Source organism: Gymnogyps californianus, chromosome 1 (assembly GCF_018139145.2).
Source record: "Gymnogyps californianus isolate 813 chromosome 1, ASM1813914v2, whole genome shotgun sequence".
Classification (NCBI taxonomy): domain Eukaryota; kingdom Metazoa; phylum Chordata; class Aves; order Accipitriformes; family Cathartidae; genus Gymnogyps; species Gymnogyps californianus.
In genome coordinates, this window is record NC_059471.1 from 139,363,333 (window position 1) to 139,507,511 (window position 144,179).

Here is a 144,179-nt window from a genome sequence, read left to right on the forward strand (position 1 = left end):
TGTCCAAATAGGAAGGATGGCAGGTCAGGTGAGCTGGCCTGTCATTGCTGGCTCTATTATATACTTCCTGTATGACTTGAAATGATTACACGAGCCCTTTGGGGCTCAGTTTTATCACTTGTTAAATGGAGATCATAATTCCCTATCTCACAGTGATACTGTGAGGCTCATTCATTAATGGGTTCAATTCAATGCTGGGCAGATGGTCAATACAAATTTTATGCACCACTGAAGTAACATTTAACCTCAGAACTTAAGTGGCATATAGCCTTGTGCCAGTCTCTTAGCAGACACAGTATAAATATTATAAATTCACATTACTGAAAATGTTTGAGAGACATGAGTTGTTAGTAGTGCTGATTTTGCATTCCTCAAGTAACAAATCTTCAGGATGACAAATGTAAAAGAACATATTCTTTAAATGCAGTGCAAAACAGGTACTAGCACATCTTCTTGTAATGGTTATAAATGACAAAGAAAAGAGAAAATGGTACAACTCCTGCACTGAGTGTACAGTAATTTAAATGAATCCATGAAACGATTATTTTAAAGTCTCAGGAATGACCATTGATAGTGTCTGGAGGGATTTCAGTTTCGTGTTGGGAGAAGGGTTGTTTTTACTGGCCTCTGCCATTCATGAATGTGACTGCCATTTACCTGTAGAAATACAGCTACAATTCAGCATACTAACGAGTTTAAAAGTGTATCTTGAAGATATTTACAAAGATATAAATACTTACTTTGCTTACTCTGGCAATCAAACAGAAGAAAAAAGTTCTTTTCAAAACATCTTTTTCAAGGTTTCTGAGGACTATTTTTAAATTTTATTGCTAGAAGTAATCTACCATGAAGACCTAAGCACCACCAAGAAATGAATCTCCAGTGTGATTGCTATGCATACCTTGTCACTTCCTCTGCATAGATGACCGATCTTCACTTCTTTCATCTTCTAACTTTGTTCCCCAGTAAGTCGTTCTTTCTATTTCAAAAAAGAAAGACGAAAAAAATAATAGAATGTGTATGTTATCATCATGAGGGAAAAAAAGTGAGAAACAGACATACAGATATTAAATGCCGCCCTCCCAAAGTCTTTTCTGCAGGTGAGGAATGTGTTTCAGCAGGAGGCCAGTGTCCCACTTGTAACTTTTGAAAGCCTTAATCAAGGGTAAGTGGGGCACATCCTACCCTCACAACCTCACAGTAGAAAAAATATTGCCTTCATTTATAGAATAGGAAGATAAAGAGACAAAGAGAGGATACAGCTCACTTTAACTGTCTAGACTAAGATGATAGAATCATATATAGTGTCAGTAGATACAGGGTCCTTCAGAGAGTAATCTGTAGTACATACCTAACATAGGTATCCTGAACCAACCCCTTAGGAGCCTCTCTCTTCTTCTCTCTCCATAGCAGCAACTTAGGAATAACAATTACCTATACATGCACCTAAATTAAATCTAAACGCAAGTGAATATTCTCTTCACTGCCAAGTCTGAGAGAAAAGTCCTATAAAGACTTAAGCATCTTAAAAATTAGGTTTGGGTTACCCACTGTGAGATACCTGGCCTTGGAATGAAATACAGTAAGGCATCAGAGTTCCCCACACATCTACAAGGAGAGCTAAAGACTTCAGATTGGTATTCCCATGCTTGGATATCAGACAGGTCTTCATACCAATGCCTATTCACTCCTCATTCCAATCCTCTCTTTCTGTGAAGATATCAATCATGTTAACGTTATGGCTTCTAAAAGCTTCCCCCCCCGCCTTTTTTTGCTTTATGTCCCGAATTGATTTTCTATTTTTTTCCCCACCTGTTTCAGTACTGCTCTTTCACCCCACAGTATACCGTTATACTTTTCCCACATTTTTCATTTGGTAAGATTTTTCTCTCTTTTGTTGCTGCTTCCACAGTTCGCCTAAGTACTAGAATAGTCTGGCTTATTTTTCTCAAAGCCACCATCTTAGCACTGTTTTATTTTGCTTTAGTGGTCAGAGACCAGCTCCTCTTCTTCTGCTCCTTTGGTGACATAATACTTTGCTCTCTATTTAACTTACTCTGAAATGTGCCAGTACATCTGTGTACCATTCTGAACAGCTGAAAGAATTTATTTTAAATTGTCACTCAGTTTATTAATAAAGAAGAAAAATGCATGTGTATATTTTTTCTTAAAATAGAATATAGGTACTGTACAAAAATGTACATGAAAATAATCTTTAGCCTCAGTCAGACATGTGGCCAATGGGAACCCACAGGCAGAAAAAAGTCCAGACAAAAGATGGGATAGAAATGCTACAGATAAAGAAACTCTTCAAACTTGACTGCCTTAAAGCTGTATAAAGAATATGTGTTGATACAGTGCCATATTGAGATTTTATAGAATGGTTTTCAGACTATTGCATTATTACAGCAGGCTACAATCCTGCAGATGTTTAGACATGAAGAACTTTACTCAGTCATGTCAGTGTTTTCATGACTCGGTCTTAAATTCCTTCTCCAGAGAGTTAATAAGAAAACCTCACTCTTAGATTTATCACAGAAGAGCAGCAGTTGCCAGATACATTTCTGTTGAAACATGAGCATGTACAACAAGAAACACTATATTAAATCTGTGTCCGTTTTCTGAAATGCACTATGCCCATGCTTCAAGGGCTTCAAGGAATATATGGAACATGGAATTCAAATTAAAATGTGTTCATGTATTGTTCTGAATTGGGACATTACTGAACATCAGATATATTGTTCCCCAAGCAACAAATACTATCTTCTTTAGCAAGAACCGTATTTTAACATTGTGAGTAAAAGCAAAAAGAGAAGGCAAACAGCAGGAGTGTGTTAACTACAGTATTTGAGACAGCAAAGTGATACAGCCTGAAAGCCAGAGAACTTACGATAATGCATCTCTAGAACAGAGAGTAGAATTGTCCTTTGTACTTAATATCTACACACTGAGATAGTTAAGCAAGTCTGCATCTAGTTTTAGCCAAAGTCACAGAGCTGGTGGTTCCTCACTAATCCAACGCACCAAAAAAGTCTGCTAAAGATAACCTCAAGGATTAATGGCTGACAGTGGAAATCAATGTACCTGTTTTAGCGTAACCTGAGTATATATTGTTGAAGGCCAGTGGGATAAGCCACCCTTTTAGCATGGCAGATTTCAATACAACAGGATTGCTGTTTTAACTCATGATTTTTTAAATGTAATTCTTACACATAATCACAGTAGTGCAATGCAAAACGCCAAACATTGTATAACTGACACATAATGTCCACTAAAACAGAAAAGCCACAGTTCACTGTATAGCAATGCAAGATGTTCACTTTATGGAAAGAAAGGAGAAATTATCCTTCTAATTGATTAAAACCCCCCAAAACAACATGACTGACTGGAACTCCACTGCCGGGTTTTTTTGACCACTTGAACAATAACATGCAAGTACTTGTTTGAGGACTTGCCACCAAGAGCAGTAAGTTTGAATCTACATTACCTCTTAGCTGACTTCCAGAAAGTAGAACTCCATTGCCCCACTTCTACATCAATTATTTCCTCCATGCAGCAAAGTGTTAGTGAGCTGTAATTTACAGTGAGCCTTAACTAGACTATTGTGCTAATTTTCACAACTTTTACAGGTTCTCCTTCCTTCCTGCTCCTCCCTGTACCGGTCAGACTGCTGACTAATCTTTCTTGAGGAGTTTTAACATTTTTCCTCTCCAATATTCAAAGATCCCTGTGTATGCCACCTCATTCATGGACTGAAAATATTTGCTTTTCTTAACTGAAAAATCTGAGATCTGAAACTAGCAGCAAATTCCTACAAAGAATTAAAAGCACTTGCTCTGAGTGGTTCTCTTTAGGGAAATGTTTCCTTTCAGAAACATACTCACAACAGTAACACAGCTTATAGCAGCTAGGTTTCAATAATCTAAGATATCACATGAAACTTTAAAAGAGTCACTTCCTTGTTGATTGTCTTCCCATAGAAAAAGCCTTGCTCCAACTAACTACTACTAAGAATACTAAAAAGAATTCCTGAACTTACCCAACTAATAGCACTCATGTAAAAGAATCAAATGCTCATTTCTGTTTAATGTGGACTAAAGCATTTGTTCACTGAGACATACTGTTAAAAAGCAACTTAACCACAACTGGAAGTACAGGCCTATGCTGTCCATTATGGAGGTATCACATCTACCAACATGACCAGACTAGAGTTTTATTCCTTTAAAATGGTTAACTAATACTTGCTATCTTGAAACAGGAATCTGATTTAACATAAACTGATTTGAGCTCTAAATGGTCCTTGAATAATCTAGTGTCCTCAGTGTTAGCTTGCTGGGTCTGATAGTTTTATTTTTTAACTTTATGGAACTTTATTCAATTTTCAAGAAAAGAAGTGAGTATCTCCTAAACATATCTTGGAAAACTGTAACCCATTTCTGCTTCACCTGTTCGAGATAATCTTGGTGGAAGTAAGGGAACATACGAAAAGCATAAAACAGCATTTGTGGTCAAACGCAGTTACATGACTGACACTTCAGAGGTGAACCCTCCTAAAACACAGTGGATAAGGCTGAAGTAGGATCTCCATGAAGTGGCACCACTAATCCCATTTTCGGAAAGTGTTGGCTATGAATCTTTTTTGGAATAATTTGATATTTGCCAAAAGACATCCTAGGTGTGGTAACTACAGCTATTTCCTATGCCCATAAGCTCCACAGCCTAACTGTGCAACTTTACTAAAATACTTCTATGCAAAATGCAAATTTTTGTGACATGATGCCACTTCAACCAACAACAGAGAATTGCTTCTATAGTCGAAGTCCTCAAAACACCTGCAAAGACTAAAAGAATGGGGTTTATGCTGAAGTAATATGGAAACAATCAAGGCAAACCAAAACCATTATGTAAAGAAGCAGGTTACTAAAAATAATTAAGAGTAAGTTAGTTATTGATTGCATTTGAACAATCTTGTATTTACTGTCATGGCAGATGAATGCTCATACAATTAGATCATTTGCAAATGGCTGGAATACGTGGACTTAACCCCAGACTTCTCTGGTGTTTGACAAGATGCACTGTGCAAGCCCGTATGCTAAAATATGTTATTGTGAATCAAATCATACAAACTGCAGGTTTTAGCATAAGAATGCTCTGGTCTATGGCAGCTATAGTCCGGGGTGATTTTCCACAGGCAGTGTGACTAACTTGAATAACCACAGCACTTCTGCCTATTTATTCCATATACGTACCTCTTGTATTTTTTCTGTAGCTACAGTCTACTAATCACTGCTGGAAACAAGACAGTAGGCCAGACAGACCCTTGGTCTGGTCCAGAATGTTAATTCTTAAGTTCTTAGGATTTTTAACTGAGGAGAATGTGTTTCTCAAAGTTTTGTTTAATATACATGCATATTGAAATTGCCACATACTTCTCAGGCTATAATAATTCACAATCAAATGCTGCAACGTAGTACGAGCAGGAAGAACATCACTGCAGATGCTGAAACTGACGTACAGCTAATTCAGTTCTTCCAGTGTCTCTCTGATTCACTGCAGCACATTTCACAGTAGAACTGCTGGCTACTGTTAGCCATGAATATCTAGTGCTAGGATTCATACCTTACTGAAAATTTCCATGGAAAAAGCTTTGGAAACAAAAACAAAACACGGACATTATCAACTGTGCATTTTGAAAACAATTATGAAAACTGTGAATGCAATAGCAGATGTGCCTGCTTACAGAAATTTCACCCCATGCATGATGTAACAGGAGCCACACAACTACCGGAAGGGTGTCCCCCGGGATTGACCTGTGTGCAGCTAAGAGCGCATTGCCAGCTTCTGGGCGAGAGCCTCAGAACATCACCACTTTGCAACATCTTTGGACCTGCCTGGGGGAACAATATACCTTCCTTGAGAGCTATGTGAAGCAAACTTACTGCTCTTTTATGCAAAATACAGCAGGGGCCTAGAAGAAGTAGACACACGTGATTCCCAACGCATTGGTCAGAAAAAACAAGCTAGATAGCCAGAAAGTACATGGCTCAGTGGGTATGCTAAGGTTTTGTTCCTGTGCTGAATCAGCAGTTGTATCTGATACTGCTTTTGATCCTTTTTTTGTCTTTAACAAAGATATGTAACTTTCGAGGCAAACTCATATTCTGGGATGTGCTAAACCAGTATTTCATAAAAGGGGAAAAGTTTATCTTAGAGTCATTTTGCTGTCAAATGATTTATTAGAACTCAGAGCCAAAACAGGTAAAAGCCCTAAGGAAGTGCTGTATCTTTCAAATAATTCAACTGTAAGAGGAGTTAAACTCTGTACACAAACATGAGGGTTGGGGTTTGGGAGGAAGGTGAGGAGCAGAGTTTTGCAATCAAATGAAGATTTCCCACACGTATGTCAATGCAACTCTCTGCATCAATACCTGAAAAAGGATTAGGCATTAAAGAAATGCACACTTAAAGATGCTACTAATGAGGTTACTTCTGTATCACAAAGTCTGGATTAGCCAATGAATCTTTCAAACTATCTAACTTGAAAAATAGCGTTTGGCAAAGTCCACTGACATCTGCCACAACTTTATTTAGCCTTCTACATTCCCTGGAGGTACTGCATATGAGCTGCTCTGCAGTACCACACTAGAGCAACTGCAGACAGAAGGGAATGTAGACAGACATGCAAAGTGTTTAAAATAGGAAACACAGGCTCTGTGCTGGGGGCTAGTATAACAGGTGTATATATATTGGGAGCTTATATTAATGAGGCTTCTGTTACACATGTACAAGGCTGCCGGCAGCCTTTTCAGAAGTAGATGGGTATTTTGGTTAAAGTCAGACAGAGTAACCTCATAGTAACCTCTAGTCTGGCTCACAGCCACTAGGGAGGACTCTGAAGGACTGTCCCTTGGTGCTGCATTGATTAGATTTCTTCCCATAATACATCCAGTGTTTTTGCTCAGTAAACCTTACTAACAATTGAATCAAGAATAAAGAGTGAGAGGGGAAATAAAAGCTGATCTCCATGTGAAAATGGGCCATAAAATTAACAAGGTTCTCAACATCAAGTAATTCTGTCTGCTCTATTGTGGCCAGAAAATCAGAGCCTGTAAAATACATAAGCAAGCAAGGAGAAAAAAACCAAACAAAAAAATTCCAGAATTTATACAACATCAAAGTCGAATATTTAAACACACAACAGCTAAGAAATCTAAAAGCTTAACTTTCCCTACTAACATTTAAATATCTCCTTGTCCATATATTGTACCTGCATCACTTTTGGATAGTAGTTATGTTGGCAAACACAGATTTTCCACTATCTTTTATGGTGCTGTGGAAATGTTTATACAAGTTTCCTAATTTCCATGTCTTGCAGCATCAACAGTGCATAGAAAGCACCTTTACAAAAACAAACAGAAAAGCCACACACTCTTAAATAAAATGTGGATGATAAACTGGGACATAACAAGTCTACAGTGGAGTAATTTTTCTTCTGAGAACATTAGCATCAATGCACTGGGGTACCGTAATCCCAGAACACACTCTAATCTAGTTGCTGGATACTGAAAGTGTACTGCTGTCAGTTGGACTGTATGGTTGATTTGTTTCAGTGAAGGCAGACTGAGCCTGTCCAGTAGGAGACATTTTGAATGTACAATACTTTAAGTACAATTGTAAACAAACTTTCACAGAAAATTTTCATGTGAATGAGAATTTGCAAATGCAAAGATTCAGCACAAAAGTCTCTCAGACTTGCTGAATTCTTTAATGACATTTCAGTCTTTTGCCTTTTGCAGCATGCTAATCTGCCTCCTCCAAAGATAGCTGATATTGTCTATACAAAAGGTTGGGCTGGTAGAAAATCAGGAACCTGCAAAGTTTGGTGGTGGATTACCAATATTTTTTGCTAGAATGATCCTTAGTTGCTAAAAAAGAAACCAAACTCCAAATCATCATCATTGGAAAGACAACTGTAACACTGAACATTCCAAATAAATAGCCCATTCATTTAAGAAAGGAACACCACTTTCTGTCAATAATGAATCATCTAAGTTCTGAGTAACAATTATAACACTCATCTACTTGGTAATTCATGTAAGAAAAACTATGATCTTTCTAACGTAAACATAATCTACTACCAAGTATTAAAGTAGAAAGGATGAATAGGATTGTCATGACTTCAACTATCCACACTGCATGAAAATGATAAGTAAACTAAGTATTTTGCAATATCTAGAGTAAGATGGGAACATAATACATAGGATTGCTTTAATAAGGCATTTGAGAATACACAAATAATTAATTTATATCTTCTCTAATAGCACAACTGCTCTCAGAATGGTCTGTTATCCAGAAATTATCAATATAGATAGGAAGACCGGTATAGCATGCACTGCAATTTTTAAAGGTTTATAGCTGTATCTGAATACCAGACTAGATCTTAAGATCTCAAGTGTATCTACTCAAGCTACACATGTTATCATAACTGGGACCTGACAAAGTATAAGGAAAAAAAGCTTCTTGCTACATGAAAACAGGTGTCTAATATCAAAGGGAAACAATGGTAATGACCTTTAAATACTGGCATTCGTTTGAGGTCTCTCCCTGAGATCTTTCAAACGAATGACTCTGGTAAAGTAATGTCAAAAAGCAGTAATCAGACAAAAAATACCTAAGTAAAAAGTCGTCACCACAAGAAGCCTAACACAGCTGATGCTGAATGTTAGCAAGCCTTTTCGCTTCTAGAAACATGGGCACTGCAATTTTTACAATTTTGTTTAAAAAACTGATCTGATAATTTCTGACCCTTTGACATTAACTATGGGAAAGGAATGAAAGCTGGCCATTCACCTGGCACTAGCTTACATTCCTAGGCACTGCTGATCTGTAAAGTCCTTTTGAGTGTCCAAACACTGTGCAAACTAATTGCTTGCAAACTACTTGCAAAAACTTGCAATCTACATTCAGAGGAGAAAGGTCTTACCTAAAAATAAAAAAAAAATCAATTACAAAATAAGCCCAGGCATCTTCATGAAAGAAAATGAGATTTTTCATGGAGGTTCTTTATGTGTTTGGGAGCTTAAAACAACCGTGTGGCAAATATATGATACATTTTGCACAAATGGCACTTCAAATATTCAAATACAACTTAAGTTTTTGAGTGCCATGCCCTTCCTATATGCAACACCTCCTTTTCAGAAAAGGCTCAGAAAAGAATCAGACGCTTGATATACTCCACCGTGGTAGTCTGTCCTCTACCATTCAAACAAGCAACGCATGGAACTGTAGGATGAATTCCAAAACGTACACTAACAACATACCGTACTAAGAGGCCTATTAAGTCTTTCATTTATGCAATAGGTATTTAAGTATGATGAACTAAAAACATATATACTTATAAATTTATCTGACACATAAATGTGCAGTAAGTTACAAAAGCATGAGTATCAACATCACTAAAAACAAGCTGCTTCCGCAAACCTCTCAGAAAGGCAGTTGTGTACAGAACCGGACACGGCAAAATTTTGCAGGGAATCTACACAGTTTTTCATCCTCTTCACTGCCCTAGCATTCAGGGAAACTCTAGGCCTTTCCCTGGCTTTGGGCAGAACAACAGTCAACAGTCCTTCTTAGAATTATTGGAAAGCTGCAGACCTCAGCTGAGAGATCCCAAAAGAGAGTTGTTAATCTATTCAGTTGTAGGATGCATTGTTCATATGTGTGCTCTGCTGGTGGAGTACTGGAGTATTCTGGCCAGCATTGTCCTCCTAAGTTCACTATATGCTCCCATGTGCCATGAGGATAACAGAAAGGACACTGCAAGTCCCACTTTCCTTTCAGTTTCTTTGTCAACTCTGAATACAGTTTGTGACATTACACTAATGAGAGGGAGGCAGGTCACGGAAGGTATGTGCAGGTAACTCACCCCCAAGCACTTTAACTACCACACAGAGAAGTCTTCCTTTCTTCTTGGAGCATCTGTCTACAAGCCACACTCTTGTGGCTCACACACAGTAATCTGATGTACAAGACTTCAACTAAAAATAGATGGCAATAAAGTTCTGCCAAAAGAGGTGTCTGCTCTGGATCGTTCCACCAGCAAATGGTGTTTCCAAAAACTATGTGTGGAACCCTGTATGGCTGCTTTCCAGATGTCAGCAATGCAGATGCATCTCAAGGAAGCAGTGGAACATGCTTGCCGCCTGTTAAAATGAAACATGTAATGGGAAGGGACCTAGTGGACCAGACAAACACAATATAAGCCCTCATTATTGCTACTTTAAAAAAAATCCTTTGAGATATTGCCTAAGATATGGTTTATCAAAGCAGTAAACATTTTAAAGAAGTCTTGGCATGAATGTTTGTATTCTGCCTGCTGAGGCAGCTGTCCCTAGGAAGCATATATTTATACGTAAAAATCACAAAAATATGCTATTACAGTTATGAATGCATAAGGCTAGGAAGTACTATCATAAGCTGCTTTGTAGTTCCAAGGTGGTTATTTTGAATTAATGGAAAAACACTTATTAATCCCCCAAGGAACCTAGATTTCAGACACTGAGTAAAAAATGCTCTTCTGTAAGAGGAAAGAAAACCTTATTAACTCCTACTTACACCTTCAGAGAATTGCCTGGAAATCCAGATGTCTTATCTCTGTAACCTATGATCTGAGTTCAGATCATTTGCGCCTTTGTCTCCAATTTCACCTCACCTAAACTTGCTTTGCATTGAGTTATTTTTTGTTACATAAATACCTACTTGTGGAGGCTACTGTTCAACTGAAACTGAAAATCTCTTTCAGAACTTCCCCCTTTATTTACTGTTGGGGCAACAAGAATGTTTGAAATTAATTCATAAGTCATGTGAGATGACTTGGGGCATTTTTGGTCCAATGCGATGGTCCTACCAGTTTGATGACTGAAAACATCACTGTTTCTTGCCGATCCTTTAAAAAAGCAAAGCCTTTGATCAACACAATGGGTGAGGGTCAGTCTCAGAAAATGAGTGACCCAAGAAAAAGCTCATGAGAAAGCTCACTTCACCTTCACGTGGAAGTGAAAATATAGGTAATATAGACACGCTCTCACTGTAGTTGGTTATTTGCTGGAATATGGTGCTGATACTTTTATATTCAAGTTGTGTTAAAAATCCTCCCAGTTAATACACCGTTAACATGACTGAGTCATGTAGTTCACATTTTTATCACTAACGGTGATAGGTATATTTGCAGCATATTGGAGGAACTTCAAAGTAATTTATAAGCATTAACGATAGGGAAGTATTAATCCTTACTTTGCAGGTGAAGAACATATGTACAAGACGCTTCTGTGCTTTTGTGTGAATCACTGTGGCAGAGGCAGAAACTGAACTTGAATTACCTACAACCTCTATTACATCTATATGAACAGCTTTCTGAAAGAGCATGGTAGACATAGGAAGCTGTTGTGAGAAGAAAACAGAAAGCAATTTTCAGTGTAATCCTCTTAAAAGAAAGTCTAGCATCTGTATGCAACTCCCATCTCAAAAGCCAAAACCAAACCCCAACAAAACCCAAGAACAAAACAGCACATGCTGTATTTCTAGAGAGAACCGTAGTCAAGTGTGGCAATGTCTCTGTCCCTCCTTGCTCAGTCCATAACAGCAATCCCCACCTGGCAGTCTTGTTTGGAGGACTTACTCCCTGTTACGTAATTCCAGATTTTTCTTGCAGCTTTGAGATTTCGCTGTGCATGTATGGGTGAGAAAGAAAGGAAGAACAACTCTACAGAAGGAGTTTCAGATGCTTTATTTTTACTGCCGTACACACCGTTTTCTGAGGTGTTTGGCACTAAGGGCGCAATCTATTAAAATGATTGATTGATTGCATTTTAAAAATAGAAGTACTGTTCTGATACTGGGATTAACTATTATCATTAAGATATGGCAGAATTTTGAATAGCTTTGAAGCTGCACCCTACTGTGAATGCAAAGCGTCCTTCCCCATCCCCCCTTGCCCACGTTATACACACAAAACAGAGTTTTTCATAAAGGAAGCAAGTAAATGTCACTAACTTCACTCCTCGCACGGTGAGTACTGTATCCATAGGACCACAGTAACAACTCCATAGTGTCCTTTCAATTCCCGTCGTGCATTTTTAGTTTTCTTTCAGCAAACTTGTAGCCTCCCCCCCTTTTTTTCTGAACAACATTATGTGTTGCTCTATGTGAGAAGTTCAATCATAGCTATTTTGAAGGTTCTTATTTTTAAATACCCTATATATTCTAGATCAAATCTTGGTTATTGAAGGGGTTGCAAATAATATTTGGAATAAATGGCATAATATGGTGGCCCAGTACAGTGTAAGCAGGTTCTGATTCAGAGCTGGGTGAGCGACTGCAGCTACAGGGAGACCCTGCCAGCAGCACATTCGTGCCAATAGAAAAGAACAGTTGATGGCATCTACCCAAGGTCAGCTCCTCAAATTCGGGAGCTGGTTTTCTTCCAGACACTGTAAAGTCGCTTGTTTAAATGCAGCCAGTCGGCAACAATTAAGCGTCTAAATAAAACATGCAGATTTTGTACTCCTTTTGAAATCTCCTCCATGCCACGCTGTTTATTTTCTATTTCTCACAGTCTTCATTATCCAACAATCAGGCTACAAAATGGCGGTCAGAGTGAGGCAGACATTTTGTAACTGTCTCATTAAAAGCCTAACAGAACAATGAAAATGCGGCGAATGAAAAGAAGCAATCCGAGGAGCCAAAAGGAGCATGTAGCACTACAACGACCGAGCTTTTAAGCAAACCCTTTATCTTATTTTGTAGCAAAGTTAAAACAAAGCCGCACTGAGAAGCAACCTGACAGCATTTTACCCCCGTGCAGGCAAAATATAGTCTAGGGCGGCCCTTTTCAAAACACTTTCACTTCGGCGAGTGCAGCTCGTCACCTATCTGAGCAAAGACTCTTCTGTGCCCCTGTCTACTGTGTGCCATATGGACTCACGACCACCCATTGACAGTGACTCAGTCACTATAATCTTAACCACATTCTTCCCTTGAAAGTCCAGACACTAATGTTTTCTATTACAGCTCCAGGAACTTTACAGTCTTCAGCACAGCTTTTAAAGCACTTGCAACAAAATCAGCAAACGAACGTTTAAAGAATGGAGCCTACCTCCATCTCTGCAGATAACTTTTCATTCAAATTTAACTATCTGATGTGTAATAAGCTAAGGACAGCAAAAGCAGAACAAAGTAATACCATAGCTGATAAAAGCAAAAAGCCACAAGAATTAATAAGCACATTCCTTTTTTTTAACTGTGTGCCCACCAGACTGCTCGTAGAAGTATTAGCAACTGATATATCCTAAGCAAATATGCAAATCTTTAGGAAAAACTGCAAAGCACATGCTACTCATTAAAGATTTAGGTACCTGCCAAATTTCAGGTTTAGAGATTCAGACATTTTTACACTGTTCCCTGAGGAAAAACAAAAACAAAAACAAAAACACCCCCAAAAAACGAAACCTACAATACCTTTTAACACAGAAAAACTATGTTTTTGTCACCCTCCTATAAGTAAAAAATGGCTGAGGGGATTTTGCTTACATTTTTTAATGATACAAAATGAACAAAGCGGCTGGGCTAATGTTATATTTGAAAAAGGGGATATAGGTTTAAAAAAACCACCCTGGAATTCTATAATGAAAAACAAAATTATTATTAATTTTAATGCAGCTCTGATTTTGAGGGACTTGTAATATAAAACTTAAACCAACAAAACAGGTGAGGAATAATTACATAGGCATGCTGAAAACACAGGCATTATACAGCTACATTGACATTAGAAGAGATTAGGCTAAAGCAATGCATCTCTGTTCCCTCTTTTCTTACGAAGACTCACACTCCAGTGTGATGCTGCTACTTGATATTCAATGAACCAGGTCATGAAACAGGCAACTGAATGGCAAGAAATGGCTGGCCCTCAAAAGCCAAAGTTAGGTAACCCTTCCCAGAGTGCAGGTGGCAGAGTGAACCAGCTACCTGGAAAAACAGCCTGGAGAAGCTTATTTTGAAACTTTATCTCTTGGTGGTAAATGGAAGAAAGCTGGTGTGCCTGACTGCGTTGAAAGAAAACTACTCTGAGCCCCCAGAGAGCGCAGGGTAAAATGTTCTCAGAAAAGGGAAGAATTTAGCCCTATAGTTTACATAGGACTGTGACACATTTGCCAGTAACACTGTATCTCTCTGTGCTTTTCCACCTGAGAAATTTCCAAGCTATACACTAACCCATCCCTTACAAGCAAGTAAGAGATACAGCAAGTGAAAGGTGATTTGTTTGGGCCACCTAGACCTGTAGTATATATAAGAGGACAGGAGGAGAATTATTACCACAGCCTGTACCCTTGGCCGAGCCAGAGCTGCCTGGGACAGGCACATGTGTGACACTGTTAACATATGGCGTAGGTCCCACTCCAGACTGTGCTACAGCAAGCCCTGAGAGAGATGTGTCTGAAGAGTCCAGCTGCTAAACAACCCCCTCCAGCACTCACGTGAAGGCTGTCTCTTACAACACAATATAGCCCTCTGTTTTATGGGAGATGTTATTTCTCCGAGACGTATTTTGCAGCGTCCCGTATCTTTGCAGTGGGGCTAGCAATCTGCCGCACTGCCATGACAACAGGTGGGATAGTTCTTTCAAAACTTGAACAAACCTGCCAAAATCCGGATGCCTGCCAAGCTTACTACATAGATGCTATGTTCAAAGGTTATGACTCATCTCTAAAACCACCAATTTAAAAGCAACATTGATTACAGTTGTCCTTTGCTTTTGTTACAAAACCCGAAAATCACACAAAGAATTCTGAGTTTTGTTACAAACTTGAAAACAGGCCAAAGTTCACGAAGAAGCTCCCTAAAGGTCATGATCCTTCAGAGTTAAGCTAACTCCAATCCGAACTGGGAGAAGGAAGCTCTGAGTTAACACAAGGTTCCACACTGGAAGTGTGGGAAATTTGTGGTTTGACAAGATTTCCTTGCAAAGCCAGGTGAAGTTCAGTGGTTTCTGTGATATTTCACAAAGAATGTCTACGTGCCTTTGAACTTGAAATTCAAAGCAGAATCCAGCCGCTGCAAACTTAAACACAGCAAGACAAAGATTAAGAAAAAAATGTTTGCATGAGCTCCTGGGAAGAATATACTGAGTTTCACCTGCTGACATTTGAAAATGCAACAGTCTACACACCCTACTGTTCAACTTCGATTTAGATAACAACATTAGGGAGGTATGGTAGAGGCACTGTTGCATTACACTTTTGACTTATCTAAGTGAGGTACCTGTGGGTGGACTGCAGAGTCCCTGTTAACATTGCTGCCCACTGCTGTTCTTGCAACTACTCACACTGATTTCTAGAAGTTATGCAGTGCCATCCCCACAGGCTGCATTACAGCCCCTCTTCTAGAACCACCAAAGCTACCAAGGCTTACTTTCAACAATCAGGAGGGAATGAAAGAGAAGTTGGTTCTAGCCTTAAATTTGGAGAACTGGAATTAAAAAGACAAAACAATCACGTGAGTATAAGGTTTGAAGCAGTATTTTTCTTCAAATAGTACTTTTCAGTCATCTCCTGTACAACTGCAAGCTTTCAAGGCTGATGAAACAAATGGCTTGGAGTCACTTCCATGAGGGGTATTATATTAGTTCACAACAGTGTCAATCTCTGTGCTATCTGGCGTCTGTTAGCTAGCTAATGCAGAATACTTTGAGCATCCCCAGTCTTCTGGTCACAATAAAGAGCAGCTTGTAAGCAAGAGAGGGAAACCAGTGTGGAAGAATAACATTCGCGTGGGCACCAGTGGTCTACAGGCATATAACTTAACAGCTTTGGTTTGCTGTATGTTAGAATAGGAATAATTGTATCCTGTAGGGTATTTATAATATTTTTTATTTCGAAAGGGCTTTTCTTAATAGCACTTAAAACAGGAGAATCTACATGCAGCACATACAGTTGTAAGGGAAAAAGTGAAAATTAATTTAGGTGTACAGGAAACAAAAGAAGAGTAAAGGACTGTAAGCAGAAAAAGGAGAAAGGTAAAATAGGAAAGGAAAAGCACGATGATTACAGACAGATGAGAATAAAGATTTAAAAACAACTGGCAAATATTGGGAGAAAGGTTTAGAAATCATACTGAAAATCAGGTAACAGGGATAAAAAGACTAAGCATGTTAATTATGGCACATTTCTTTGACACATTTTTTTCTTAAGTGTAGTAAACTTTTTGAGCAGTAAAGAAATATTAGTATTGTTTAATTCTGATTCTACTTTTAAGTCACTAAAGAAAGAGAAAAAATCCTAAATTTTGTCAGCACAGTTTTGGTCTTTGGGGTTCCACTTCTTTTGTGAACTATTCCTTAACCACTTGTAAATGCTGGAAATTATATATGCTGACCCTAGAATAATATCCCCTGCCCCCGCAAGTCTCCGATTATCCTTTAACACAGCAAAGCTGTAAGAAAATTAACCATTTGTATTAAATGGTTAATCAGATCACGTCAGGGACACCGCAGCATTCTCCCTAATGGTGTAGTTTCTGCCTGTCTGACTGAGTGAAGTTTTGGAAAAGAAGAGCAGAAAAATATTTTGCGGAGAATCACAAAGTATCACATCTGGCTTTTTATTACATAGTTCCGTGTCCATTTTTGACAAATCTATTTCCTAATGGAGAAGCTTAATAGTTATATAGACAAGAGAGAGCCAAATTGATACAGCTGCAAGCATACAAGTGCTGCGGGTTTTGATTGTGAACGTGGATAATACTAAAGTAGTAAAAATCATCTGGAATAAAATGAACTACAGCAACAACAAACCCCAGAGCGCCTTCTTGTTAGTTTAAAAAGTAGTGGATTTACCATTATGACCTAATGTATCTCTTTATAAACATTCCTCTTCTCTTCATCATTTATGTAAGACTAGTTGCCGTGACAACTAAAAGAATTGTTTTAATAAAGCAATGTCCCCCTATATTTTAAATACTGCAGGTTCCTGAGACAAAGAAATCCATCCCACAACTCCAAAGATACAAAATAATACAACACAAAAAGAAGCCGAGGAAAAAAAAGGAGAACGCTGCACACTGAATGAATTTTGCATGGAAGTGGTATTTCTGGTCCACAACTCCAAGCACAAGCTTACTGCTTATTATAAGCTTTATTACCGATACCTCCCTACATCCATAACTTCCTTCTGTGTCCCCATGGCAAACCGATCAAAACCTGCATCTCTTAATTGGACTCCAATAAAATAAGCATAACACAATGCACAATGCAAGTATTGCGGGGATACAGTCTTAAATGCTAAGAGCTCTATACCTACTGAGACCAAGGCATCAGTTAAAATCTGATGTGAGGTAGTGATGAAAGGCTCGTGAAGTGCCAAGGGAGAGCAGATCCTGTACATCTGAGCAAACAGACTTCAAACAAGACTACACAGATGGCCCAAAGGAGGTATGTCTTTGTAGGATCAGGTCCTTGCAGTGTAAGTAGCAATCCTAAAGTTTACTCTTAATTACAGAGACATGGAAGTGTATTGGTCAGTACAAGTGATCAGAGCCTGGTGGGAAATTCTGGGAAGGAAAATGTGAACATCTTGGTTCACTGGCATGAAATGCTCTCTAAATTCTCCCTGCATGTTGGCATTCATCACATAGGGACTTCTGTGTGCTTTGTGCTGGCCTGGAGTGACTTCTACCTATTCCACAAAGTTATCCAGCTCACTAATAGTTAACAGAAAATGTACGAAAGAGAACAATCACACATTGTCAAGGGAGATGAAATTAAATATCCCAACAGACATTCCTGTTCATACGACATTCTGGCCAACAGGCTTCCTCAGATACTACAGTGATAACAACACAATTAGTTTCATTATTAATGCTAATTCAATGGGAATTTAATGGAATAAATAGTTCAAATTAGCAATTTCTTTTAGGAATTCTGGGCTGGCAACAGTAACATCTGTCTCTCTGTAAAGCGACAACAGACAGCTTAAACTTCAGGTTTGCTTCCTCTGCAACATTAGGCATCACATTACTAACCCAGAGCTAGGTAATCATTCTCCTGCCAACCTTAATGAGTTTTCAGCTACCTAAGCGGGCTTCAAACTAATGAGCACAGGTAGTATTAGCAGCAGCGTAGCCACTGCAGCATGGTGTTCGCAAGGGACTGGTTTATCTGCCTTAGAAGCTGATCTCTTGTACTGCCACATCCAGATGGCGTGTGGGACCCAGACTGGCCAGCCAGAAGCTGGTTTGGGTATGTTCTGCTAGGATGCAGTTCGGGCATGGGCTTCAACCTAGTTCTTAGTTGTGTGAGAGTGACTACACCGAAAAACAGCGCTTGGACTACCAGGATGATTTGATTAGCGGCACAGCATGACTGGATTAGCAGCTGATGCACTGTATTAACTCAAGTTTGAAGTCTCTCGCCACTTCTCTATTGCATTACCAATTTAAACATTGGTAGCACTTGTTCTTCAAAACAGGCTCCCGAAGGCACAGCTGACTCAAGTGAAAAGCACCACTCCACAAAACTAGAGGTTTTTGTGGGTGAATGAAGCTAAGGTCCCAGTAACACTTGAGTTGGGTCTGTAGTTAACACTTCAGTGAAGACAGATCCTTATTTTACACTTGCACAGTCAGAGTTTATAAGATTTTTATGCTCTTTTTTTTTCCCCATAAAGTATTTATTTTCTGAAATACTTTTAGAACTGTGTAATTAGCACCATGTTTCTGATTTTACATGGGAGGCTGCTTTTTAAAGATATTTTGAAGCATCAATTCTGCACAAACTATTCCACACACTTTTTTTACTTTTAAAAAGCTTCCTCCTGCCACATTACATACATCTGAGTAGGAATCACAGATTACCTAGTTTAGAATCGTTGTTTATAGGAGTTTTACATTCAAAGTTTCCATCTTTTATTCCTTCACAACTGTGAAACAGTTAATCTCACATATTAATGGGAGTTTGCCCTTAATAAGAAAGCATTAAAGCAAGCCAACAATAATAAGCTAAATGAAGGCTATTCTTTTGCCTTTTGTCAATATTTTCATAGTGACAAATAGATCAAACACAAGATATTTTTTAAGGCTTTTATTTTTTCCCTCTTTGTAAATCATAAATGCTTTGGTATATTTAATTTCAAAATGAGTTCCCTGTGGATTAGGCTAACACGAGGGATTAAAAAAACCTTCCCAAACCCTGCTATATCTTCGATGGAAAAGTACACAAGATGTTCTTTTGCTGTTTCCCCCTGCTCATTTTCTACTTGTTCCTCTTTCCCCTACACCTAAAGACCAAGCTGTCTGCTTTAATCAAAAAAGTTTCGTAGTCCTATTCTGAGACTTCAAAACATTGTAACACATATTTTTCTAAATAAATGCAGGATTTTAGACTATATTCAGAGTAAAATACTCAAGTGCCTTAACATTTGCTACACCACACACATATAGCCGGCATATTCATGTGGGAAGAGGTAGAAATTCCCCCCTGCAACATGAACTCAGCCCTTGAAAAGCAGAGGGAATACCTGCATTTTGTGACAGTCTGCGCAGGCACTACTTGGCGTCTGTTTGTGGGAGAAGGGTTTGAAATGTGTTTGAAGACCCAATGGACTGTTACTCTTGAATCTGTACCAGTTTTAAACCTTCCTAAGCAAGGTCAGAAGACGCTTCTGCCCAGTGAGAGGTATTTGTAAGACCTGACTAACTTTTCCATGCAAGGGCCTTGGCCAGACTCTGAAAATATTCCTCTGCCAATACTTGCTTGTCAGAGGGGATTTAGTTTGCAGGCTTGAATGTCCTTTCTCCTGTCCTTCTGTCCTTACTGGTTATATATGACCAAGGGCTCCTCAATGAAACGCAGAGTATAGCTGTTAACAACTGCTTCAACATATGGACACAAGCCTTCCGTTAATGTAACAGGTTGGGGCTTGGTTCCCCGCCCCCATTAAATCTGTTTGACGGTAAGTCCTTTTCCTGGAAAAAGCTTTTATAGAAACCGCAAACTCTGGTCCAGCTGCGGACGGACGTGAAGGCAGCAGTGGCAGTGGTGGCAATGAGACAGCCTATGGATGGGGTTATACCATGGCCTCAATGCAGAGGGGAGGTCCAGGCTGGACTGCCTCCTCCTTCATGCAGCTGAATCAGAGAATGAAGTCTTAAAACTAGAAGCAAAAGTGACAGACTAAGCTTTCTGTTCGATAAATCATCAGCTCTTCCAGCTGGTCCCAGGCAGCTGTGATGTCTACCAGCACAAAAAGAGCCCATCAGGAGAACACCATGAAAACAGCCTGGGATCACCACTTCCTTAGGTGTTTGGTGCTCCGCCTGGCCCTCGTCCAAAGTGAAAGTGTCCCCTCTAAAAATTTTGCAAGAATGGTAAAAGTAGTGACAAATTACATACAAATGGCATCCTAAGTTTTAAGAAATTTCTTTGGAGAGAGAGGCAGGCATGCAGTGTGAACACAAAATAATGAATGCTAACTCTCAGGGAAACAAAAGTCCCAGTTGCAGCTCCAAAAGATTACGAATTTCAGCTTTAGCACGGACGCAGTTTTGGTTACTTACCACGTATTCGAAACAATTGAAGTGGTTTTTTTCTGTGTTTATTTTGGAGCCGGCTATTTTTAAGGTCACAGTCCCTGCTAAGGGAGGAAACTGTGTCTCTAGGGTATTGGGAATTAAACAGAGGAAAGAAAAAGGCACAGAGAAAGTAGCTGCCTTACAGAGAGCTCTCAAATGTTTTGTTTCCTTCCTTGTTCAGTCTGTAGTCAAAAAAGAACTTTACAGTAAACATTAACTCATGTTTTTTTAAAAAACGAATGTAATTCTGAATTTCACAGGAATTCTTTTTTAACTTTTTCCCTCCTGGAATCCCTTCTGATAAACTGCAATATAAAGGGACATTACCACTTGTTGATTGGCTTTTACAGCTTCAGGGGTTAGGCTTACCACTCTCCTGTCTGTGACAACTTATGTAACGGCACCTACATCAAGCCAAATATTTTGTGCAGGCAGTGTTCTGACTTGGAGATATGAATGAGGAGGTGCGGGGAAGGCAGCAAAAGTTTTGAGAGCCTTGGAAAAGCCAATCGAGACAGAAATCAGCTACTGCAGAGGGCACATACTCCGCTGAGATCACAGACTTCTGTGCCAGGAACCAGAGGAAACCACTGCTGAAGGAATGGTGCGGGAAAGGACGGGAGCGAGCGAACAGAGAGGCTGCGAAGACAACCAAGGCAATTCCACCACAGGGAAGTGCAGAACCTACTGCTATCAGCCTGCAGTCTGCTCTGTCCTTGCTCGAGGAGGTCACGCGAGATGTTACCACAGCAAAGCTACATTCCATATCTGACAAAAGGAATTAACTACGGAGTCTTAAGTGTTAAATAATGCAAAGAAGGATTAAAGCCAGCAGCTATATGAAAAGAGGCTTCTTTCATAACTTAATTGCTCATTTGCAAAATACCAATGTTATTTATTTAAGTAACTATGACCTTTTTGGATATACTGGTAATGTAAATGCTCATGTGTGGGTGTCAGAAGAACATCATGATATTAAAATACTAATACCTTAGATCAGGAGTTGCCCAATTTATTTTGCTGGGATAGCATCCCTACAGAAATAGAGCTGTATTGTACCTCGCTGAGGCAGGGCTTACAGCTGTTTCCAATTCTGTCCCAGGCTCTGCATTTGCAGAAGAGAAACGCATTTGGATGCATTTTTCAGATATCTTTTTCTCATGTGCGTACTATGAGAAATACACCAAGATTTTGGGAATCCCTCCTTTTAGCTAGCCTCTGCTCTTCTTGTTGTAACCCAGATTATGATAGATGTCAGGTACGTTCCTCCAACCGTAGTGTCAAGAAGCATTATTCTGAGGTGCACAAGATGTCTTCCATGGCTCTAATTAAGCAGATAAAGCACGTACAGGCAGGGAACGGCATGTGCACACCAGTCCAGATGACATGCAATGTCAACTAGAATTGGTTAGCGAACAGTGTGACTAGAACAACATCAAGAAGGCTAAAAAGTGAAGGAAGACACTCCCATGCCTTAACAGTGGTAGAACACTAGACATAATCTGTTCCTTACGTACAAAGATGTCAGCAGTAAGATATAATGATTAAGGGAAAGTCTCTAGTCTCTACTTATTACTTGGGTCCAACTGGGATAAAGAACACCAAGAAAGTGCAGCAGCTATTGAAACAGCAGATTGTAAGAAACTCTGGGGAAAAAAGGCAGGGCGGAGGTAGATACAAGACTTCTAAGAGTGGAAAAATAAGGAAGAATTTATCCAAATTATTCTTAGACTGTTATTTTGCTTCAGAAAGGGCGTGTTCTGTCTCACACCCAGGCGTTATAGTAAGAAACTATCTTTTGTTTCAGTTAGGATTCTCAAATTTGGGACAGTAACAAAAATGGGACAGGAGTCCATGACAATATAAAATAATTTTCTCTTCAGAAATTGTCTTGTAGATGTATATGCAATTTTTCTTTAGGTGATATCTATGTGTTCATACACAGCGTGACCTGAGTAGGGTACATACCTGTACCCTACTTTCCAGTGACACAAAAGAGCTATACAGCTTTTTCTTTTAATCACCTGCATAGATATTCTGTAATATACATTAATGTAAGTATGTAAAAATACAGATCAGAACTAACTGCTGCTGGTGTGAAGGGAACCTGTGTGACCTCTCAATCCCATTTAAACACATTAGTAGGCTTTATTAAAGTCAAGCAATATTGTTAGCTATATTAGCACAACTAAACCAGTCCTTGAGGTATAAAAGAACTGTGCATGCTAGAATGAGAGCATCAGTAAATTTAAGAACTAACAGTATTAAAGCCATATGGTTACCACATTAAAAACTAAGCTTTAAAGAGTTCAGGAAGGAGATTAAAAGCCTGTAAAGCATATTTAGATAGTGAATACGCAAGAATTAGGTGTGTGTTTTGGGACTTGTTTTATTTAAATTCTGCTGTAGTCAATACATATTTTGGAAGGCAATGAGAAACTCCTCAAGCAGATGATATTATTCAATGGAGTCTGAATATGAGAATATTCCTTCTGACATGCTGAGGGAATGTAGGCTTACCAAGAAAGATGATCTAACTGCAACATGTGAATAATTAATTCTGAAAGAGTGTGGAAGCTGCACAGATAGGAAAAGCACTGTGTTACACTTGACCAAAATCAGAATGCAATGCTGAGGGACTGCAAAGTTTTCCAGAACTTTAGGCTGTGGCAGGATGTTCTAACTAAGCATACCTTGCAGGAAGGTACTGGTTTTGATTTGCTAGCCTTCTGAAAGAATAAACACTTTCCAAAACGTGAACAGCAAACTGTGTTTTTAGCAATGTTTCTTAAAAGCATACTTTAACTACAGAGGAGCAGAAAAAATATCTGTTCAAGTGAAAGATCACTTTCTCAACTTCTTAATGCACATTAGATGACTTACCAAAATACTTCTTTTTTGAGTCACATTACTTCTAAGTCTCCCTTGTTTGCTCTGACATTGTATCTGGAACAGATAATGGTAAGCAGATTCTGGTTTGCATGTTATCAGTGAATCTGAAATAAAGAAAAGAATTTTGTTCAGAATTACTTTTATTCTCCATGCCTCAAGGAACACAAGCACTGTCAAACTTCTGTACTGACATATCTGAAAATCCCACTGAATTGTCAAAGACAACATCCCAACTCATCAGAAGCCAGTACCAAATGATTCCATACAAGATGGATCTAAGTAAAGGCAATTTTAAAATAAGGTCTCACCTACAAAAGCTTCTTACCTGTAACACTTATTGTTCAGCTGATGTCCAAGAGTAAGTCTGAAGCTCACTTAATTTTTTCTTGTTAAGTCTGTTTTCAGTGGCATGCTGTTCAAAATATGACCATTGCTTAAACAAACTGGAAAATTTTCTATTTCTGAGTCCCAGATTTTCACTGCGATTGTTTCAAAACCTCTCCCTTATGAAAGAATGCCACATTTGTATTTATGAACAGCATGGCTCATGCACTTCCATACTGATTGGAATACTTTAATAAAAGCAAAAAGCTTTAGCTTTTTGTAGCTGAATCTCGTGAGCATGCAATGCAGCAACCCAAAGTATCAATCTAATTAAGCTCATGGCCTTGATTTTATACATGAATAATCTGATCACTGTTTTTATCAAAATCAAGAAAGAGTCCATATGAGTTGATAATGGAATAATGAATCTCCATCACTGCATGGCAACGTCAGACTGTATAGAAAGAATACAGTATTCTGATGATCTCTGCAACAACTATGTAACTTACACCTTCTGTTTTTCATCATTGACTGTCTTCTCAGTTGCCATAAGATCCAGCAAAAGTATATGAAGCAAAGAAATCCTGTTGCATTGAATACAAGAAACTAACTGGTGGAAAAAAATCATCTACCTTTTCCACTATGCTTTCTTATCTAGGAACGATCCCAAATTGCCCCTCAGGACTGTTCAAAGGTTGTACCAGAGCTGTTCAGCGCATTTAACATTACATCACTGAGCTGCAAAATCCAGTCATGGACATAATAATGTTTGTAATTACTCCAAGCATCCCGGTACCAAAAGCAAAAAGACACCATATTCCTCTGTTAGAAAGTTGTTGAGAAGGTAGTTTTAGCTTCAGGAAACTAGGACCACTCTTATTAAGTAGGACACATTATAATCATGGTCTTTTCTGTCATCCTCAGGTCTGTAAACTTGTTAGGAAAAAAATCTCCACAAACCTTGCTTTAAGGAAGACCTGGTGTCAAAATCTACACTGAAAAATTCTAACCATCTTCTGTACAGAATAAGTTATATTCAGGACATGATACCTTCCTTTTTCAGTGGCTGAACTCTCACTTTACACCTCTTCAGAACGTTATGCAGAAATACGTTTCCTCATTCTTCCCATGTGAGAGCTGTGCAAAAATCTACTGCTGACACAAGCAGCAGCATATTGAACAGTGAAAAAGCCTGTAAATGTCATTGGCAAAGTATCTTTTAATTAAGAAGGAAAGCACACCCATGATGGAATCTGATTTGTGTTTTACTGCTTTTAAAACTTCACAACTTACTAATTCCAAGTAGTGATGTGCCTACCATTTTGGTAAGGAAGTACCAGCTTTTTAACCTATCATCAGCCAGCAGTAGTTGCTGTATTATTCACATATTCTTTCACCTTTCCCAAGGTACAGCTCATTAAAAAGAAGTTTTGATGGGGCTTGCTATCTTGAAGAAAAAGTTTTAAATAACACTACAGCAACAATATAACTTCTCTCATATTTCTGCATTTCTAAAGACATAAAGTAGTATTAATAAAATACTCTTAATAGTAGCTGCTGTAATTATTCAGCAAAACACCAGGAAAAAAAAAAGTTGTGATACAGCTTAAAATGTATTAAAACCATTCACAATTAGCCTGGTTGTGTCCTTCAAGTCAAACGGAGTAAACCTGGAAGCTGAGTTCTAAGGTATAGTTCATGATAGTTTTCATAAAGCATCTGCTGCCGCAGGTACCGAATAGGCACAACATTTGTTATTACTCAAAGCACTGCACTGGAAACGCACATATGAATTAAAGAATCATACAAAGGTGTGTGTGTGCCTAACTAGGCTTGCCACTATGCAGAGAGAGATTAGTATATTCCTCACCTGGACTCTGACAGTTGCCTATGAACAGTTACGGTCTGGCTACAAAGAGCAAAACTCTCTGCAGGGTGCTTTACTGTGATTTTATTTTTCAGGGAGGAGTAGTATTTAGTCTTGCTAATGACATTTTCCAGAAACTGCTTCAGATACATTCTTTCCCTCCCCAAAATTATTTTTATGATCATCAGTACAAATTAGACTCCCAAGAATAGACTGTCTTCTTACACATACAATATCAAATTGAACTAAACAAAATCTAATCTATTTTCTTTTCTTCATAGATTTTTTTCTACAATGGATATATATATTTGTGTAAATCTGTATTCCAAACATGACTCTATTATTTTAAATAATAAATACTATTTTAAAAAGATAATGTAAAATAAAATAAAATAAAAATAACAACTTCTTAATTTATAAATAATAAATGAAAAAGAAAACCAATACTCAGCTTCCACCGTCAAACCTATCACTTCAAACTGCTCTGCTTCTATAAGGAAATTAAAGTTTTATGCCGCCACTACTGAGAATCCAATATGAGCCTGATCCTTTGCACATAAAATGCCTTCCCTTTGCTCCAAACTCTCAAAGCCAGCTACTTTCTGGTTATCTCCTTTGCATGCCATATGTGTCCCACAGCACGTTAAGTACCACAACTTCTTGCCTCCCTGAGAAAAGGCGGTGCCAGCTGTATTTTGCATGCCTACACACAGCAAGTGCTAATTTCACAGATTAAACAGGTTTTTTCTAACTGTAACCACAATCCATGTATTGCAATGCCACTAGGGATTTCTTTCCGCTTTACTCAATCCAGAGCTTTACTATATCGCTATCAATTATAACTGATGTACATTTACTATGCACGTACATATCCATAAAATAATATGTTCTACGTTTTTATCCTCTGAAATATGAATTAAGAAATTGTCTTTGGTGACAGTCTGCTCTTTTTTGTGTGCATTACCAGCAAAAGAATAACAATGCTCAATGGATTTCAATCAAGAACTAACAAGAGGAATGAAAAATGGTTTATGTAGTTCCCTTTCTTCATATGCACAACTAAATCAGGCATGTCTTCTTGGTATTTGTGCAGATAGATACTGTTTTCATACAGTTATAAATAATCACTGAGATTATCATCACAGAAAGAAGTTAGCAGGGAACAAACACATAAAAAGCCTTTCTGTTTTTGCTTATTTATACACTGTATTTCACAGCACTTTTTTGTACCATAAGTCAACCAGTTAGATATTGCTGAAAGAAACCTTGTCCAGCAACAGCAGAAAAAGAAAAGAAGCCTTGGAACTATTTTCTCAAAGAAACTAAAAGCAAACCAAATCAGGGCACAATATTCAGAAGACATGATATTAGAAATTATATACCAGATTTTGCCAGCTGGGGGAAAAACAGCAAGCTAAGCATATCCCTTTAGCTCTCCCATTTTGTTAAGTCTTCACTAGTGCACGTACCTACAAAAGACTTCAGCTGAATTCCAGTTTAATCTCTCCCTAGACTATCCTGGAGACATTCTATTTAAATATGTTCTCATTTTCTTCATGTCATGTTATGTGTTTCTTCCCTGGAAGTGCACTGTGTTGTCCTGAGAGGGTAATACAGGTAACATTTAATATATAATTGTAAAATAATAGTCGCATTTATCAACTCTGAATTCCACTGGCACTATTAATTCTCACAGAATATACCCACATAACTGAGGCCACAAGCTCTGGGACTCCAAAAAGCTGCAAACCATTTTTAGCTCCAGCAGCAGGGAAGAAGGAAAGTCAAGAGAAGTCAATTTGCATGAAGACCGGTGACTAAACCAAGTCTCTGTCGTGGTTCTGACAGTTGCCCTTAGAACTTTCTCTCACTCTCCCAAAAATACAGTGTTTGTGTAATCACAAGGAAGCAAGAAAAACAAACTATTCATAAAACATACTTGAGTTTCCCTTTCAATGGCATCTAATTTTTCAGTTGCAGTTTTGCACTGAGCATTCATTAATTCAACAGTGAGTGGATGGACCACAAAGTCTAAGAGGAAGTCTTTACTTTCAATTTTCTTTGTCTAATCGTTGATAAAAATATCTTCAGAGTAGACACTTACTAGACACTAACAGACCCATATCTACCTCCAAGGATGTAGATGAAATATGTAAACTAAATGATGTACCAACTAATATGTACCACTAATGCAGGTATAACCTTAAAAAAACACAAATTCTGTCTAAAATCCAGGAAAATTCCGTTTACAAAAGGATCACCATCTTTGCTTTTTACTAGCTAGTGGTATATGCTGCTTTCACCTGAAATATTGCTGCATTTTCGAGATTGAATCTCCTACATTGAATTAAGTGTCTGCTTTACCACATGCACTCTAACTAATATTATTTTATCAAGTGTCACTGGAGTAGTGCAATGCAAATAGAACTTGTATTCTCAGCTCTACTTCTAAATTGTACTCCTGCCCTGAAAAACTAGAATGCATGTGACAAATGCAAGGCACTTTGTATTTTTCACCAGTAACACAGTTCAGGAATGACCTGAGCAGGTTAGGCATATGACTAAAATTATGCATGTGAGTGGTTCTCCACATCTCAGAGAAGCCTACATTGACCAGTCACCGAAAACCCACCGAAGCCTAGTTAAGCGAAAAACAAACGTCCTTGCAGTGAGTGTGTCCATCGCCCAAATCCAGTTTCCACTTCCATCACCAAGAGAAGCTAGCTGTGGTGGCCTACATGCTGGTCTGTACGCAAGAGCCTAGAAAACCACATCCTCTTTGCCTCTGTTTCTCTCAAAGGCTGCGAATTACCAGCACTCTGCTGAAAAAGCTGGGTGGCGTGAGATCTGCAGCTCACCACCTGCGCTGGGTGGCCCAAGGAGGACACAGAACTGAACTCTGCGGCAGGTGGCTCAGAGAGCAAGTTCATACACGCTGGACAGAAACCCAATCTTTCTAAAGACCTAAGAGGATCTAAATACCCACTCTTCTTTTGGAATTTGTGTAGCAGTCACAAACTGAAATAGTCTGAAAAACACTCCTTTACACAAAAGCTAATCAACTAGCACATGCGATATGACGCTCAGGTTTTGTCACTTCATGCTCCCAAGTTAAACAGCTTACTTGAGCCCTGACACCCAACAAAAAGACTTAAGAAAGCCTTCCTATAGTTGGATGCGTATTTTCTTCCAATATTAATAAGTTACTCCAGAACAGTGCAACATGGATGAACATCTGAAAACAGTATGGCTATGTGAAAATGGTATGCCTGCATTTTACATATTTTTATTTTATTTTTTTCATTTTAATTATCAAAGCAGAAAGCAGTTTAAGTATTGAAGGTTATACATTTAAATTCATTAAACTTGTAAGTTTATCTAAGCAGAGAAAAATCAGCAAACTGAAAAATAACTGAAAAATATTTTCAGTAATCGAAATGAAGTAACTGACATTAAGTAGGGAAGGGAAATTTGTATTTTGTTTTAATATACAATTTTAATATAACACTTACCTAGGATGGTATTTGAGAGTTCACATAAATATTTTAACATTCTAAATTGCATCTTTACTGAACTGTACATAATCACATTTATTATTTTTATCATTTTCACTGAAACAGAAACCTAGTAAACATACATTTAATTTCAGTACCTTAAAGCAATAACAGAGCTGTACCTTTGCCTGCACTCTATGTCCATCTTTGCTGTGCCCAGGACTATTTTCAACTGCAAATGATTCCTTAAGCTATAAATGCACAGTAAGATACATAACTGGCTTCATGATTGAAATGGCCTCCGGAAGGAGGATGCAAAATCTGAACTGTCACCTCCAACTCTGTTTCTCAGTGACACCAAGGCAGAGTTCCACAAATAGCTGGGAAGTTATATTAAGAGGTTGTGTGATGTCCTGCCAGGGTCTTTACTAGGCTTCTAGAGTACAAAGGTCATATATTATTTATTTATAAAGAAGGAGGATACTGTACAAACCATATGAGGTTTTAGGAAGCTTGTACTTCTAACCTAAACAATTCTGTGATTCTGTGAAATAATGCAATGTACATCACATTTTGAGAAATGGCATTGAAGTATGTGTATAATTGAAAGGTGTCCTCTTTAACTAATATATGGTCTTGATTCACAAAGAAAATCAAGATACGTGCTTAAATCTTGCTCAGCTGGGACAGAGCTTACCTTGCTTTATGGTTTAAAAGAAATTTACAGGAGACTTCCTTCTCTTTTAGATAGTTAGACTGAGCAGCGCCAAGATGAGGATTCCTCTTATTATGTGTTTGCAGAGCATTTAGCACAGCTGTATCTTTCTTCTCTACACATAAAACGACTTTCTCTTCTGCATTTGTGTAGCACACTGTATGAGATGTTGTAAGCATAACCAGTATGAGTCCATCCTCCTCAGCCATAACATACATGGCTTTATCATAAAGGGGTTGGCAAGATTTGATTCTCACCCCAGTTCTGCCATCTAGTAACTGCAGCCGCTTGGTCAAATCCCTCCTGCCTTGCCTCTGCTCTCCTGGGACCAGGTAGTAGAGTGCTAATGTTTGCCAGACAGCTGTTGTGTGGCTTAATTATCTCCACAAAGGAAAACAGAATTACTGCAAATTGTTGTTCAATGACTTGAAATGCATGCCATGTCTGTCAATAATATCAGCAAATCAATCAGTATTTTGAGTACCTACAAATACAGGCTGTTCTCTAAAAAATAAACAACTTTTTCCCCTTTTCAGTTAAAGAAGGGACTAAAGTAGCCTTCGGTCCTGTGGTGAAGCCTGCTTCCCCTCCCACTCTTCACTTATTAACAGGCTGGAAAAATAAAGCATATTGTGCCTCTCTCTCTAGACACTGTTTTTATTTTAACATTACTGATTTTCAAACTTGACAGAACCTTTAATAAGACATAATAGGAAAGCTGAATGTCAGTCCCAAGAGTCAGAAAAACACTCCATTTTAACCTGTCTGAAATGCAGCAAACAGCTTCAAGAAAGAAAATGAACAGACAGAATTACTTAAGTATTCTGTGTTGAGATACTTCTATTGTATCAGTATGAACCCTGAGTATACATGAGACATATATGCCCTCTGGAAGATTTATAAAAGTCACTGATTTTAGAAGTTTATATTTGAGATTTTTTGCTTAGGCTGCATTTATTTTGATTATAAACAATAATCTGCCAATTCAAATTAGAAATAAGCTGATTTCCTACTTTATCTGAAAAATACAGCTATTAGTGACCTTCCTAATACAATGAAGCTAGTCATTGCCGGCCCACACCAATCTCATAATGGCGGGTTTTATGGTGTCCTTTTACGTCTTGATGGGCAGTACCATCTTCTGAATGTATTGATCCTCACAGTTTCCTTCTGATTTCTGCTCAACAGGAACACACTGTAGGAATAATTCCCATTTTTTACCTCTTCTGGCATGTCAAGCTACTTTTGACATTTCTTTTGATGGGTTCCGTCTTTCACTGCCAGCAATGTCCTGTCCATGGCATTTTCTTACACATTCTCTCCTGTTGTCTTTATTCCTCTCCATCGTTATGATGGCTTTTTGTTCTTTCTGTTTCCTTCCCCTTTACCATCTGCCTCTTAAAAAAATCTACCAAAACCCAGAAACTTGTTTTGTTTAAAACATTGGATTAAACTTGAGCATCCAGGTTTATTTCCTGCACTGAAACAGATTTTCAAAACGGCTTCTCTATTTTCCAGTGCTAAAAGCCCACCACTGATGTCAGATTTTGAAGTGAGCTTAGCATCAACTAGTTCCTGCTTCAATTCTTATGATTAGATATTTGGACTAGCTCAGGGCCAATAAAGCTGAGCATTTTTGGAAGTCCAGCCTCTTGTTCTGCTGTCTAAATAAGACTTCACTATTTTTTACATTCTGGTCCTAATCCTTCAGTGCTCCCATATGTCACATAAGAAAAAAAAAAATGTATTCGTCTTCTCCCAAGCTTTATCTTTGCATAAAAGGAATTTAGGATATACATGATCAAATATTGTACTATACACAGCTTGTCTTGAATGTCAACGTGGGACTCTACTATAAGACTCATTTAAGAATACCACTGTTATGTAATGTAATGTCATACGTTATATTTACTACAACAATTTGACAAAAAGAAGATCTGACATTTAAGACAGCTCAGTTTCAGTGGACTAAAACCTGCAAAGTTTGTTTGCATTAAAAAACCTTCTCAAAATGAAATCTAGAGTAAGGAAAAACTCCCACAGGCAGCCAGACTTTACGGTGATTTAGTTAAAATCAGTCTTTCAATATCATGATTTTGTATGTTTGTTCGGCTGGTCATTTGGTTTTGCAGAAGTAATTTCAGCAGTCTGCAAAAATTGGTGAGTAAATAGTAATTTTAATACTTTGCTCTTTCCATTGCTTTCCATTTGAAGCTCTTAATGTGTTTTACAAACACAGCAAAGAGCTCTTCTTTTTATTTAACAGAAGATGCTACAAAGGGATGACCGTGTCTGAGTACAAAGAGCGGCTCAGGCAGTTGCAACCTGCTCATTTCCAACTCTGCGCTATGCCCATTCTGAAGGATAGATAAATCTGCTCACTGTTTTCATCCCATAACCTGAGGGTTTGGTGACGCGCAGAGAGTACATAGGACCTGTAGTACATTATATGTGTTCTACTGTTACGCCCAAAAGAGCTTAAGAACAGTCTAATCTTAAGCACACCTTGTGACTTCTGGCAACGTCCTAACTCATTAACCACAGGTGTGTTTATAAAACCCTTATTCTACCAGGAAAGAAAAGGTACCATCAAACTCTTAGAAGGTGGAAAATTTGACAATTTAACTCTCAAAGTCTTTCCGATCTCCTTTGTCTATTTCAGTAGTATTTAAGCATTTATTAGCCCATTCTGAGGAGATCTTGTGTCTCAATATGTAACATATTGATGATTTCTCTTCTTCCTATCTTCTTTAAGTGGCAGGGTTCCTCAGGCACCTTTCCTCTCCTCTTCCCACTTCTCTCTACCACTCATCTCTCTTATCACTGGAAAGCTGAAATTCACTGAACACGTTGATCTCAATGAGATCCCAATTAGGATCAGTGCTCTACACAAAATGAAGGATATTCAACACATATCAAATGATAGCAAAGTCAAAAGCAAATGGTGTTTATCAAGCAAATATTTAAAAAAAACCCAACAAAACATGTTCCAACAGCATTACATTTTAGAAATAGAGAGGTACCTCAAGAATAACACCCAGACTCAGTAAAGTACACTAGCATATACGTAGTCTGAAACATGGCAGTGGAGTTAAAACATATGCTTAAATGCTTCCTTTAACTGGAACCTATAATGAGTTTTTCTGCTGTTACCAAATATGCCCATGCTGATAATTGATATGGCTGCTAAGACATAATTTCTCTTGAAGTACAGACCTTTTAGGTTAGTAGTTATTTCATTTACAAGTCTACCCTGACCTGGATTACTTAACTGTGTTCTACCACACTAACTTCTAAAAACGAATCATATTTCAAAAATATGATCTCAATAATCCTTTACCAGCTTTGCTGTCAGATTCCATACAGCATCCTTCCATCTCGAACTAGCAAGAGGTAGTTTCAAAAACAAAAAGGAAGTGGCTCTTCATAACAGGCGTGTTAAGCTGTGGGACTCCTTGCTACAGAGTAACGTGGGTGCTTGGAGTTTGCAGGGCTCAGAGGGAGATCGCAAGTTTACAGAATAGAAATCCACCGCGGTTACTAAACAGAAGGAAACTATGCCTGGCTGTGTACATCTCTGGGATGGCTGAACACCAAGAGATTACTTAGTCGAAATATGATATACAATTTCCTTGTTCTTACACACTTCCTTAGGCATTCGGTTTTGGCCAGTGCTGAGGACAGGTGACAGTCTGAGTGGCTGGACAATCCACTCGCTGCTGGACGAGTACCGGGACTAAGCTCACGTGCTCGTTCTTATGCTCACATGTTCCAGCCCTTCCTAAAGGGAACTCCTACTCCTTGCACACTGCTGTTGAGTGAATGATCAGCAATAGTTAAACAAAACATAAAATATTACAGACAGAGGCCTAACCAAATCCTGTTTCAGCCTACTGGCTCAAATTGAGCAAATATGTTTCAGCATTTTTAAATTTTCCTGTTTTAAGGAAAAAAACCTATCCACTAAAACTAAATAGCTCCAGATACAGTTTTAGAATAATAGAGGTTTCATGAATTTTTAATGTAGTTCACTTTTATATTCAAAATTAAATTTCAAACAAAAAGTTAATGACATTGAACAAAATCAAAACTGCTTTATTGATTACCTCAAGTTCTACCCATCAGTTACCAAGTTTAATGACTTTTAATTCAATCTGACCAGCGGCACAGATGTCCCCTAGTATTCTTAGCTAAGAGACAGAGCAAAAATGATTGAATCTGTGAGAAATACTCTTTTGCCTCTTCCCAATTCCTATCTATTCCTATCAGAATCAGATGTAAGAAGAAATTCCACCAGAAAAGTTTTTCTCATGAGACTGCCAACTGATTCTGCAGATTCAGCTAAATAACAGACTTCTGTGCACTTCTCTGAACAGATCCTCCTAATCACTCTTTACAGGATACAAGAACAAAATTAGAAAAGGGGTGGGGAATGTGACCAAAGCAACACAGAAACTTCACAGATCTGTATGTGCCATTTAATACTTTGTGAGCAGCCAAGTATTTATTTTCATCTTTTAGGTGGAAATTTTAAGATGCTGAATCTTGAAATGGATTATAATTGTGCCAACTGAAATTTCATTCAAATAGACTTGGCAATCAATTCCACCACTTATAATCCATAAGAAACGCTTTGGCTGCAGTGTAGCACAAAGGACGTAGTTACTTGGAAACATACTTTCAGTTTCAGGAATGAAAGGCAAATTTTAACGTTTTAAGAAAACTACTGCATTGTTTAGATTGAAGGCGAGTATTTTGCCTCTTGTCTTTATTCTAAGCAATGCACCAGTTTCCTTAAAATGCTGAAAATTGCCTTGCGTTACCAAAATTGAAAGCATGTTTATGTGATTTTAGCTAGGTGGGATTACCATCAAGGTACCTGGTCTCCACACACTGTTGCAGGCACAGGGTCATCCTAACCGTTGTTTCTTTGTTTTTTGAAGTGTAGTGAGAGAAAAATCAAGCCCCTCTGAGGTTTGGGATCTAACCCATCTTTATATCATTTTTAATACTAATTTTCCTGTGGCTTAAATCAAGCCTCCCAGTATCCACAAGAGGCTCCTGGGATCTGTCTTGGGAACCCCCTCCTTTTCCCCTAGCATACATCTTCGTGATGATCTCATTCTCCACTCATATATCTTCACATTCCATCTGTAGGCCGATAACTCATAAATCTGCCCCTTCTTTCATGGCTTGTCTCATTTCATCTCATCCTGTCTCATGTCTCTTCTCGGGTGTTTTGTTGTCAGTTATGAGTCAAGTCATTATAACTCAGGCTTAATTCACATCTGAAACCCTCTTCCCTCCTCACATTACTGTCCAATATATGCTACTTAGGGCCAATGAATGCCCTGCCTCCATTAAAAAAAAAAAGGAAAAAAATCCATTTATGTTTTTGAACATTATCAAGCAAACCAAACTTTTAGACCACAAGTTCAGGAACTTCCAACATGAAGGCTGTCAACTAAATCATCATCATGTCTTAATTTTTTAATTTTCTTCCTCCCCAGTGTCTTTGTTGCATTTAGATTTTACAGCTGACATTCAACTAACCACTGCTACCTAGTCTTCATTTTGCACAAGGAGCTGCTCATGCCTGGGCTGCATAATAGGTGTAAAGCTGTCATTTTGAAACAAAAGCATCCAAACATCACCATCAACTTAACAGCACTCAGACATCACTGTCACCATTCAATGCAGAATCAATGTTCAAAAAAAGTAACCGATACTCCTGCACTTTCTGAAACCATTGCCTTGGTTACAAGATGCAGCAAACAGGAATGAAAGAAGTGGTTAACACAATTAACTGGAATAATCCTGTATCACATTCTCTATTAGTGTTTTGATACTAATTCTTCCTATACTCAATGCAGAGTGTTTTGGAATGAGAAGGACTAGTGTTTTGAGAGTTTCACAAAGTTTTCCAATTAGGAAAAGTTCCTTTTAAAATGCCATCATTTTCTAGAAATACTGACTGTGATAATACACTGATTTCAAGTTTTTCAGGTCCCAAAATTACACATAATTTATGAAATAGAAGTACTCCTTCTGTAAAAACCAAAACGAGTTAAAATCTGCATGTCTCGAATACAGCAACACTTGTAAGTAGCTTTGTTATATTATAATTGTAATTTATTTAGAAAATAGTGTACCAGGGTAGTGTTAGAAACACAAAAGGTTTGCAATGAGTATTAAGTGTAATTTTTCCCCAAAGAAGGAAAAAAATCTTCCTTTCTAAAGTAGCTTGTTACTCACAGTTATTCAAATCATATATAGTTTGAAATTTCTAAAAGGAAAAACTGACTTTTAGATTTTCCTTATTTTGAGGGAATTAGAAGTACTGGAACGATCATAACCTGAAATTTAAAGTTAAGCCTGTTTTCCCCATAACTATGAGGTTTTAGAACATTAAGTAAGGTCAGTAATTCTTATCTAAAATACTGGATGTTTGATTTGACCACCACCTTTGGGTACAGAATTAGTGCTTAATTTCAGGTTACAGAATGTTCTCAGGCACTATTCTTCCTATCTATTGTCAATAAAATTTGTGTAACGCTCATTTCTCCTATCTTAAGAGTGTTAACTCTTCTGAAGGAACTGCAGAACTGAGTAGTTAAACATTTTTAATCTCAAGTATACTTATTTTCAAAAGGCTTGAAAGTTAAAATGATTTAGGTACAATTAATCTTCTCACAGGAAAATAGTATCTCTCTTCAAAGTTGAAGAGAAACCTTTCCTAAATCTACATTAGGAGATTTTGACAGCAGTTTCGTGTTCTTACAGAGAAAACTGTAGCTCCAAAGAGAGGCTGAGGATGTTTCTGAAGGCCAATGATCTGACTCAAGGTTCAAAAACACTTGGAAGAAAACTAAGAGTTTTCACCACTGACTTCACGTTTTGCGATGCCGCTGCTAGAAACTACTTGTATCGGAGGACCAATGTTAAAAAAAACAGCCAGTGAAGAAAAAATACTGAAATGGAAAGTACTAGTAATGCTACACCATCATTCACTGGTCCCATGTGTTACATCTGTATTAGGTGTAGCAAAACCTGGTGCTCTGGGATTTAATACCAATTTTGCATATGAGTTATCTGAGGTTCACTCAGATGAAGCAAACTGCATGAAGTCAAAGAAGCAGTTTGGTAGCAAAATCTGAAAGAGCATATCAATACTGTCTACAAACACACTGCCAAAATCACGGGAATACACACATAATAAAATACAAACTTGAATAAGTATCTGGAAGCTGATACAGTGTGTAGTTCAGGAATTAAAATAATATTCAGAGTGACTTTGCTGTTTACTTATATTTGCTTTTCAGACAGTCACGTATGGTATAACATTTAACTAGAGTGATTTTTCACATATTAGTCACATAACCGTTAAATATATACCCTTAGGAGGTACCTCTGCTTTTGTGCTTTTGTTTAAAATAATTATGAGCAATAGTTTGCAACGTTAATTATAACAATTTAATGGTTGTAATGAGATAATATAAGATTGTAATGACTATACAAGTAAAATGTTTTCTCTGAATGCACTTTGTATTGATGCATTCTGCAAACACAACTCTTACCCTTATGCTTGTTAGCAATCCCATTTGCTTCACTGAATTAATCAGCTGTAAAGGGACCTAGCTGTGTACAGTCAATATCTCTACACTATTATCATAATACAAAAATGTATGTAATTACTTGTTGCTATTAAGTTATCAGTTTGCACATCTATAGCACGTCTGTCATCACCTGCTCACAAGGAGCTTTGAAAAGTATTGTTCTCCTTGCTTCAGAGACACATAACATAGACTAAATAGACCTGTACTACTTTTCCCTGTATGTACTCGTAAAACAAAAATCTGTTTTCCTGAAATTTAGAGATTTACAACCTTTCCCTAGATTGCCCTTGCTATCCAACTAGAAAGTCCCATTTCTGCACTGGGAAGAACTGGAAATACCTTATTTCCTTTCAACTGTATACAGGACATATACAGTATTTAAATCTCACTAAAATCCTTGAGGCCTGGCAATAGGTACACAGGACCTTCTGTCATCTCTGGGAACCAAAATGAATTTCACCCTCACTGTAGGCCTAACCCAGGGCTTACACAGTTCCCAGGATCTAATTTCTGAGGTCACTGGGAGTTTTATAGTGCCTTAGCCCATCAGTAGAGGAGAGCCCGTTCACTTTGCTTTAGTGAATGTCAGAAAAGAATTCGCTTTCTCCACTGTTCCTCAGATGGCCATCAGTGCTCTGGGTAGTAATAGATGGTAAAATCTGACTTAGCTAACGGATGTGATGGAACATCCAGAAGCATCAATGTGTGTTGAACTTTGAGCTGCAACTCTGACACACTACCTTTTCAACCCTAGCTTCATCTTTAAGTTGCACGGTGGCATTCTGACTAAACAGCTTTAATTCTTCTTGTGACTTTTTCATTTATTTTATGTCATTTTCTCACCACTTCATGTGAGTTAACAAGAACATTTTCATTCAAGTGCATGAACTGCAGAGTTCCCCACATCGCACACCACTTACTGGTATATGTAGCGAAAGCACAAATACCTGAAAACCTTGCAGATCAGTCTCGAATGTCTTCTCTTTGTGTGTTTTGAGTTCATTTTGCCAGATTCATCTTTTTAGGGGCAGCCTGAGACAGATATGCTGTAACAGCAGAAAAAAAATTATCTGAGTATGAATTTAGTCAGAAAATGCAGAATAAACACAGCAAAAGCCAAAACATCATAAAATAAACATTTAAGTACTGTTACCCGCTACAGTCTGTTTTACTGATAAATGTGACGTATCATGCAGAGCAGATAAACAAGAAACAGTAAACAAACCATGTCATTTCATAGAAAAGGATGGAAAATATTTGCACTGTTCCTTTAAGCAGTCGTTTTGAACTTTTTGAACTGAGCCGCGCTCAAGACTATTGGCAGTGCTCGATGCTTTGCTGGATTTAGTGGCTTCTTTGTCAATCCCTCTCCTTCTCCCCTTCTTTGGTTGCACCAGAAAAGCATATTAGCTCGAGTACAACATGTCTGTTATGATATACAGACACCTCACTGGCTTGGGACTACTCACCCAGAGTATACACATTATAGCAAAACTACACTCAAAACCTAATGAAAACTTTCCCTCTATTGGCTGCTCAGGAACTGGGAGAATGAGAAACAAACCATTTATTGTACACTGAGGCCAAATCATCTGCCACATGAACTGGTATAAGCTTGCACTGAGTAGAGTGATGCTGTGGCAGTTCATACAAGCAGAGAATTTGATCACTGCGTGTGTAAAAATCTGTGTGAAATATCTTTAAATTCATCAGAATAAACACCAGAGAACCCTTTTCTCTCCAGGCCAGTAAGAAAATGTTTGTTCTGTTTTTGTGAAAGAGTCAGTTCACTGACATTAACACAAAGATAAATCAATATATACACACAAATATTGCAACTTCACATAGATCTGGACAAGAATGAAAATGTTACAGAATGTCCAAAGTATACCTCAGTTCTTCTTCTTCTGTATTTTCCTTGATTCCGCTCATCTTTCAAAAACCCAAAACAAAACCTGCCTTCCCTTCTAACATCCTTAGACCTCAGGCCACTGTGAGCCTTTCCCTGGCTGAAGCAACTTGGATATGGCCTCCTCAAAACAAAATTTTGAACATCAAATAAAATGCATTCTCATTCTCACTGCTTCTTCCAAATCCTGCTAGCCTGCGGTACGGAGTACACAGTAGACATACCTGGTGCAGGACTGAAACACTCTGTCACTGGAGGTCATCTGGCTAGTCCAGTTATCACATCTGTATCATAACTGCTTCTAGTCTGGTTGCGTCAATTTACCTATATCAGCAGTTATTGCCGACATGCTGTCTCAATTTAAGGTTCACGTTTATCTTAAAAAATAACAATCGGTATGATCTGAGTTTTAACACTCCTTACTCTTGTATCTACTGCAAGTGAATGCACTGTTAAAAAAATACATATTCTGAATTACAATTAGTAGTTGTGCACAATACTTAATTTCTTCTGCCTTCAAAAAACATCTGGATGAAAGTTAGTGGTCATCGACGATAAGCAGTCCTACCAACCAGACACTATCATGGGCCCATAACAGGGACAAGTCCAACTCTCCACTACCCCCTGCTTCTTCAGGTCGCTACCTCTCCTTATCATTAGATACTAATTACAGCACATGGTAGACTGATGTGTTATGTGGTCAAAGGTCACACAGCAGCATATAGGTCTAATTCAAATCCAGTTCCAGTAGCAGAAGACTGACAAGTTAGTTCCCAGTTTCAAATGCTTCTGTTTGTTAAGTTTTGCCTTTCTGGTAACATCAGAATCTACACATACATTTCAAATGGGTTCTAAAATGCATCTACTGTGCATGTAAAGTACTTTCCGTAAAGGTGTTCTTTCATTAAATATCGCTGAGCTTGGATCTCTCATGAATATTGATGCAAGCCTGAAATCTTCAAAACTTGGGGCAATGTGATTTTAGAAGATGCAATCTTCCCTAACAGCAGTTTCTGAAGATTTTGGGTCCCTTTGAAGATTCCTGAAGCTGACCACCTAAAATCACTAATTATTTTCCTATCTTAAGGCAAGGTATATTGTGAAAAGTGATGGAGTGGCCACTATTTGGAAGAGATCAGATGATTTACACATCAGTAACATCCCACGGAATTCAAAACCATGTCCTTTCCTGGTAGCCAAATTCTGCCCTTAGCAGCAAGTATATAATCTCACTAAATTAAACTGTAAGGCTAGAGTGGAAAAGGATAGATAAAGAAAACTCTGTGCACTGAGTAACTGCAGGGAGTCTAAAGCTGAGGATCTAATAATTAGTCTTATCTCTATCAAGGTGCAACAGAATAAGCTGAGAAGTGCAAGAATGCCTGACAAGGCCCTAGGGCTTTTCACAGCTGCAGAGAAGCCTCATTGTTCTGGAGAATTTTAAGGACAAACTCACGTGGAGAGAACATGAGAAATTTCTTTTTCCTGCCATGCTGCTGATGCAGGTATCTGGAAGGTACATTTATCTACGCACTCTCCCCTTCATACAAGCCACAGCGATGCCAAAGGTTCACATGTCTGCTCAGGCACAGTGAGCAGTAGGTGCACAAAGAACAGCCTCTGGGGCAGCCAAACTTCTGCTGTCTTGTGGCGGGGAAGCCCAAGGGAAAACTCACTTTAAAGAGATGTCTTCCTTGAAGTTCTTACATTTCAATCTCTGCTTTGCACAAGACTTATTCAGGATACTTTAGTTCATTAATGCAAATATTTAGATTTAGAGATTTATTGGTGATTATTACACAATCAAACAGTAACTGACACTTCACCTTCCAAATTGAAAGGAACACCCAGGAAAAGAAGGCGGTCCCTCCTTCCCTATGCTCTAACACAAACAAAACACTAGCAGGTAATGCAGTCACACACTTCACGTCTTTCTCTGGATGATGTGTAAGTGCCTGAGTAACAGGTTTATGGGACTCTTCCTCCAAAACCAGAGCAGTTTCTCTCTGAAACGTACAAATGATATGGCACCAAATTGATAGGGATCATATATCTCTATCTGTAGAATTTAAGTTTCATTGTCCTTCCATTTTAAGACATGGTGGTAACTAGAATAGACATGATATGATTGCTTCTTTCTGATGTTCACAGTTGCTCCCCTTTTCCATCAATGTTTTGCTGGATAAGCAGGGCAAATGCTTTAACAGTGAGTCCTGATTGCAATGTCCTACGCAGCCATTAGGCTAGTTTGCTACAGACAGCAAATTCTTCCTTTACGGGCCACCCCTTCAACTGTCTGGAGGAATATGGGTGTTTCAGCAGTCCTTGTTACAGCTATTTTCTGTGACCAACCACTTCCATATTCCATGAAGAAAATAATCAAAGAAACAGTTATACTAAAACCAAAAGGGAATGTATGCATTTTACATTTGCATGGTACTATGGACTCACAGCTTTCTTCTACTCTGACAGAAACTGCATCATGGGTCTTTTGCAAATTCCCATTGAAAGCAAGTGGAATTTTGCCACTGGCTTCAAGGAGAGCTGGAACGGCTTTTGTATAAAGTGCAGCAAACAATATCCTTATCCTTGGGCAGCATAAAATATTGCACTTGGGATATAAAAATTTGTTTGACTATGAAAAAGGACCCAAAGCTTCTATTTTTAATGCCCCAGCCCTTTCAATGCCTACAGCCCTCCAGCCAGCTGCACTACTTTAACAGAACAGCAGTGGAAGAGAAACTGGAAAAAACACTGTAACTGAAATATAAGCAAATGACCTAATCTACAACATGGATCTGTAGCAAGCCTGATTCCACTGCCAGTGAAGTCCAAGACAAGTTTCATCATCAAATAAAGCAGCAGCAGACCTTTACTCAGTACAATAAAGCGTGAGCAGTTTGCAATTTCATATAGTTAAAACATGTTGACCATAGTTGGGTCAAGGGAGTGGTTATGCCACATGAATTTTTTTTTTTCAAGTTTCCTAATGCTCTCACAAGGTCCTGAACCTTCTTTTCGTGTTTTCTGAGAGAGACAAAAAAGAAATGGGGTCAGAGGAGAAGTAAATGGGAGGTTTGGGTTACCCTACACCTTCCTTTCTCAAGCAGATGACAAATTTTATCATTCTTACTTCATGATTAAGTTTTATTACCTGGGATATTGTTGAGGCTTTCAAGTCTAACTTAATTCACCCCAACATCAACTGACAAAGCAAAATCAGACCTTTACTTACATAGCCTGCAAAAAAGTATTACTGGCAGGCTGAAGCATACAGACAAAAGCGAATACCTTTATTCGTTTCATGATTTGTACAAACACACCCTTTGCAGCCTCTAGTGCACACCTACCCATTCTGAAAATCCAACAGCTGCATGGTACCACTGATATATATATATACACACTAGACTGGGTGATGAAATCCACAAGGAATACCATTTAAATAGAAATTCTGACCCATAAAGTGACTATCATACTCCATAGATCTGTTCTCTGCCAAATGCAAGTGGTCCAAGTCTGCCATCATGTGTCCCATCTGCCTTTCCAGTGATCCTGTACCGGCAACCTCACGCAGATAAATCACCCGAGGAGCTTGTTCCAGGAAGGGCCTCTAACACTGCATGCGGAGAGGGCAGATGGGATTTGCAGCAAGCCACAGCTTGATCATCCTGAGAAAATGCCACTCCTTAGCCGCCCCCTTGCCTATAATACAACACATACAAGGGACCTAACCGTAGTCATTTATCTCCAGTCCATAAAACATTGTAACAGTACTGCTCTACCTCACAAGGCACTTTCAATGGTTGAAATGAGTCAGGTTTTAAAGGCTGTGAAAAACTCAAATGCTACATGAGTAACATCCAAGAGCCACAGGCACAGTCTTTATTAGTGCTGAATGCAATTATGATGATGATTTGAAAAAGCCGAATTTAACATTTAGAATCTGACTGAAGGGATTTGGGCCTGACTGGAGAGTTTAAGTTAGAAGATGTACCTTAAAATAACCCAATCTAGTTCAATGAGACTGTCTATATCAAATCCGTATTGCTATTTTTATTTCCACAGTGGAACTGCACTACCAAAAATACTGACTGGAGATGGCCACAAAGAAAACACGCTAGCAAAAATTATTCAGAAATAATTTTAGCCATGTGGAATGCCTATGCTGCTCTCGCATGTTCCATCAAGAAATAGTTCACAAGATTCTGCCTTGAAGGTTACACTTATTACTCACATGTACAGAAAACAGGACTTAGGACAAACCATCTGTATTTTAAATACAGAGGACTGAGGCATGGAAGAAGAATAATGTTCATCCTCTTATAAGAAATAGTGCAAAAGACTATCCAAAGTAAATAAATAATTTGTGAACTATTATGCATAGCATTTTTTTTTTTTCAGTTAAACATTTCTTTCCTAATCCTTTTAGGACTAGAATATCATCAGTCTAATTTAAGACTATGTGCCTTATTTCCTCTTTCCCCCTCAAACAAGGCCGTACCAATCAGTGTGTGTTAATCTTGCAAATCAGTTTCTCCAAACGGCTTGCTGTTCTCAGCAGCTGTATGCTGGCTTCATCACAGAGCTGAAGTCAGCTGCTCTGGTACTTGCCACTAAAATGCAGAATGTCAATCACTTACACTACTCATGAGAATTAGCACAACACAAGTCTAATTAGAAACCAAACACTGTGTTATCTGCAATGATTTGGAGATGGAGTAAGCTGATGCATGTTTTAGGAACCTTTCTTGCTGCACAGTAGTTCATGATAACACCCACCTCACAGCTCATTAGCGAATCAAAATATTATACTGTATAAATACTACTTTGCTCTTTTACATTTTACAGAAGCCCCAGGTCTCAGAAGCCTCCATTACAGAGTATATGTGATTTAGTCATATTGGAACATTGTAGGAAATGGAAAGCAGCCCTGACTGTCCAAAAACAGCAAAATGGAAGCCAATACACTGTATACTTTGGTCCTCTCGCTATAGAAATAGTCCCAACTAGCCTCAAGACATTTTAAACTGAAATACATATTGGCAGAACACAAAGAAACTATATACTGTATGACACTGTACATGAATTCTCAGTACTTCTGCGCTGGATTTATTTCTTTCTCTCACTCTTTTCTGCAGAAAACAATGTAACCCACTATAAATCTAGACGGCACTACTGCAAGTTTCAACCAGAAATCCAAATGCAAGGAGGGGGAAACCTGGCAAAGAACTGAAATCAAAGATGTAAATGTTTAACAGCAAAAGAAGGACATGAAAGGATATGCAGCTGTTTTGCTGCACGGTTTCTCAAAATGGGAATTGGAGAGCACAAACGTAGACCACGTTCTCACTTCTAGTTGAGAAAAACATTTACAAGCTATTCATTTTAAACAGGAAGACATAACGTTAGGACACAACCTTTAATTTCACTGAGTCTGTGAAGGCAAACCACCACAGCTCTACTGCAATGCAGTTAAACATCCAGGAAGAGATGCATACTATTCCACTGCTTTGTTATTACAGGTGTACTTGATTTTATATTCAACGAGGAAGGTGCAATTTTATGGCTGTGTGGAAAAATCTTTAAAATGCTTGTGGGTGGATGTCTAATGATGCCAGACTGGTGTTGCATAACATAATACGAAGATAAAGCATCGAAGAAATTGTCTACGTGCCAATGAACGAGTATTTAGGTAAATAATACTAAACCATACATGCACAGATTTGGTGTCATTACACTATTATTACAGATGTGTACTCTGCTTTTGTTCTTTTAAAAGGGTGCAATTCTGATGCGTTATCATTAGCTTTCTAGCTGGAAGCTGATAGAACTTGAAAGACACCAACAAAAGATAGTGGAAGACTAATTTACAGAGAAAATCTGCAGATTTTGAAAAGCCACAATCTACGTGTAGCTTGAAAGATGAAACACATTTCTTGTTTGTATAACATTGCCCACGCTTCCCATATAGAAGTATGTGCAGACAATTTTTTACTGTAGGAAACTATTATATATGTAAGACATCACTTTGTATTAACGGGCAAATATATATTTATAGCATTTTCTTATAAAAATGAAAGTGGGTCAAAGGCTGAAAGGTGACAAGTTTGGACTTTTGTATCCCAGCCTGAGACACCTTACAGGTGGATCTCCTGTGCAGAGCTGAATGCTTTGAAACCTTTGGAAGGGGTATCGGCAAGGTCTCAAGTTTGATTCTCCAACACTGACATTTCCAGAATTACTAGTAATTTTTAAACCTTGGTTCACGATCTTTAAAAAAAAAGTTTTGTAATATCCATACAGTCCATGATAGAATCTGGTAATTCTGTAGGGAAAAAAATATTGTACAGATATATTAAGGGCAAAATTCTTCCCCATTGTATAACTGGCTTCTCATCATTAAAGGCCTTAAACAGACCCTCTGCTTTAGCTTACTATTACTTTCCATCAGGAGAAGACTGAGGATCCCTTCAAGAGGTTTATTTCAGGCTTAGAAAACAGTTAGTTCCAACACAGGCTGCAAAAGAGTACCAAAGCTCTGGAACATACAATTCTGAAAGCTTGAGAATTTTTTTTTTAAAGAAGCACTAAACACAACTATAACTTGGAAATACGAACTAACTGTACCAAACTAGAAAAAGTCTTTTGCATTATTTAATAACCTGGCAAAATGCTAATGTTGTATTTTATTTTTAAAAATTATAAATACTATTTATTGAAAGGCAAGTATACTATTTCCTATGAGACAAATATACAGTGCTTTGTGAGGTTCTATAATTTTCAGATAGGTCACTTGTATAAACATGATTTTTACTAGAAAGTTTTTTTCCATTCTAGAATACTTTTATTGCCATTGAGTTTTCCTCAATAATAACATGTGCAAAACAAGTATTTCCTGTGACTCCAGGAACTGTTTAGGACATTGAGACTGGGATTGCAATCCACATCCATAACACACTGGACCGAAATCTCAGATCCTAAAGCATACCTTAACTTGATGAAAATCAAAACTAGTGCTACTATCTCATTAGATAAAACACAAATGGCCTTCTTGCACATGATTTCTCAATGCATTGTGGGCAGCAAAGAACATTTAGGAATGGTATTTTATATTTCTATCGTCTTCCACCTGAAACGTTTACTTGCTCAACAAACACTAACAAAGAGACCTTTCACAAGGTAGCAGTGTATTATGTGACGGTGAAAGGAAGGTAGAGAGGTAAGTGACCTACAGAGGCCACGCAGGAAGGCTGTGGCACAGCTGAGAGCAGAGCCCTCACCGCCCCGGCCCAGGCCCTCGGCTTTAAGCACGAGGTCAGCTTCCCTGGTTGGAGAAGCATGTAGGCGGTGTGACAGAGAAGTCTTCCACCCCACCTTGTAGGAGGACAACTGTTTGAAATCTTATGAAGAGCAAACCACGTTCAGCTGTTATCAGGTTTGGTTGCCAATCTGAAACTTGACAAGCCGGTTGAGAATTAGGAACACGTTTTAGAGTACCTGGAGTACCTTAGAGTACCTCATTGAAAGCTGGGGTACAGATTTCTAACTTCAAATAAAACTGAGTTTTACACAATTCTAAGCAGGCACAGGAATTACCTGGAAGCTTCTGCTAATTTTCAGTTGACTTCCAACTGAGAACACATGATAACTGAAATTACCTAGCTTGCCATATCCCACCAATGAACATTTGATGAGAATATGTTTCTTTGACCCGGGTCTATTAAGGGACAAAAATGAAGACAAGAATCCAAACTTAAAGCAACACTCAAGTGCTAGGAACATATTTATAAGCATTATGAAAGCAAATATATCACCACTAATTTATGATTAAAAATTCAGGAAAAAGTAAGGTGAAAAGAAGGAAAAAAAAGACTTTGGGAAACACATAAAAGTCACCAAGTTTGCCTTACTCTAATTAAAGAACAATCCTGGCTGGCATTTCCAGGCTCTATAATGGCACTGGTATGTCTGATTTTGCTCTACAATTCTGATTTTGTTTCATGAAATTTACTGTCCTTGGTTAAAAGGTTTTTTTCATAAGAGATTCACCTTCTATTTATATGCAGATGAAAATGATCTAACTTGAGATGGATTAGTCTTACGAATAGGGCCCAGAGACATTAAAAAAGGGGGGGTCTGTTTCGTGCAGAAAAACTAGTACAGTCCATTTGCAGTTTAACAAAACACTAGGATCTTGTTGCAAGGTGTATAAAGCTAGATGTTCTTCTTTTAGTTCTAGGACTGCTTTCAGGTTATAAACATTATGAGCTGTTTTTTCTGAAAATTAATTGCTATAGATCCAGGCTAGTGTGGTCAGGTGAAAAGCAGCACAGGGCAAGACTGAGTAATGAGAATTTCAGTTGAGCCTTGAAACACATTAATAAAGGCAACATCTTAAAAAATATGTACGTACATACATAATGTATATATGTATGTTTTAGATAGTTCTGTATTTCTGGTAATAACTGTGGTTATTGCACAGAGAACAGTAATTTGTCCAAACCAAACCATAAATAATTAAGGCCAGGATTTTGGAACTGGATCTGTGTGGGTGGATTTTTGCACCCCCGCGGATTCAATGGCAGGATCAAAGATTAGGAAAGCCAGAAATACACTCAGAATCTGAATATTGCTGAAGTACAGCACCTGGCATTTCCAGTGCGGGGAAGGGTCTGTTTTTACTGCCACCCTCCCACCCGAATGCCTGACGAACAAACACTTTCAAAGCAGCAAACAATCATATTCTTGTCCCACCCTCCCCACAGTAGCCAATTCCTTCCACATCCATTTCTTTATGAGTTAGAGCTAAGGAAACAACAGAGCTGGCATTTTGACTTTCACTTCTCCTTACCATTCTAATTAAAGTAAGTTTAGCTTAAACCCCTCTTCCCAAGCTATATATCAAGCACCGATTTTTTGGGGGGGGGGGGGGGCTTTCTAAAAAATGAAGTGTTTATTTTTATTTCAGCTGTTCTGAAAGTCATCAGAGAAAAACTACACCCATCACTAGTGGTGACAGTACGGAGCAGGGGCAGATCTGCTGGCTCCTGCTGAGGAAGTTGTTGACAGCTGTCGTGCAAGAAGTCACTTGATGCTGACAACTGGACAATAACTGCCCACACACTGAACTTCCGCTTTTGGACAAAATTACTGAGAATGCTGTCAGGTTCAAGCATATGAACAGAGTAGCTCTATTTGCCCAAGTTGATCAAAGGACAGACGTGGAGAGATCACAGCACTCTTGTTACTACGCTGGTATCCTCCTGAGAACTTGTGATGGTCACGTATTAAGTGATTGCAGCACATCTTTGAGCTTTTAACACCGGTCATCAGGGGACACCGGACACTGTCCTGTCCTCTACAAATCTTAGAGTTGCTGACTTGCTTTTTCTCTTCTAGAAATCTAGAAAAAAATCCCTGCTATTTTCTTTGTCAAGTCTTGGTCACATGTTGCTTTTCCTACTGCTATGTCTGGAAGGTAAAGAGGGAGGTTTATGTCCAGTGGGCATTTATGTGGATGACGGTCATTCCCTTTCAACTCAAACATGTCTGTCAAATACACTAGCAGTAACTGGAAGAGAAACAGGCTATGAATAAGGCTATACAGCTGCAACTCAACCTCACTAAAAATGAGGTGGGTTGGTTGTAGAAACTTAAAAGGTAATCGTGATGATGACTGCAGCTGTCCCTGGGGACTTTTTCAGCGTGTGTATGTTGCCAGGGTGTCAAGCACGTGTGTACATGTCATGCTATTTTTTTGCATTTTTGGTAAATTTGTGTTTCTCTTGATATAAGAGAATTTGTTGCAGTTACATTTGGGAATCTTGACTTAAATCATCACCAGAATACAGCTCCCATTCATATGGGATAAAAGAGAAAATACTATGGCCAACATTATGGACAGAATCAGCCTAGATGATGTTCCCCAGTTGCCTTAATTTGTGGTAGAAATTCAAAGCTGATCAACAATTCAGCTGATTTCCATGGAAACAGGATTTCAACTCATGAATCAAAATCGCATGAGGGCCAAAAATGCCAAACACAGATTATAAAAATATTTTTCCACACTGGGATTCTCAAAATAAAAGGCAAAGAGTTAAGCAGAGTAGGAATAATATATTCACAAGGGACTCGTTTTTCATCATCCACACTATCTTTGTTTTGTATAGTGCATATCTACCTTGTATCTACACACTTACATTCTTTGAATATTTCATTAAATGCCCTCAATATCAACACATTTTAATGGTTTTACTATCTTTAATAACATAAAAGCAGAAAGTGCCTATATGTGGAGAAGACACATCAGCGTTTAGTTCAGCGCCTCACCACAGGCCACCTCAAGATCTGGACTTAAACTTTGCTTAAACTTTGTTTAGGGGAACAGCTAAATATGTTTTTACTGTGTTTCCCAGTGGAAACATTATCAATAGCGTTCTCTGCTTCAGAATTATCACTTCTCTTGAATACCCACAAAAAAGATATGATTATTCCTCTGGAACACATTTGGAGTATACGATCCTTTAAGCAAACAGGGCTCACTTATACTTTTGTCTTAGTAGTAGCTAAGGGTTTTGCAATAAATACTTGCAGTAATATTTAACACTGGCAATGACAAAGCTATGTAAGAATTAGATTATTTCATCATTTTCAGTATTTCACTGAAGGAGGTTTTACAGTTCTCTTTCAGTTTACATAATTTCTCATAATCTACAGAATAAAACCAAATCTGCAAATATCCAGTTCAGCTCCAAGGATACAGAACAGCATGTGGTATTCTGCATGATACCAAAATTGCTTCATTTGTTAACATCTTACTGTCTAGGAAGAACTTTTTCAGATCACATAACTTGGAGAAATATTAAAACCTCTATAAAGATTGTGTAGTGTTAAGGACATGACATAGCTCAGATCTTAAATATGTGAAAATAACTGAAAAAGTTTAGCAACTTTGTTTTTCAGCTCTTAAAATAATGAACAGATTCCCTTCCAAACTGAAGAGTAGCAAAAAAACCCAAAAAACCAAAAAAATTAATTCAATAGCTTTAACTGAAATTACTGGGAGTCCTTCCATTCCATTCAATGAAAATTTTATCTGGCACATAGCTGGTGGTTTGTTCATTTGTTTTTTCTTGCAAATATCTTTATTATTTGGTCAGATCTTTAAGATGGTTGAATATTTTTCCATTAACTTTTCAGTTTTATGCCCAATTTTCTTTTCGAATAAACCACATGTACTGCAGATATATAATGAAACCTAGCAGAATACTTCAGAACTGTGTATTTGTTCTGCTATGGTTTATTTATTCTTTCTACATATTCCTGGGTTTAAGAAACCTTCAAAGCACTACCCAAAATAAAACAGCAATGTTACATGTAACTTTTAAACTGAAGGAATCAGGGTTTCCTAAAGATAGCTTCTAATGAAAGTCAGGGTGGGTTTTTTTTACACCACCTTTACTGATGCAATTATATTTAATCACTGTTAACAGTCAAGATTTTTAGCAGCTAGATGAAGTATACTGTATTAGCTTAATAGCCATATCTTTCTCAGACTTTTTAAAACCTGTTTTTCTTTTCTATTGGAGCAGAGAGCTAAGGGATTGGAAACTTCCAGTGATTCTTTTGTAGACTGAAGTGGTTTAACTGTGTCTGCTCAAATAAGAAGACAACTCTAATTCTCATGGGTCAAGAAAGAGAACAAACAAAAACTACATTACCTTTCTACATTAGCCAGAAGCACATATTCTCAGAAAGAAAACAGGACAGAAAACATTAGCTGCTGTACCAAAAATATACAGGCATAAAATAAAATAGTTCAGGAAATTTGAGACCCAAATCTCTTCAAAGTTTTATGAAAAAGAAAGCCCATGCATTTAGAGCTAAACTGGATGAATCCATCACTTGACTCAATACCCCAAAGAAAATGTGGCACATAGTATATTAAGTTAATAAAAAACAAACAAATGTACAGCTAATAAGTCTGAAAATTCAAACCTTAAGTTCCTCATTATAAAAGCCACAAGTGACTCTCTAAGCAGAACTACCAAACCACTATGCTGTGTCCCTTGGGACAATCAGTTTTCCTTCTCATCTTCTTTGCTGCTTTTGTACTGACTTATAAAAGTCTAGTTGTCTGGGGCCCAATCATTTTCAGGCAGCTTTGAGCAGTCACCAGTCTAGTGATGAGATGATCATACATGATGAAAGGACAAGGTTAACTCACAATTTCTGAGTTAATATTAGTGTTTCATGTACCACATGATGAGTAACAACATGAGAGGCCCCTATTCTTCTAAAATATAATTGGCTTTTCTTTAGAGAACGGTGTACAGAAACACAAAAAATGGGGGTAACATTCAGGTCATGCTCAGATAGATTAACTTCCTGGTGCCTCTTTCAAACATTATCTTCCTACTTCTCCTCTCTCTGAACTGCAGACGGGTCACCACAACTTTCCTTTTGAGAGCTGTTGTGCTTTTCATGCAAACATTTGGTGACTAACTAGAGGTTGCTAACCCAAAGACACCTAAAGGCTGGCCTTCACTGCCAGCCCACTTGGACCAGTTTGATTTCCTATTCCTTCATACATGTTGAGCTCCAGAACAGCCTCTTGTTTCCTGTTCTGCTGAAACAGAACTTGTTTTCACCTTTCCAAAGAGCCATCATATTGCCTGTTGGTTTCCTTCTGCCTCCTCTATCTCTGGTTGAGGACAGGAGAGCCCACGAGGCATCAGCCAGACACACACTGCACAGTCCCACTGCTCACTACTGAATTATACTCTTGTGACTCTGTTCCTACCAGCCCCTAATGTTAGTTTGCTTTCGTGCATTGCTCGGAGTCTTCATTTCACCACTGCTCCCGAATGGCTGCCTCTCTGCAACCCGGTCGCACTCGTCTGGCCTCTGCTTCCCGGCAGTGCCTTGCTGCCACTGACCGCAGCAGTGCTGCTGGCTGGCTCCACGTCCCCACTGCCATCCGAGCAGCTGCTGATCTACGAGTGTAGCACAAATACAGTTGTTGCAATCAGTAGCTGAAAACATATGTGGCGACCACTTTCTGCAGTGGACATGTGCTACAAGACGTTGAATTTGCTTAAGTCTTGCTGTAAATTTCCTCCCGTACCTTGGAAGTTTCTCTGCAACTTTAAGTACAGCTGCTTTTTCACAAAAGAGGCTGCATGCAGCACTGAGATCTCAGTAATGATGATTTCCACACCCCTTCCAGCATGTCTTCAGAGGAGCGTACCAGCACACTACCACAGCAGCATCCTTCATGAGCCTGTCTCTGCCCTGTTTCCTGGATTCATTTTATGCGTAGCCTGTGCATTGCAAGAGCGGCCATCGTTTCGCTCCTTTCCCTGGACAGTTCAGCTGCTCTTGTTCTTTGATTCATTCCTTTAGGGTTAGATGTCTTTTTCTCAGCAATTCCTCCTATAAACTGGAATCACATGTCCCACAAATGATCCTGTCTCTAATTAGGAGACCTTTTATGTCTCTAAAGTACATGTGCATGCCAGAATTCTCAGCAACACGATGCAAGCATCTATCCTCTTGTCTGCTTCTTGCTTTTGGGATTTAGAGAAAAGTATCCCTCTGCTACCTCGTGTATATTTTCCTCAAATATTTTCCTCAGCTATTCCAGGGTTTGTGTATTCATTCCTGGCAATTTTATTTCACTCTTTCATTTTGTCCTGTGAAAATGCAAAAAAGCTGTACCTTCATTTTGTCATTTTTATTCCCTTTGTCAGGTTCATATACAGACACAATTCTTCCACATACGCATGAAATCTTCTTGGCCTGGAAGTTTTGCATTCCTAGTGGTCTGGTTCCTTGCAGGGGATTAATTTGCCAATTTCTAGGTGCTGTTAATCAGATTTTTTTCCTTCTGTGGGTCTCTCTCAGCCTGCCTGATGCTAACCATGTTTCCATACACAGTATGCTAGGTAAATGAGGGCTCCATATTTTTGCAGCCAACTTTAATGCAGGTATTCAGAGAGCTTTACTACATATAATACAGGGATATTTCACTCAGGTACAATGAGAATAAAATATCCAGTTTTTCAAACTGGCAACTATGCTCCTCTTTCCAAGTTCCAGTTGGGTTGCCACAGCCACAGTGACAGCAGGTTGTTCTGACAAGCTTGGGACACCTCCAAATCTTCTGAAGTATTCTCCCTCACCTCCCTCTTGCCTAAGTAAAGTATTACATTTCTTTTCCTAGACTTCTAAAGGCCATGTTTAAAAAACTGCAACATTCTCTAACAGAGGGTTTCCTAAGAAGAAGTGACGGTGTCAGTCAGTCCCAACTGCAGGTAAACATTCTTCCTTGAAAATTTCTGGAAGCTTTGCTTGAACCTAACAAATCACCTAGCAGAATGATTTTTCTCTTCTGCAGCAGAGCTCCTCGACTCTGTAGCAGACATAACCTGTCTTCCCATTAATTCATGCCTCTAAGAGGTTCTCAGCTCCATAAGCTGAAGGGAAATTATGTTTTAATCAAGTACATAAGCTCTGAAAAATAGTCAGAGGCTCTGCTCTGGGAAGATACTAAAACCTGTAGGAACAGAGCTCCCCTTCAGTCCCTCCTGCTGGGCTGAGTTGCTTTGCAGGTGCAGAGCACCTCGCTGCCTTGGGTTAAGAAGCTCTACTGAGTCACCACCAAGGGTGCACCTGCCTGAGGCATGGCGTCAAAGTGCTCTCCAACCATGCACCCTCAATTTGTAGGTGGAGGTGGCCATTAACATTCACATGACAGCCAGCACTTCAAAATGGGTCACACACAACCACCCCCGGAGGGACTGACACAGTAAAACAGACACAGCATCCTTAGGTCAAGTACACGAGCCAAACAATGCTACACTTCAAAGAAGGAAAAACATTGTTTAATGTACTTCAGGAGAGTAAGTGAAAATACTGTGAGGTTACCGTATGCTTTATTTGACTTAACCATAGAGAAATATCATCGAGCCACACCACCAAACAACACCTCACATCCAACTGGTCTTGTCTCAGGAGAACAAAGGTGCTGGAATTCAATCTTCCAGTGCCCCTCTTGGAAGCATAGGTGACAGCAAATTTTAAGGGCTAAGATTTGGGATTGGTGCAGGCCTTTCTTTTTGCAAATGCGATTTTAAGGCTCAATGTTATTGTTGTTAAAAATAAGGTAATAGAAGGGTTCCGGTATTGCCCTATAATGAACTGCAGGCTCAATTGTTTGAAGAAGTAAAATTGCATTGATGAGACTGGATCAAAGACAAACGAAAAATCAGGTATTTCCTCTTGAGGGTAAAAATTTTAGGAGGGTCTTGCTTTTTCAAGCAGCCCTTGCTGCGGTTTAAAGGCAGAGAGATCTTGTAGTCAGATTTAATTTATTATCAAAACAACAACAACAAAAAGAAGTGGGCACATGAAAACTCCAGTGTCAGAAAACGCTCAAAGAAAACCAAATGTAGCAGTTCCTATTACCAAGTGGAACATACGGCCAATCTTGCTTTGTTTTAGACATTAGCTGCAACACAGACAACAGAATGGCATTAGTAACAGCTACAACTGTCTACCATCCCCAGGCAGTAAACCTCCTACAAAACTTCAGAGGCACCACCATTTTAAATTCCTTGCCAACATATACACTTGTCATGATTGTTGGGATGCCAACCATTTCATGACAGAATCCAAACAGCAAGAATTTTTAATCCAAGGAATACTCAGAGCAACTTATGTCAGTCCCAGCACCTCATTCCAGAGTCTGAGAATAATATATCGCACAATTGTTAAAATTAAATCTAATATACACTTAAAATTATTTATTCTTTCATGCTTTTTTTATAAATAATTGTTTATTGTGGCCAGTTTACTAAATCTGAATTTTGTGGACACACCATTTCATTGTCCAATAATACTCAAGAGAACTGAAATTTTAAAAAAGAGCAGAGAGACCAGATAATTGCTTGAACCCAGGTTGTACAAAACCAGTTTTATAGATGTACCTTCTGATTATGTCAACCATCTTAGTAGCTCTAGACTCACTTGTGATTTGTGGAGCTCTTCCACAGAGAGCTGAGTGGTCAAATGGCATTGATTGATTTCATGTCTAGCTGCTAAACCGTATCTAAAAATGGGAAAGGACATGCTGCACTTTCTTTATACTGTTATCCTATAATCAGTATTTGTAGTCAGAGCAGTAGTGCTGCATGAACCTATGAATTTAGAGCAGTCTGTGCGCCCGTGACCACAGCAGTTCCACAATTACATTAGAAACAAGATGCTCTTAAATTTACTTTTCAACAACAGTGTACACTCTGGAGTTTTCATGTAGCAGAAGCGGTTCTCCCCCGTAAAAAAAGAATTCATTTAAAAAAACCCCAACAAAATATAAGAATCACATCCTGAACATCACATGCTTAGATTTAATCAAAGAATACCAGATATGCCTGTAAAAAGGCTCCAATATCTTCAACATATCACCTTCTCCTATTCTGCTACCAATCTCAAGAATTGCTACAGTCCCCTGACAGGCACATCAGGCTGGAACTGTCTAAAGTCTTCAAAAACATGAGACAAGAAAGATAATGACCTCAAAACTGGTAGGGTTTTACCCAGCATCTAAACCTGTTTCTTAAAAGCATACTCAAAATGTCCCTCCTCTCAGGCCACCTGAAGAGAGATATTCTTCTTCATTCAAGGTCCAATGTAAAGGAAAAACTAAAGACTGGCCTCTAAGCAGTTCTTATGGGCCAGATCGTCTGAAGCAAGTGTCAATGCCAGGCACCAACTGGTAAATGAGAGCAAAGATAAGGCTCTTAATCAAAAGTCTCCATGGCTGCTTTACAGGCTGTCTGGACGCTACAGCCACACTCCGACCAGCCTGTGGGCTGCTCTGAGTGGTAAGAGACTATCTGAGAGCACTACTTTAGACCTCTAGGAAGCAGTGAAATTCAATGGTGAGTTTTAAATCAGCTTTAATAATTCACCTGATCTGTGTTCTGCAGCAGTAATACCAATGTTGGGATCTGGTTTCATACCTGTTACTTGTTCACAGAAGAGAAAACTTACCATATCACCCAGCCATATCACTGAGCATGCCTATAAACTACTGGGGCATGGCTGGAGAAAACATTGGGAGCCATAAGAATCATTAGATCAGAGACTAAACTGTTAATGAAAGTTGTGCAGTCCATTTGGCTGGATGTACCTGAGGCCAGTTCAGCACTAATGCAATACTATGTCTCAAGTACACCGAGGCAGAGTAGAAGTCACTTTGAGATACAAGACAGCATACCCCACGGCATGTCAAAAACCTAACAGAGGAATTCCTCACCACAGAGCTAAGTCCAGAATGATTGTATTTAAAATTGTGGCTACTTCTTAGGGGAGAAGACAGCAGGCACCTTTAAGATCCATTTATTGATTCTCTGAGATGTATTTAATTTACTAAAAAGGCCTGCTTCTCAAATCCATTTCCCTGAAAGTATCAAAACCACACAGAAGCCCAAAGACTGAGTAACATAATGTCTGATACAATAAAAAGACAGAATTATATTAACAGATTCATCTGTTGCTGATGAACTGCAATGTCATACTAACATTTCAAATGAGAATACTGGCACCTTTTTCACATCCCCTTTCTACCCCGATTTTGACCACTCTCTGTAAAGAAATACACAAACACATATGCATGAAAAACGATGATGTTAACAAATGATGATACTTCCTAAAAAGAGACAACTGACTTCCAGTTTTTAATCAGCTTTTTTAGCAGAGACAATTTAAAACATAAAAAAATTTGCAACAGGAGTCAATCTGCCATTCTGCTATTTGAAGACCTGCTCCAACACGAATAAGCTGAAATATCAATAACTCTAATCTAGAAATGATGTAGATGTCCACGGTGAAAGAGCTTTAGGTCCCAAAACACAAGAATGACTCTATGCTTCAGATTTATACAGCTCTGCCTCCACTTGTTGGTTGAGGATGCTTTGCTATCAATTGCATACACAGGTACAAAACATTATTAGCAATCACCCAAGTAATTTGATCTCCAGTGTGGCATTGTCAGGAATAGCCACACATTGCTAATGCTCTTCTGAACTGTAGTGATTAGGCTGCTGGTGTAAATAAAAATACAAAGCTTCAACACTAAGACTCTTCAAAATTCAGCACTGAATAATGTATCTGGAGTATACGATGACTTTATTTTATTTCCTTCAATGTCAACATTTTTAGTAAAACCTCACCGATAAAGTTTAATTTTTATTTTCTGCTTGTATTTATTTAATAGTTTTTAATAACGAGACCATTCTTATTTCTGACAGTGAAATTAAGAAACTTCTTCTTATTAGAAAGAATAATTCCTGATGCATTTTGCAAAGCAAGAACACAGAAGACACTTATGCATGTGACAGAGGTGTCCTGAATTCTCCTGTTAAAAGCAGCACACCTCTTCCCAGTCAATTTAACAGGCACTGGTTCCAGTCCCAAGCAACATGGGTGTGCGGGTCATTTGCTGTGACTTCAACCTGCTAGACATTCGGTGCTCAGGAGCGGGCACTCACCATACCTGATAAAGAGGATACAGGCGCTTACAGAAATAACCCTTCCATCCAGAACAGGTTTTTAAAGTAGGTAGGAAAAATCACCCATCTCATTTCATCACCTACAGAGAAATTATGCTCCTAGTGCTTTAAACGTAGGAACTATCAACTCATTTGATGTTTATCTGTCTCAGATATTGCTTTAGCTGGGTATGTAGCTTCCAATGATGAGAACTCATATATGCTAATCATTGTTTGTTTAAAAATTCAGTTTCATTGACACTAATATAAGCAAGTTATTGGAAGTACTCAAGTAATATTATGAGACTACGAAAATATTTGGTAACCTGTTTGGTAATTTGTAAAAGTAAAATATTTATGGAAAATAAAGAATATGACTTATACCAAAATAATAGAAAGATTATGACTTACCTAAAATACTCTGAAGTAACATTACTGCCTCTCTACCTTTCTCCTGGTAACCCAGGGATTTAATTACCTTCTTATGCTATTCCTTGCAAGCTCCTTTTGTTCCTTAAATCTTCAAAATAAAATTTCCTTTTCCAATGTTAGCTAGAGGTGAGCCATTTTTTCTTACAGGACCTCTTGCACAGGAATTATGTACAGAGAAAAAGAGCTACATACTGAAGACCACTGCCATATTTATTTAAGCATGCAGACATTTTTTAGAACCTATCAGAAAAAGGTTTGAATTATAAGGCACATATACTCATCTCACAATCACTTTTCAGCTGGAGATTCAATCAGCCAACTGAGTGTATGAATAAAGATTTATATTTAGAGGACTGAATAGAAAAAGGTTGCAGTTAAAGCATAAAGTCCTCAAAATTTAGAAAACGCCAAAGGTAAGACTGCCCTCTTCTCAGAAAAAGCTAACTGTTTTGACCGAAATTGCCCTATCACAGTAAGTCTGAACAATATGCTCAGCACTGAAAGTTCATCCCAAATATTTTAAGTTTGGCAATATTCTAAGGAACTGATAACAATGCAAATACGAGGCAACCAGCTTCTACAATTAACTTTCCCTGCTTTACTACTATCATGTTAGTTGGATGGAGAAAGTCAATACCTTTCCAGTGAATTAACTAACTTGAGGATATGTCTTAATCTTTATGTCACATACTGTGTTCCTATTCCAGCACATTCCTTCTCGGGGGGGGGGGAGGAGGAAAGGATTATCAATCATTTCCTTTGGACTGGAAAGAAATCCAGACTTGAAAGGCCTGCAAGAGCAATTTAATATTGGAGCAACTGCACTGTCCATTTTCCATATTCATTTCTCACCAGCTGAGTTAAGATCTCTTGTGTACAAGGGAATCTGCTTTTCACAGGTGGGTCTAAAGCTTTTGGTAGGAAAAGTCCAAATTATTCAATTTCTTGTGGAATTACAAAGAAGACTGCAGCTGAGAAAAAAAACCCCACACAACCAAACCTCCTTCTTCATCTGAACACATGTAAATTAACTTTCAAGAAATGTAACAAGCACCGGGTCAGCCTTTCCCCTCCGCCGGTTTGAAGATTTGAGAACACCATGCTCCCTGGGCCAGAAACTGAGAAATCAGAAATAAGCAAACTTAATTTGAATCTGTGTTTGCATCTGTTTTCAAAATGCCTCATTTCTCACTTTGCAACAGGTAAGACAAGGCCAGATTTACTGATTTCTCTTTCTATTTATACTGGAGCAATGCAGCATCAGCTGACAGCGTCAGCTGCACATATCCAGGACACGGGAAGCATGGGAGAACAGTTTCTCCTCCCGATGAAAGTATCCAGAGCGAGCGTATTTGAACGACAGTTTATTGGGCATGAAGACTTCTAAGGTATATTCCAAAAAATCCTCCTATGAATACATAAGTGAGAACCAACAGAATGAGAAAACAGTAAGAAGAGTATTGAATGTTAGTTAGCCCAAGACACAAAGGTTAGTTTTTCCAAAATAAACTATATTATTTTAGAAAACTGTGAAACAACATAGCAATAACAAGAGAAGCTAGTATTTATTGTACATATTGAAGATGTTCGGACTACAAATTTATTTTAATTAACTATTTGTGACAGTATCATTGGGCATTACCTGATTTTATTGTTAGCTGTGTTTCTTCCTCAAAAAATGAACTTCAACCTGCAGAGATTCTAACCCTAACAAGACTTCATACATTAGAGTTCTTGGAATAGACCACTTCCTTAAAAATACATGAGGATCAAGTTTTAGAAGATTTTAATTTAGTCTCTGATCTTGCAATTTATTCTGAGGTCTAGTCCTAAAGAGATGTAAGTATTACTAGACTTATGTACATCAGAGGTAGCAATAATAACTCACTATTTTCTTAGTAAGAACGACCTCTTAACCAGACCGATTTTTCCTCTCCCTCCATTTTTTATAATAAGATTCTTATGGTGAGCTATTTATGTTTTAAATTCAGTGTAAAATATATGGACACCCAAATCTCAGCTTTTTAACACCACTGGCGCACAATTAAAGACATAAACCAAGACAAAAATCAGCAAACTGGTAACATTTCATCAATGGAAGTCATTACTCTATATAATTATTTCAAGGCCTTGAAACTCACAACCCCCCAGTACCCTTCCAGTAGATATGCACAGCCCCAAACAAATGTCCCTAGTTGTTGCAGAGATCAATGGGCTTCATAACCAACAAATACATGCTATTTTGGACCAAGCCGTGAGAGGAATCAAATCATAGACTCAAAGGGCCCTTAGAGAAACTGTGTTGCTGGCAACTCTCTCTCTCACACACCAGTGACCCTCCAGGACTGATATTTCAGTTGATCTCAGCTGTCTCAGAACTGACACAAAAGATGCACAACCCCTTAAGTTAAAAGGTCCGTGACATATAGGGCTTTGTCCTCAGACACAGTAAATCCAAAACATTTTATATATTTATACACATGTACGCATGAACACACATATATTCACCCACATATATGTTTCCTATGCAAAACAAAGTGATATCATCTTATGCCAGGATTCCTGTTCAGCTTTATCACATTCTTGATTTAATCCATAGTTGGACCATGCAGGCTACAGATCATTGCAATGGATTCATCAGCAAAAAAGTAATTTAGCCATTTCTAGAAATAAGACACTGATGTAATCATTATATAAGTCTTTGCACGTTTTCATTAATATCTCTGGTGGTCTGGGGTGTGTACAGAATGTGGTACCAGTGTATAGCTATCATTTTTATCTACAGCATTTGGAATGATAACAAAAAAAAAGTATGCATGCTTTTCCTTTATTGCAGATACACAGACGATAGGAGGATAGGGGATAACCAGATTTAAAAAATAAAATAAAAAAAAAATCTGCATGTTATTGATTCTCCCACACTTATTACTGACTGCTATGCCTTCTAGCACAAATATTCTCTTTGATGTTAACAAGAAAGATGAGCTGCAAAGGCTGCAAGAATGCTTATGCCCATTACTGTCTTAATTATAAACTTGTCTGACTATAAACAAATGAAAAATAAATTGTCTGTATGCCCTGGCCAAATTCCTAAGGCCATAAAGCGAGCATTCCATTATTTGTCTTAAGAAGCATTTTATATTATCATGAATGTAAGCACCTGCAATATTAAGAACTGTACCCAATACACATTTGGACAACAACGTCTTTGGCATGAATTTTAGTCATATATATGACCTGAAACAGAAGCAGGCAAAGAAGATTCATGTGTACAAGAAAGTACTGATATGCCTTGGAATATGCTCTTTATATGAAATACTATGACTACAGTCACACAGAAGGTATCCTGATGACACCCCAACTACCTGTACTAAATTGATATAGCAATCAACAAGAAAATAAACTGGAAGAATTTAATTCACCAAATGTAAGATAACGGTTACCACTACTGAATACAAAACAAAAACACTAAGAACAAGGCAACGACATTAACTACACACAGTGCAAATATTTCAGCTATTTCTCAGGAGCGAAGCAAGCCAAAATATATTGTATTACTCAGCGATTCATACTTTCCATACTGACACTAAAACTTATTTTTCACAGTTAAACATTTCTGTACTTTGACATGTATTATCAAAAGAACAAAGAAAACATAATATATGCTTTCATTTTTGAATAGTAAACAATTTCTTCAAATATATATATATTTAATCCTGGTAGTAAACTTGGGCTTATTGTTGTTTCTGTTTTCATTATTTGAACAAATATTGCATTGAAATTTTCTTACATGGACTTGCTCCTATAGACATTTCAGTATAGAGGTCAATGCACAAACAGTATCTTCTCTGCTGTAGAATTATACCTTCATGCTTCGTATCAGTTTCTACTTCACAACTAAGTTGTTTGTTCTTTTTTTTAATCTTACCCCAAGTTTCAGAAGAATCTTCTAGGAGTTCTGCAGACAATGTGACAGAAAACTTCTATTCGGCTACTTTCATCCTGCGTTTTGAATGATGGTTCAGATAAGGAAGAGCTTTTTCAGTATTAAACTGTAATTCTTCTGCTGTAAATTTCACACTCCTTACAGGGAGACTACATCCAGGCTGATACACTGAAAAAGTAATTTAAAAAAAGAGAAAATCTTTCACCATGCAGAAACATGTAAATATGTATCAACTGAAGCAGCAAATGTCTGTAAGGGTTTTCTTTTTTCTGCTTTTGTAACTCTTGGGCAGGATCATCAATATTAGCTGTAAAAGAAAGGATGCCTGAACACTGCATTTAGGTGTCAAACATACAAAGAGGTATGTACAGAAGTGTGAATCTAAAAATCAAAGTTTTACAGAAACATCCATTTTAAAAAATTGGGTCCTATATTGGAGTGTAGGCAGGGAAGAACAAGACATTTTTAGTGCACACATTTTAACTTTGCAAGGGCTGCAATTCTCAAACAATTCCCCATTCTTTTTGTATCCTTTTTATCAACACGCTGCTAGATTTCTCTATCTTAATCCATTAGCTTTGTGATCGCACTGCACAAAACAACACTCTTTGTCAGGAGACTGCACTGTACCACGAGGAAAAAGCAACAGATCAAGCAGTGTGCACATATATTTCCAACTGCTCTCTATACAGTGAGACAAACTGCAAAAGAAAAGAAGTTATCTGCATTGTAAAGCAGGACAGCAGTATTGTTTTGAACTGTACGCTGCATGCATTTCAGCGACGTGAAAAGGACAGACACCTGCTTTTTGACTTACAAGTCACGTAGTCTGTAAAATAACAGAGTAAACCTGATCTGATGAATTGTCCAGTATAGGAGTAACATTAACGGTTTCTTCAAACATCTTGCGGATTACTTGTTACCAAGGTTTTCTAGTATGAAGAGTAACCGTGTTACAGACAGTGGCGATGCCTCACTTTGTAACTGTACAGCCTGTAAAGTCACGCTGGAGATTTCCTAAGGACACTGTGCAGTGTTCAGGAAGCCAGAGATGGAATCAACATCACAAGCTTAAATCTAAGATAAAACTAATTAATGGCTGAAGAATTATCATGCTTTTTAACTAGAGAAAGGCCTCCTCCACAAAGCTCATCTCTCGGTAAGAATCCGTTCTGCAGTTTGCGAGAGAGGGGCCAAGCCTGGTGTGCTGCGAGAGACTCATCCCCATCTGCAAAGTGTATGTGGAAACTAGCCATCTCGGATGATTCAAATCTTGCAGAGACAAGAACTCCTGTTGCTCTGCTCGCACAGATGCTTGTGGACAGCTCAAAGACTCCTTGAGCAGTATTTGAGTATCTTGACAATTTAATCTTTAGTGGTTATTACAGTGCAAGATTTACTTTTAAAAACGCTTGTCCCGGATAGGTTAAATATGTAAATAAACCCCCATATATATTTAATAAAATTAAATGTATTTTTATATTTAAATTATATGTAATAAAATTAAATATATGAAATATTAAATTTAACTGTACCCACGTAGAATACACAAACATACAACTTTCTATAGAAACACATACACTGTTGTACTCAGCAAGCAATTTATATAGTGGCAGGGTGATTAATTTCAATCCATACTTCTAAATGCATGTCTTAGAGCATTAATGTATACTTTAATTACTGTGCCAAGCAGATGAGCACATAATAGCAGCTATCATTTTAGAACTTTACAGACATGGTTCACTATTTGAAAAAACCCTTCTTAGAGGAACATTTGCTTTACAAAAGCAACAGACTCTTGATCTTATCAATGATGCTTAATTTTAAAATCAAATCACAAATTTCATGATATTCAGTACTGTTCTCAAAGCCTTGGCTCCTGCAGTTATGCAATTACAAGACACTTAACAAATTTTAAGACTAAGTATATCTTTAACCCTCGTGTTTTCTGCTTAAAATGTGTATCTCAGCAGCTCAAAAACCACCCAGCAAAGTAAAAGAAACTCTACAGTGTTTTAACATCTTATAGCATTTAACCTATGTCATGATCTTCGAATCCAGGCTAATATTTTTCTAAATTAATACCTGAAATTAGTAATGCCACACTATTAACCCAGGAATCTGCTGTGAAAGCCAACGCCACGCCAGCCAACAGCATCAGCTCCTGGCAGTGCTTCTAGCTGATGGTCAGCAAAAATACCCATATACCTTAGATGAGCTTGGAAAGAACAGTATGGCTCACGTGCAGCCACCAAACCTGTCCTGGATACAACAACCATGTGGACCTGCATGTGATAGCTCCAGCAACGTCCAGATAGGCCTCCTGTGCCACTCATCAGCTTGCTGAGCGTTACCGCAACGTAGATAGATTAAGGAGGAGCACCCCCAAGACGGTCAGGGGGCTGGAGCATTAGCCCTGTGAGAAGAGGCTAAGGGAACTGAGCTTGCTCAGCCTGGAGAAGAGAAGGCTTTGGTGACAGCCTTTCCATACCTGACAGGAGGTTATTGAGAAGTCAGAGCCAGATTTTTCACAGTGGAGTGTGGGGGGAGAACAAGAGACAACAGACATAAGTTGAAATATGAGAGGTTCAGGCTGGAAATAAGGAAAAACTTTTCTGCCATGAGGTCAGTCAAGCAATGGAAGAGGCTGCACAGAGAGGTTGTGCAGTCTCCATGCTTGGAGGCTTTCATGACCCAACTGGATGAAACCCTGAGCAATCTGGTCTGATCTCACAGCTGACCCTGCTTTGAGCAGGAGGTTGGACTAGACACCTCCTGAGGTCCCTTCCAACCTGAAGGATGATCCTATGTTCATTCTGTGTTGTCGATCATTGCTGCCTAACTGGCATGTTTTCTGGAGCTAGTCTCTTCTCGCAAGATTTTATTTGCTCTGCTCACTCCTTAGAGCCCTTACTCTGACACCCTTCAGGCCCCAAAAGAGTGTCTTATCTGACACCAGTGGTTTTTTTCTCTAAGACCCAACTATTCTTTCAGGCACTTGAATCCCAAAGTATTTTAGCAAATACTCTGAAATCCATGAGTTGATTCTGGACTGTAACTGTAACTATCTAATGAGTAACCCTCCTACAGTATCAACATGCAAAACAGAGAAAGAACGAAATACTTGTAAAAATTTTTCCCCATCATGAACAAAATCCAACTTAGTTCAGGACATTTTTCCCTTATCTTTTAAAATACAACCCCATATCTGACCTTGACATATCCTTTCTCACGGAGGTCAAATCAGCTGCTAAAACTGCTGGTATAAATGTATTTCCATTATTTTTTTCCTGCATATGTTCTACATTTTCAGCTCCCAAAGCATACTGCTGAGATCAAGAACAGCCCTGTGCAGGCAGGCAGCTTCCACACATAACAGAAAATCAAAGCACATGCACAGCAAGACCCATGAAATAGATCTCCACACATGTACCTGTTTTTATGACTACTACAACACAGAGCATAACAACATAAATATGATAAAATACGAAGGAACTGGGAAGCAACAGTGTTGAGCTACCTAGAACTTCAACCACCGTGACATTTGAAAATGCTCATTTGGCTCTTACATGAGGCCCTGGGTACATTTTGGTACACAGACTTCATTATTCATGTCTAAAAATAGTGCAGAGTGAACTCACTGAAAAAAACTTACTGAGAGTAGTAAGAAATATACAGTTATAACAAGCCACCCCAAAGCACTTCTAAAACACAGTTAGCACAAACCTGCTATACTTTTATTAGAAGACCACCTTCCTAAAGCAACCGATTTTCATCGGTTCCTGGAGTGCTTTTGCTTAATTTCTTTTTCTTGTCCAGCTGTGCCCTAACTTCAGTTTGCTAACTTATATAATTTTCCCTGTGAAAAGATCAAGTGGACAAATCAGGTTCCTACTTCTGGCACCAAGATATTACTGAGCTCCACAAGCTATTAAAGGGTTCCAAACTATGGCAAACAAGTCCCCCAAGGCTCACTTACAAAAAAATATAAAAACACAGATCTAAGCTTGCCAGAGTGCCTGCCTCTTACATTCACAGAAACCTTCCTCAGAAGAAAAAAAAAATAAAAATAAATCTTTATTATGTATGAGGTACAGACCATCTGCGGTGGGCTCCGAGAGCCAACTTAAAAGAAGTGGGGGGGGGGGGGGGGGGGGGGGGGAGGGCAGTGTTCCCAGTGGCATTCACAGTCATCGAAGAGCCTGAGACTCAGAAGCTGTTTGTGAGTAGGAAAGAGATGGTGGATTAGGATGAAGAAGGATGTACAAGACTTGTCATTGTAAAGAATGGAAAAAAACATTGTTACATACATACTGTGTGTAGGGGTATATGGAGAAGAGCAACAAGAACAAAGAAAACCTGGTGAAGACAAAAAGATCAGAACATAAAAAAAAGTTTTCTAGGAGCGCTCTCTCCCTGTCACTGTGGTGGAAGGAGCATACAGAAGGTAAGAAGGGATGATAACATTATTACTCTGGTTGTAATATGGACCACTGAACTCCTCATGACATAGGAAGTAAGAATGGCAACGGCACTAAACTGGTAGCAACGAAGAATTTGGGGAGGCTTTCTTTTTTACTCTTTCTTTTAAAGAATTAAACACATCTTTCCATATTAGTTTTATAAATTTTCTTAATTCTCTTGACACCTCTTTTCACTACTGCCACCACACATATCCACACAGCTCTCTACTATTTTGCATGCTATACAGCTCAATAATGTTTCATTTCTGAAAAGGAAAAAATAACCTTCTTTTTTAATTTTAACCACTGAAACCTGAGTTACGTTTAACCCTCCCACCAAAAAAAACCCCTCATGAGAACATTTTCTAACTTCTAGCAGCTTGCTATGCATTTATGTGTTTGCAGTTCAATAAACAGGAGATAGTTACACTAGCTATAAATGAACTGTGACTAGGTAAATATGAGTAAATCTTTTGAAGTGACTGTTGCTGATTCTGTCAGGAAGCAAATCTATTTATATCTCTATTCAAGCCAAAATCATCACAAGTATTTGTCCTGTTATGTAAAAATTTGCTGGCTTTTTAAACACTACGAATTAAACCCTGGTTTCACTGATGTCCCTGGCTAAAACTCCACTCACCTCTCTGGGGCCAGGATTTCACCTGGAATGTGAGTCTATATATGGGCTGATCCTGTAAATACTTACCCATGATGGAAGGGGCACTGACATTTGAGCTCTGGTGAATCTTGCCGTCACACATTGAAGTCACTTTTCCCAGCAGTCCGCTCCACCTAGCTGCTGGAGATTACGGCTCTCCACGCTGAATCAGCAAACAGAGACCTAAGGCATGCTCCAGCAGCTTAGCAGAAAGTGATGCATTTCGAAGGGTTTGAGCAGAACCTGTGGGTTTTGCAATGAAGCAGCTAAGGTGTGGGCACATGTTCCGTTCTACAAATTCTGCTAAGGAAGCACTAATCCCCACTAAAAGGGTGGAGCAGGGAGTTTGGGGCAGTAGCAACTTAAACCACTTCAAGGAGGTTTGCCAGAGCTTGTCTGTCAGCGCTCGAGCTTTACTCCTATAAAGAGTCCTATCGACTTCAAAGGGACTGCGTGCACCACTGCAATTAGCGACATCCACGCTTGCAGAGAAGACTGGAGCCTAATTAAAATATGTATTTTTTAAATGTGCATGACGACATCACTTTCACTTTGCTAGAGTACTACAAATACTGGGAGAAACAGTGCAAGATTATTATGCTTAAATTTGCTTATTTATTTAAAATAAGGTCAATTTTGCAGACATATGCCAATATCCATAGAAAACTTACTAACTGTACCCCTGCAAATCTATGCTAATCTGTATACACTAGCATAAATTAAGATGAGCCCTTGCTATAAAAATGCCTTTTTATCCATGTATCTAGGAATATGCCTATGCCTAAGCAGGGAATTTTAAGTTGTTTCCCAGACTGTTCCTGTATCCAACTGCAACCTGTTTATTTTGACCTCAGTTCTTAGAAACTGTTGATGCCACGGTAGAAATATGTTGTGTGTTCCAACAGGCAACAAACAGTCCTAATGACAGAATACTCCATCTGTGCTGCCAGAGCATACAGCCTCAGTCTATAGCTCGTATACGCTCTAGCTGAGCATGAATCCTCGAATCCCGGAGAGAGCAGGAAAGTAACCTGCACTGCAGCTCATATTGCAAGGTACATTCTGACATGACAAAACTACCCAAAACAGGCCTTTGTAGAGAGTCTGAAATCAGCCAGTTTACATCAGTACAATCCAGATGCACCGGCAGCACTTTTATTCTACCCTCTCCATTCTGATTTTATTAAGTACAGGCTTTCAGGGTTTTTTAAATGTTTCAAAACTACAAAGTAAAGAAAGCTGACTTAAAAATTGTCCAGTGCTATCAAAAGGTAAGAGTTAAAGCGTGCAGACCATATGGCACTATTTACAGCAGGCTAACACACTGAATTCAAGGGAATTTTCCATCAACCTCATACTCTGGAAAAGGTATATTACAGAAAAATGCATGTGGGGATCCTTTAATTTTTCCTGCATCTTCTCTTCTTATATGATGCAGCTGTGGAGCAACACCCACTGGTATTGGTAGCATGAAACGGCGATCCTTTCCTTTTACCAAGGTCTGGTACCAATTACCATGGATTTAGAGGCACTATATAAAAGACAGTGCTGATTTGTTTCTAAATTTGTATCTTGATTAAACTGTCAGACTATAGCACAAAAGCAGAGCTTACCTGACTTTAAAATGCTACTACAATAAATTATCCAAGAAGTGCAGTACAATTTGAAAATGCTTATAAATGGATCAATACTACGCTTTATGTTTAGACTTTAAATTTTGGTCATGCCAAATCAAATGGAATAGAAGCAGCATTTTATATTCAAACTGTAAACTCAGTATGTTCCAAATAAAAACTGTATGTGAGGAGAGACTGTGAAGCAGGATTTTAAAAATCAGCAAGTTGGCCAAGAGAATAACAACTGCATTACTATTTTCAAAATTACTTTTAACTGTATTTTGGTACACAAAAAAGCAAATATGAAAGGCCAAAACTCATATTCTCAGGAACACAGATGTAAACCTCCATGGGTCAGAATAGTGTTTTTCAGCATTTACCCCTGTAAACAGAGCAGAATTTGGTCTCAACTCGTTAAAGCGAAGTCGTTTCCCCCAGAATAGCTTCAATGATACTGAATATATTTTAACTATCTAGAATTTCAACATCTAGGATTAGCGCTGTAAACATCCATAGTGATTGCGGTCTAATGAAAGAAAAAGTCAACATAAACATGGTGAAGCAAAAGTGAGATCAGCCATGCAGAACTTCCAAAAAGTAGTTTAGGAATTAAACTACTGTTATTAAAGCTACTGTTACTAAACTATGGTTATTAAAACTTTCAGAGTATACTGAACCATTCTGTATAATGCAAATATTATCAAAAAAATAGAGATTTGTTTTCAATCATGTTTACAAGCCATCGCTTTTCCTAAAGCTTCTGCTTTTTTTGCCAATGTTCTTGTATGTCCTAACACAATTTTTCTACTTACTTTTACATGGTATCCATGTAAGAAAATAGCTATTCTAAATTAATTAATTAGCATGCACCCTTCCAGAGAGGGAATATATGATAAAAGTATTACATAGTGAAATTCAGGCATATTTTTATACCTTCAAAAGAGGGTAATTGATCTTCCCCTCTCCCCAGTTTCAAATGTGGAACTTGGCTGCTATGGGTTCTTTCCCACACAAATCAAGCCTTAGCTCTTTTGAATTGAAACAATATGGGATGATTATTGTGGGAAATTTTTTACTGTTACTGTAATTTAAAACTTTCTGTACCCAATTTTGCATTTTCTATAAATCAAAAACCCATTTCACTTAGGGCTACAATTAAACAGAGGAAATCAAAGACTAACTTCTAAGCAAGTCTTGCTATTAATCATAGGATGAACTAGTAGTACAACTACTTTTACTGCAGTTTCTTTCTGCCTGAGAACTACATTTTAATCTAAAGCTTGAGCTCTTTAGAAGAGACTGTGTCACAGATGAGACAAATTAAATAAAGGTATACTAAATGGTATAGCATTGCATGCTATTTAAGGTGGAAGAAAAAACCCAAAGCATATCGACTTCTGTACTAACTCCAAAAAAATCACTAGCTACAATACAATCAATCATGGTTATTTATAGCAGCCTCTCTCACCTTTTGACACAACAGAAACCTGCTAAAAAGTACAGCGCCAGCAACATTTGCACCATCGCAATGCTACTACAGAGACAACTGCTCAGGGTCTGATGCTGCAATTACAGAAGCTATCGTGCTTTTTCCTTCACCAGAAGAAGCCATGGAGTCATGTCTTTTACTTTACGTATCTAAACTGAAAGATATCTTTTTCTCTTTTTTAAAGAATAATTTACAAAAGCAATCGATTTCAACATCAAAATTTTAATTTAAAATATGACATACAAACGCAAAATTAAAATACTAGTGAAAAATGAAACCGTGTGGAATATGTAAACTTAAGGCTTATGTTTTTTCAAATTGTAAGTCAAAATGATGCATTTTTATTTCCTAAAAAGAAAAAATGCATCTTGATTGCTAGACAAAATAAAATATGAACTCTTAAATCAACAGAAAGACATGTTTCACCCAGCTGTATTTATTTTTTTTCCCCCTCTGTCTCTGTTTCTCAAAAAAAACCTTTTTATGTCATTACTGTTTTTCAGTGCCCAGATATTTTTAGGAAGAGGTTTAATGCCTCATGGTGTTACTCTTTGCAAAACTCCTACAGAGGTACAAGTCACCGCATTATTTGCGGCAGTACATCCACAGTAAGAATAAGCAATAACAGTAATTTATTCATAAAATATATACTCAAAATAAAAATTGGCTTCCAGTTAAACACAGTCTGTAATGTGTATATTCCATGCTAAAGAGGAACCTTTTACAGATTGCGAGGTAAAATTAAAATGTATCTTGTAAAAATTCCCATTTTTTTAAAATCAGACACAGAGAAAATAGCTGTGAAGAGTTTTGGGAGTTATTGGAAGGGCTTCTTACAACAACAAAACAAAAAATCTTCCCAACACTGACTTACTAATCAAATACTGTTTTTCAATAAAACAGAAAAGTTTTCACCTCTGAGAAGAATTAGATTTTAAAAAGTAAATGACTTACTGAGACTACAGATTGAAACATTGTTTTACTATTGATTTTCTTCCTAACGAAGATTTCTAATGGACTTGCAGATCTCATTATCTCTGACAATGAACTCCTGGAGCAATCAACACCTCTGTTTCTCAAAAAGTGCATTCAAAACATGTCAGTTCGTCTGTGACACAATGAGATCCCAGGTCTTTGCTTCAGTTTGCTGAAACTTGCTTATCATTTTGAGCATACCATTTACCAAGCTGAAGGAAAGGGAAGCTTCTTATTTTGTTTTCCTCTCTGATCTGAGCATCATTCAAAGGCAGGTATTGACTACACAGGAGATGCACAAGCCAAAACAATTCCTGCAACCATAGCCTTGCCTACCAGTAATTTTGGAAAGACTGGATGTGAATTGACCTAAAGAGTAAAGAAAGAAAAAGTGGTAAAAACCCAAAAATCAAACACAGAAGTTTTGAAATCTTGTGCAAACAGAATGAAAAAACTGAAGCACTTATACCATTTAGATAGTTACAAACCCTGCCCAAGTTAACAGTCCAAACTAGAACATTTGTCCCTTCTCTTTTTCTCCTCAGGTTTATCACACTAATTTCTCCCATTTGATCCCAAACGATACTGTGAACTGAAGAGGGAAACTGCCTACCCTGGCTAGCTTACACTCCTTTGTGCTCAGGATACCTACATACAGCTTGGACCAGAAGTGTTCTCACACGGCAGGTAATGAGAACATTAGACGACTGGTTACCAGAAGCACTCACGAGCCAGTTGGAGACAGCTAAATGCAAGCACTAGAACACACTTGGGGCCCGGCAGCACTCACCCAAAGATTTTCAGCACCATTAATAATCAGGCTATAAAGCTCTCAAATTGGGCAGAGGATTACTAGGAAACATTTCAGAAAACACTGGCTGTAGGTCTCCTGTATTTTCACTTTTGGTTCAAAGCACTGTTTTTCCCACAGCCCTTACCAGCTGCAGATGAGAGGAGAGGGGAAGCAGTGGTAGGAGGGGGAGAGGACATGGAAGCAACACAGTCTGGGAAATGTGATGATAATCCTGCTTATGAACTTCACTGGACTACCGGTGGGTGCAAAGTAAATCCTATGCATGAGCATCTGCAGAATTCGATTGTCACAGGCACACTTATTAGAAAAGCAGAGGGAAAAAAACCCCCAGTTTTTACAATATTCATTAAAACACAGCGGCCTTCCGCAGTAACTAAGGCAGTACAGCTTTAGCTGGCTTGAAGCTGTCCACATGGTGGAACCAGTGTGGCTCTCTGTGCTCAGTCAAATCCTCGCCTGCTTCCCAACCCTGTGTATCACGTGTGTGTCTGGGGCACTCTCCAGTGTAGCTGTGCCCTTGATGAGAATGAAAATTGTAGACCGGGTGACTGAGAAAGCCTGCTCACTTGAGCTGACTGTAATTTGCTACACAATGCCAATACTGCACGAACCAGCCATGCTTGCCTGTCTTCTAGAAACTAAACTCTTTTAGTACAAACAGAAGATAGGTTGCTATAAAAAGAAATAAACCCTAAACTCATCTACATTCAGGCAAGTAGTAGGATAAAAAGAATGGAATTATCAGAGAAAAAAAAGAGTCAGCAAACAAAAGATTTAAAATATGCCAGTGTCTTTATTTTAAAAAGTTTCCTCCCAATTTTCTGTTCTGTAGGCAGCACGAAAAATGTTATGATTTGTAAGTTTTAGTTTCCATGGTCATTGTTTAGTATTCTGTAAAGGGTTGGGGTTTTGCTTTTTTTTTTAGTCAATGATCTAATTAATTTCCCCATACAATCTTAAAATGCTATCAACATACTGGATTTTAATTACTTGTACAGCAGAATCCTAAACTGGAAGGGCAACAGACCAGGGAATTTCACAGCATCTTTCTATTGAGCTGTTCTGATCAGACTTAGACTTTGATTTGGGGTATATCCATGCAGATGCTGTGTGTGTTGCCATCTCTCCTATTACTTATGAATGCATAAAACAGAGCGACTAATTACAAGATGGTGGTGATGAAAGAAACCTCATGGCAAGTAAGGAAAGGAGCACATAACCTTCCACTTCGGTAGAGAATACTACTGAATTTTGGGAGGCAGAGGAGTTGCCTCCTAAAGCTATGAGTGAAAGTCTCCATTCAAAGGAAGTTGAGGACTAGAATAGCAGCTGCAACACAGATCTAGACTATGAGAAGCCGCCTTGTACAAAGCACTATTTAACCCCTCGAATTCTGCAGGCACTGCATTTCAAAACTGTTCACAAATTCTTCCTTCTTATCTCCCGTGTTCTCCATGTGTATGTTGTAAGTGGTTTATTCAGACATCAACTGTTTCTCACAGAAGAAATCTCACGGGCAACATCAGAGTTATCTCCAGCTTACAAGGGGAGGTGCTGAGGCAGAGAAGGAGGAGGAAACTTGAAGAGGCTCCTACTGTTACACCCAAGGATGAGTGTAAAAGAATCTTCCAACTTCTTACTCATTTTTCCAGACAAGGGCACCACGACTCCCACATATGAATACTTCATCAAGGCCTAATTTCTGGACAACAGCATGTCTAAGATGCATATTTTACAAATTAAAGGATATTATATTAAAGGATAGAAGAGTGACTAGATAAACTCTCGGGACTGCAGACTGTATTGATCAGAAAGAGTTAACCCCATTGATTTCGATGGCACAATAAAAATTATTCTTTGCACCCAGTATTTCTCCCAGTGGCTTCTACAGTAGTAGCTCACAGTACATAAAGGACAGAAAAAAGCTGTGTGCTATCTGAAGTGGTTTGAGTGGGACTTAAACTCTATGCAGGCCTTGAACTAGTCATCTGCAAAGAGATGAAATTCAGACTGTGAAGAACGGCTTTACTTTTTTTAATTGCCATTAGAAGTAATACCCACTAGACAGCAATGTGAAACACAGCCATCGATCACCTGGACAAACCTTTTCATTATAAGCGTTTTTCAAAAATACTCATACAGAGCTGTAACAAAGTCTGCAAGTGCACTGCCAAAGTAATTTTTCAGCTTGATCTCTTGATGTTAATTGAATTGTGAGACTTTTCTATTTGTTCTTCCATTACTTGCAACTTTAAAACTAATATACACAGTTAAGGCGCAGGCCTGATGTTTCAGAGAGTGATCTTCAGGAAAGCTTGTTAGCTCTTCCTGCTGAACCTCCAATTACTCTGTATTTTAGGTTAGATTGTATCTCAGGAGGAACACACCGATAACAAGAAAAGTTACAAAATTCAGGGATCTGATACTGGCTCACTCACCCCCCTTTTCCACATGAAGTTCAATCCACCGCCAGGCGGGTGTGTACTCTTTCATGTATTCAGCTCGGCAGGCATCGAAAGTTAAAAGGCTTGCAGCAATTATTTTGACAATAATGGCATTTTAATGCTTCTGTGTCCAACCCAGAACCTTATATGGGTGCAAAACAGCTATATCCAACTGACAGTGTAAAGAAATCTATTTTGGGAAGAGAATTATGCTCATACTTTAAGTTCCTTCGAACTTGCTAAAACTGATTATTGCAAGATGTGGACTGCACATACAGTACCTTCCATATGCATGGAAGCATCTTCATAAAGTTACAACTATTTCGTTGTCACTGCTGACTTCCACACTGGCCCACTCTTTACAACCGGCACAGCCACCTTTCAGTTTGCTTTTCTCTCCCAAATCAGTCCTCTGTCTCTAGAAACTCTAGACCACCTTGCTCCCTGCTGGCTGTATCTGCAGCCAAGTGCTATTCCTTACCTGCTTGCCTTAAGCAACACTGTAGGTTTTGACTCCCGAAAGCATTTGGGGGCAAAAAATACAAGCACCTGACGCATACCATTTTTATCCCATTAAACACAACCCCCTGAGAGCATTTTATGTTATAGAGAAGAAAGTAATTGCCACTCTAAATAAAGTACTAAATAGCATCTTCAATGTGTACACATGAATATTACATGTTCAACTTCATTTTTATTTACACCAAATAGGAGTGCATCCATACAAAAAATACTCTGATCTCATACATGAAACATATATATTGTAGAGTGGGTGATACTTTAAATGAAATAATTTTATAGACATTCAGAAGGCACCAAGGAGACAGTAGAAATAATTGTTTTAGTATAATTTAAAATGTAAATGTCATGTAATATGTAATTTAAATGTAAATCTGCACCTTAAACCTTCAATCCATCAATGTAAATCTCCATTTAAGAAACAAAATTTCCATGTGATCATGTTAATTCCTCCTTCTATAATAATTATAGAATGAGAAATGTATAACCTTCTATTAAAAAACTGGTAACTAACTATCTTCATAACAGACTGAGTTGGAAAACTATTTTAAAAAATGGTTACTAATAAAAATAGATTTAAAGATGTAAATGGTTTATTCATATAATAACTAAGCAACAAAACCCCACCTATATTTCACACTGCATTAAAAACAAAACCAAACCCCATGATGAACCCCCGCAGCAAAATTTATATGTGCATGCCCTTTGGGCCTGTAACAGAGTTTCCATCCATTTTGGGATAATATGATCAATTCCTTCCCATGCACCCTGCAATTCATAAATGCATGCTGGAGCAGGAAGAATACCAATGCTGTGTCCCTTAAAACAAGAAAGCAAGACTCTGACACTCCTTGGTTTAAATTAGACAAAGCGAGAAGGTAAAAAAGCTAACTGCATAAGTCCATAAGGTCATGCAGAATGTAGCATTCTTTAAATGCACTTTAAGAGTCATTCGAGTTCAGGCTTCCTGTATCAGGTTTTTAAATTAGTGTTACTTTGGTTTGAGAGTATAATCCAAAACTCTCTGCTATCTGTGGGAGACTTTCCACTGACTCAGGACTGGATATATTATTTTGTTTCCTATAGACAAATAAGACAATACATCTTATCTGCCAAAGGTAACAAAAATATCATGAGAACTCTCCTTTCTTTAAAAAAAAAAAAAAAAAAAAATCTGCAACTGGAGAGAAAAATAAATATCAAAAAAAGAGAAAAAAAAGAATGATTTAAAGAGTAAAATATTTTAAAAATAATACTTTCTGTATATACAAACGTAGAAGTAAATATACCAGAGCTTTTTGTGTATGGGTAGCAAAACAAATACAGTGATCAAAATCTCTTGGATGCAATCAAATAGCTTTCCTACCTTTTTGCACACTGAATTCCAATAAAAAGCAAGACTAATTCTGAAAAGATTGCCAATGCATTTAAAAGTCCATGTCAAAGCTGTGTTTTCACCAACTCAGTACTTCCTGAACTGAAACAAGTAACTGTCCATCTAAAACACTGTAAATATTTGTAATTTCTTTATGGTTATTACATCTTGCAGATGAAAATGTAAATGAATTCTTCTACAGCTTTATCTTCTGGCCAGAACAAAGTTTTCTATCACCTATCCTATTGCAATTCTGTAAGACCAGTTACTGTGAGCAATGTATCAGAAAGAATAACGTAACTTGTGTAGAAAAATCAGCATCACCTTTACAGAAACCCCAAACTGACCTCTCTCTCTGATGAATTAACTTCACTGTGAAGTATCTTGGCCTACCATGGTTGTAAAACACAAAAATGCTATCACGTATTTCTCTAAGCTACTCAGTGCCACCGCCTTCCCCCCCAGCATTAAAATAAATAGACTTGATGGTGCTGCTTCTTGTTTTCTAGCTCCTGAGATCAACTGTTTCCAGTGTACTTTTCTATTTCTGAAATTACCTAAGACAAGAAAAAATAAAATAGAGAAAAATAAAGAAAACAAGACTAGTTTCAAATAATGCTATCTTTTCTAATTTGGCATTCTAAAAATACTTGTGTCTGTAGCTATAAAAACATGTCAACTCTTTTATTATTAAAATTGAAGCTGCCTTATCCTTCTGGAAACGTCCGCTTACATTGACAAAAGAATTTCAGGAGCTGAAAGAATGCCACAGTAAACATATCTGTATGCAGGTATCTGAATACATGGGCAACATGCTAAGTGTACCTCAGATTTAAAGTGTTGCAAAATATCAGTCAGCAATTCAAACACACTCAATCAAAGGCCATAGAAAATGACGACTTAATTAATATTTAATAAAGGTATATTGGTTATTATAATAATAAATTCATTTTTCCTTAGCTCCTCTTCCTTCCCCTTTGCAAAATCTTCAATTGGTATCCAAAGCAATTTACTTTTCTATTTGTGTTTTAACAAGTTTGAAAAGAGCAAATCACTTTGAAAACCCAGAGAGATTGGACAGGAGCTAAATGTTTTCCTTGGCAGATAACAGGATACGACGGTTGAGGTTAATTTAAACTTACGTGTGTAAAAATAAATAAGTAGTACATTGCCATCTTAAATCTATAGACTCCTTCCAAAAAGACTGCCCTAATTTAAATAAAGAATGCATAAGGTAATGCATCAAATACATACCAAATATGGAACCAACATTCACTCGTTTTTTATTCATAAAACTCTCATTTGGAGCATCAGTGAGATGAAGCTCTTTGGAGCGCCCCCCCCTTTTTTAAAACAAAACAACAAAACATGATCAATGCTTAGACATGTATTTTGGAGTATCATGCCTGGACAATTTTTATAAGAGTTTTGAAAAGTTTTGTGGAAGACCCTGAAAACCACTATAGCAGTCAGATCATTATTGCAAACTATTATGTATATAGGCTTAATCCAAATCCCATTTGAAGTCGATGGAAAAACCCCCGTCGCCTTCAGAGGCCTTTGGATCAGATCCTTTGTTTCCAGAGGTACGGCGTAGCAGATTTCAAATGTATGCAAGAGGGAAGAGTATACAACTACTAAATAACTGGTAACACTAATCTTCTGTGAAAAAAGACTGTTTTTACACAGGGCAACTCAAAATGATGAGATCTTATATTTGATGGTATATATTTTTAAAAGACAGGCTGCAAAGGGCCTGATTCTGAGCATTTTATTCCTGTATATCCACCTACAAATCGAGGCATCTTAAACACAATTATGTTCTATTTTGGAGATCATAAGTAAAATTTTAGTGAAATCCTACTAGTACTGGGGTCACTAGGAGATTTAAAATATTCTACATGAGTGCAGGAATACCTGTGGACAAATTTCTGCATCGTTCCTAGGAAAATAACAAATTGGTTTGCTCGCTAGTAAGAAGTTATAGGCCAGATTTATTAGTGATTACACAAACGTGCATACATACTACGTTAGTGAATATCTGGGTAGAGAGGGATTGCTCCAAAGCCCATCAAATTCAACAGAATTCATCCTATTGTGGATCAGGCACGGAGCCAAATGCATAAACAAGTACAGATTTGCACAGCCAGTACAGTTTACAGTAGTATAAACTCAGGACTTGCAAAAGTGCGTGTGCACTTGAAAATATCTACCCCGCCATTTTATATCTACTGGGATCACTCTACTTATGAATGTCTATTGTGCTGGCTACCGGGATTTCAACTTTTTGTCTTCTGGCTGCAACCATAAGTCTAGCTAGCTGCATGCATACTGAATAAATGAATACCTATCTTTGCAAAAATCAAATGCATTGTACAAGCATGCACGCTATACGAACATGTATGTAGCTACGAAGAAACACGTTCTACAGTACGCCTTATTTGAGAAACAAAGACATGCAATCGTATTTCTAAATTTTTTTTTTTCTTCTCAGACAGGTACAGGCGCCATAAATCAAAATCAAAACTGTATGGCTGTATTGCTTTGTTATATATATTAGACTTCCACAACAACCACCATGGGGGGGGGGGGGGGGGGAAGGAGGGAGGGCTGATTACCTGCACCTGTTTCAAGCTGAGAGTGACTGATGCAGTGAGTAGGAAAAATGCCTAATTAGAGAGCATTTCCATTTTCTTGAGGGAAGGTGTCACGATCCCAGGCCTGCCCATGCCCTGAGCACCCATGTGCACAGGAGACTTTGAACGCTGCCGTACGAGGTACAAGGCCCTGCCAAGGTTTATCATGCCACAGGAATATGTGGCACATGGACGAAGGCCGATTACAGTGAAACCACTCTGCCTGCAAGGGAGCTGCTGAAACACTGAGTGGATGTGAATTACACCCCGCCCCTCTTCCCCTCCACCCCCCCAAAATTTTTTTCAAAAGAAAACTGGATGAAACAAGGCATTCCTTCCACTCCTCCTTTTATTTCTCCTTAGCTGCTACAAAACATTTATGAATACTTGGCATGTACTAGGAGAAGGCAGTGCTGTACCAATACAGCCATACAAAATACAATCCAGTCTTATGTTATCTTCTATATTCAGTGAAGACAAGAACTCCGGACTGCACCCACATTTGAAAGTGGTAACTCCTGCTCCATTCCCTTTCCCTTTCTCTTTCTTCTCTCCACCTCCTCCCTTTTCCCTCTCCTTTACCCACAATACAATCTCCCTTAACCTGATCCAAACCTGACAGCATTCATCTAGGCAAAATTCCAATTAATTTCAAAAAGTTTAGTCTGAATAAGGACGCCACACATCCCATTTATTATCTCTGAAAGTAACCATCACATCGTAACCCACCTATTTGTGTTAAATGCTGTGGACTACGCTCCTCTTGTTTCATTGCAAGCTGCTCTCTGCCTTGCACATAACAGTGCTCTCTGTTGAGCACTTCGTATTACTCACAGGCCTAGAATATATGTACCTTTCCCTCGTGTTCCCCGCTTTCTCAGCGTTAGTATCATTCGGTAAAAGCCATATTTTTAGTCAAGATAGGTGGGAGTTTAAGAATAGACTGTTCATTTATCAGCAATGCCTTACATATCCTTTCAGAGTATAAAAATCCATTCGGAGGACGGGGCAGGGGGGGAGAAAGACGGAGTTTGGAGCAAAACCAGTGCATCTTAGATTATTTTCACTGTGTTTCACTCAATTATTATTATCTGAAAATACGCAAAACTTCATCCTAGTCAGCTATAAAAAAATTCTTTTAATTAAGCAAAGTATTGTCTATGCTTTTAATTTTTCATTCCATGCACCAAACATTTTGTACGAGAATCTTGGCAGTCCAACACAAAACACTTTCAAAATGTAAATGCTGTAGCTCATGTGCATAATTCCTGAAGGCATTCATCTGCAGGGCTGAATATTTCTACCAGCAGTTATATTTCAAGTTACAGACTAAAAATAATTTTAAATTTAAAACCTGGAATTCACCAAACTAATGAACAGATTTTAATCCTTCCTCAATTAACATACACGTGATCTTTATGCATTGCTATGTTCATTTTCAGCATGCTTATAGAAATCCTCACTGTGAAATAAACGAGTAATAAGGCAATTCAGCTTCTTTTACTTTCACAGCAATCATTTCTAGCAAGCCACCACAAAATAATGAACTAATACACCAGAAGCAATTTTATATTCCTTTAAGTGCTAGACCTCAGCAACAAAACAACCCCAACAAGTATTACAACCTAAGAAAAAAAAAAAAAATCCTCTTTAGATAAACAGCATCATTAGGAGTAATATCACTGAGTACCCTGAAATTTCTCAGTGAGGAGTGTTTAGCAGTTTGTGATTTTATAACACTGACTACAAGTTAAAACCCTCAACTAATATTTTATTTGCATTGTACTATGTAGCTACTACAGGCCTCTAAAAAGTACTCTGAAGAAATTAATTTTAACTATCACCAAGCCATACGTTCCTAAATTCCTTTCTTAATCTACACAGTTCACTAAAATATTCTCTACTTACTTTGAGCTTGATCGGCCAATAAATACTGCTTTACTACTTAAAGTTATGAGTTGTTTTTCAGTTTATGTTGCCATAAAACAGTTCAAATGCAATGCCAATACAGAGATGGTTTTGATACAATGCTGTCAATGGCCTGAATTAAAAACTATTTTTGTACAAATCACTAGGTATTTTCTAATTATTGGGGGGGGACCCCAAACTTATTTGGATTTCTTTTGTTATTTACTTTAATTCCTGGCTATAAATAACATTAAAGGCAGAAGATTAAAATATTTTACATAAGCATACCATTTTTTTCAGTGTAGAGGAAAGCATTTTGTTTTAGAAATATATATGAAACGACTAGCTTCCTCATAAAGTGTCTTTAAAATATATTTATTTCCAGATACTTTAATTTGCACATGCACTTGTCTATATAAAGAATACAAAGTAAGTATTATAATAGGTCTGGCAATTTCATAGTAGTAATAAATCTTAAGTGTTTAACTGTCTGCAAAATTGTGCCTAACTCAGTACATCTATATCCACATGCTACTTTGATCTATAAATGGCATTACTCTAATATTTAAGTATTATACTTAAAATAAATTCCTTCATTAACATCCGAAGAGCAAGAGAAAGAGAGTGGGAGTGTGCGTGAGCATGTGCCCGTGCGCACACGTAAAAGATAAAGAAGAAAATACACTTACAGCACTTATGGACCTTTAAAGGCCATGAAAAATAGTATTTTAAAAATATATGATAAAAATAGTAATTATAAACTAATCCTGAACAATTCCAGGTATTATAAAATTTAAATACGAACCCTGAAAATATTTATGTCCAAATTCACTTTGCTAAGACAATCAGGAAACGTAATTGTAATGACATACAATTACTGAAGATTATCACAGTTACCTTAAAAAATATTAGTTGAAAAATGCGAACACATACCCTCACGTATACACACACACAAATGGCATAAAACCCTACGTACTTGTTAGCAGCTGCATTAGAATTGCTCTGCACATGCATGTTTAATAATGTTTCAAACATACTGAAATATTAAATAAATATAAAAACTTGCACCATCCAACTTTGTTTCTTTTCTTGAGGTTCCTTCTTTTTTTTTTTTTTTTTTTTTTTTTAAAAAAAGGGAAGGGGGGGAATGCCATTCAGGAAAGAAGCTATATTGTAATCAATGAAGGCAAGACTGGCACAAGTCCTAGAACATTTGCATTCAGAAATAAAAGCTGTGATCGACCTTTGTCTGCTAAGAAAATGAAGCTTGCTGGTTTTAAACAGGCTAGCGAAGGGAGGGGCAGACTTGATAGAGAGGGAGAAGAGAACCTAAAAAATAGCAACAATAGCAAATATTAGTATATCACATCCCTAATAGCCAGCAAGCGATCATCCAGAATGAGCCTAAACCTCGCCGGGCTGATAACGTACTACTGGTTAATAATAAATTAATAGTCAGACGCCAGCCAATTTGCCGATACCCACGTAGTTTCTGAAACTTAATTCTCCTACTTGGTAATTACTCGCCGCTCACGCCATCGTAGCGGTACATAAACACGAAATGCTGGTGCCCGTCAAGGGGGAGCAGGGAAGCGGTGGGAAAGCAGCTTACCCTGCGCAGGGTGGGAAGCCAGCCTCGGGGAGCCGCCGATGGTGGTGGTGGTGTTCACCTTGCAGCTCTGCAGTCTCCTGGAAAAGCAGGCAGAAGGCACTGAGCGAGCGCTGTGGCATTTCTCGCCCTCGCAAGTGCATGCAGGCCTGGGAGAGGAGGGGAAGGCGGTCCTTACCTAGCAACCGGCGCCGGCTTCTCCTCCGCCCGCTCCCCTGCCACAACTGCCCCCGGCTGCCAGCGCCCGGCAGCAACAATGGGCGGCTGCGAGGGGTGGCATGGAAGGGAAGGGAAGGGAAGGGGAAAGGGAGAAGCGAGGGGAGGGAGGGAAGGGAAGGGAAGGGAAGGGAAGGGAAGGGAAGGGAAGGGAAGGGAAGGGAAGGGAAGGGAGAGGAGACAGAGACGGAGGGAGAGAGGAGGGGAGGGGAAAAAAGAGAAGCGTGTTAAGCTTGTCTGGTAGTTAACAAGTCTTGAATGAAGAATGTTAGCAAACAGACAAACAGCATGTCTGATGCATGCTAATAGTCCTGGCTTCACCACTGACACTATGAATAATTCAGTAGAAAGGAGGGAAAAGAAGGGGGGGGGGGGGGGGGGGGGGAGAAGGCACCCTCCACCCTCCCTTCATGCTTTCAAATGTCTGCAGAGAAGACGAGAATAAAAAGTATGCCGCAACTTTCTCCTTTCCACCCATCGCTAAGAAAATATTCGGCAAAAAGGCCAGTTAGACACCATCACTTTCGCCAGTGCTGCCTCTTAGAGATTTTCGATTCCTATTTTTGTTGGCTATTAATTCCCCCCCCTCCCCTCTTTACCGCCTATTTTACTTCTTTTGTCTAGGAGCTGGCACCTGTCCCAGAGACGGCATTTTACTGCACATCCCCTTTTCCCTCCTCAGCAGAGAAAGAGGAGGGAGAGGTTTGCAAGGACGAAACAGCCTGTGCAGCCCCTACCCCACACCCAGCCCCCTGCTTCCCCCCCCCCCCCCCCAGTATTTCCATTTCAGCCATGGTCAAATTACAAGGGGTTTGGAGGGATATCATCCGCCCTATTTCACATGGCACAGATACCTAAAGCCATTTAAAATATATTTCTATTAAAGAGAAAGAGAAAACGAGCGAGAGCGAGAGGCTTGTTCCATAAGCAGCACTGTGCACTGATACGCAGGGGAGAAAAATCACAAATAAAAGCCTTCATTCTCACAGCATACAAACTAGCAAAGCCCGATTCATTGCTCAGTCAAAGAAATCAATTTCTTTAACGGAGGAAAAAAAAAGAGAGAAAGGAGAGAGAGAAAAAAGAATCAGCGGAGGGGAAAATACTTGGAGCTTTAACCTCAACATTGCGATACACAGTACAGCCGAGCACAGCGCAGGAGAGACAGAAAACGAGCCCCGTTCTGAAACGGTGGAAGAGGAGGGTTAAATCAAGCAGAGGAAAAAGAAGATCCTATTTGCAGCATTTTTAAAAGTTCTGCTCTGGCAAAGGCCGTCTGAAGGGGAGGCCCTTGCAGCAGGAATGCGAGCAGCAGCAGCAGCAGCAACCTTTTTTTCAGAGTCCAGCCTCCCCCTTGCGAGCGACTGGAGCAATCTGGCTAAGGAAGAGGAGGAGGAGGACGTGAGCTAGCGAAACGCAGAGGGCTAGAGCTGATGATGAAAGAGAGGCACGGCCCTGCGTGAGCAGGCTCGTTTTCATCATACGCAGGCACAGACAGAGGCACGCACCCCCCACGCACGCACCCCGCAGTGAACCAAGCGCCCGGCCACGCAGGGACACCCGCTCCGGCCCCCCCGGCGCGGCGGGAGCTGGTTCGCTCTCCGGCCAGGCAGCCCGGGGGTGAGGATGGGGACGGCCCTGCCGGGAGGGGACCCAGGGAGAAAAAGAGCGACTGGGAGGAAAAGGCGCTGCGCTGGAATGTAAATGCACCCACGCTATGGCAACATGCTTGACAGTGCAGTGCGGCTAATGAAGCTTTTAATTTGGGGGGGGGGGGGGGGGAAGGTCCCACGGAAACATCTTCCGGGATTAAAACGGAGAGAAGAGGGCTCCTCTTTATATTTACACATACCCAGACGTCTCTCCGTAGCAAAGCAGTCCGCAAGGACCACGAAACTGCAGCACACACACACAAAAAACCCCAAACCCACAGAGCTGAAAATGGATATTTGAAAAAGTAAATGCTATATGTGACAAAAAAACTTCGTGATTTTGTTTTCTCATGCCCTTACTTCTAAACCAGCTGCACAGCCAAGCTCAGGCTGCTTGGCCCTTATAACTATCTTGGCACCGAGTCAAAAGCTGATAAGCATTTGGGCGAGACAGCTCAACTGCTGTGCTGGAAGAAAAACAGCTGCCATGATTGCTGTTTGATTGAGAGCGCTTACACACACTCACAAAAAAACATATCAGACTGCAAAGACGGGCCACAAATGCCTGAGGATTCAGCTTCAGAGGATCAACACACATTTCCTTTAAAAAAAAAAAAAGTTTTATATAGTTTCTCCTCCATTCCCCCTCCCCTTTTTTAAAGAAAACGTACTGCGTCGACTTGCTTTTCTTCTTCCCATCCCCCCTCCATAACCTCAAGCAAACTCAAGGAATTGTGCCAAAAGTCCCGTTGCTAGTTACCAAGTGCATTTTTTTAAACGTCCCTTTGATACTTCTTTCCCTCGTGCTTGCCATGGAATATGCAAGTAAGATAATCTTTCCATTACTTACAAGAAGTAATTAAAAAAGAAAAAGAACTTCCAGCTCAACGTTCCTTTCTCTTTTTCTCTCTTAAGGGGCAAAAGGAGGGAAACGAGGGGGAGAAGGATGTTTTTTCTCTTTGCCGAGTCCAACATTTGGCTTTTTCCATTTGTGGCAGATCACTGTAACGCTATTGTAAAACAACTTCCTGCCCCTTTTGGCTCATGTTCCAGAAGCTGCTAGGCTAAGTTCATAGCACAAACTTTTTTCCCCCTTGCTGAAGAAGAGAGACAAAAAAAAATTTCCTGCAAATTATTTTCCCCCTTTCTGGCTTATGGACTCACAAGGTGAATTTATTGCAGCTCTTTAAGAATGTTACACAAGAGACGTCGGTATCCCAGCTGGATAATTCATAAGCTGAAAAGGTGGGGTCATTATAAATATGTGTCTGTCTGTGTCTGTGTGTGTGTGCATTTTAATTTTGTAATTTTGAATTGTAAGTCTTAATACTATCAGGTGGATAATGAGCTAAGCTGCTTCATCTGTCGTACTAATTTGTATATCTATCATAGCACAGATCATTGGCTTAGTATATACAGCCTCCTACTTTCCAATTGCTTTTGTACTCTAAGGTGACCTGCATCTCTCTCGTCTTCCTCCCCTCTTCTAAATGCTCAGTCTAATGAAATTACCCACCAAAAGCTTCTAAACCCTCCCTGCTAGAAACAGGAGATGTTGCAGTTTCTCCGCTATAAGCCAAAAAGGAGAAAATAAGGCCTCTACAACTTGCTCTCTCACGATCTCCCTCTCCCTCTCTCTCCCTCTGTTTCTCTCATAGCAACAGCATTTCTTGGTACGCCTGCTTTGGCATACATCAGCATTTCTACCCGTCCAAGTGTCCTTTTGCGTCACATCTCGCCATTTCACTCAACCAATGAAATCTCCTTGTTGCAATAAAAATATATATACTTTTTCTGTTATTGGTATATTCAAAAAAAATTTTTATGTGCTTTCCTAACAAAAAACGTTGTCAAGCATTTGATTTGCCCTACATGGGGGGGGAGGGGGGGCGGGAAGGAGACTGTACAGGATTCAACCTTGAAGAGTCTTCTTTGTGGAAAATACGTTACCATAAGAAAAAAGGGATTACATGGTTACTTAAGGAAAGTCATAGTTGTCCCTCTCATTTAATATTTATTTTGCTTATGCTATCATTGCTTTCCTGATGTACTTTTAAAACAGCTAGGCAGTTTCAACTACTTAGAAAAGTCAATACCATGTGTTTCTAAGACTTTGTAAAATATTCTTCAGGAAAAAAGATATTAATTGATATTTTATTCCTCTAAATATTGATCATGAGGTGATAGAAAAAAATGCAATGGAAAAATAAAACCGGTAGATGTAAGTTTCTATCCCTTGCAACTCTCAGATCCCATCCAAAGAGGCTGCTCTCCAACCTTCTGCTTAAAAACGCACTATCCTGCAAAATGGAGCAGAGGTCTTTAGTCATAGATTTTTTTCCAAGATGCATTTCCTTCTTACACAAACTCACATGATTTTTAAAAATGCAGTATTTAAATGATGAGCTGTGGTAATGATAGTGACAAAGACTTAATACTATGTACAATATATTATAGCTTGTAATACAGCCATTCCAAGAGCTGTATGTACTCTGCCTAACTGGTAAGACTGGCAAAAGCAAGCACTACTAAGAACAGTATATACTGTATTTGATGGAACATACTTTCTACCTATACATCATCAAGTATATGAAAACCCATCTTATTGTTTTCAGGCCTGACTTTAATCACATTTGCTCTATTAAAATGCACAATATTAGCCAAGTCTAGAAAGTATAGGGTGGTACATGTGGGTTTCTCGGAGCTGGCTGGCTGTGCCACATCTTGAACAACTACTGCAGTGGCATATTTAAGGAACCTCTGTTACACATTTTTATCCAGCCTCAAATCTCAAGAAAATGCTCAACCACTGGCATTCTGGGGAGAATAAACATTTCTTTTGTAAGCCAAATATATGTTTTATGGTTTACCCTCACCAACTTTTTTTTTTTTTAATGGTGTGAAACCACAAAATGTTTTTAATATTTATTTTTAGGGAATTATAGTAAAAGCATACTAGAGATTATCAGGACATAGCTGACAAGATATTTAAACAGTAACTTTCCCACAAATTTTTATTTCGGTAAAATGACATCTAGTAATTCTGACCTCTTCTAATAACTTTGGTATCTATTGCATACAGACTGTGGATGCAGAGGATGTGTATGCATAAATTTTGGGTGGTTAAAAAGTAAAAGCAAGCAAAATTTCTGGATAACAGACTTAGCAGCAGACAGCCGTAATGTCCAGCTAAAACTCTTATCATTTTTGTTTAAAAATAATGGCATGACATTTGTGATAGTATTTAACAGAACATGCACAGATGAGAATGTTAACCCTATGCACAAAAAATGAGATTATATGCTATAGTGCATTCAACAACTTTTAATGCCAATGTAATATAAAAGACAGACCTGCTTTTTAGGAAAGGATCAGACTCAAGCATATGAATAGCTCAGTTGATAGTGTTTTACTTGCATTTGATCGGTTTTCTGAATGACTTTCCCCCTTTTTTCTCAGACACTATTTTTAGCTCCTTATTTATTTTTGTACTTTCTATATAAAAATACAGATCATCTTCTTTACTCTCCATACCTATCCCTTCCTTTCTCACTTTTTGTATAAATGTGGAAACAGCTGAGTTTCATCTCTGCTTTTGCCTGTCTCATAACTGGCATAATTGTAGTGCATTTGGAGGGTTAAAAGCGCATCGCCTTTACACAATTATGGCTCAGATTCATTCATTTAAAGTTATCCTTCTTCAAGAAGATATATAAATGCATTATATCTGTCACCATAGTTGTAAAATAAGATTGAAAGTCATCTAACTTTAGGTTACCGCAGCACTAAAAAGTAAGGATTCAGGAAAGAGGAGAACAATTACATGAAGTCCAACTTGTAAGCTTCACTTAACAGAAACGGAATTCCAAAAAGAGAAGTGGAGGAATTATTTTAAGATTTATCATGCCTGAATAAGTTCAAATTATGTAAATAGTAGTAAGCCAATACCTTCACACCGCAGTTTATACTATCACATAATTTTATAACCTCTCTCTTTCCCCTTATCACAAATTCTCTCTATTGGAAACTCATTATAGATACTCCTGCTATACACCAATTCATTTGCTTATATTTTAACTCAGAGTGGTATTTCATGTTCTTTCATTTCAGTTTTGTGTGATACAGACATCAACGCTAAGGTCAGCTCTAAACAGATCGATTTTTTTCTTTCTAAATAATAGAGCTCATTTTCAATATGGGGTGGTTTCTAATCTAACAACCTCCAGAAATGTTTAATAAAAAATGACCAGGTACACAATTTTTAAAAAAATAATCCAATCAAACATATTTCTTTTTTAGGATTAAGCTATCCAGGAAAGTGTAAATTCACATTTTTGGATTTTTTTTATGGTATCATTAAAATAATTCCAGTACATGTTATAAAAAACATCACCAAGAATACCTTTAGTTAACATTTAGAGAGCTTTTCTTTTCAAAGACACTCTCCAGGGATTAAAAATAATAAGAACAATAAAAAAAAGTGCAAAGCAGTCTTGTCCATCATTCCCTAACAGGACCAAAGGTGGTCTGTGGGATTATAGCTGGTGTACACTTCATAGAAAGGACAGTAATTACACATTGTACAGGTTACTTGGGAAAGTACTATTCTACTGTTGAATAACTCGCATTAATTCCAATGCATCAGTGGCGTATTAAACTATGAGGGAAAAACATTTAAATACCAAATAAAGACAATTTTGAAGTGATTTGAACTGTAAAGGCAAGCTGAACAAAGATATATTTCCACATTCTTCCCTTCAAAACATAATGAAGCATTTTGCAAAAACACTTCCTTCAGTACACTGTATTTTAACAGTAATGTTTTATAGCAAACTTGGCATTAAACTGGTATCAACATAAATGAAACTCTGGCAATAGGAGAAGTGTTTTGTTTTTTAATTTTTTTTTTTTTTTAAGAAAGGAGGCATTAAACAGTGCACTGCATTAGCAGTTTTTTTAAGGGTGTTACCGACACAATTTTGTTTATCTTGCAACTATTTTTTTTCTTTTTTTACTGTACAGAGCTGTATGCTTGAAACTGATGGTATTAATATTTTGCTTATATACCATGCTTACCGATGAAAATGTACATCAGCAGCATCAAATCAAAGCCCAAGACAAGATTTTATTTACTGGCTTCTACTTATTTATCATAAATACGCTACAAAGTTCCTGGAGGCTAACTGAACTGCAAATACATAATTGCAAAGGAGGTGCAAGCTGGAAACTAAGCAATGGCTTAGTCACGTCTACTTTTATGGCCAGATAAGAAGCGAGCTCCTCAGCTGTAAAATACCACACTTTTTATTTTACTGAAAACGTAACTAAACTTTACAATACAGCCAGTTTCCCCTGGCACTGTTAAGTCATGCTCTGACAGACTGTAATTTATTCTTCACGCTGAGAGCAGACAATACAGCTCCACACTCTGGGATCACTGTCTCTTGGTTCTTTCCTGCTACCCCACGCCACCCCACGCCGCTCCCCCCGCCCGGCCCGGCCCGGCCCGGCCCGGCCCGGCCCGGCCCGCCGCCCGACACAGGTGCCGCCGCCGCCCCGGCCCCGGCCCCGGCCCCGCTCCTACCAGCTGCAGGCGAGCGGCTGCCCCGCCGGCCTCACTCCTCCCTACTCGAGCCAGCACCTTTTCAGTTCCTGGCTGCTGCAGCAGCCATCAGCTCGCTGAGCGGCCGGGAACGGTCATAACCGTCTCATAATGACCACAGCAAAAGCTGCAGCTTTCTCCCTCAGCAGCACTCCTGCCTCTGCCTAGAGACAGGGGGGCGGCACTCACCCGGGGAAACGCTGTACTCCGCATGCAAAGTTCACAAGCTCAAATATGAAGAGATTTTCACCCTCCGATACTGCTGTACCTTCAGCAGTGACTGACATTTCTAGTTCTCCTGCTGTAAATGCTCTGTCCTGGCAATACTTTCCTCCTGGTGCCACTGGGAGCACAGAGTTAAAACAAGCTATTGGGTTTTAAAGCACAGCCCTCCCGTTTATTTAAGTGGACGGGTCTGCTTAAAATTGGACGCCTCGCAGAAATAGCTAGTGGAGGGAAAAAAAAGTGAGACAATTTAAAAAAAGAAAGAAAAAGAAAGGTAAATAACACACTGTAAAAAAAGAAAATGTTAATTTTTAGAGAATAATAAGCCGCAACAAGTAAGCAAATGTACGTGATGAAGTCTGTAATGAAAACTTAGAATTTCTTAGGTCTAAAAGGGGATTAAAATACCTTTATATTGTAAATTACTTAAAGGCTTTTAAACTAGTCAAGAGTTGTCCAGTGACCAAGTTCTCTGATATTAAGAGTATCTATTTTTTAATTACAACAGAGTGCTACAATCCTGAACAAAGTGAATTGTAATGGGAAAAAATGACATACAACAGAAATTCCTTAGTGGTTTTTTGGTAGCGAAATGTTAGTAAAGATGAAAAATTTGCTTAAATTGTAAGAAAATAAAAAGGGATGTCCATTATGGTAACATATTCATAGCATAGTTGCAATTATTTAGTACACACAGAGACACTTAATCCAAAATGGTTGTAGATACAGAATTCACAGGGACACGATCTGTTTATGAGCTGAATATTAGTATCGTATCTATTTTATGTAGCCAACTTCAGTTTTACAGTTCAAGGTAATATTTCTCTTTAGCCCATTAAAGCTAAAATACATGGTACATAAGGTGCATCTTAGATTGATCTATCTAGCTTGGCTATCTAAAATATCACTGGAATCTTACACTGTAACAGAGTACATTGGCACTGGTAAATTTAAATCTCTCTTCTTGAAAAAAAAAAAATTTCTTAACATGAACGATATTGACACATTGTTATTATAAAATACAACATCGAGAGAATAATGAACCTACTGAAAGTATTCATGTATTTATCTGGACAGATAATACAGGCTTCTACATTCTTTATATCAGTTGCAGGTATAAATTATGAAAAAAGAACACCATCTTCAATTCAATACTTCATAGGATTTGTGTTCCATGAACTGTCTTCCTGGGAATCATTTGAGTTTTTTCTTCCCGTCTGTCACGTTATACTTACTAAAGTTGTCACAATTGCATTATTAAGTCTCTTACATTTTGAAGGGATGCCTAAATGTACATATTCAGCATTAACAGTATTCTGCTACTTTTCAGTTTTAGTAAACAAAATGTCACACACACATGTGATTCTGTATTTCCTTTGTCCAGAAAGATGTATTCCTACAGAGATACATTTAAGCATTCCACGATCTATACACACATATTCCACATTTGACAAAAATGACAGAATACACAGAAAGGATGTTAGCAAATTTGAAGGGACAACTGCCCCACTCCCAAATACAGACTATGAACAAGGCACGGCATTAGGTAGCATGCAGCAGCAGAAGTTCAAATTTGCTCCACTACCAGCAGCTGCAGTGGTGGAGTGACGGCTCTGGGACTCCAAAGCAGATGCAGCAGCAGCAAGGCCTCAACTCAGAGCATCGCGCTCTGGAAGGAACTGTTTCTGTTCGTATAGAAAGAAGAGACCTTTACGTTTCATTACCTTTACATTACATGGCATGTAAAACGGTTTTTAAAAAGAAAGGGTCATTTTGGTGTTGCCAGCAAACCAGAAGTTTATTGCAAAAAATCTTTTTTTATAATTTCCCATTTTGCTTTTTAAAAGATGAATCAGCATCTATGCAGATGAAATGTATGCCATAATTTAATAAAGGTTATTTTAATGAAGTTTATTACAACCTGACAAAACCAATACAAACACTCTTATAAGGAAAACATTCAAGGGAGTTTTTACTATGCTATCTACACTAATAAAAGTACAGTATGAATGATAACATTGGCATCACCGGGGGGGGGGGGGGGGGGGGGGGGGGGGGGGGGGGAGAATTGTGAAAAGCTGCTTCCAGACTTATTCAGTGAACTATGTTTTTCAGTTGTTTAAAAACACTTCCTTTTCAGAATACTGAAAATTCCCAGGGGATATCGGTGACTAATCCATGGAAATTTCAAGTTTAGAATTTAACCATTTTTTCCTAGGGCATAAGTGTGTTTTACCGGAGATTTTAGATGGATGATAAAAGCACTGAAATGTTAAAAGGTCAACTCTTAAATTTATATTTCCAGAAAATTTTATCAACAGAAATGTAATGCAATGAATTTTCTTGGTCCACCAAAAATTTCAAGAAAACTGCACAGTGTTTTTTCTAGTGCAAACAAGTAACTTAAGAAAATTGTGCGGGGAAGAAAAGACAGGCTTTCTGCCTCTTGGCAACAGGACAGTGAGACTTGGTTTGAAATAGAGAACTCTCCCTGACTCAATTAGAAATACATCTGCTTTTCAAAAACTTTTGAAGCCAAATACCAAAATCAAAGTTGTCATCTAAAGCCCATATTACTTCCATCATTTATTTGTAAGAAAATTAAACAATTCCCCCTTCCCCCAACAACCGCTTTAAGAAAATCACACACTTCATCTCTTCTGCTTGTGCATGCCCACACACATACATGTGTTCTGCATGCAATATGGTAGACCTATACACGAGATGATAAGTATGCGTACATATGCATTTATGGTCTCATGTTACAACAGCCCAGTATGAATACTATTAGAGTAAGACTGTAAATTAATATTCAGTTTACATAATACTGCTCAATAGAAATCACAATATTTTAATAATGCAGCCTAAAGATTACTAACACAGGGTTACATTTGAATTATAACAGGAAAATCATAGAAGACATGGCTCAGGACTAATTTTTTTTTCTAGTTATACAAATAAACATGTCATTTAAAAAATATTAATATATCTAAAATATAGCGTAAGAACTACACAAAAGAAGTTGATCATAACAGCACTACATCAGCAGTAATTTTATCCCTTCAACATGATCGTAACAACTCATCACTACATTCAGAGAACACATACAACTAAATAACTGCTCTGTGACTACCTGAATGTAAGACCTCGTTCCTGTACCAGATCTGAAACAAACAGGGAGACTGACAAAGATCAGGGATTTTGTCTAATAAAGCACTGCACACACAGACCAAAATGTTGTTCCAGCACTCAGCTGGCAGTGCTCTGAGTTTTCAGCACAGAGGGGAAAGCAAAACAGATACTTAAGATTCATTGTGGGGACCTGCAAAACACAATTTTGCTTTAATACTGTACTTAGACACACGCTCGTATAGCAAATGGGTATCCCATACATACAGAGGAAGATTTTTATAGGAATATCAGATTTACTGTATTATTGTTCAGCTTTTACTGGCCAGCTAATGGCCAAAACTTTAATCAGTCTAAGAAATTTATTGGAAATCTATTGGAAAAGGCTAATTTGTGCTGGAACTACTATGTTATTCCAGCTTTCGTCTTTGCTTTTCCCTAACAGAGAACGCCATTTTGAGGCTGTCATGCACTTTTCTTTCCAAAGTGGATAAGGCCAGTGGAAAACGTAAGGCTGGTATCCTCATACCGCAGAAAAATATAGCAACGCAGTTTCAGAGAAGTAGCATTTTTATTTTTACAGGTGCAACTGAAGTCTGTCTTGTATTTTCTGCTCATCCTAATATTAATTTAAAAACCAGACACACAGAGATGTATGATATGCAGCTATCTGTATCCATGTAGCGTTTTGAAACTTTCAATTGAATATTTGAATAAAAAGAAATATGTTAAAGAGGCAGAAGAAGAGATTTCACCAGAAGACAAATTGGGCAAATAAGCATTTACTTCAAATGAATTTTGCTGAGTTACACTGGGCCTAAATATATATCCGGCAGTTCAGTGTTTAGAGAAATGTTTATCTTCAAAAAGTAAAGAATAGTCTCAGTAATTTCCATAGTACATCTGAAGCCTGACCAAACTCATGTTCTACAAGACTATTTTTTAATTTTTCATTTTTTCTCTCTTTAGATAAACTGATATATTGCAAATCATTGTCCAAAGGATCAAGGAAATCAACGGGGTAATAAATATGGCTTAATATTAAAAGTGGAATAGACAGGTATACAACAGTTGCTTAACAGAGGTGGCTGTTAAATATGAATCGTTCTTAGTTCTCACTGCAAGGGTCACATTTTGATAAAGCAAATTTAGAAAAATAATACGGAAGTCCATATTTCTAATTTCAGTAACATCTTTGTCTAGGAAATGAGAAAAGTCTTAACCATCATTAAGCTTTACCAGGTACACTAGCTGGAGAAATCACTGCCAGAAATAGTAATGCTGAGGAATCAAGTTCACGCAGTAAAATAGAGTATTCTCTGCCCATTCTATTAACCCAAATTTTGCCAGGGATAAAGCTCTTTTTTAAACAGTAAAACAAAAAAAAGAAAAAGTCCTGAGAGGTTTGAGTTAGGAACACTCAAAGCAAAAAACTTCCAAAAAGCTCCACTCAATAAGGTTTCAGAAGATGCACTTCTACTGTGACATCTTAGATTATCATATTGCATGTTGAAATATTTAACACACACTGAGAAAAATTAGTTTTCCTTTCAAGCAGGCACTCACTATAGTTATTATAAGGTTCCAATATCTTTTTGAGAAAAAGAAATATTTTAAAATTTGAATATTGGCTGAATATTTTCTTAACTTTTTTTTTTTACTCTAAGCAGCTATCCACATTTAAAATTCTCCTACAGCTCATTACCTCCAAACAAAGCACAACTGTATCAATGCTTTAAGGCAAAAAAAAACCCCAAAATAAATGCAACTGACATTGCCTTGACTCTCTCTTTAGTCTTTAAAATCCTGCAGATAACAGAAAAGCAATACTAATACTGAAGAACACATGGTGAAAGGGGATGGATCTTGTGTTCTCATTAGTAAACATATTAATCATAACTAAGTAACACAAGTGAGGAATATATGTATGCTAACCTGACAATATTATTTTTATTGGGTAATGGGTATAGTAAATATACCTTTCCCCTCTGGCTTCCATTAAAATCTAAAGCTAGTGGACTTTGGGAATTTCAAGTAACAAATAAAGGACACAGAAGGGTTGGTTTCAGTATTGCTGCAGTCAGCGTCACTTGCTGCTCACGTACTAACTCTCCGCTGTTCACGTTTGGCTCAGCTTTGAATGCAACTTTTCATTAAAAGGGCATGATGTTTCAGTTGCTTGGCCACTTCTTTTGTTTAAAGAGCTTATTTTGCTGTATTACAGGATGCACTTTTAAATCTAAGAGTAGATTATTAGAAGTGTTTGTTTAAATAATACAACTTCAGGAAAACTAAGGGAAAGACATAACATTTTACTCAAAATGACTGGCATGCAAAGAAAAATTAAAATGAGGAAAGAGAAGGAAAGAGAAACAGAGAGAAAATTTTGCTGTCTTACACAAAAGAGAGTTACAGTATTCTATATTGGGCAAATCCGTATTACAGTACATAATCTGAAGGAGAAAAAAAAGGCTTGGAAGTCTGCAACAGTCAAAAAAAGTGGCATGCTCTCTTCTCCAGAGAGAAGAGTCTGGTACAGAAGGCAAATCTGTGTAGCAAATGCAGCAGCACTACCCCAGGCTCTCTATCCAACTCTGCCCAGCGCCTTGGAAAAGCCTCGGGAGAAGGATGCTCTGGGCAAGGCGGAGGCACTGGGGATCTCCTGCCCATGCACTCCTCCCAGCCCCTGGGCAGGATCGAGTCACTTCCAGCGTGGTTAAGCCTCCCGCTCCACAAGGCTGGACTGAACACGAGAGGTGCCCACAACTGTACAAAAGACACAGACTGACAAGCATCTATTGGATGGCTCACCGCTTATTACCAGAGCCGTCTAAAAGGAGTCAAGAGAAAGACAACTGCAAACAGCACAGCAGCTAGCACTTGCAGGATTGTACCCTAAACCAGCAGTAACATCAGGTGAACCCACCTGCACTCCATTATGCCAATACAGTAGAGTCTTCCAGGGATTCATAGTGGTATAAAACGTGAAAAAAAAAAACAGTGAGCCCAGACATACTCAAGTCTGAGAACTAAAATTTACTGTCATACACATTTTTACCTTGATCCTATCCACATCACCAGCCACAGAAGCCTCAAAGCTTACTATCATAGTATTACTTATTTTTGTGATGGCAACATTGTAAGCTCCCCCAAATACACACACATCCCTTGTGCTCAGTTTTAACCCTGCTGTGTTTTACACAACTTGGCTGTCATCAGCAATTAAGGGCTTTTTTTTTTTTGATAGAAGGAAGAAATGTGGAAAAGCATATTTTGACTAAGATATGTGTTTACAGTTTAATTATTTTATGATCTATCATTGTATTTCACAGATTTTACTGCTGAGCAAAGAACAGCATATAGATGAAAAATAATAAGCATCTTTCAGTGAAAGGTGATGGCTTTCTATATGCGAGTCTTACAGATAATTTATCTCAGCTTCCGTGTTTATATATGTTCCCTGGTCACAGCAACTAAAAATGAGATGCATCACATTCTGCCACCAGTTACTTTTGAAGCCAAAAAGAAAAAAAAAAAAAAAAAAAAAATCAGCATTTTTGCATAAAATTAGTGATAAATATGAGGAAGTGCTAGTTCACTTTGGCTTAGTACCCCATGCTTACCATGCTCGGCTTCACAGGGCTCTGCGTGTGTGTGTGTATTTACTTGGTGCAACACAAAGAAAGTGTTATGAAAAAGGTGATGAATACAATCTGCTGGGACACAGCATCACGTTTCCTTACAGGCTGAGAAACAATGCGTATTTTGAGACCTCAGAGGCCCAAGTTTAATGCTGCGATTGCCATGCGGTTTCTCTCTTTCTTTTAAGAGAAAAATTCTCTAATTTTCACTACTCCGATGCTTCTTCATTTGGAAGAGTCGGCGGGGGGGAGGGGGGGGCAGGAGTTTAAAGGCTGAAAACAGAAGTTGAATTACTGGCAGCATGGGGGTAAGACCCAAGCAATATATTTAGTTCAACAAGGGATTAAGTGCCACAGCCATCGGTAAGTAAAGAGCTAATACGTCCTCTTTGAAATAGTTTGACTTTTACTCTGGCTGTGACTGCCACACACTCTGAGGTTCGGGTGAGACAAACCTGATACTCTGCCATTCTCTGCCAGCACGTGCCTAAATTAGTTCTCCATTTTGTGGTGGCCCTCTGAGAGCAATTCCCATTGAGAAGTGAACAAAGGCCGCGACCCCGGGGTCAGAGTGTAATGCAGGAAGCATGACCTCCCCTTTGTTCAGAACAGCACTGTTTACTCTGCCTAAGTAAAGATCACCAATACATTAACTAAAGAGGATTAAAAAGGTCATATCCCTAGGGATGGAGCTCACACAAGTGGCAACTCTCTTCAGTCACTAAATCATTTGACTTCCCCCCTACCCCCCCCCCCTTCAAAACAGAGATACCTTAAGCTGCCAAGGCTCAATGGCGCATTAATTCCAGAGCACAAGTACGTACCAACTTCATGTGGTCTTCTTCCAAAACCAGGTTAATTTCTACACAGCTAGCCAGTTGTTTTGAAGTTATTTTTAAAGTTATAAAAATATTTTCAATGAAAACGATCACCTCAGTACAATTTTTTTTCTTTATCTCCTTTTGAAAAGTTTTGACTTGATTTATAAAATTGTTTGGGTCTTAAAATGGTTATTCAAAAGTGTAATCTTTTGTAGCTATTATAAATGTGAATCTTAAAATATCCTGTAGTATGTGGATAGGCATAAAAGTTGCCTGTTGCTGTAGACAACTGCTGACTCCAAGATGGTTCACTTGCAAAAAAGAAACCAAGGAAAATAAAGTGAAAATATGCTGCCTATGAGAATTCACGTATGCCGATAGCTAGGCTTAATCAGGCTAAATAAGCACTTCTTTTGTCTGTTAAGCTTTCTGTTATCAACTTTTTTATAACATCTTAGAACATCATTATTAATATGAAATATATTAACAGAAGCACCTCTTGAAAACAGCTAAATTAATGCTGCATTGGTAACGTATGCGAGGCAACGTGGCCCATTAGACAGCACGCTGGACTGTCTCCTTTCCATTCTCACCTCTAATCTGCTGGCCTGCTGGATGATCCCAACTTTTGCTTTGTGCCTTTGTTTCCTCATCTGTGGTCATATCGCTTACTGGGATGCAGATGTTACCATCAGTTACTCGGCCAGGATGGGAGAAAAAGAGCATGTGGAAGGGAGTGGTCTAGACTAAGATATTTTCCCCTCTCTACCCTCAGGCAGAAGCACTTCTGATGAAGCTGAACATTGCTAGAGGTTCCAGAAGAAAATAATAGGAATAAGGCCAGGCAGGGGGTCCAAGCTGATCAAAGTCTTTGGCGCAGGGAGCTCAGCACCACAGACAAAACCCACAGGGACTAAATGCAGTTGAAATCAGCACTAGATCACCCACCATGCCAGCTGACTTTGAAAGGAGGACCAGGAGTGCCAGACTCCAAAAAACAAGGTCCTAGAGCAGCACAATACAGGAGCTCACTGCATGGACTATATTGGGGGGGGTGGGGGGGGGTGGGGGTGTAGAGGGTGTCCTTCAATTCTCAGATACTTTGTGCAAAATAGCTATTTTTGAATCCACAACAATACATGCAGCTTTCTAGTCTCTAGCAACATGAATTAATGCATAAAGTGTGGCAAGGTGGGGTCTCATTATATCCAGCCTGCATTCACACTGGTACGCTCTGCCCCTTCCCGTCTCTTCTGCTAGCCCTGCATCCTCAAGCATCATGCAGGACGAGGAAGGAAGATTCTTTGCACTCTTCTTCAAGACATTCGAGAAGTCACTTTCCTCTGTTTGCAGGCTTCTTCATAGCAGGAAACCATGCATTTCAAATGTTTTTAAAAGGATCTCAACAGATAAATGAAATCAAGAATCCAATAAAAATAACATTACGTTTGCCTTATTACATTCTCTCTGTTTGCGAAAAGAATCACTTCCTTCTTCACCACTGCTGTTCCTTGCTCCTGTGGTTTCTGATCTTTCTTCACCCCAGTAGGAAGAGAGGGAAACTTACTGTCATCAGGAAAACCAAAAGGAGAAAGCCTTCCTAGCATACACGTCCCACTGGGGAGCACAGGGTTTAGCCCAGATGGCTCACAACAGATTCCAACATGGCCAAGCGTAAAGAAGAAACTTCCAAACCATGTGTTTGCACCATGATGGGCGGTATTCCCACTGCAGGTGGGTGAAAGACTGGCACTCAGTTTAACTCTTCCACATTGTCTCACCTGTCCACTTCTGTGCCTGGAACAATCGAACCTAATAATACTGTTTCCAGTGATTGCTGTTCCTCGAAATCTAATATAAAATATAGGGCTTTTTATTATATACCAGGAGTCAAAGAAAGAACAGTGGAGTCAGAAAGCCTTGACAGACAACAAGTTTAAAAAAGCCCGTGTCCAGAGCAAAACAAGCACCTAGTGAAAAACAAAAATATACAGCAGGTATTTAAAATAAGCTACCTGGAAACACAGTACCATATCGTCACATTGTATGTTTATCAGATCTTCCCATTGACTTCAATGGGAACACTCTGCTTTTATACATGAAAGGTTATGCAGGCATAGCATATCCATCAGAAAAAAAGAGTAACAAAAATCTCTAGACACAGAAGTAGGTGGACAAGGGCAATCTGAGTACTGAGAAAAGCTTTGTAATAGGTTGAGGCAAAGAGGTACCTTTTCTGAAAAACAAAAGCCCTGAACTGAAACAACTAGACCAAAGAATATACCTAGAAAATAATATTTAAAAATGGAGATTAGGAGCATAAGGACTGAGCCAAAGACATAAGGACAATTTATTGACATACATTAGAAGCAGGAAGACTGCACAACAGTTGTCTGGCAAGTCTGAAAAAGTACTGAGAAACAAAGGGAGTGAATAAAGAGGAGGAAAAACATTGCAGAAAAGATAACGGCTGATGATGACCTTGAGATACTTAGTCATGCAAAAGAGTAAACTCACCCTTTCTCACCGTGTATGACCATATTAGCATTTCTTGTTAGCTGGGTTCCTGATCTGGGGTATTTAAAAAAAAAAAAAAAAAAAAAAAAAAGTTGTACACCCACTACTTCTTCCAGTGGAAGCTCAAGATTATACCTCCTGATCTTTCATTTTCCAGTTCTCTTTCACCTTCATACCAGCCACCAGCACTCTCCCTCCAAGATGGGAAGTGAAAACCACACTCTAGAAAGCTATGGAATAAGATGTCCCTTCTCTTGAACAGGAAAACAGAGGAAACATGACTTTGTGACACAAAATTCTTGCACAGTCCATTTTTTTGGGGGGGTGGAGCAATATTGACCCTACCTCATATTCCTGGATACACCTCTATCTCCTGATGCCCAGAAATCCAGACAGACCCAAAGGTACCTTTTAGCTTAAAAAGAAGTTATCAGGTTTAATACAGGTGGAAAAATCTATGATATTCAAGTGATCAAATTGTCTCCTCTGGTCCCTCCAGACAGCAAATCCCATTAATCAATTTTTTTGCAAGTAAAGGGTGAAAGAGCAGCAGATACCAAAACAGAAAGTGCTGAAATAACTGGATAAATTAAAAGGCAAGCCATTCTGAGGACTAGATACACATGCAGGAGTTGTGAAGCAGCTCAAGGTTGGAGGCAGGGTTTCCAACAAAAATAGGCACTCTCCTATCAGGAATGAAAGGGTAGCACTCCTTAAAAATAGCCACAAATGATGATCCAGATTACATGCCAATGAATTCTAGCATTTAGTAAACTGTCTGAAGGCTACTTTAAAAGATTATAACTTTAATGCCTAAGCAGAGATTACATAATGGAGAGAAAAACAACATTGCTAACATAATGAAAAATATGTCTTTTTTAACTTGGAGTGCATCCACAGAAGAAATTATTATTTATTTGGCCTTTCAAAAGGGCTTTGATAATGTGACTCATAAAGACCATAAAGAAAACAGAGTAATCATGACTGAAAGTTGGAGTCATGATTAAAAATGAGCTAAGCAGCCAAAAGTAAAATGTAGGAATAAAAAGACATTTTAAGAAGAAAAAGGTTAATAGCTGTTGCATGCAGAGGCCATGCTGGTATCAATTTTTAACTTCAGTTAGTGGTCTGGAAAGATCAGCTGTAAAACAGAGTGGCAAAACTGACAAGTGAGAGGAGTGTATTTGGGTTACTGAAGGGTTTAACGAAGTTTGAGTGAATGTGAAACACGGTAAATTTTTTTTTTATAATTGCTAAGGAAATCATATTGCAACATTCTTGGGAGGAGGAAAAGACCTGAGTGCCATCATAACAAGCCAACAAAAGCTTTCACGTATATGCAGCAATGTCAAATAAGCCAAGTTTTACGATGCATGCAAAAAAGCACAGAATACTGTGTTGAAAACATTACCCTTCTAATATATACCTGCCAGGGAAATACCTTCACGGAGAATGCTATCTACAGTTCTTTTTACCTTACCTCATTACAGCTACAGAAGTAACAGGAGTGCAGGGGCAGGTGACTAAAATTATTTGACTTACAAAAAGACTGCCATATATGAAGACATAAAGTGATTAAACTATTTATGTTAGTGAGCACATGAGCAACAGGGAACACAACAGAGATACGTACGTTGAAAGTCAGGAATTGTAGTCTGACTTTCTCACCTACTTCTAGCCTTGAATGGGAGATTATTCAGTTAAATTAAATAAGCAGTAAATTCAAACTATGGGAATACGTTATTTTACAAAGTGCAGGCTGAGCATGTGAAAATCAGCACCACGGTCCGTCATTAAGGGACATCAGTGGGAGTCTGAAAAAATACGGTTCTATTCATAGCCTACAAAAATATAGTGTTAAATGGGGCTGTTTGCTGGAAAGACCATAAAGACCTTTGCGCAAAGCCATGATAAAGCCATTGGCCAACGGATCTAGCTGGCCCGCTTTCTGGCAAGGACAGGGTATTCCAAAAGGATCAAATGTTGGTCGTCTTCGCCCTCCGTTCTCTTACCAATCAACCCTTTGTACAAACTGTCAGGGTAGACTTAGCATTAATTAGACTGTGGATCTGATCCAATGCAGTAATTTCTACTTTTGTTTCCTATGGCCAAAAGCAATGGCAAAAAAATAGACAAGTTCACTTTAACTACAGCGAAATCATTCATCCTCTAAGCTAGCTACTGTGCCTGATACAATGCTATCAATGCATCGCTCAAACTTCACAAAAATACTTAAAAACATGTATGTTTACTTTGCCACCTGCTCTTCCCCTCCCCGCAAATAATTAGCAAGAACCTAAATTATAAGACATTGTTTTACCATACAAATGTGTTTCCTTGTTTATTTTATTATCTTTTTCCCCATCCACACCTCATTATTTGCAAAAACCATTTAATAATTATAAGAGATTCCAAGATGTGTGTCAGATCCTGGGATATTGCACTCGTATGGTGGTTTGCTACACTTAGCCTTCAGTCTTGTGGCTAACAATTCACCCAGACTGTGATAATACCTCACCACAACCCACACATTGCTGCTCTTCAAAGGAGAACAAGGATACATAATTAAGAGATGATGAGCTCAAATATAAGAGAGGAGATGAGGGAGCAGATTCTGTAACCACACCTGTGAGTGGTTATACTACTGAAGAAGTTTCTTCAGCTCCATCTTCACTCATGGTATCAGTAAAAGTCACACATTTTCAAATTACATTTGCTGCAGCAACATTTGCAGCAGCAGAGGAATAAAATGAGTGATAAAACCATGCCACTGCAGAAAAATAGCTTTAACATCAATTACACAGAATTAAGATTGCAAATAAGCATTATTATCAAATAGCCCTTGTAACAAGCGTGGACTATGTCTTTAAAAAAAAAAAATATATATAGTTTTACTGGAAATACTGTCAAAATCTCATCCCACAAGAATTGTCACCTGAAAATATTCTCAAAGTCTCATTCCAAGCTTTTGCGATCCTGTAATTGCCATAATAATATAAAGGACTATAGACAAAAATATCTGTGTGTATATGTGTCAGTTCAGGGGCTAATGGTGCAGCATACTGAATGGAAATAAAAATTAAGTGGGTACAGATACATTCTAGAGTTTACAGGATCAGTCCCTTGTTAGATATTCAGAATAAACAAAACATCAAACTGCTTTCCTTATTACTCTATAAAGTTGGAACTAGTTTTTGTCACGATTAATGAAAGAGTTGAGAAATCTGGGGCAAAACAAGATGCAAATAAAGCTACCAAACTCAAGTGAGGACAACTGATCATCCTTCAGAAATATGCATCAAGAAATAATAGGATTACATGCCTACTTGATTTCTGCTTAAGAAAAAAAAAAAAGTATTTTTGTTTTACCTAGAAGAAGTCTTTGTTTTGTCACGATGAAGGACCACATCTCCACAAGCTAGGGCCCATTTGCAGGGCCAGATCCTCTAAGCAGCAGCCACACCCTCCTCTTCCTCATTTTTTTCCACTGACCATGAAACACTTTCTAAACCAGGCCCTGGGAAAAAAAACCAAAACCAAACATTTTTAATGGACACCAGATACCACATTGCTGATTTAATTAGGCAGATTAGAAACAAATAAATATATTTGCACACATATATTTGTATTTTCTGTTTCATTTCAAACAAATTCGGTAGGCCTGATTTGGCTCTCTATTCAAATCACAGGAAACATAATTAAAAAGTGTTCTATGTTCAGAATCAAGCCCTCTATCTACTTTTAGAATTTAGTATAACATGTTTTCCATTGGTACTGGAAAAATTCACAAATCAGAGGCTTTTCAGAGTATGTTCAGACAAGATGTACTGTATATTTTGTAATAGTAATAGACGCCAACACAAGACAAGCTTAGAAAGATGTTCCAGAGGTTCTCTCTTCAGTCTGTGGTGTTCTGTGGATTTGAAAGTCAGGCAGATCTGTTTAGTTCTGACTTCATTTAAAAAAAAAAAAAAAAAAAAAAAAAAGTATTTGCGTAAAACTTTCCCGGCTTATGTATCACTCATAATCTCACCCAGATTATCAAATTATTTGGATCACGGTATCTTTAGCACAGTTAATAATGATACTGCATAGCGAGTATCACCCAACATGCCCTTACTCTTACTATATTTCATACAATTTATTTTATCAATAATTTGGCAGTACATAGAACTATATGGAAATTGATTGTTACTATAAACTGTTTTGCATATTGTATCATCTGCTGGCTTTAATTCATTATTTAAATGACACTAATTATACTATGTTTCATATTCTATTTAACCAGAGAATATTGAATATGAATACAAAGTGATAAAAACAACTTTTTCCAGTATCTCAAAAAACACCCACTTATTTTCAAATAACCAGCTCCAGCATTCAACAACAAAGCAAAAATACAGTATCTAGGGTTCAGCAACTTAAGCTCAATTTTTTGCAAACAACTGCACAAAGATATTATTGTTCAGCTATCATTAGGAGTGTGAAATTAATATTAAAATAAGCTGCTTATTTAAATTTAGAACTAAATATGTAACCTGAATCCACAGCTTCATGCTATTGCGTTTGCTGAAAGAGCAAACTGATATTAGAATAAAAATGTTAAGGTTATACTGAGATGTGTTAGGGGATGACAACATATATTACACGTAATATATCAAACAATGCCAAATCCAAAATAATTTTGTAATCCCAGCACCTACTACATATTTATTCATATACGATTCCATACCCACAGAAAAACACTCTTATAAACAAGTGATACACTTTCACTATTAGTAGAAGTGTTCATAGTTTCATATAGTCCTACATCCTAATAGGTTTCCAATATACAATTTTGAAATCTCAAAGCCTGCATAATGCTGTATTTTGCACATATAGTAAAATAAAATTAACTTGCAGTATAACATCAATACTATAGTATTGGTAGACATGTTTATTCACGCAGAAATCTTTTTTCTCTAAACTGCAGAATATTAGGTGATACGTGTACTTCTCATCATACTGGAGTGCTCTGATACACAACACTGACTTTTAAATCCAGATACATAGTAGGGGAAAACGTTAGCACATCAGTATTTTACTGGTCTATAAAGATTCACCCTGCAAAGCCCTCCCATCCTCATATTCTGTATCAGAAAAGCACACTTACTCCAGACTGTTTGCATTCGTATTTACGAAGGTGCTCTGCAAGAAAGGGAGCAAACAGAAATCCAAGGGTTAACAGAAGAAAAACAACAAAACAAAACAACAAACCACAACAGCAAAATCCCCAGCCATACTGAGGACCTTGCAAGAAAAGGAAAATGTTCAGCAGATAACAGCCCAACAAAAAGCGAACAGAGAATATAGTGTCTCAATATTGCCTGGATACCAGCTTGGGATTTAGGCAGCCTTGGATTACAAGGACTATTCCCCCAAAAGTCTAGCCCACAGCTCCTGCACTGTTTTCTACCAATACCACATCCAAACTGTGACTAAACACCTCATTATGCTTCTTTGGCACTATCTGAAGCAAACATATTGTACAATTTTATGTGGCACCTAAAAGTGGAAGAAAAAAAAGTGGCTATTTTTTCTACCGAATGGTAATGAAATGACAAACGGCAAGTTCTGTGCAAAAGCTTGCTTGATCAGTAATGTTTTCTCCCCCCTTTTCTTTCTGTGGTAGGCAACAGGTGACAAAATACAGCCCCCAATCTTCAGCTTTAAAAATAAGAAGATTTACTTAGTCTACAAGACATCTATAATATAGTCTTTTAAAAAAAAAAAAAAGATTGAAATTGAATGAAGAGGTTTAACTGGGCCTCTACATTGGCTTCAGAAAGTAAATGCCTTTCTTAACATTCATTTGTAGATGTTTCATTTAAAGAAAATACAGCCCTCCCAGTTACAAATAATAACCAGTGGCTTTAGGTAACAATCTAGTATTGACAGATCTTAAAAGAGAAAACCCAAACTGCATTTTCAAAGGAACTGCATGCCTTAAATACTTCACTACAATTTCTTTTTCCAATAACTTGCTAATTGATCTTAAATACATAGATGAATTATGAGGCAATAACCTCCAATTTTCTTAGCTCTTACTCCAGACAAACGTTATACTCTGATTTATGAATATTTGAAATATTTAATTTGCTGTTCATGGCACTTAAACAGTTAATCTAATTTATGAGAAATAAGAATACCACATTAAAGATTCCTTCTATTTTCTCCTTTAAGCTTCATCACTTCAAAAGCATTTTTCCCATCTATTATTACTTAGAAATATTCTTCCTTTGTGCACTGGACATATTACTATAGTTCAGGAGGCTGTTACCAGTGACACGATTCCTTTGCCAATCTCCATGCTACTCATTAAATAATTTTACTCCCATACATACATATGCAGCTGGTCAAATGCAAGAAATGACTTTGCTGCATTTAGCTACATCTCGTGCACTTCCACAGCAAGCCTTGAAAAAAAGTCACAAGGCTACAAAAACTATCAGCTTCTACCACTGTCCATTTCTTGAGTCTTATATTGCTCACACAACATTTCTAAAGCAGTGGTATGCTGTACTGTAGCAGTACACCTGTGTCCCTTTTAGCAAAAAACCCCATCACAATAGGCTAAAAACGTTTCAATTCTGTTAATACTCATTTCTCAATTTGCAATTAAAAAACATCTGTCTTTAAAGACACTATTTCCTGAAATATTTAAATGCTTACAAAATAGCTTTCTATTTCGAAAGCTTTGCAATTTCTTCCCTTTACAAAAATACAGCTTTGCAGCACCAGTGAAGCGTACTCGGTACAGCAGATGGTTAAAATTCTGCATCATTTTTAATAGCCTTAAGAGAAAGCACTGCCTTTTTTCGGGGGAGGGCGGGGGGGGGGGGGTGTAGAGGAGAGGAGAGAAAAAAAGCTGAGAACAGCAATTTGCAGCCCTTTTTTTTTTCCTTGACAGCAGCTAGCCACGCCTCAGTCTGGCCCTTCCTCCAACCTCTGCTAACCTAAAAACCAGCGCCAACCTGGCAGCAGGCCATATATTCAAAAGTAAACATTATTCTCCTGCCATTTTTCAGTGGTGTTTATCATATCCTGATCTTCTCGCCCCCCCGCCCCCCCCCCCCCGCGCTGTAGCTGAAATCCCTGTCTTTGCCCCGGTTTGTTTCGCTTTGCAACTACATCAAGACATCAAAGTCACGCTCTTATCTAACATGGCAAACTCGCAAAAACGCGTTAGAGGGATTTTACCTTCACCCAGTGAAGCAGCAGGCTATTTTGGAGCGGGAAAACCAAAGTCAGACGTATCTTTACGTATTGCTGTCCCACAGAACTGGATGGTACGTTCTTCTCCATCACTACACGAACAGGCTCTTCCTGATACAATGCATACGCTTCTTTCAAAGCCTGTAGCTGCCGTTAGAAACCTGGCTTTTGCTTCCACAGCTTTTCCATTTTCTTATTTAATTGCTACAGGAACATCTTAAAAAATAAATCAATCTATAAGTAGCCGTGAGGACGCACATACAGCACTGCACCTGACTCTTTGTTATCCTTCACCATTCATTCCCTTTCCCTGTCCCTTCCGCTCCTCGCTTCCTCCTCCCACCTTGGACTGCTCCTCATTTATAAAGGCTCTAAAAAAAACCGAGACTAATTAAACTAGTTGCCCGTCACTGTTTTTTACCTAGTCGTACACTGCATTGAATGGATAGTTGACATACCGGCAGAAAAAGGAAAGGAGATAAAAAAAAAAAGGAGGGGGCTTAAAAATAAATAAATAAATAAAGAGAAAGGGATGCTGCCGCTTGAATCCTCCGAGCCATCCCCTCCGGCTGGGTGCTGGGGAGGAGAGGAGACGAGAGCCGAGCCGCTCCGCTCCGCTCCGTCCCGCCACGGGCCGGGGAGCGGAGACTAAACATCGGCCATGTTGTCCACGCCGCCCGCCACCTCCTGCCCCGTCTTATCGGGTGAAGGAGCTGGCAGCGTGCCAAGCCGCCTGTCGCAAGGCGGGTGTCAGGCGAGGGCAGAGTTTATTGTTCGGCGCTGTTATTTGTATCTCGGGGGAGGAGGGGCGCTTCCCGCCCCCGGCCCATCAGCCGCCCGGTCCAGCGGGGGGGCAGCGGCTGAGCAGCGGCCGCACGGGAGCAGGTAGCGTAGGCTCGGGGACTTCGCCCCTCACGCCCGCCGCCTCCTCCTCTCCCCCCCCCCCCCCCCGCCCGCCCCGCTTTTTCTCTTTAGGCACTGTAAAGTACAAATAACGTGGAGTGATTTAGTCAAAACAGTCATGTGCAAGTAGCCTGGCAAACAAAAGCCTTTATTTATTTATTTAGCTTGCGCATAGATAAGGAGGAGCCTTTGTGCACATAAATTTCACACACATCAGAAAGGAGATGCCATGCTGCTTTCCGCGGGCTGACACAGCTTGTCTTGAAACGCCACAGGACAGCCTGGAGGCTCATTAATAATTGCGAATGGCTCGCCATTTCCATATTTAAATTGTGAAGCAGCGTATGATTAATTAAGAAGAAAAAAAAGGCGAAAGAGGAAAGGCCTGCGCTCGCTGTCCAAGCTGACTCGCCTGACTCGCTTTAACTCCTTCTTTCCCACGCGCTTCGGGGTCCGCCTGGGGCTCGCAGGATGCCTCCCCCCGGCTGGTGCCTGGGAACTCGGAGGGAATATTAATTCTGCTATTTTTGTGTAGTTAGGCAACCACGTGAGTCCTTTTGCAAGGCTCTGAATAGCCACGAAGTAATGAAGAGAATTTGCTGCAATCCACTCATCATTAGCTTTTCATTTGGAAAAAAAAAAATTGCTTATAGATTTTAGCGTGATTGTAAATTAATGTATTTTCATGCAGCGAGGTTAAAAGAATATTTACAAAGTTATTTATGTAAAGAAATATTGCAATTAAAATCCAGTAAAATGTGTAATTTAAACTCATCTGAGTGCTCCAAACTATGAAAATATTTCACATTGAAATGCTGTGATTAACTTGCACACAGAATCTCAGATCCTCAAACACAAATGCAGACAAGTAATAAATATGCTGTATACAGTAATCAAAATATTTAACAATAATTTATCAGAGAGTTTAAACTTCAGATTATTCTGTTTCTCCCAAGTACTTTTCAGATCTAACTGTAACAGATGCCCGATTTTTTTTTTTTTTTTTGCTTCAGAGGGAAAGGCTGTATTTCTGACCACTGTTTAGCTACCGAAATATTTACTCTACGGAAATTCAAGCTGTGAAAACCCACGTAGAGCAACCCGCTCCCCTCCGAGTACGGCAGGGCACGCGAGCTCTGTAGGTTATGAGCTCCTCCTGGGCTCAAGGGGGTCACTTGCGCGTCTACTACTTGGCTCCTTTGCTTTGAGCACCTGCCCCGCCGGGGCCCTGAGCGTGTCGGAGCGGCAGGGCGGACGGGGGTGGCCGGGGGGGGGGTGGGGGGGTGGCCGGGAAGGCGCTGGGTGGCGGGCGAAGGCGCGGGGGCCTGCAGCTGCGGGCGCACGCACGCACGCGCCCGGCGCGGCGCGGCCGCGGGTCCGGCCCGGGCTCACGTGACCGGTGTGATTCAGCAGTCTGCCGTCATCGTGGAAAAAAAATCTCCTCGCCTCTGTGCCCGCTCTGGAGATGCGGTCGCTGTCCGTGTTCGCTGTCGTGCCCATCCCAAGCTCCCGTTTCTAACCCTTTTATTTTTGCAATCCTTCCCTTGTTCTAAATCCAGTTATTCCAGAATTTCACCTGTAACTGTTTGGCTATTTATCCTCATTTAATCTTCCAATTTCCTTGGTTAATATTTATTATTACACAGCAGAAGCAAAGATGTACAATTTTTTCTGCAGATGACCGCTTTATTTGGCTGGGGTGCGTGCAACATAGAGGGACTGCACACTAAACTAAAGCTATTTTGTTAAGCCAAGGACATATTCATTTGACTTATAAAAGCTTTTTTTGCAGAGTCTGAATTCTGGGTATTACTTGCCAGGCGGCTCCAACAAGCTGAGTTTATCCAGGTATGAATTAGGCTAGTTATGCTTTATCTCCTTAGTATGGTCAATTCGCAACCTGGTACCAATTTTGGCCTGACGAGCTGTAATCGCATTGGTATTATTCAGCATCTTAATGTTCTGAGCAAGGACAGAAAGGAAAGGCTGCAAAATGAAACATTCATTTACAGGGCTCCAGTTTTAGGACCCTAACACCATCTACTAGATGCCTGGTATTAGAAAGAAGTTTCCTCCATCTACATATTAATATATGCACGTCTACCCGAGTCCCTCAGTTTCCTCTAAAGCATTTGGTAACTGCTCCAATGACAGAGATTAGGGAGAGAGCTGAAACGCCAGTGGTCTGATCAGCGATGACAAATTTTTGTGTTTTCCTTCCTGCTACCAACATTCTATAAAAGTTTTTACTGGGTGTAATCTGTTTATCCTTGTAATAGCTGAAGCCACACTGGGCAACTGACCAAAATCATTCTGTAACTACCACCATCAAGAAAATTTTCATCCCCTTCACAGATCAGAATAAAGTATATTCTGCCGTGCAATATGAAGAGCAACTTGTTATACCCAAATGTTTTGCATTTGAGTTGGCATCCAAAAGTAAACAAACAAACAAAACACATACTGAGCAAATCCTAGCGCATAAAGACTTACGAAGGCAGGCCTAAACTATTTAGATATGTATTTCTTTTTAGAAGCTGCAGAATTCTTTGGAGGATATAATCTTTTAGCTATAAAAATGTTAATAAATACGTGGTTCAAAAGGAATAAAAACCTTGCTGTTCTCTTACGAAGTTTGCTAAGTGTAGTCACAAGAGCAAATACCAAATATTTTGTTACAAGTGAAAGCTGCATAGATCAAAATGTTCTCTATTATCAGTGTCCTTGTATATTTACTGCTTTTCTCTTGTTTAAAGTAGCATGACATTGTCAGAGCTAATAATAACCAAATAGTCAAACAGGCATGGATGAAACATATCAGTAAGACTTTAATTTCTCGCTTCTAAAATAATTTTTAGAACATGTAAAAATATGTTTTTAAAATAATTAAAGGTATACTGAGGGTGTTAAAACTGGAAAAGTCAGTAACAGTTTTAGTATATTTTTTCTCATTTCTTACCTACATGTTCAGTTACAGACTTCCCAGTATTATGAAGCTTATGGGAATTGGCTAGTGATTCCAAACTCGACATGCTGGCTTAAAATGATCTCTCTATGCTTTGTAGCTCAAAGGAGTATGAGGAAGCTGCACAGTTGTATCTTACTAAATTCTAATGGAAAAAATACCCCCTTAAAAATCTTCACTACATGATTAAATGATCCAAAAATATTATAGGTGGGGCTAGCAAAACTGCCAACTGTTATGATTGCCAGATACCTCCTATTATAAGACTGCATTTTCAGTCGCTTAAAAACTTTGCCAAACTTAAACTGTTTGGCTGAAAATTTCCCTCACCAGGTGTGTGCCTCAGGGATAACTTATTTGAAAATCTGCAGCCAAACGGCTTAGACCTTTCCAAGAACGAGCCTATCGAAGCATTGTTTGGTCCATGCTGCCAAATTACAGAAACCTTTTCTTTGAGAAACTCCTGCATCCCCACGTTTGGAGCAGAGATTAGGATGGGAGGTAGCCTGTTAAGGAAGTGGATTTTGCCACTTCACTCTAGCCAGGCTGTAAACGTTTGAAAACTTCAGATCACATACGCTTGCTAGGGACTTTCTAAAGTTTAATAGGAAAAATTCCCAAAGATCCCACCTTTGCTAAACGTGCTGCTTCCTCTCACAGCTGTCCACGTTGACACGATGGCATATAAAACCACCTCTACACCAGAACTACGTAATTCAGCCCTATAATGACTGAACTAGGCTCAATTAGAAGCGTCGATCTGGGTGCCACGAAACAAGCATCTTTGGCTCTTAATACTTCTCCTGCTTGCATCCAGACAGCCTAGCGGAAGTTGTTTGATTTCAGTATGGAAGAACTAAAGATACTGAAACAGAATAGAAGAAAAAGAAGGGAGAAGGACATCAGTAAACTGACAGAGCCCAGCAGAGCAAGGGAGGCGGGTTGAGTGCAGAAGGTGGGAGTAGACTCAGTCTGAGCAGGGAAGCTAAAACTATTTGCAAAAAGAAACTGGACTCCTTGGCTGGGGAAGCAGATGGGAGCAGGTAGAAAAGAGACAGTGCTGAGAAGCCAGGACATTGTCAAGGGAAAAGAGAGAATCACCAACTACTCTGTGTTGTTTCTCCATGGAAGTGCTTTAAATAGAGAATTATCTTCTTACTGCCATCAGTTGGCTCAAGTAGCAGGGCACTGGGGGATGGCTCAGAATATTCCACTCCTTCTGATGACTCATTTGGATGTTAGTAGACTGCTACAAGATAAAATCTCTGTTTATGCAGTTTGCTTTTAAACCCCCCCTAACTTGCAAAAAATGACATGCACAAGCATGTGCATTCACACACACATACACATGCATACACGTGTTAAAACTGTATTAAAACAAGGGTTAATCTTGTTCAAACACGATGAAAGAGTATAGGATCAAACAGAAAAAATAGGAATAAAATCTACTGTGCAGCAGCATTTCTTGTATACAGCCCTTGTGTGATACAAGTCTCACTCACAGGCCTGTATTCCATCTTTTCTGCTGGGTGCCAGCTTCATTAAATGGATGGAACAAAACAATGCCAGGTTTAGCAGCTACGCTATTTTGTATCTTCCTCGCTGAAGAAGGTGCAGCCCCATGTCTTATTTACTGGATGCTTCTCAAACTACCCACTGGAGCCTGAATTACAAGGTTTTCCTGTGGCACTTCTTACCATTGTGGTCCTTGAATGCTTCTCAGAGATCCACTAGTTTATCTTCACGGAAATCCCATGAGCTGAAGGAGAGATACTACCCACATTTTAAAGAGTAAGAATTTGGCACAAGTATCCCATCCATTTTGGGTGCCCAAACTGAGGGATGAAGAACCTGGCTTTTCAAGTTACTCGGCTTTATAAAGTACTGCATACATTGGCATTGTATATTGAAAGCACCTTTCCCCTAGATTTCACCGGCAGTGGCAGATGCTTGCCATAGTTCACAACCAAATGAGAACACGAGGAACCAAAATTAACAGACTTATAATTTGAGTGTGTTAAAAAACAAAAGTAAAATACCTGACCTAATGTATTTCTGCCAAATACACACACCTCCATCTTTACAATACAAAGTTTTAAAGCAAGTAATACCATGCGCTGGGGGCGTTATGTAACGTTTCTCATTATCCCAGTTTAATAAAACTTGTTTTCTTAGCATTATAGTGTCAGAACACAATATAAAATAAAATCAGTTTTAAAAACTATTTTCTATCCTTTAATATCTTCGTTTTAAGTAAATATTAAGATTTGGGAGAGGTTTGACTCATGAGTTTTGAACTGTGGAGCTGGCAATACCAGTAATGCCTTAGGAGGAGGTGTAATGGGTTGCGGAGCCTTCCCTTTTTTGTGTTTGAGTGGAATACAGTACGCATGGGTTATGATTCACAGTTGCTGTAACTGATGACTGCTCAGTGGTCCACATGGACTGGCTCAGGTGTTCTGAACCGAGGGCAAGTGCTCACACTACCAAGTGGCCATCAAAAATACTTGCCAGGCCAAAGCGCCATCAACTTCCCTTGTCATTTCGCGGAAGACTGAAAGACCGCAGAGAATGCACATTTCTTTTACGCTACCAGAGGTGGGAGGATACGTGGTCAGGGCAGCAGGGGGAAGGCCATAGTGCTTTTACCGGAAAGTCTGTCAATATCAGAGTTTGTTGTTATTTTGGATGACTGTTATTCTAGTAGCACTTTGTTTAATTTGTTCTGCATCTTCTGAAATGTCATGCTTGTTTCTTGACTATTTTAGTGTTTTGAAGAGTGCCTAGAGCTGAAAATCATTACTCGAAGAAACCTGTATTAACATGAATGCCAACATTAACTTTTACAGGCATCTTTGAGACACTCCAATTGCAGTACTGCTTTAACCTAGCTGTGGAAGCAAAACTCTAAGTGGCATAAATCCAAAAATCACAGGAAACATGAGTTGTGAAGTTAAACGTGAGGGTATTTGAAAAGAAAATTATTTTTCAAGGTGAATGATTTTGTAAGAACTTCCTGCAAAGAGATCTAACCATAAATACCTTTTTCATAGCAACAGAAAACCTTGAGCACCAAAAGGCAGGTTGGGTCTTTGGAAGAATAAGCTTCTACATCATAGCATAATGATGCAAAGTTCTTGAACTAAAGTGTGGTCAGATGACAGTTTCCAATAGGAGACGCAGTGTGCTTTAGTGAAGCAGGAAACAGTTGCCTGAAGATACGCTAGACACAAATTACTCTCAAACTATGATGGTAATGGGCAAAATGTTGATAACATGGTTTCCAATATAAGGACCAGCATCTTCTCAATGGAATAGTGATGACCATTTGGGGTGAAATGTTCTTAGTACAATGCTATAATGTGAAACCAACCTTGCTCAGGGCAAGCTTGACCAAGGCTGAAAAAATGATTCCAGGAGAGAAACAGTTCAAATAGTCCAAACAGAATTTGTAAAGGACTCAAGTATAATTTTGAAGGCACTCTTCTGATCTGGAGAAATGAAAATTTAAGTTCTTCCCTACAAAATATTTTTTTCATTCTTGCCTCATCTCAGAACTCCTATACAGCTTCTCAAGAAACGCACTCATAAAAACCTATGCTAAAATCACATTCTGGAATCCTAGCTGACCTACATGGAAGAAATGTCCCAAACCAACTCGAATTGTTGGCTAGTGTGTGAACATTTTCAATGAAAAAAACCCAAACAACCTGAATGAGAAAGCAGCTCTTTCATTTTCTTACAGAATGTTAGGTTACTTCTGATAAAACTTCTCATTATTAAAAATCTGTTTCTTCGGAAAAGGTACATCTCACCTCCCTGCACTCTCATAATTAGGGAAAAATTAATCTGGTAAGTGATCTAATGAAGGAAAAGTAGGAAAACTAAGTGTTAAAGTTGCTGTGTTTACACTGCACACTGTTAATTTTGAAAGGTGAAAAGGCAAGTGAAAAAAAAGTGCGTAGGAGATGAGTAAGTACTGGAGCTTCCTTCTTAATGTGGTTCCCAAACACTCGACTGCGGTTTATACTCTGAATAAAAGTAATATTATTCTTATCTAAACCATCTAAGAGCAGCATTCACATATTCTGGAACAAGACATACACTCCTGGGAAGTAAGGCTGATACCTAAGTAGAAGAATAGTGGAAGATGTGGAAAAAAACCCCAAACAGTTCTCTGTTCAATGAATTAAAAAAGTCAAAAACAACGAACCAGAAATTTAAACTGATCTAGTTAAGTGTGAACGTATTTCCTAGCTTTTGTTTCTTTTTCTCAGAACATTCATTGTTACTGAAACATGGGGTTTTGTTTATGAATTTACTTCTAGTATAGGACTGCTTGACAAGCAATGTTTACACGTTTTGTCATATGTCATTAGTTTCTTCCACATAACTATGCATGCTTTTGCTAAAAGATACCTTCCACATTTTTTTTAGTCTAAATAATTAATTTTTGAATTATTTTAAAATAAAATAAGTAATGAAAAATGAGGTGGAGTAGTGAAATCAGTGTTAATTCAATTGCATTTTTAAGGTTATTCTAACATTTGAAAAAGTGGCCAAGTCCATTCTGCCTGCCTGTTTTTATACAGATACATCTGTCAGAAATTCATGCACAAGCTTGTATGGGACTCCTAGTATTGTGTGTGTATTGGTCGGCTCCCAATCTAAATATACTTGTGACTAAAGCTCTCACATGCAGATATAAATCTAGCAAATCAAAATCTGTTTCCAGGAGCTGTAACGTATTGAATTTATATACAAAACCTAACAGGTGATGAAAAAAAAATACATCAAAGATTACTTTAACTCTACCATAATGCACTTCTACCATTAGAACTTATTTTATTGAATGATTCATGCCTTATTGGCTTTCCCAGATTTGCTTTTATATTTCTGTGTCGCTATTTTAAGATGTATTATCTTTAATCCCAAAACCTGCCATCCTACCTAAACCTACTTATAATTTTCTATGATGAAATCTCATTGAATGAAGATTAGTGACAATTATGGATCTTTCACGGTGCAATCTGAGGGAACATACCAACCACAGCACAGCATAACCCAAAAATGTCTTACCCACCTTTAAATTTTATAATAACAAGATTTAAAGCTACAAAATAAGAGGGATTTTTTCCTTTACTGAGCAAAAATAATAGATGACGCACTGATTTGTGTTCAGCTTGTACTTCATAGCAGAAAGCCTCACAACTTTCATATATTCATGGATTATTTGTATTATGGGCAGAACCTATGAAATGGTCTGTTGTTTCTGTAGAAAGATACTAACAGGGATTCAAATCTCAGAGTGGAAGGGAGCTTAAAACAGGACAAAACTCATCTGGAACTTGACTGCTTTGTAGGAAATTCTCCTATTTAGAGCCACCACAGATGTTTTGCCTGAATCTGTCTGCACATGCAATTAACAGAAAATGAACAGAAAATTGCAATTATTTGGGAAAGACCAGGGCAATTATTTAAAAAAGTCAAAGCTTTTATATCCAGTACTTTCTGTTCACTTAAGATACAACACCACTCCCCATTTAAAAACTCTTAAGAAGTTATTTCTCTTGTCATTTAAAGGAAACTGGAGTATACTGTACAGTTTGAAGTTACCAATCAGAATTACTGATCATTTATATTGCAGTAGTGTACAGGGACTGTAACTTTGGGCCTGACTGTGTTGAGTGCTGAGCAAAGACAAAGACTTTGATTCTCAAGCCTTTAGGGCAACGGCCCTTTTTACAAAATAAGTTAAAAATCAATCTTACATATTTCTAATATACAATATCAATTTTTAGTTGAAGAGATAACACTTTAAGGATATTCCTCCGCAGTTCAGAGTAGTTAACAGCAGCTACGAACAATTAAGTATTAGTTAAAAAAGAAACCACTCTAACTTCAGCACCTTATTGAAGAAACATTTCCCTTTTAAAATATATATGTAATAGTTTACTCTGAAATTTTCCCCCCAAATTCTGACTGAGTTAGTGCATGATTATTTTTTAATGGAAAATCTCAATATGCCTCTTCTGCAATAAAAATGTTTAAAAGATAAAATTCTTTAAAAGTATGTTTTCTTACATTGGCAACTGCAGGAAATAAAAAAAAAGAACAAGATACTTTAGTTTGGTGCTTGTATTTTGTATTCTCACACTCACCATCTTGAGTTCTGCATTTTTTAAATAGAAAAACTGAAGATACAAAAAAAAATTCCACGTGTGAGGTTTGTTTACAAAAAATAATCCAGTTATTGCTCAGTTATTCTTTATACGTGTAGATGGGGAGCAAGTTCATGTTACTTTGAAACAATAGCTTTTGTTCTTGAGATGTATTTTAGAGGCAGAAAAATACTAGTTGCTGCAGCACTATGAGTTCTTGATATATCGAACAGTAGAGGAAATAGTCTCAGAAACTATGTAAACTGCTTCCAGCCTGAACTTAGCAGGCTGCTTTTTTGCCAGTATTTCAAAACATGTTTAGCTGAATAAGCATATTTTCGACATTACAACAGGGTGTAATCACTTTTTCATCTGATCTGCTCTTCATGTACGCTTTATTACAAAAAGGTGGAAAGTTATACATGGGGGAAAAACAGGCATAAAGAAATCTAAAATAAAAGAGTCTCTAAAACACTTTCCATTCCTCCCCAGCACCCTCCCCAGTAAAATGCATGAAAAAACCTCATGTAGATGATGAGTGTATGACTCACATGGGAGTTTCATATAGCTTCCTCTTCTACTGTAAGCCTCACTGGGATTCTCTCTCTCACCGGTACTAGCTACCGCATGGTGTATGTATGTTGTTTAAGATGTTTTCTTTCACCTGAAGTGAGCTAAATGGCTTAAGCAGCACTTGAAAAATTGCTCCGTTCCCTCTGCCACACCACTCCAGCGCCAGGGAGTGGGGGTGTGAAAGCTCAGGCTTCCTAGCAGAGAGGAGAGAGAGGTGCTGGCACAGAGCTCTCCGTGAGGAGGCCTCCTGCCAAAGCAGCCCAAACACTCAGCCAGAAGTAGCTAACCTTAGAGGACACTGCACGGACCATTTATCTGCTGAGGCTCAGAAGAATACGGAAGGTTGCGAACAGGATACAAAGCAAATGTATGTCAGTATGTAACTGTCGCAGGTCCGATTCTCCTCTCCAGTCGATGGCCTTACTCCTTAGGACTTGGGATTTCACACAGTGAAACACTTGTTCAGCTGCAAAGGGAAAGGCTACCAAAATGACAAAGCAGAACCCATGTCTGTATGAAGCAAACTACAGAAAACAGCTTCCCCACTCTTCTCTATCCAGACTTCAGAGGAGACCCCTTGCTTGGCTGGTGTAAACACCTGTAACTCAACTAGAATAAGATTGTTTCACATCAGCCTGGGACCTGGGCTGTGCACGGACAAGGCTGTATGCAAGTATCACTGTGAGGGCAGGTTTGATGGAGTTCAGTTACCTTGCTGGAGAAAGACATTGTCTGGGCTCGAGATGTCATTCAGTTTAGTCATCTGGTGTGGAAGAGCAGAGCATGTGGTTCAGGAATGCAAGCTCATACTTGTTTCTAAGTCATCTCCAGCTAATACCTAGATTCAAGCTCCGTGATGAATATTTGAACACTTACAAAGACTTTGTGAAAAAGAAAGGGAACTGTTTAATGAAAAAACATCTGTGTGCATCAATGGTGGGTTAACCATTTTCAGATCATGTGTCTCCATTTATAAACAAAAACCTGGCAAAGATAGTGGTCAAGGTGTGACAGACAGGACTGCAAAGTGCAGTGCATTATAGAGCTTTTCAACTTCTGGTCACTTTTTGAAAAAAAAATACGTTTACTTGGCATTAATTATGTTACCTGCTCTCCAGAATTTACTGTTGATACTACTTAGTACGACAGGAGTACTTCAGATCCCTTCTTAATTTTAGGGCACTGATATGGTAGAGTAAGCTTTGGTAGACTTACAGGAATACAGATATTAATGAGGAGAAATACAGTGCAGGGAAAGGCTGGGAGCAAGAACAGTGGTTTGAGGATGTGTTGCAGTTCATGCTGGGTCCCAGGATGCACTAACAGCTGCACGTGGGACTAGAACCCTGTCCCTGGGGAGTACGGGGCGGGGGTGAAAAGAGGGAGGAAAAACTGGATTGTCATTGTGCATCAGGTCAAAGAAAGTAATCCATTCCTTCTCAAAGTAGGACTCATGTAAAAGCTGTTCACATAGATACTAAAAAGCACAATCATAATTTGCTGTGGCGTTACCACCTCTGCATAGGAGCTCATGGGAAGGTGGGAGACTTTATGTCCTACGTCAGGGATTTAAATGCATAGGTGTAGGGCAAACTGGAAAACTTGCCCATATATTATCAGTAATTATGTTTGTGAGATCAAGAACATGGTCATCCAGTGCTACCTACTTGCGTATTTGTTGAGTAATACACTCAACTTTGCAGGCAGCTAGTCATCTTTCCTCTTGTTTTCTCAGAACATATTTAGCGCCAACAGACATAATAGGGCAGAGAGGTACAACTGCCTTTGCTCTGATGGAGCGATACCTGTCCAGTTGGGTTGATGTTTATACATAGATTCAATTTATTGTATTTATTTGTCTGTGTTACTGCAGCTGTTTTGCATCCCTATTTTTTCATGCTCAACACTAGTAAATACCAGGGACGACAGCCTGATTAATGATGACAAGACTGAATTAGGGATGTGACTAAGGGCTGTGTGATCATACAGATTTAATCATTTTGCACGAGCAAAATGAGGAAGAAGGAGAGACTAAGAAGTAAACAAATTAAAATGCTGTCTTTAAAATAAGCTCAGTAGTCCAGCAACGCAATATGGAAATAAAGTAGTATCTCTGACTTCAGGGGTCCCTTTAATTCCAGAGCTGTATGTTATGATTTAGCATCATCTGTTGTTATTTCAACCTAAGGTATCCAAATATTGGTAAATATAAATAAAAATAGGGGAGGAGGGAGAACAGAGCTATAAAAACATGCAGCAAATCAAAGAGCACTCCCCCAAAATATGGAGCCTTTTCTTTATAAAATTTAAGTCAAAACTAATCATGAGACCACTACATACAGCACTTTCAGCACAGTTGGGCAAATAATGCCCCTTTACGTTGAGTGTGTGAGGTCAAGTGATATCAATGTTGAGATTTGCAACCATCATTGCAAAAACTGAGTTTGCTTGGGATGATCAGGAGCAACTAAAAATGCTTCGTTTGAAAGAAAACTCATGCAACTCTTTATTTATTATTTAACTAATGGGAGGGGCTATTCATCTATAAATGTTCATCTATTATTTAGAAAGGAAAATGCATTACAGTGTTTTCCTCCATGTATCAGACCATTTCCTTATCTTTAAGGGCTGAATATAACAATTTATAAATGGACAAAAATAGCTTTGAAAGATACTACAGTATTTTCCAAGTGACAGAATGTCTCTGAAAAAACACATTATGCCTCAAACATCCCCTCTCCAAAATACAAGACAGTGAATAAATAACACTGTTTCACACAAGGAAGTTATAATGTTGAACCTCCATCTTCCGCCTATAAATAGGCTATGTAGATCTATTCTGAAGCTTTCCCCACCTCCTCGGGACCATGATAGCTCAGGAGGCCTTGCCTAAGAGTATCTTCAGCCAGAAGAACTAGACTGTCAGTATAAAATGCTTTACCCTGATAGTAATGTTATATGATGTCTGCTCTGGAAAAGTCTGATTTTCTCCTATACCACCTGGCTACTAATTAAGCTTTCCTCCTGTCTCACTTTTTGGTCAGTTGAGACTCATTCTCTTTGCTCTCCGATGCACCCAAAACTATGGAACTAAAGTAAATTTTTGTGCTGGTCCTTCTGTTCAAATACTGTCACCCATTACCTTAACATGTGTTATGTCTTGTCTAGGTTACAACTTATCTACGGTGTCTCTTTGCATAATTTTACAGCAGAAGAGCCCCTGCTGAGATGGACCTAAACGCCACAAAACAGAGTTCTGCAAGTCTCAGGTTTCTTTAACTTATTTGGAGGCTGAACCAGGGATGATGCCTCTACAGTCGAGCTATTTTAAACTCATTTTCCACTTGTCCTTTGCTAAGCAGAACTCAAACGTACTGAAGGATGGCGACCTCCATGCCCGATTCACACAGAGTTTTTGCAGAGCATCCTGCGAGTGAAGTATCTATCAAGCATTCCTGAAGAGGCTTAGCAGCTCTGAGTCCTCCCTGCCAACCACTAGTTAGACAGCAAAAATTAGCCAAGATACAGAAGTTTTAAGGCACATTGGAAGGCTAAAAGCATACTGTATATTTATAACTTTTCATTCAGGGGGTTGATTTACCAATTTTGAAGTGCCAAAGGATGTTTTATTGTGTGCATTGTCTATAAAATGGCATACTAGAGCATCTTCTGCCTTTAGAAGGCTGCAAAGGCCAGTACACACCATCAACAGAGTCCAGCCCTTCTATAAAGATTACCTTTATAAATCCATAAAGATTTATAGTACAAACATTTCCAATACTGTCGTTGGTGATTTTGCCTGAACTCCAATATATTATTATATGCAAAGACAGTAGCCAGCAGCTATTCAGAAGTGCTCAGAGAGTGTGTTCGCAGTTAGTAAGTGAATTCATTTTTCTGTTTTAAAATCCTTTCAAGAAACGAATAAACTACGATAACAATAGAATCTTTAACAATATTACTCAGACAAATGTTTGGACATCTGACATACTAGAGTGAAGTGTGATAGCGTCTATCATCAGGCAATGCTGTACAATTATACAGCATTTCCCTGCAATCAGATTAAAACTGCGTCAGATTAAAATGCTGTGCTGTAGAGGCAGGCAAAGAACTTCCTTGCAGAAACAGAATCACACAGTCCTTACAGTTTTCCCCTACCGACACCAGGAATGGGCATTAAACAGTGGAATTTCAGGTGTGTAACTGGGGGGCACCAGGCAACTGGCCCTCACTGACTATCAGTGGGAGTCATACCTGTGAAAGAATCTTTCAGATACTTAAAACCACAGTATATTTAACTGCAAGACATTTGTGGCATAACCAAATTTATGGATATGAGTCTCCGTGAGTCATGCAATGCTGACAGAAGTGCTGATACAAACTAACATAAAACCCTATCTTCCTAATATGCAGAAAGAAACCTATTTTAAGAATCCGTTAGGGCATTCAGCGTTTTTACTGGGTACTACTTTAGTCTCTGCATTTTAAAACCAGTTACTTTAGTTACCAAAAGTTTTGCTGTGCAAAGATCAGAGTGCTAGTAAGTGTTAAACTCCCTAAAAATATTTTAGATGTTTCTTACGCAATGGAATGCTACAATTTTCCAAAGTCTGATATCTCAAGGCTTTTATAGGCTTGAAGTCATAATTTGCACTCAAGTGAGTGCTACTTGAGAAATAAAGCTCCCGGTTTCTATTCTGCCAAATTATCAGATCCTAAAACTCTGCCACTGATCTGAGACTACTGCAACTGCTATAATTCTTTATTTAGGTACCTTCTTTATTTAGGTAATAAAACATTTGTGGTAGATGTTGATTTTCCTGTTAGATTTCTGCCTTTCTGAGGTAACAGAAAATTTTGCATGTTAGAGAAAGTCATGAAAGCGCTGGATTAATGTTAAAAATGCACGAAAAGCAGTTTATCCGGTTGGTATCACTATACTGCTAGACAGGATAGTACACAAGAAATCCATGGCATGCATATAACACTAATATGTATACCTGGAAGCTTATATCATTTATACATAAAAAAATCACGTTCGGCAGAGAAGAGCCAACTACATTGGGTTCTGGGTTTTTTTGTTCATTTTCGCTTTGTTTAGAAGTACATTTTTTTAGGTGAAGCATTAAAAAATGTCTTTGAGAGTAAACTGTTCACCTATATCTCTTGTGCAATTTAAAATTTTCTAGCAATGCATGCATACATAGAAAGAAAGAAAATGGCTGCAGAATTAGACTCACCATCATTAAAGTAATTAAAATGCAGTATTAATCTTTAATGGTAATTATTCTTTTAATAGCCCCTCCAAATTATAAGAAGCGGATAGCTAGAGCTTTCCTTCCAGCAACAGCACTCTAACCCCACCAAGGGAAGAAAAGCACTCCTTGCGAGGTGTGCCAGAAGGTGCCCCAACCAAGCATTGCATCTTCCCTTTCACAGACACCCGAAATTTACACAAAGCGGTCAGAACTGGCCACATTCCAGGCCAACATTCCCCGTAAAGTGAAAATCCTTTGGTTATGTCAAACAAAATCCCAGAGGTACTATATACAATACCTAACTCAGTTTCATGTCTGGCAAATACAAATCTGCTAAATGCAGCAAGTGCAAATCCCTCTTTTTGTAAGAAAAAGAAATGAAATGTATATGCCTGGCAATGCCCTCACTGACTTTTCAGCCTACTTCTACACCACATTGTTATTTACTCATTCTCAGTCTGTGCTTCCACCTCCTCACAGGCTAGTTAAAAGTATTGAAGTTGGTATTAACGTGGTGACAACAGGAAGGACAAGGAGGGATCAGGCTGATATAGACCATGATACAAGGAAAGCAACAATTTTTCTCCTCTGCCTCACCAGTTTTCTACCCTGGGTTCTCCTGCAGGCCTTACCATTGACTAAGCCTCTGGTATGCCATCCCATCCACTCCCCAGTGGCTTCCAGCTGTTGCACACAATCCTGCCCCCATTCAGATCTGAGTGCCACGAAACAGTGCGCTGGGACAGGAGGACCATCTTCACAATTAAAACTCATTATATTTAAATTTTTTTTTTTTGTTAAGTATACAACACATTTCCATATTACAGGAGGAAATTTGGCCTGAAATACTGCACAGCAATAATATTAGCAAGGGAGGAATTTCTTATATGGGACAGGCTTGAGGCTCCTGTGCTCCCTTTCATTACCTCTGTCGTGGCCAGGTAATTCAAGATGTCCTTTTTCAGATTTAACTGTTATTGTATATGCTTTAGACTTGAACTTCATCAAAATGGACAAACAGATGGAGGTCTCGCATATGGGCAATCAAAAGGAGACTGTTCTCCACACCAATTCCTCAAAGAACCCTTGCCTTTAATTACTTGTGTCTACACAAGAAATATCCTTAAACTTCTACTGTATGTAGCAGAAATGAAAAAGGATGATCAAGCAGCGCCATGATTATTGCTTTAATATCATTAAATATATTTAAAGTAGTGTTGAGTTGTGTAGAGTATTTCATTATGCAAGTGGGCCCCATAGACATGCACCAAACAGTAAAGTACTATGAAAAATTCTACAAAAGTTTAGGTTTTAGATTGCTAAAAATTGAGATTAACGCTTTCTAAAAATAATTTGATTTTTAACTTAATTGATTATGTTCTTAAAAACTTGAATTGCAAAAAACTAAAATCAGTATCCACTTTCTTGAGCATTTGAATTCAATGACAGCAAGTGTTCAGGAGTATTTCCTATTTTAATAGATCAATGAAAAAATACTGAGATAAAATAATGGTGTGGGGGTAAGAAGAGGAGTAAAACTATGCTTAGCTATACAGTACATTTTTGTGCTGAGGCCCACATGCACAGAAAGCATAACCAAAACTTTTCATAATGAAAAATGGTCACCATTAAAACTAGAATCTTCTTTAACTTCAGGCATGTTCCTTGCTTATTCAACATACTTTTCCCAGTATGAGTGAAGAGGATTACTTTCAGTGTGTCCTGAAGCAGAGGATGTGAGAGGGTACACTAAAGTTAATCAGAGCAAGAGTTTTTTCTGATCTTTCAAAGATTTGACAGGAGGAGAATATGTCTCCTTTGCAGGGATCCAAGTTCTGTTTGTCAACTGAATTTGTCCTTTAAGTTTCCCGCTGTGCCTTAGTCATAGCAAGAGGTGAACAGAGAAGATGAGATTTCCTGACAATTCTTCTGTCTAAGAATTGACAGCTAAAATCTGTCATTAGCTCCTCTACCATCCACCAAAGAAAAATTCTAGCAATGACCAGCCTTTGCACACTCTAGTTCCTGGACATGACCCATACTGTTCAGTTTTGGACTTGAGTTGGAGAGAAAATGCAAAGAAAACAGAGTAAAAAGAGATCTTGGGATCAGTCAGCATCCATGTGAGCAAATTGCCACTGTAATATCCAGAGAGGCAGACAATGACAGGCTGTCACAGCTCTATAGGGAAACTGGGGAGGGGTCGCATACACAGCTGAGGAAGAAGGACAAGCTGTGGTGGCGATGAGGGCCTCTCCTGAGACAGGGGTAACATGCCTGGAGAAAATGAAGCTCAGTAGGCTGTTGGCAATATCAGGGCATGTAAATACTTGTCATGTTCACTGGCTTTTCTTAATGTCTATAAATTGCATAATGACACAATGAGGAAAATAGCCATTTGTTCTAATGGTGAAATATCAAAAGCATCCTACCTCTTCAAAGCAAGGGTATGCATATTTCTGGAGTCTGAACACAGCCATCAATCCCGTTGCACAGCTAACAGGAGAAAAAAAAAAACACAAGGTGAGAGATTCTCAGAGATAAAATCAATATTAAAAAAAAAAGGAAAAAAAAAGAAAAAAAGAAAAGAGAACAAGTAGAAGAAAACCAAAGAACCAGATAAGAAAATCCCATCTCCTCTTCTTTTCCCACCTTAACATAAAGCAACTCTCAAAGGTTGATTTATTAAGATTTTTTAATTTTTCTCTTTGGAAAACTGAAAGCTCACAACAACCTTAACTATGGGATCTCTGCAAATGTCCTCACACTGCACACACCTAATTAAAGGATTTGTCTTCATCTAAAATTACTGCAATAAGTCAGTAGTCTTCTTGCTCCTTTTCTGTGGCACAGAAATCTCAATAAGCAATTTCTGTCTTTTCCCTCCCCTATTCAAAACCAATTCCATAAAAACAAACAAAAAATCCCTCTACTGGTCAGGGCTGCAACCCTCAAAGAATCCACTACAGTCCAGGACGCCCAACGGCATCCAAACTGTGCCTGCAACTTTTGCTTTCACTTACAAGTAATCCAAGGGGTTTAGGAGCTGATGGAACCCACCTAAATAAAAGCATGAACTAATGTAACAGCTGCTTTTCCTACATTAGTGTTTGTACAAATAAAGTATCTTTCACACTAGGTCAGAAAGCAGTGTGTATTTTTATAAAAATATATCTCTATTCTACAGTGAGTGAACCATTACAGAATATAAAGCTATTCAGTCTGTGGGCTTCTCACCTCCTTAAAATTCCAGAAACAACGAAAGAGCACATATGTATGTATACACACACACACACACACACACGTGAATTAAAAGAATAATGCCAAGAAATTATTAATTTGGTCAATCTGATGCACTATGAAAGAATTACTGAGTTTTAAGAGTAAAATAACTGCCAAAAAGAAAGCTATTCTGAAAGCATATACTGTACCAGTATACTCAACAGGATTTGAGAGAAAAATATGAGAGAAATTTTTCTTAATCTAAAATCAGAATATATTTACATGTTTGTAATGTAGTCTAGATGTTTTGTTGATCTCCGTCTGTTTTCAGAGCTAGCTACAAGGAGCTTCCCATGTGCTCAATTGCATCCATGATTATGAAAATATTTAAAACCACAGAAAGGATATATGACTGTGCAGACATGCTTTCTGACTTATCAAATTACCTTTTGATTACACTGAATGCTTTACAGATAGTTCACTACTTGCATGCATCCAGAAGTTAATGCTAAATGAAATAATTAGTGAATGAAAGAACTGTTTTGTTACATGCAAAGTGCTTTATGCCTTGCAAACTGTTGGGAAAAAAATAGGTAAGTGTAGTAACAAAAAAAAACCAAAACAAAAAACACTGTTATAATTACAATATGATTTAATACAGCTGCTAACAAAGTTTATCTATGTATCCAGTAGAGTCATAACTGAGATGCTTGTAAGTATGAAGCATACGAGCAAGTTAGAAAAAAATGTTTGAATCAGGATAAAGGGCTGCAGATAAAAACTTCAGAATTGCATTTACTTGCTTCTTTGTCCATACCCAAACCTTAGCAGTGACCGGAGTTGATGGGATTCAGCCTATGCTTTCACTGTGTGGATGGTACTCACCCACATCACTGTATTAAATGTTTATTTGTCCATTTTGAAGCTAAGATTCAGATTTGATTTCAGAGCATGACTACATTTGCAGCTAGCTTATTATTGTTCCTTTACTAAATATTAAAGCCATGAAGCAATATGTATCTAATTGCTGAAAACATGCTTAATAAATCAATCATGGTTGTGCTTTAAAAATTAATTTCTGTGTGTGGTAAAATATTTTGCCTATTAAAATTGTCAAAACTGACTGAAATATTTATTTACTAAAGCAATCTTGTGACAGAACTGATTTTTAAAGAGTTAAAAATAAAAAAACAAATTATTAAATGTTCTTCCCAGATGAATTTCCAGCTACTGACAATTTTATGCTGTTTGCACCAGATTAGTAGTTGTGTAGGCTAAGAAAGGAGGTTCATAAACAACTTTTTTTTTTGTGCTTATTAGTAATATTCTAACTGCGGAATCTTTTTCAATGATTCATCTGTTAAACCCTGTATCTTCCCATTAATACATTACATGATTTTTTTAAATGTTTATTTTATGAGGTGCTTTTTCACAGGTTTAATATTTGTAAACATTTCCATTTAAAACATGCTTTTGCTACTTGCATGTGTCTTACCCAATACGGCATTTTAAAATAACCTTCTCAACTGTATTTCTAAGGGTTCGATGCAACTTGGCATGGGTAAGACAATGAACTGATTATACCTAAGCATTTGTTTTGGGGTAATTGTTTGCAGCTAGTGCAGCTGAAGAGTTAAAGCCATGTGCTGAATTTAAATCTATAAACATGAAAGATGGTGCCAACTTGGCAGCGAATCGTGCATTCAAAAGTAAACGGGTCTCCCTGGCTGCCTCAAATGGAGGCATCAATATGAGGTTTAGCTGCTGCCTCTCTAGTTTACAGATGCAACCTTCCTTGCCTATGTCGCCTTTTACTCAAAACAGTCCATATTTTGCAGAAAGTCTCTTTAAAACAGACCAAGAAAGGTCACAGTTTGCATTTCAATGAGCATATTAAAAGGGGATCTGGCATATTTTATTACTTCTATAAGAAAAATCTCAGATCTCAAGACACAACTATAAAGACAAACAGTTTTTGTAACTGAGTTTTAAATAAATCAAACTCAAGAAGGGCTTACTGGTTTCAGAGTAATGGGGCTACAGTAAGCTAGCCTGGAAATGAGATGTCAGCTCCTAACAAACCTGCAATAGTATCCCTCACAATGTATTCAGACACACCATTTAAAATTCAAAATGCAGTTTGGAAGGAATCAAATTACAGTGGATAAATCTATATTTCATTTTAAGACCTGCAAAAGGCCAAACCTCTTCTAAAACTGGAAGATGAAAAACAAAGCTAAGGAAATGCTTTCTTTGGAGAAGACATTCTTTTTTATATATATTTTAAGCTTCGCATGCAAGTTGTCAAAAGATCAGGTTATGGGTGATATCCCAAGATGGTTTTCATTAGATATCTTTATGTGTGACCACTGAAGCTATATGAATGGCTTCTTAAGTCTTGAATTCTAAAAGATGCCTATTCTTTGTCAGTCCATAAATGAAGATCTCCACGTAGTCTTTGCATGTAGCTAAGCAGGAAACATTTCAGGATGTAACCCAAATGTATCTAAATAAAAACAGGAAAAAAAGAAAACCCAAATCCAAACCAGAAGGGAGATTAAGCTAATGCAATGTTTTCTATGAAAGGACAAATGTCATCTTTTATTCAGCTGGACTCTTTTTCATAGAAGAGAAAAAAATAGCAGCAATACAGTGCACTGGTGAGCACTGCCCTCTCACTGCCTCCACATGTACTGACATTTGATTTGCTGCTGATTAGTATGGGCAAAAGAAGAGGGGGTGGGGGGGGGGAAAGCTGGCATCAAGTCACGTCCTCCATCTTAGTCCCAGCTGGTACCAAGCTCCAAAGAAACAAAGCGACTTCAGACTGTGCTATCATATATTCATGACCAAGAAGAAATATAAAAACCAGCACGTTTGAATTCCTGACAACCATAGAAGAATAGTGCATTGGCATGTTGAATTTTTCCAGCCAGCCTTTGCTGACCTATAAACCTTTGTGACTGGAACAAATGCAAATAGAGCTGACTTGCCTCACAAACTACCGAAGGGTATTCAAACCAAGTTGTGTCTAACAGGCTAACAATAACCCACTGTCCCACCCATGCAAAACACACAGTCTGGGAAAAACAGCTTTAGAAAAGCACTTGACGGAGACATAAAATGCAGACCACGCCAGAAAAAAAGCCATCTTTCTTCATACTTCTTCACCTAAAATGCCATAATAAAAAAGTAATTGGGAGTAACATTATCTAACTACTAAAATGAAGAGTGCACAATTTTAAAAGCAGGCTGGGAATTAGCAACTGGAAAAATCAGAGACTGTGTCGTCTGAAGTCAGATCGGGCTTCAGCCACCAAATTTCATGCCCTAAAAGCAAACCTACAGTAAATAACAAAGTCTAAAAAATGGTTGTGTGCTAACGAGTTACATACTAGCACTGAACTAAACTACACTTTGGGAAAGAGTGTATCCAGAGTAAAAGGTCTGCTCAACTACAAAAATCCCTGGATTACATTTCTCTTTGAATGATCATTATTCTTGCATTTTTACTTGGGGATGGTAGATACCTGAAGGTATTGACCTCTCCAGCTTTCATATGGCCCCAAAAATAGCTACAGATGAGGAAGATCAAACTCATATAGTAATTCAGCAAAATCCTTTTCCATCAGAGAAGGGAAATAAGGCACCACTGTAGGGCATTTATTCAGTGAAACAAATAATTTCTTTTTGTGAGGGAGTTAAAATAGGAAAGTAGATGGCTCTTTTCTTGAATATCTGTATGCCCTCGCTATCCTTTTATTTAACTCTGTGTAGGCCTGTGATTGAATGGGCCCAAGTAGCCATCCCTTGGTCTGCTTCCATCAAAGGCCAATTAAAGCAGCCTCACTCCCTGTGCAGAAAGAAAGGGATGAACAAGAGCAAAGTAACATAGGGGAAAATGTGGTGCTATCTCAGTGCTCCTGCTGTTTGTTAGATAGAGTCATTAGTGATTAAGTCTGACCCTGGACTTCATCCTGTGCTTGCACTGCTTGAACATTCATTAGGTAAGCCATATCGTTTTCATCTTAACACTATCAGATAAATTCAGGTATCTAATTTATCCCACCTAAATTCCGGTATCCAGACATCTAATTTTCTGAAGCTGTGTATGTAAGCAATGAAGAAAAAGGGGCACCTCCTGATGAGCATTCAGATCACCAACTGACTGTGCTGGAAGCCTAGTCTGAGCAAACTCCTAATCTGGTACTTTAATTTAGTCCCCAGATCTAATCTCCCTAAAGCAGAAAGAATCCAGGCCAGAGCACTAGTCCTACAAGCAGCTGCCATTAGGCTTTTTGCATTCAGCAAACTACTTGTGTGTATAAAATTGATTGTGTGTAAGTTCTTAGATTCTGAGCATGGCAGATACATTTTTGAAACCTTTTCAACATCTGGCCTTTAAGAACAGAGCGTTAAGGAAAGTTGAGAAGATTTGTCTCAAGTTTCCATTAAAGCGCGTATGATATACAACCATTTCATAAACATTCCCCCGTGTTCATAAAAAATGCAGAGGCAACTAGCACCCAGAATAGCTTAAAAGAGAGTGCAAAAAGAGTAGTTCACATTTCTATCACCTAATAGCAAAAGGTAAGGCATAACCCTTGTAAGAGGCTACTGAATTTGAACAGGAAGGAGGAAGTCCCTTCTGGACCAAACTCCTATACACTAGGAGGTTTAAAATTGAGTTTAGCTACACGTGGAATCACTTCAGAATAACTGATTTATATGCAGGGACAGATGCAAAAAATGTCCAAAAAAAGTAAAAATCTGTGAGGAATTCCCAGTGATGCACTAAAAATCTGCCATTATGCCGTGTTCTTTAAGAAAGGAGATACATATCCTCAGCTCTCTTGGACGTTTGGGCGATTTGGGCCTGTAGCAGCCTACAGGGTATTTAGGCAGGAATTCATCCCACGAGTTGCAGCTGCCTATGTTAGGTACCAAGTGTGACTTGCCCTTTAGGCTGCCTGTACAGCCAGCAGAACAAGGCAAGATGACAGGAGTTGTCTCCTGAAGTGACAAAAGGCATTCTCTACCTCTGCAGTTATTACAAGAGGATCCTTGATGACCTCAAGAGACAAGACATTTAACATGTAGAGGCTGAAGTTTTCTATCCTTAGTCTTCTGTTATAAAGCAACAATGCATCTCCAAAATAAATTAAATTCCACTATGCTGAAATTACAAATGGTTAAACAAAAGCAGGTATTTCATTAAAACTCACTGATACTCGCCTCTTCATTGCACTTCTGCATAAATTTTGTATCTTCTAATTTTATTTTGTTTTTAAATACTTTTTCAGTGGCATTAGTATTGATTCTAATTTGTCTGGATTTGCAGTGTTTATAGTCGTTATGGGGCTAAAGCATGTAGAAAGGCAAATGTGAGAATGGGAAAGACACTGACTATTTTCCTTTGGCTTTTCTAGATCAATGTTCACTAAAGGTGTTAGTGTTGCAGACGGTTGGCAATATTCTGCCATGTGATGAAATCAAGGATGAAGAATGAAGCCAAATTACCAATATTCTAGCTTAGAAACAACTAGCACATAGTTCTGCAGAATCATAAAGGTATGTAAAAGGTCTCTTTTAGATTTAATGTAATGCAGCAAATTTATTCTATGGATTAAAAGAAGTTTACCTTTAAAGTGTGCATTAAAATGTACAGAGATAAATTGTATGGACTTGTTTCAATGTGAAAAACAACAGTGGGGGTTTTTTTAAGTCTTTTCCTGCTAAAGTTCAAGAACTTAAAAGGTCAGATGGGTTTTAAAAGCATACAACTTCTCTAAAACTTCCATCTTATCCTGTTAAACTCTGAAAATACTAAAGCAGGCAAAACATGTACATAACTGAAAGCTGAGCTCCCAGCTCTCGTCTCTAGCTATGATATTGCCCTGGTACACAGGGCTGTATGACATCTCACACATATGTTAAATGCCTGTCGTAAATACACAGACCCTGTCTATGCAAAACAATCAAATCAGATACAGAAAAGCCTGCCTTAGTCTTCCTTGGTTCAGGGTACTGCTCAGTTAATGTAACATATAGCCGACTGGTTTTAAGCTCATATAACCTCCAGCTATTTATTCATATTATAGTTTACTATAAATTGTAGCATACAATATATTTTCCAAAAGGTCTGCTACATTTAACAGCTCCATCAGCCAGCTAATTACAATTAAAACTGCTAATTTGGTAGTTGTAAACAACATAATTCTCTTCACTCTATTTTTCCTGTCCTTGTTCTTTTTAAAAAGCACTGAAAATTCTTACTGCTGGCAAAGAAAGGTATGACACATCCATTTAGGCTTTCATGAATGGTGGTAAGATAGACTTGTGCACCCACAGTTGATGCTAAAAACACCCAGCCAGAGGAGTATAACTTACATGACATTTCACACATATGTCACGTCTTACATGAAGCTCAAGAGAGGGAAAAAAGTTTCATAGCATTTTTGGAAACAGCAGATTTTTTCAGTGATCCCATTCGCCCTTCTGCAAGAAGAATACTTGAGTAGGTGTTTCAGTCAATTTAATTTTGAATCCAGACTAAATGGCCTTTTCAGTCCAAGGGTTCTTTAAATAAATTTCTTCATATCAGATGGGGAAATCATCAACAGCAGAGATCAGTTATAATATAAAAAGGTATTAATCAGAATGCTTTGAATGCTATTAAAACCTCAGCAAGCTAAGAAGGCCACAGATGAGACAAAAGCTTAACAGAGCACTTGCAGAAGGACACTCACATAGAAGGTGAGCTTACGTACCCTGTAAGCTTAAGAACGAACTCGGAAAGCCTACCTTTTAGGTCTGCTGTCCTGAAATTCTTGGCCAGTGGTTTTCTATTTCTAGCAGGCTGTTGCCTTTTTTAATCACAAAAGCATAACAGATTTTACACCCATAGCTATATGAAAATGGCCCAGGGTTTGCTTCAGCCAGCTCCCTAGTGCAGTGTTCTCCAAGGCTGAAACAGGGCACACAATCATTAGACCAGCATCAGTTGCTGTTTTCCTGATAAGCCCTTCATATTAGAAATGCTAAAGGACAGAAGCCTGAAAAAAAAAAATTGCTGGAGAATGAAGTTTGTTGACAGCAAGGCAAGGCAAGATTGATTGGGACTAATATACCAAACAGTCAACGGGGGAAAAAATCAAAACCACAAGGTTTTTGGCACCTAAGCTCTTTTCCTGGCTTCACAGCTACAACAATACTACCATTTCTTGGTTAAAGACAATAGAACGGGCCCTAAGACCTTAATTCAGTTCCCGGCCTTGATTCAGATCAAGTGCATGATCCTTGAAAACCGAGGTAACTGTTCGTAAGATCTAAAATGGGGATGATGCTCCTTCCATTTTCCAAGCCTGTTCATTGACACGGACTCCAGCCTGTAATGGTCTCTCAGTACATAGATAGCTGTACCACCCAAAATGGGTCCTGACTAGAGCTGGCCCTGCTGTTATACAATTAGAACTGAAATGATGTTCCTGTGTAGCCAAATACACCAGTTTAAAGGCCCATTTGTCAGAGGCTCAAAGTACAGAGTTGGAGGGCTTGACCTACAAACTGTACTGACAAGTGGGAGCACTTCTTCAGATTTTCTGAAGCAAGAGGAGCGCATGCACAGCTAAACACCTTCAGGGGCCACGAGCCCTGATGTGCCTGTACATCTCTATGGCTCCTACCTCTTGTAGGCAATCACAATCCGTATCAGTAAGGCTGGAGAATGCTGTATTGCCAAGGCAGATTTCACATAAACAATACAATGGCAAGAAGCTTCTCTATAATTTCCATAAAATAGCCAGGCACAATTTAGCCCTTATTATGCATTTTTGTGATCACTAGGGTTTTGTACCTTAGTATAATCAGAATTAGGACAGATTACACACAAACTTGCTTTTAAACCACCTCCTCATCCCCTTTGTATTTTACTATCTTGCCTTTCTTACACCATTAAGGTAATACCTAATACATGGTAGGTATGCACTGATATTTCCTTTTAGAATTTTCTGTGCTGTGGGTTTGGAAGTATCCTTTCTTTACAAAGCAAGTTATCACTGCTAGACAATTTAAGTATGTCTGATTAGATAATGTGAGAAAATATCCCTGTTCTTGTGTTCCTGTGAGCTGGCAAATTTTCTCATGCACCGTTCAGTTTTAGTTTAACTCATTCTTATTTGAACAGAGGAGTGTTACCCCACATTGGGACAGAAAGAACAAATCTTGCTCTCAACACAGTATTTTGTTCCAGGATTAAAAGTTCAAATAATAAGATAAGTTCAAACAAGATTTGAATTCTGCATCTAAGTCTATGCAGAAAGGCTTGTTGAGACAAGGTGTAAAGAACAAGTAAAACAAATAAACAAGGACCGTAGAGAGGATTTAATCCAAACTCAGCCCCAGAAATCACCTAGAATTTGGAGACAATGCTTTTGATTGGGTTGTTAGAACTAATGTGGTTTGATTTCATTTCCCAGTCTAAAAACTGTAGGCTATTTGTACGAATTCATCCTGGAGAGTGGTCACCTCCCCATATAAAATTGTATACATTTGGTAAATCTTTTGCATAAAAGAGACAACTCATTGACACTATGTTTCTCAGGATATTATAAACAAACAACTGACAGAAGTATAAGAAGTGACTGATTAATTTTCAAAGGATAGTGAGAGAAGGTATTCTTTCAGGATGAGTGCCATGGAAGGCTTTTGCTACAGGATTTGGGATGTGCAGGCATTCTGGAGCAAGCAGTGTCAGTGAAGTTGTGTCAGATCAAGTCACACATGGTTATAGACATAAAAACATGGATCTAGATATAAAAAATAGATGTTTATCAGGTGCAGCTGACTTAAAAGCAATGATTTCCCATGAATTTAAACAATAAAACTTAGGGGGGAAAAATTAATGTTAACAGTCCTGATCAGAGCATCAAAATTTAAACCTTTGATAGTTCTAACACGTTTTAGTGAAAAGTCTGGTTTGGACTTCGTTTTGCATTTGATGCAACTTCTATGGCTTTTGCTATGTCATAGTACTTTCTTTGAAGAAAAATTAAATTGGTCAATTTTTATTTTAGTTTAGTGTATTAATTTCCAGGAAACACTTTTCCCAGCTACATTTGCTAATATTTTTCTAAGAATATGTTTATTCTTCATAGTATTATACACAGTGTTTCCCTTGGGCTGTTTGTCCTTATTTTGGGGACAATATAATTCTTCAGAAAAACGAACTACTGCATCTCCCCAGAACAATTTTACAGCTCATTTTCTTATTTTCAACACCGCAGCATGGGCAGCAGCACAGAAATCCTATGCCACTTCAATCAGATCACAAAAGATCTACAGGATCTTCCTCTTGACTATACTTTCTTCCGCTCCAAATGTAATGGAAGCATCCTTCATTAGTCAACCCAAGGGTCAATTTTGGGAATAGTGCTGCAGTGTAGACTTGTGAGTGCTGGACCTAGGATCCATGCAGGCCCCAGACCTATTACAATAACTTACCAAAAGGTATTTAACTATTAATATTACACTGGTGCCACCACTGCTACAGTTCACTACCTGAATCACATGATGTTGGGAGAGAAGATATGAAAAATAGTTTATGCTGAAAATACCAATGGATCTTGAGGAATAGCGTGTTCTCCTACTACAGTGAAGTTGCTTCAAGTTTTGCTGTTGCCTTCGATGAAAGTAGGATCCATCCTCTTAATTTCTGGTCTTTGCTGTAAATCAGGTTGTTGTCATGAATTATAGATCAGAGCTTTAGGAACGTATGGGTAAATGTTAAGAGATTTGCACAATTAGCATGAGACTCGCATATGTGTGACTAGGGAGATGAGTCTTTCTGATTATTCATTCTGTTAATTTAAGATGCTTTCCTGTGTTCAGATACTTTCTCTAATATTCCCATAAGTAAGTTCAAGATTGAGGTAAAAGACTGCTCCCTCTTATTTTTAGAAATACAGTCAAAACCAGTGTAACAAGAATACTATCTGTAATACCACAAAATGGGAAGTAACACAGGGTTATATAACTAGTTGTACAAAAGGGTTATATGCCTAGTTGTACAAAAGGGTTGCCTGGCCAAAACATTTGGAATGGATCATTAGGAAGTCTCCAAATGCTGAATTGAACAGCCAAGCAATACAATTACATCAGTTGTTCTGCACTGAGGCAGTTTGTAGTGTGCTTGTGAAGTGGGAGGCATTTCCCACGCCTGCTTTAGGCAGCGGTAAATCACCTAGGTTGTTCCACATCCTTGTGAGCTTACAGTTTGTCACAGTGTACTGTAGATGTCACGATGGGAGAGGGGGGAGGGAGCATGCATTTGATATGCCTCATTTCCCTGACAGAGATGGCCATTAACAAAATACTGTAAATTAATCTCACATTTAAGAGAAGCATTTTCATTTTTAGGCTGTTCCACTCACAGATGATAATGTAGAATAAATTTAAGTTACTTTCTCTGAGATTGTGGCAGACCACGCTAGAAACAACTGAATCAGGAGAAAAGAAAAAAAATCACATACTGTCTCAAATTGAATCTCAGAGTAAAGACATGGAGTTACACCCTTACTTATTCCAATAATGACTTTATTTACTTATTGCCATCATTGGGAAGAGCTAGCACAATAATATGCTCATACTCCAGACAATCTTGATTGTTTTACATTCAGATCTGCAGACATTCATACCCTTATTTATTAAAGAAATTAATCTACCTACATATTTCCTTTATTTGGGAAACTAAAACAATGGTATGCTCTTGCTGTAGACAATCTTCTGGATGATTTTAACTGCTGACTTCTTCTGCCTTTTAAATTAGTATTTCTGTATACTGCACTAAGACCATTTTAAAAAAGATATTAGCTAAACTGGGAACTACAGGAATGATCAAAGATCTTCTACGTTAAATACTCCAGTACTCTCAAAAACTACAGTAGTCTCAAAAATCATTCTACATTGATGTGAACATATCCTCTTCAACAACTTTCTGTTCTAGAAAGTTATTCATCCTTTCTTTGCTTATTTTTTGTGTAACATAGTAGCAACACAGCATTGCCTTCTCTCTGAGGCCTGATTATTTTAGTTTAACTATCCATTCTGCTTTTTGTGGGTTGATTTCATACTACTACGTTTATGTTTTGTCATGTTTTCATTTCTAGCACAATTATAAAAAACACATGGATATATGAGACAATTCGAAGTTGTGCTTCAGGAACATCAAAATGGGCTTTGGACCAGACTCTTTGTTTATATATCTGAAATCACTGCATATGGATATCAGGTCCATGCATGCTGGTTAAGAGTTTTCCAGATGTAGTCTCTCTCACTTATTTAGACTGCATATCAGATACCCAGATAACAATAGTTTAATAGTGAAAGCCTACAGAAAGAAAAATTAATTCTGTTCACTGTGAAAGTAAGAGTGTTTATAATAAACTGCCACAATATTCTACCTTCATTCATGCATAGCGGTATCTTTTGCGTTGGAATGTTCATGGTATTGATCTGAGAGAAAGAAGGATGGTTAACTTTACCTCATAGAAGAATATTATAGTAAGTGTGTCACAGGGCAAATATGATTTCATTATATTCTATTCGTGAATTACAGGTTCAATCTGAAGGCAGGATAATAGCCCTATATTCCATATATATATATCTCTAATGCTACTTGTGAACATCATTCTTTGGTCTAAAACAGATGAGAAAAAGCAACACAAACAAGGTAAATGTCTAACATCCTTCTACAGCATAATTTCTTCAGCAAAAAACAGCATTAAAGCAAGCTAGAAATATTTCTGTCTGCCCTTTTTTGGATCATGGAATGAACTTTATTTTTGTTATCTCAATGCTCTTTTTGTCAGGCCACACTCCCTTGGGTAGGAGGGGCTGTTTCCCAACAGAAGAACAGACAACTCAAGAATTTGGAGCTCTACGCTATAAGTGGAAAAGATATTGCCAAGCCCTTTAGGGTCACATTTTTTGAAGGAGATCATCTTTCTTAGTCAAGGCCTGCTTTGCAGAAGCACCCAGCTCTCACACACATGAAACAAGAGTGGCCAAATTTTTAAAAGCACTGAGCTTCTGGGTGTTGATCTGTTTTGCAAATCTTGCTCCAGCTCCAGGTTTTGAATACTGTCGATACTTAGCTCTAGGTTTTTTGGCTTCAGCATACAAATGCCATCAAATTTCAGAAAGCTGTAATGTAGATGAGGGCCAATCATGTGGGACTACACACGCTAGTGGAAAAAAACTGAGGAACGGAGCCCTTAGTGAGCTAAAGTGTCAAGAATATAGCCACTACTATCAGATGAGCATACATCCCAGATTTGTTTAGAGAATACAGATATATCACACTGAAAGACACAAACTAACATGCTACACAAACTGTATTTGTAGTGGCACAAATTATTTACAAGTTTTGTAAAATCCCCCAAGGACAACTTCTGCCTTGCCTGATGCAAAGGGGAATACTGTATTAAATATAACAACAGCCTTCTTAGCCACACATTTCTTTGTATTTATTATTCTCATACAAAAATTTTTTTTTTCATAAGTCATAAAGCAGATTTCAAGGATCTGTATTAATCTGTGACTTCTGCTGCAGCTTTTGTAAGCAGCCACAACAAATACCTGCACTATATTTAAATAATATGCGTTAAGGTATTTAACAGACTGTCATTGGAACTTACTGAAATTTGTTTTGACTCTGAGAAGAAATCTCACAACTGAAACACTTCTGACATTTAAAATGTTTTGTAAAAGACACCATCAAATGCCAAAACCATTTGATGCATGGTGAGTTATTCAGTACTTACATGTTCAGGCCAACAGTAAGAAAGCATAAGAAAATTTAAATAGTACAGTACTCATGGGGTCTTGGAAAAAGAAAGAAGATGTACTCTCATGAGAAAAGACAAATTCTTCATATTTACTCCTCTGAAATTGCTTCTTATAAAATAATTCATATACAAAACAAAAGGTATAGAAATTCAACTGGCACAGTATATGTACTCTAGTGTTTATATCACAATATTTGTATTCGGATACTTCACCTGAGCAGCCACTTCTTAAATGTCAGTACATGAGTGTCCCTTTACTTCACTTACACTTCTTGGGTTTTCCTTCCCAGTTTTAAAATGCAGATATCTGAGGATGGGGGAAAACATTGTTTCACATTATCTTTAATGAAAAGTTAGTTTCATAGCCTTCCAAGTTTAATACAGGATTTAATACAGGATTATTTCACTACAGGCAGAGTTCGCTAAATATAATAAGATGACAAGATTGTTATTTCTCTAGTGGCAGTTCTGTTCATATAGATCACCTTTGTGCAGCCCTTGTGGCATATGATTGTAATTTCAAGGTAGAGACTTCAGAGTGTTTTACTGTCCATTAAAACTTTGGGATAGCTTCCAGTGCATTTTTAAAAAGAGTTCCATGGGCCAAAATCCTCTGCTGTGTAGCACGAAGAAAAGCTGCTACAAGACACAGACACCTACAAGAAAAACTTTCTCATTCCTGCCTTCTTGGTATAAAACTCCACATACAATTGACTTCTTAGTTAAGGCATTTAGGAAAACAATCACCATCTGCACTGGATTGTCATCCATATTTCAATTATTAATTTTTATCCCTTTACTTCCAATTAAGTGGGTAAAAAAGCTGCCTTCATGAAAAATGTTGTGCATATTTATAATCCAGTTTATAAATAAATCTTTTTCATTGCTCTTTGTGCTTAAAGATGGAAGAGATGTAATTTATACAGTAAGTTCCATCCACACACTGTAAATATACTGCAGAAGTTACACAGAATGGAAATGCTGTGGTATAGCAGCTTTATCTCTATTATCCTGCTAACCACAAGACCCCTAAACTGTAAAGCCAAGAGCAATAAAGATCATCAGAAATGAATGCCTATAAAATGTTAACACCACACACAACATCATATCTTCTGCATATACAATGAAAATACCATGAGCGTTATTTTTTCTCTCTGTTTTCCTAAAATATGGTATGTCTGCCTCTAAAACCCTCAGAGGTGAAAGGAAAAATAGAAAGAATATATTAAAAAATCACTAACTATAAGCCAAATATAGCTTTTCTTAATGTGCAAAACTCATGATTTTAAGACTGTTTCTCTAGAGAGTACTAGTAACAAGTGCCATGTGTCCCAAAAACTGTGACTTTCTCCGTTCCAACAGCATAAAGGCTTGTTTCATGCAGATCTTAATGGCCACTGAGCCATTGACTGTTGTGGACTCCTGGGCATCGGGCCAAAATAATTTGGGGGAGAAATTCCACATATGCAAGGGGGAAAAAAATGAAATAGCTCCGTGGCAGAGAGATATGTGCGTGTGTGCATGCATGTCTTTTTAAGAGTAGCTTTAAGTTACTAGAAGAGATTATGAAAGCTCTTCCAGAGATCATGTATTGATGAACCAGCTACACAATCAAAGGTCCATGACCAATAATGGTTTATTTATGGATATTATCCAAAGATGTGTACATACGTACATGAGGACATTACATGGCCACACATGAGAATAAACTGTCATTCCAGAACTAGTGAGAAAAATAGACGATCCCCTTACTATGGCTCAGGAAATAAGTGCTTTCTTCTCCTGACAGTGAAAGCCTTAACTTTGGGGCAAAGCAAGCCTGATGATACTCAGCAAAAGAGTTATCCTCCAAGAGCCTTGGCTGCCAAAAAGCAGCAGTGCTGAGACTGAAAAACGTAGGCAACATTCCTAGATGTAGTTGGTCAGTCTCATACACCCTGTCCATATTGAGGGACAGCCCTAGTTTCCTGATCATCCAAGCCCGAGGAACACTGCTGATGTGCTCTGCAGCTCACTCTCCACTTGTATGCCTAGGGTTTTCATCAGAAGGAAAGCAGGGTCTGCCCGGATTATGGTCATGACAAACAGTAAGCTTGCAAGATATACAACTGGGAACGAAGACTCTGGGATACAAAGCAAAGGACATCTGCCCTTAAATAGATAACCTGCAAAAATCTGTTGGCAGCAGCTGACAACAGACTCGGCTGCAGTGGTGCTAGACATCTCCAACTTATATTTCTTAATTAACTCCTACCATCTCCATGCCCATACCATCTACTTCCACATAGGATTGAGTGAGCTAGTCAGACAAACCTAATTAGTTTCTTCTCCTATACACATAAGAGGAAGATTCAGTCAAGATCACGATCACCAGGGAATACCATGTGAATTTGCCATAAGCATCATACCAATCACAAAACTTAGACAAGTACCAGAGGGAAAAAAGATGTGAAGGTTTTAAAGCAGTGATCATCTTTTTTTCTGTTAGTGCACTACCTAGCACAATAAAATAATGACTAGTTATCAGTATGACAACTATAGAAATAGCTCTGAAATCTCTACTGGACTAAGATGGAAAGTTCTGCTTCTGAACATTAGGCTGCATTATCATGGGAGCAGCAAAAACAGAATACATATAATGAATGCTTTTGTTACCCATGTTTCTTTAGAAATGTTTAAATTAGAAAAACATAAGGGAAATGGAGAAGGAATAATTTTGAGAATTAATTTTTCATTTTAACTTTCTAAATGTCTATGAAGTAGTATTACTTTCACACCTGATTTTCAAAGGCAATCTAACAAGTGATGCCATAGGTGATATAATTAAATTAAATATCATCAACACTGTCAGGGATGGTAGTGTTCTGTTAGATGAGCAGAAGATCATACAGTGCTAATACTCCAAATGGGTCTCAGAAAACACATCTCTGGCTCCTAATACTCTGCGAGGCTAACAAAATTCTTCCATTGTTATGAAAAGTTTACACAGCTCTGATTTTGCAGAAGTTATTCCTTTTGACTCCATTCTGAAATTGGAAAAGTTTACATACTAAGAATAGAGAGTGAGAAAAAGCTGCCTTAACGTACTGATTCTTGTCTGTGTCTGAGTAGTGTGGTTGATAAATATGTCCTGCCCCTAGCACTTACACTCTCAGAACAGTGGAAAACAGCTTTAACAGCTTTAAGAATGCACATGTGTGATATTGTCTGAGTCAGAAAATAGAGTCCTTTGACATTCAAATGTAAGAAAATAGCAATGTTCTACACAAGATAGTGGGTGAGAGAGAAAAAATTGACAAAATACTCAAATTGAGTAAAATGACTAACATATTTGCTACATTCTCTCAGCTCCACATACCCTTAAGGACCATATATTTAAACTGAATAGCCTTCACTGTTATGGAAAAAAGGAAAATGCCAGAAAAGACCTATGAAATCAGTTACAGAAAGAATTATATACACAGAAAAGGGAAATCAAATGTTAAAACACAAAAAAATGCATGAGTTACCTAATTCAAATCTACCTCTTCAAAAACTTTCTTACTTCCAGTGCATGAGGAACAATGACAATCCCATTTGTGCACTCCTGTCTTATGTTTGTTATATGCTTGTGCACGGCTTGCTTTACTTCTGGAAGACATCAGACCATGTAAAAAGTCCATGTTTTGATTTCCTGACTTGCCTGATACTGTGGTAAATTGTTCTCCTGTCCTAATCAAATTAAAAAATATTTCCTAATACTGAAAGAATATGTTGACTCTTTTTGATTATCATCACAACAGAAATAATGTTCTGAAAAGTTTAAGTATGTGCCAAATCCAAAATATGTATATTAGCTATGTACAAGTTGAAAAAAGAGGAGCTCTTGTAATCTTTTCTTTAAATAGGTTCCTAAAACGGATTTTGTTTGTCAAAGTCCTATAGAATATACTTAACTTAAAAAATAGCAATAAAAAATAATTTGCCTTAGGTGAAAGTTCTTACTTACAGGATTGTTCTCATTAACTTCAGTTTAATAACCACTCACACAAGAAAGGCTTTGCTGGACTGGGTCTGCCTAAGTTTGGCACAGAATATTGTACTGAAGAATCTAAAAGATGGAAAGCATAGAAACACCAAGAGGTAGATTAACTAAAGATTTTTCATTTGGGACTCTGGTTGAATAAATACGTTTTCTGTGAGTCAGAAGCACCCTTTGAGAGCTTGACCTTGTCCAACATCTTTTGATAGTTTGCTGCAGGAGGAGCTAAGAAAAGGGAGGATAACGATTGGGAGGCGAGGGTGCAGGAGAGAAGAAAAGTTTAAGCCTGTCTATTCTGGC

At 38.3% G+C, this 144,179-nt stretch overlaps 2 long non-coding RNA genes across 2 annotated transcripts; both read right to left on the reverse strand.

Annotated features, from left to right (window-relative positions):
• Positions 1–931: 931 nt before the first annotated feature.
• On the reverse strand, positions 932–83,132 carry LOC127021547 (uncharacterized). The gene is made up of 6 exons (XR_007767234.1): positions 83,053–83,132; positions 82,878–82,954; positions 62,351–62,536; positions 38,475–38,573; positions 23,503–23,615; positions 932–979 (listed from the first exon to the last, which is right to left on the reverse strand). It is a non-coding gene; the product is annotated as an uncharacterized LOC127021547 (long non-coding RNA).
• An 8,343-nt stretch (positions 83,133–91,475) lies between these two features.
• LOC127021620 (uncharacterized) lies at positions 91,476–108,150 on the reverse strand. The gene is made up of 4 exons (XR_007767245.1): positions 107,917–108,150; positions 105,830–105,864; positions 104,047–104,194; positions 91,476–92,254 (listed from the first exon to the last, which is right to left on the reverse strand). It is a non-coding gene; the product is annotated as an uncharacterized LOC127021620 (long non-coding RNA).
• Between the last annotated feature and the right edge of the window lie 36,029 nt (positions 108,151–144,179).